Here is a 144,179-nt window from a genome sequence, read left to right on the forward strand (position 1 = left end):
CAACCACACACCGTTTGCTCTCTCAGGGATACTTTTGGCCACACATGAAGAGAGATGCCACAGAATATGCCAAAAGATGCGCAAAATGCCAGACGTTTGCACCGCTAATTCATGTGCCGGGCCGAGCCGCTTACGGTGTGCTTTCGCCCGCGGGTCGTCGCCATGTGGGCAATGGATATAGTTGGACCGCTGCCCACGGCAAGCGGTAAAAGGAGGTTTATGTTAGCAGCAACAGATTATTTTACCAAGTGGGTTGAGGGCGTGGCGTTACAACAAGTCAAGGAAGAGAATGTGATCAAATTCCTATGGGAGAATATCATTTGCAGATTTGGATTGCCACATACAATCATAGCGGATAATGGGACACAGTTTACTGGGAAGAAAGTTCGAAATTTTCTTCACACATTCAAAGTGAAGCAAGGGTTCTCAACCCCTACAATCCGAAAGGGAACGGACAGGCCGAGGCTTCAAACAAAGTCATTATGGATAACCTTAAGAGAAAACTGGAGGAGCGGAAGGGAGCATGGGATGAACACTTACCTCATGTGCTGTGGGCATACCGAACTACACCAAGAACATCCACTAAAGAATCACCGTTCGCAATGGCGTACGGAGTAGAGGCCGTCATACCAGTAGAGATGATAGAGTCCACGACGAGAATGAAAGCGGTGGAAAGCGGGCTGAATGAGAAAATATTAGCCGTGGATTTGAATCTTGTGGAAGAAAAAAGAGAGATAGCCCGTATTCGGTTGGAGGAATACCATCGGACTCTGCAGAGACAATATGATAAACGAGTGAAGCCACGGAGTTTCAATGTGGGTGACTATGTGCTGCGACGTGTTACTCCAGCCACCAAGAAAGACAACGACGGAAAGTTGGGGCCAAATTGGGAAGGTCCATATGTCATCAGTAAGAAGGGTACATCTGGAACTTATGGATTACAGACTACAGCAGGAGCAAAGATAGACAGACCGTGGAATATCAGAATGCTGAAAGAGTTCCATGTCTAGGACCTTTCTTAAATCTTTTCGTATTTGATAGCGCATCATCTGTATTGTTTATTTTTATGACTATGAAATAAACAAGCACTTCTTCTAATCGAGTTAGAAGTAGATAATAGAAATAAAATAAAGGATGAATATAACCGTCCCATCAAGTTTCAAAGCTATACAGCAAGAGAGAGCTGGGGACGAGCCCTTTGCGGACTTCATGTCCGAATCAAATCAAACTAGCTTGGGCCTATACAACCCTGCGGGGAAGAGCCCTTCGCAGACTTCATGTCCGAATCAAACCGGGGCAACTATTTAACTGGAGCTTCACAGCTATACAAATAGTCTTGGGGAGAGTGCGGGGAAGAACCCTAACTAGCTATACAAATGGAGTCTGGGGAAGAGCCTTCGGACTTTATGTCCGAATCAAACTGGGGCAACCCTAACTAGCTTCACAGCTATACAAATGGAGAGAGCGGGGAAGAGCCCTTCGCTGGACTTTATGTCCAAATCAAACTGGGGGCAACCCTAACTAGCTTTCACAGCTATACAAATGGAGAGAGCGGGGAAGAGAGCCCTTCGCCCGGACTTCATGTCCGAATCAAATCAAACTTGGGGCAACCCTAACTAGCTTCATGTCCGAACAAACTGGGGTAACCTAATACAAATGGAGAGAGCGGGGAAGAGCCCTTCGCGGACTTTATGTCCGAATCAAGCTGGGGGCAACCCTAACCCTAATACAAATAGCTTCACGGACTTTTTATGTCCAAACAAAAATTAACTAGCTTCACAGCCTATACAAATGGGGAGCGGGGGAAGAGCCCTTCGCGGACTTCATGTCTTCAAATGGGTCCTAATCAAACGGCTGGGGCAAACCCTGCGGGGAAGAGCTTCGGGACTTCATGTCCTATCAAACTGGGGCAAACTAACTAGCTTCACGGGGAAGAGCGGGGAAGAGCCCTTCGCGGACTTCATGTCCGAATCAAAATGGGGCAACCCGACTAGCTTCACAAAATTGTTAAAAAATGGGGGGAGGCCGCCGCCAACCGTATCGCGGCCCGAATACATGGGGCTTAATTCTAGCTAATGTCACGCTAACTGAGTTTGCAAATGCAAATGAAAAAGAGATTAAATCAAGGTACCATATAGTTCAATGGCTCCAATGTATAACGAAGTAGAAATATGCCGAAATAGAAGTACGACAGATAGTAAATTACACTACAAAAAGAGTATAATGCAAGTCGATTGCAACTACTACGCAATAGTAATATCTCGATGAAGCACTTGTCAAAACACATAACAAAAGACATTGTTTCTCACAAAGACACAATAATTATTCAAAGTAAATTACAAATCCAAAGGCATTAGCAAATAAAGAAATTCGATGAGGGTCACTGTTGAGGATTAGTAGTCGGTTCTTCAAGAGAAGTATTTTCATTTTCACCAACAGCCATGTTGGCGTCTTCATTCGTTTCCACTAGAGAAGGGTCAGCGCTGGTCATAGGAGTCGTCACGTCAGGGGTAGGCGTTTCGGCAGCTTCAGGATGCACGGTTGGTGATACCAAGGGCGGTGTATCAGCAACAGGAGTGGGCGCTGGGAGAAGTCGGCCTGCAGTGCTGAGCTGATCAAGCTACTGTTGTAATTCCCGTGCAATCTTCTTCGCAGCGAGGCTCCAGAATCGATCTGCGACCTCTTTAACGGCCTTATCTACAGCAGCTTGAGTGGCAAGTCTCTCTCTTTGAGGCTTTCCATTTTAGAATTGACCCGCTACGTAGTTGGGGCTTTTCCTGGAGCTCCTTGTGGATCTTGACTGCCTTGATCCGCAACTCGTCCCTTTCCTTCTCTAGCGTGGCATACTTTGCTTTCCAGCCATCAGGGCCATGTATCTCCTGCTTCGCAGTCTCCAAGTTCTCCACGGTGCTGGTAAGGCCGCGCAGCACATAGCCGATATCTAGACTCAGCTGCAGAGACATATTGGGTTAAAGGGTAGCACAAAGGATAATGAGCAATAGAGACAATAACACATACCTTTTCCCATCCAGTGTAAATGGATGCCTTATGGGAAGCAACGGTACCAGAATCTCCATAAGCTTGATCCCGAGGGAGATGAGAGCTGAAAAATAAGGAGGCGGCAACAGCTGGATTTTCCAAAGCTAAGTCTCGCGTAGTGACATCGCGGTCCCTAGCCTTGAACTTGGGATGCCACACCTCGACAGGTCCGGATGTTAAAGGACCAACTAAAGAAGACTCCTGTCTGGGGCAACGAGAAGATATAGCAGATCGCGGAGGTTCATTGCGGCCAGTGGTAGGTGGAGGAGCAGTGGAAGAAATTTTAGCCCTTTTGGTGGGAGGGCTCTTGTTCGACACGTCGACAGGCGCATCTCCATCAGAGTCGCTGTCCCAAAGCTTGTACTTGTTCACGTCCATTTTGGTAGCGAAAGAAGGGGCGGAAGTATGGACAAAATCGTCCTCCCACTCAGCCACACGGGAGTATGAAGGATGAATGTTCTCCGCGGTAGTGGTCTTAGTTTTAGCAGCAGCGGCACGTTGGGCAACTGCTCGTGAATGAGAGATTTTGGTGGTATAGTTGAAAGACTTGTAGGCCGGGCGCTTTCTTTTTTGAGGTGGGGATGGTTTGGGCTTTCTTTCTTTGGGGGGCGGCAGACGATAGAGGGGGCCTTGGTATTTGCCAATGTCTTTTAAAGAAGGGTCAAGTAAGAGAGGAGTGGCTTTTTCCGGATAAATGCCGAGGACTTCGCACTGGGCACTCCCTAGTTCGCGGAGGGATTGGAAAATTTCTGAGTAAACACCGTTGTATATCTGGGATCGCGAATCGGGTCTCCAACCTACATCACCAAGAATAAAGACGAGTTAACAACAAGTGAGATATAAATACCGTGACTCAAAACGGCTTACTTACCACTTGTTAGGAAATGGAGATGCCTCAGAGAAACTTCCGGAGGGAGGTCTACGGATAAAAAACTACCGGACACATACAACGGGTACTGGTGCCACACCTTATCAGAAGTGGTGATGTGAAGAAGGAAAGACTTCTTTTGTGGACGAGTGCAGAAGGATTGATATCCCACACTCCCCAGTTTAGTGCTTTTTTTTATATAGAAGTGGGCAAGGATATCGCGGAGTTGGATTTTGGGGGAGTGAGTTACATTGTAGTGATTGGCGGCATACATAACACACCAGAAGTTACCTATGCCTTGGCATGGAGGAATGTTGAAATGGTTACAGACCTCGACGTCAAGAAGAGTCAAGGGGAAACGCAAACCAGCCGCTATCTGTCCTACAGTAGCGACGAGATAACCGGGGCGCGGTGGTACCAAGTGAGGAAAGTGGGTGACGCCAAACACGTGTTCAAGAATAATGTCACTAGGTATGCCATAAGCGGCTTTAACGGCATCTAGATTGGGTCTGCGATAGTAAGACGGCGGTAGAGGCAGAGAAGGTTTCCTACCAGAAGTAGATGGAACAGCGGTGGGATCGGTAGAATCAGAAGCCGGGAACTCAGATCGGTCCGCGGAGTGCTGGCTAGATCTAGGGGTAGAGGATCCGGATTTGGTGGCGGAGGATTGGGTGGAGGAGATAGCCTCACATTCCGATGAAGACATAATGGAAACAGTACTAAGAGGGTAGTTTACAAAGAGATAGATGCGCAATCTTAGAAAAGAAGAAACTGATGGAAGCAAACCTTCCAAAAATAGTGAATACACAAATAATGAGAGGAAAAGAAAACAGTTTAATGGGGAAGACAAACTTGTAACGAGAGAGGGCCAAAGCAATGGAGGGCGTAGAACCAAACTGTCCGGAGAGTTATCGAAGAAAATGATGAGGGGACGATAAGGGAAGAGTTTGAAGAAAGGGAATTTGAAGAGATGGTGATGGTTTACTGTTTTTGTGGGTTTTGAGGGTTTTGAGAGAAGAGAGAGATTTGAGCGGGATTTGAAGGGGCAAGGGCATAAGGGTACTAACCAACAGAGAACCAAGGAAATGGGGACATGTATAGTCTCGATTTTCGAAAGGGCAAGAAACGAGGCGTGCGCCATATTTCCAGGTGGCAGTATAGAGGAAGCACGTGGAGCACGTGCTGGGAGAAAGAAGATAAGGGGACAGCGTGCAAGGGTCAGGAAAGAGAAGTATTCCAAGAAAGGTGTATGAAATGAGACCGGGAAGTTCTCGGCCCCATTGTCGTTCGCGGACCATCAATACGACCGAGAGAGGGCATCTGTATAGGACGTATACATGACGTAGGAGGTTAGTGGTAACAATGGGACCGGATGCGGTATAGCTGGGGGAGACAGGTTGCACAGGATCAGATCCGTGGTATCCCAACCGTTCTGGAACTGCTGAGATACGTGGAGAGATGGAGAGCGGAACCTTAACTGCAAGATAACTGCCGCGATACTTGGAAGGAGGAGAGACCATGGACGAGAGAAGGGGATAAAAGAGAGATCCAGAGAGAGAAGAGAGAGGGAGAGGAAAAAAGAAGAGAGAGAGACTTGTGAGATTGTAGGTTGTAATACTAGTTTATACAGAAGACTAGCATAATGAAGCTGAGAGCATCGTCAAAGTGATGTTATATCCCATTTCTAATGTTTCATATGGAAATGATTTTGACAATTTTGACCCCAATGCGCTGCTAAAATACGATTTGTTTTCTAACAATTGTCAAATTCTAAATCAAATTCGTGAGAAAAATAGAAATAAGCCGCACCGGACAAGTTTTGCTGTTTAAATTTTTTTTCTTTTTTTTTAATAAAAAATAAAAATGGCTCGATTTTGTACTGTTGACCTTTTCTACCATTTGGCCTGAACGGATTATTTAGGTTCGTTGGCCTTGTGGCCTATATATATTGTTTCACTATCTCACTTATTTTTCACCAATTCACTCATCTTCTTTTATCTTTCTTATTTCATTAAATGGATCACCAATTCACTAATCTTTCTCTCGCCAATTTTCAAAATATGGAGCATCATCCTTGTCCAAAACGTAATTTGGAATTCATCTCTACTGAATATGAATTATTGTGTCGAGCACATATGGTTGCACTTGAAAAAATGAAGCAGAATATTGCGTTGTAAAATTATGGACCTAGGCGAGTTATTTGGGATAGAACTTGTGAAATATTCAGACAGAACGACAATCGTGGAGATAGAACCAATAAAGTCTTATTGGAATGATTTGAGAGGAGTTGCAAAAATTGTAAGAAATATCTTACCTTGCAGCGTGCACTTAGGATTGTTAGTGCTTTCAATAGCGATGAATAGCGAAAAACTGCGGCGAAACGTATGTTTTTAGAAATTAAAGGAGTTGAATTTGTTCATGAACGTTGTTTGAATATTCTTAGACATGTACTTGAGTGGTCTTAGATTATGTTTTAGTGTACTAATTTATTTAAGTTTTATGTTGTAATCTGTTTTTATCGTTTACATGTATGTTTTTCTTTAAATAAAATTGTATTTTGTTTTAATGAAAGTATATTTTCTTGAAAAAATGTGTTTGTTTATAAGTTGAAATTAAAAACAAATCAACTCAACTAGAAATGAAAAACATTACAACTTAATTTGAAATAAAAACACAAAACATCTTATAAAATTCTACGGAATTAAAAAAACAAAACAATTAAAGACAATACACTACGGAATTAAACAATGTACAAATATTACATATCCTATACTTAAATTCTAAGAGGTACGACTTGTTTCTCCACCACACATTGAAGGATTGCATTGATCGCACAAGCCACACCTAGGGCAGAAATCAATTGCTTCCTTGCAAAAATGACATACAGGTATGTCAACCTTTTTGTAATGATAGATGTTGATATTTGAGAGATAATCATCAACATCACACTTTAGAAGTTTGACTTCCAATGTTCCATCATCATTGCTAGCTATGACCACTATCATCATACCGTTGCATTTAGGTTTTGGGCATTTGATGTTAATTAATGTATGGACATAAAGTAGCGTAATGACCAACTTTCTTACACCACTGACAAATCTTAGGTGTAGAAATGTGGACAATATTTGATCCACCCATATTGGTAGTTGAAGTTGAGATAGAAATTGAAGTCGAGAAAGATTAGAGAATGAAAATGAGAAACTGAAGTGAGAAATGAAAATGACTTTGAATATATAGGCAAAGACCCAATGGATAGAAATATATCTGTTAGGAATAAATGCCAATGGAGATAAATTAATCCTCTGAGAATAATGCTAACGGATATAAATTGATCCATTGGGAATAATGCCAACGTATAACATATAAATTGATCCCTTTGTTTTGGTGTATTTTTTTTTTATTATACAATGCAATTTTGGCTTGGAGGCCCATGGGCTTATTAGTCACGTTCACATGGGCTTGATTGTTCACATGAGAATTTCTTTGTCTACATAACAAAAAGCATGTATAGATTCTAAACTTGTTGTAATAGTTAAAACAATGTAATAATTAACACAATGTATAGATTCACTAGCCCCCAAATGTCTTGACTTTAAATGAACGCAATGTAATAATTAATTTAATGCATAAAAAAATTGGACATAGTCTCCTTTGTTTAATCAACATAATTCATATACCTAAACCTGTTCAAACCCCAACCAACAACAACAACAATGACATCACTAAATTATTACAAAATAGTGCAATATAGCACTATGGAGCACTGCCCTGACTGCTCTTGCCACTCCCTCTCGATTTCGCCCTCTCTTAGAGTCTTAGGAGCACTATTTTGTTGCATGATATCGGTAGCTATTCTCTGAAACATCAACACAATGCAACTAAAATCTAAAATTTGATATATAAAAAAAAAAATTGAAAATGTAAAACATATAATAAAATTACGAAGGCTGCCAATTCATTTGTCATCTTAGTCATCCTATGCTCAGCGTTTGCTCTTTGAGTTCGTTCTTCGTCTAAATAGTCATAATACTATTGAGTGTGCTCAATTAAGCTAACTCGAAGCCCCTAGTTAACTTGCATTTCATCTGATAAGCGAGCACACACTATTTCCTGCATTGTGTCAATATTGTATCTAAGTTAAGTATATATAGTGTGTTTAAATGAATATAATAAAATATAAATATACCTCATTAAACTGTTGTAAGTCAGGTACAAGCTCCAAACGCTCCAAGTGAAATGTGATCTTCATTCCCTGAGAACTAACAACGCGGTATGACCATGGATCGTATGGATTACTAGGTGGGGGTGTATGATAACCATGATAGACTCAAGATGTTCTTGTAGAACTTGCAGGTTTTGGGAATTAGACGTCTCGTCTAAAACTCTAACTAGTTGCGACATCCATGTTTGCACCTCTATAAAGTGGACCCACATATAGGCTTCCCTTAGAAACTTTCTACCAATGTCATAATCAAAAGTGGAGTTCACATCAACATAATCAATAAAACTCGGCCACACACTCTCAACGCGATACCGTTCAATCAAATTCCCTAGTACATCCATAGCATGCATATTTGTGGGTGGGGGAGTAGGAATATATCTATATCCAATGGTTTGCATAGTCACCCTATCTCCAAGGAACCAAGCACGTATATCAGGGGCTTGCAATGTGAATTTTTTTAACGATATTAGAGTACTATGATGATAGATATGCATATTCTCAAATTGAGAACCTTGCCACGGACTCCAAACAATATATCTCACACTTTTCGACTCTATTTGGATCCTAGCAGCTTGAAGATCATTATGGACCTCATCCCTTAATCTAGCATGACCGAATGCAGCCCATCCCTATGGGCGAGGCCATAAGTCCTTATCCCAATCACTTTTCAGTATATGGTTTAAGCAAGCCAAATACTCATACCACCAGTCCAGTACTGAAATAATCAAATGAAAGTGTATCTAATTTAAATTATATAATATTTAACTAACAAAATAAAATCTTATATCTTAAAAGTTAAATCCTATTGAATTACCTGTAGTATCCAAGTAATTCTGTTGCATTGCTTCCCCATTTCATTTGTTTTTACAAACAAATCAATCCATGTATATAGATGTGCCATGAAACCACCTCCCTAGTCAAAATCATCCAAGTTATCAAGGTCTACCAAAGACGCTAACCAACCAGCCCGAACCCTAGAGTTTCCTGTTGTAAAACCCACTTGGCCCAAAAAATATAACAAAAATATCCTGATAAACTCATCTTCCTCCGTAAAGTTTGGGTCTAAGTATAGGGCGTCAACTTCATGTTCTATACAATATTCATAATCTAATCGGTGCATGAATATTTCTCTGATGAACAGGTTCAAAATGTATCTGGCATCCATATTCCCTAGAACAAGTCTACCTTCAAAATCAAACAACGAAGGCAATAGAGTCCTCAACCTTTCAAAATCATCTTCGATACTTGAATCAAACAAAACTGGCTTCTTCTCGCCCACACTTAAACCCGTCAGCATTGTAAAGTCAAGTGGTGTGATACCAATCTCAACACATGGAAGCTGAAAAGTGTGCGTGGTGTACCACTATTGTAATGCCTGTATTTAAAATACGTATTTATTTATTTATTTATTTATTAATTTAATTATTTATTTAAAAATCGGCTGGATTGGATTTGAGATTTGTGAGCCTAGTTTCTGGGCCCGAGTCTGTGTTGGGCTTGGGTTTCAGACCCAAGTATATAATCATATTGTTCTAGAGAATAGGGTTCTTGGAAGATAATAAAATAATGAAAATGGAGGCAGAGCTAGAAGCTCGTTTGCTAGAGTGTTGGAGCGCGACGACTCGGACGACGAGGGATTCGTCGGGTTTTAATACAAGTGAGTAGAGTTCTCTCTCACCACTACTAGAACTATGATTTTCGTCTGTTTAGAATTTATGAAATTTCTGTCCATATAAACTGTTATTGTGAGTATTTTAGTTTTATCTTTTTTTTTTTTCTCGCCTATCGCATATACAGTTTATACTGGGATAACAGTTTTACTGGAGTATAACAGTTTTGTGAGAGAACAATGATTCCGGTGATTTTTCCTGCTCTTCCTCGTCAATGTTTTGTTCTGTTTTTGTATTAGTAAAGTCGGTTATAATTTGGACTGTTGGGAGCTTCGACAGAGCGTCAATGGTGGCAGCGCAAACCCCATTATTCGTTTTTGTATTTTTGTTGTTTTGTTTTGGTTGATTGTCGGGAGTTTAGAGATGGGTGGTCGAACTGTCGGGGTATATGGGAATGATGTGGGTGTAGAATCCGTGGTGGAGGAGCTGTTCAAGCTCTGAAGGTGCGTTAATGGCGGCCAGAGAATCGCCTAGCCATGAACAAAATCCTATTGTATTTGTTTGAACTATTTTGGTTGTGGTTGGATTATGGGTAGTTATTGGTTGTGTGTGTGGGGCTGTCGAGTCGGGCGGTGGGAAGCTTGGAGAAGCCATTAATGGAGGCCGAAATTTCTTCCAAATCTAGTTTTGGTGAAGTTTAGATTTAAGCATTTGAGGTTGTTGCCTTTGTTAATGTTGTTTGGTTTTGGATTTGGGTTAAAACCGATATGATGAAGTGAGGGGCGGTGGCCGAAGTGGTGGTGGCTGGTGGAGGAGAGAATTGGTGAGGAAGAAGAACTGTTGATCGGTTTGGGCTTGGGCCTGGGTCGGTTTCAGTTCTTGGGCCTTAGTTTGTTTTGATTGGGCCGGTTTCAGTTCAATTTTGGGCTGAACCCATTTGTGTTTTGGACCAGTTTAATTAAGTTTTGTTTGGGCCTTTTTCCAATTAGTTTTCTTTGGGCCGGTTTCTAATTTATGTGGGTTGGTCCTTATGTCCCCAATTGGGTTAGGTAGAATAAATAAGTTGGTTTGAGACTTTTGGGTTCTAAGGTTTGGGTTTGGGCGCGGCCAGTTGGGTCCGAACCATTACCTTAGTCATGAGCCCATGAGCCATGCACATTGACCTTAGCCATGAACCATGGCTATGACCCTGAACCTGTCGAACATGGAAACGACAGTTTGACTTTGACAATGATGTGTTGACTTTGACCATTGACCGTTGACTATTGTTGACGTTAACCGTTGACTATTGACCGTGGAATGTTGACTTTTTCTAGTTTTTCATATATTTAAGAATATGGACAAATATAATAATAAAATATTATCAAAAATTATATAACGTTGTTTGTCATTATCTAATTAAGATTTGACGTGAGTAGTGTGTAAAGCATAGATATATTGGGCTTTGATTGTAGATTGTTGATTGTTTAATTGTGTTACGTTTTTATATATTAAATTGTATAGACAAATGCAATGCTAAAATGTTGTGGAAGCTTGTATAAATTTGGTTGTCATTATCTAATTAAGATTTGACGTTGATATTGAGACATTATATAATATGTTGGGATATATATATTAAATGCAATAGTTTTGGAGACATAAATGTATAAACGCTCCATTATTTTATATGTGAGATACTACTATGAAGTAGTATAGTATGTGTGGATATTTTCCCACGGGATTATGGCTTAGTGAAATAATATATTGGCACGTGACAGGACGAAAGTAGTTATGAGATATAATTGAGATATTTCTAACTATTGTGGCTTAGTGCAATAAGGTAGTTAACCTGCACGTGATATAGTGGAATTATTATGAGTCATTAATGTATGACATTTGAATAAATTACGTAACGAAAACCCTAGAACCTAGCTACCACAACTCATGTGATTTGCCTTGTGTGGGCGTGTGCAATTTGATTGGCCCTTCTGGCGTTTCAGTGAATCTGAATGGCCTTCGGGCGTAAAGTAATGTGATTGGCCCCTTACGGCGTTTGTGAATCTGAATGGCCTTCGGGTAAAGTAATGTGATTGGCCCTTCCGGCGTTTTAGTGAATCTAAATGGCGCCGGGCGTAAGTAATGTGATTGGCCCTTCCGGCGCTTCAGGTGAATCTGAATGGCCCTTCCGGCGAAAGCGAATAGTGGCTTGATTATTCTGTTTGCAAAATAGAACAAGACGCACGATATTTTATGCCGAATAGTGGCAGTACTTACATAATGGCTTTCGCGTGAGGGTTACCTGGTGTGCGGCATCCCGCTCAGGGTAGTTACGCACGGAGTGGTACATTATGTAAGGGGAGGCATGTGGATGTATATGTTCGGCGTTGGGTAGCGATTGTGGTAGCCAGGGAAACTAGGTAAGACATAGATACGATGTGATTTTAAGGACACGCAAAGAAAGTCTTAATTAATATAATTATGGTAATATGTGGGTTATTGATGTATCTTTAGATAGATGATTGTATATGGATTTGCAGAAGTGTGGGTCAAACTAATTACTTGGGCAGAGATGACCCACTCTGTAATTGAGCATGAAATGCGGTACGTATATATTATGCTGGGTTGGTTATTTGTTAGATGTTAGAACCTAAGGCGCCTCGATGGAGGAACTACATGCCTTATTTATTATGCGTATAGTTTGTTGTAATAGTTGTTAGAAGTTAAGGTGCCTTAGTGGAGGAACTACCTGCCTTACTTATTGTAGTTAAGAATGTCGTATTAGTTGTTGGGAGTTAAGGTGCCTAGGTGGAGGAACTAACTGCCTTATGGGTTGTGTTTGTATATGTATAAATATGTGTTGTATTTTAGAGCTACTCACACCGAGCATTTTTATAATGCTGACCCGAATTGCATGTTTGCTTATCGGGTGTGTTCATTAAATGAACATAGTTGATAAGGCTTAACAGGTTTAGTGTTGAAGAAGATTGGTTGCTACTTGTGGTTTGAATTAGCGTCGCATTTCAAGATAGACTTTGTTTTCCTTTGAGGTGATGTAGATTTTCAGTTGAGATAAGGTTATTTGCATTTGCATTTGTTAATTTTTGTAATGAAGAGGACTTTTTTTTAAGTTAAAAATATTATTGGTTTTTAATTATCCGCATATTTAAAACTGTTTATGGGTTTTTGGAAGTGGAGAGTGCGTCACACTTCGGAGATCGAAGAGTCGAGAACAAATAATGTTTTTTCCGAATTCTGTCGAAATTCGGGGTGTGACAACCATCGTTCCACCAATGCAAATATCAGTGAATAATCAGTCCGAATGCTCGAACACGATATCAGTGGACCAAAAGGTGTTCCCAAAATTTGAGCTCTTATGTGCACCACATCGTCCCCTCTTTCCACTAGGTGACTCCATAAGTCTTTAATGCTCGACATTGCACATCTCCATTTCGTCGAACTCATTTTCTACACATTGAGGCATTTAATCAACCAGTTAGTATACGATAAATTCTAAACACAATTTTAAATAAAAATCAATTGAACAACGTTCATAAACCCATACTTACTTCGTCAGTGTTATATAAACTCGAAACATGCTTGTTTGGATCGAGAGCCAATGTTAGATGATCAACAATACTCAATCTCCTTGGAAAATTGAAATCATTTTCTGGTACGAGTTCACCCTTGTTTTCCTGAGGATTTGAACTCCCCGACCCACACAGAATACTCTTCTTACGTCCAGCTCGACGACGTTGATCCATTGCAAAAAAACATAAAGAAATTTGGTTGAAAATGTGAAATGGGATGATGAATCGAGTACTGGAAGTCTAGAAATAGAGAAGGAATTGGGTTGAAATGAATTCGACTGGCACGGGACAAGTTTACCCTTGCCAAGTAAAAAAAGTTCTGCACGTGTCACACCCCAAATTTCTAGAAAATTTAAAATAGGGAATTATCCAAGATATAAATATCTCAATCGTCACCCTATTCAATCATCTGAAAACCCAAGATGAAACGAAACTCTAATAACATATTTTCAACCACGATATTATAATCTGAGATTAAATTTAAAACCAAAAGGGACAATCCTTCAATCACATTATTAGACTACAAAGAAACTAACCAACTCTATTACATCTGTCTCAAAACAAAACCGTATACTTCAGAAAAACTTAAACCAGAAGACTCCAAGAGCAACTCCAAATCACGTGTCCTCATCCACTGCACTCCACCATCTATGTTTCCAAGAGCACACCCACGTTGCAAAACAAAGCAAACATGGGTCAGCAAATTGAATTTGTTGGTATGAGTAAGACTAAAAATATAAAATAGTATAGCAGTATGTTCAATCTTTCAAATCAAGAAATATACTATTACAATCATTTAACTTGGAAGACAAGTTAGTTCTGTATTTTCAAAATGGCATGCAGTTTCCTCCCAAGTAAAATTTAAATCCCCAATATACATTTCCAAGAAATCTCATATAACAATATTCATCATGCTCACTTTCCAAAATAACTCACAATATAATTTCCATTTACATTCAACTTATTATATACACATATGATAACTTATTTAAATATGAGTTTGATACACTTTACCTTTAAGCCAGCACGTCGTCTTAGGGTAGGACAACGTCTCTGCATAAAAAATTAATAAGTCCTACCCTCCTGTAAAACAAAGTTAGATTTCCCAACGTAATCATTTATAGTATACATCTATTTCACTCTCACTGCAACCATTATGGGTATATATAATCTGGCATAATATATCGCCAATATTAACATTCATGTCACACCACCATATCCATTATATCATAATATATTACAAATATTAACTAACATTCATATCACACCACCATATCCATCATATTATAATATATCACCAATATTAACTAACATTCATATCACACCACCATATCCATCATATCACGCTAACCATATTCACATTCCTTCGTAAGAAATTATATGCATCATATCATAATATATCACCAATCATGTCCAACAACTCTCTCATACTTAAAGCCAATATTTTTCTTAAAAACTACTCGTCTACTTATGAGAACGAGGAAATATATCACAACTAGGGAGTACATTGTTCATCCCTCGTGAGTATCAACTCACACAAACCACGTATACATTTCTCATAAGAAATCATGTACATCATAATATATAAATATTCATATGCAATAACTCAGTCACACGTAAAATCAATATTTTACTTTGCTTATTAATTATCTCGTTGACTCATTTATTAAAAGACACAGCCCAACCTTTAGTTTCTACTCCACGATTTGCACTTCACACATTTACCAAATCACACATATCTGTGTGCCTTACTCACACCGAGTACCACTACAAGACATATATCCCAAGTGGGGATATCGCCTCCAGGAAACATATTTTCATCTTGTAAACTCGTAACTTGTGAGTCATAGCCATCTCTGAGCTTCTTTTTTTTTTTTTTCAAAACCCCCCAAAAATAGGGAAGAGGGTTTATCCTCTTTTCCCCCATTTCCTCTCTCTCCACTAATCTTTATCCTATTTATTTTATTTTATTTATTTTTATTATTAATATTAATCATATATTATAAAAATAATAAATAGAAATTAGCCGGGTGTTATAGCGCGGAACAAGTTTTGTCGTCCAGAAAACAAAATCAAATTTAACAATTTTTGTGTTGGTACTTAACTTTGATTTGCCAATTTGTATCGCTGAAAAACGCTGACGTGTCACAGCCAATTATAACAACGTATTGATGATGCTCTGATGTTTCAAAACTTGGGCTATGTTTCATAAGAGATGTGGCAAAGGCAAATTTTGTCACCATTTGCCACTGCCGAATTTGCCATGTGACAATTGCAAATAACATGTCCAAATTGTCATGGCAAATATTTTATTTTTTTCATTTTTTGTGTTTTTAAAATATTTAAGATTTAAAAATTATTGTTACTCTTATTTTTAAATTTATTTTATTTGTATACGGTTTCACCTATATCATACTATAAAATAGTATAAAAAAAACTTTCCACAAAAACATAAAATGTACCAAAATCTGGTTCAATTTGGTTGAAGGCTACATTTGATGATTCGGTCCCTCCAGTGTGTGTGTCTTGTGTGGCATGTTCAAGACACGAATCTGGCTATGCATGTTGGAAGACATATAGCTAAAGCACTTGAGCATGACTATCAATAAATATATTGGTTGTTGACATTTTTACCCATTAGTATTTCATGTTAGTTTTAGGAGAAGTTTTGAGATCCATATGACAAGGATGAGGTCTTGATAAAAATGAGTCCTCAAGAAACGGATTGATGCTCCTGGAGCATAATTGTTCTTGAGTAGATGTCAGAAAACCCAAGTGATTGTGCTCATTGGATCTTGTGAAACCTATAACAAAAGAGCAAGAGAAAAATCATGGAGGTAGTTGATTTTCATGAGTTGAAAAGTCTGTAAACAATGTTGCTTAGTGATTCCAATGGAACTTGCATCAATCATGGTAATCATCACATTCTCTCTCTCTCTTTTTTCTCTTTTTTTTAAGGATAAGGATGACCTGTGTCATAACACAGGCATCAAATTCATTCATTCATAAGAAATTCCAAAAAGTCATTACAGGACATAAATAATTCAGTAGGACCTCTCCTAGCTGCCCAAGCAGCAGTTTGTGTGCTTGACTATTACAGACCCTTGGAGTATACCAAAATGAAAAGGAGTTCATGGAACTGAGATTACAAAAAATATTTGAAATTATTGGTCTCCATGTCCAAGGTGCATTGTCAAGTCACTATGTCATAATAGTTTATTTAAGACGGTTGATATCTGTTGGGATTGCCCAATATCGACGGCTACTGATTGTCTCATAGGCTATCGTAAAAAATGGCATCGATCTTGTTCTCAACGGTTAGTAGCTATCAAATATTTAAATTAGGGTTACTAGTATTAAACCCCCCAAAATAAATACACACAAAAAAAAAGCAAATAAAAAAAAGTGATACATGCTATCAATTCCTTCCTTGCATATGACCTACTTATCAGGTGGGTATAGTTGGGCAACAAGCTTTGCTACCTGTCAACATAGTTTATGAGTGCAACGACCCACTAAATGTTGTCAAGCCATGGTAGTAATTTAGAACCCCCTAACTAAAAGCCAATTATGTTCAACTTATTTATCTTCTTATTGTTGTTATGTTTAGGGTTTTGGATGATCTAGCATGTGTAGTTTAGATTCATATTGATTTGTGTTATGAGCCAAAGGTTTGATGCTGATCAAACCAGTTTCGAATGGCCATTATACAAGCCTAACTATCAATTTATTGCATATGTTTATAATAACCTCCTGTTTTTATTTTTTTTTTCCAGATGAAATTGGGAAATTTCACTTGTAGTAAGGCTATGCGCAAGTAGCAAAACATTTACAAGTTCAATAACCAACTTACTATTTTGAAGTTGTTGTGTGATGAGAAGCTCGCTAAGGTGGCTACGTATTTTTAAAGGGCGTAACGAAGGTGATGCCTTTTCTAAATTGATTGCAAATTCATAGATTGATCATCAACTCTTGACAAGCAAATCAAAGGACACAATAGTTCAGTTACCATAACTTCCATTAATCTTCTAAAGCCTTTTCGAGATATTGATTTCCATGCATCAATATTGGTTCCCCACAAGTCAAGAGCTACTTGGTAAGTTCTTTTGATTCGTTCCTCTAAATTTATCTTTGTTGTCATGTTGAGGATTCCAATTGGTAACCTTGCTCAAATCTCTTAACTGATCCATAAAATTGGTTTAATATTTGGATATATAGATTCATTTTCAACATTTTTAGATTTAAGCCTCTAGGTCGGGTTTCATTGTTGTTTCTTTATACAATTATACTGTTTAATTATCTATTTTTTATTCTGACGACGTTGAGTATTTTGAGGTTGAGTATGACTTCAAAAGGGAGTTTCAATATAAAGGAGCTTCCTCACACCTTATCGAGATTGCTACCTTCTTAAGTTGATATACCCTTTAATTTGATGATTTTTGCTCTTTTTGGTTTATTAACAAATGTTTAATCTCCAGTCATTATTGTTTAAGATAATTTCTTTATACCACATTACTACTACTATCCAATTCTTTTGGACATCACATTGCTTTTGTCTCAAATATTTGGTTGTCATGTGAAATGAACTGGACTTAAATCCAACTCTTCTCTCCATCAACAACTCAACATTCTACATGTAACCCTTTACTTATACAACTATGTTGGGGAATTGGTGACGGTTGGTCTATTAATGTGCATGCTTATGCCTTCATGTGCCATCTTGAATCCTCAATCATGTTTATGCCTTCATCATAACTTTTAATTCATTGAGTGTTAAAACTAATTAGAATTTCACATGTTTTGGGTATCTTAGTTATCAGGAACAAACAATTTTCTAAGAACTAGAACGGTTGTCATATGTGTCGGCTTTTCCCATCTTAAATAGTGAAAAATTAATCACTTATTTAAAGAGTTTCTTGATCTAGAGGCTGTGTGAAATAATATACCGCAAACATTGAGTGTAGGCTACGGGGATTCCTTCCTTTAATAATCACTGGTCTAACTATTGTGTTACCTAGAAATTGTTATGAGTTTTATGAGAGTGTTATTTTAGTTCTGTGTATCTATACCTATTTTGCTACTCACTAGCATGTCGCGCCCTTTGTTTTTTTCCTTTTCTTTTCAGTTCATTTGCTCCAATAATTTGTTATTTATAATGTTCAGTTTAATAGCATGACCAATATTGTTGCGTATAATGAGTGGGTTGAATATAACTTAATTCAAACTTCAAATCACTTAAATGAGTGGTTTAAAGGTGGGTTTTAACGAGGGGCTTTAGGTGTCTAATGAGTTTTTCTTTTTCTTCTTCATGGGGCCGGGTTAGATGCTTTGTTTGCCAGGAACACAATTTTGAAACTCAAAGACAATTTCTGGTGTTGGGCTTGCTGCCGATCAACTCTATTCATTTCAAACCAATTGAGGGTAATCGCCTTGGCTCAAGCAGCATGATTTATAGGTTCGCTAATATATTTACAATTTACAGCACAATTGTTTTTGTAAAATATTTTGATATGTTTAACCAATTTTTTGGTTTTGATAATTGCATTACATATTTTTTTGTAGGACTTCGATGATGTATGTTGTTGATCAACACTTCACAGTTGAGATTCTGCGACTATCGATCATGTACTTTTGTAGGGCTTCTTCATGCCCAGGTGTTCAGGTATGCATCTTCGCTTTTACATTCTTCAAAGATACATTGAAGTGTTCACATACAATAGGTATAACTATTGCATTAGATGGATGATTCTACTGTATGGATTTATATTGTTCGTGTACAAGAGGTATAACTCCATTAACAATGATTGTCAACACCGATGCCATTAAACTTATTTGAGGGACAATTGACACTCTATCATGCATGCAGGATAAAATTGAGCTAAAAAAGCATTTTCCGTTCAAACGAAGTGATTTCCCAGTCTACGTCTATAAAGAGTGTTGGCACTCCATGCAGGTGATACCAAGCTTAAAGCCTGCTCAAGAACAAGCTCCTCAGTTTGATTAGGGAAGCTCACTTAGTTTAATTGACCAGGGGCAAATCAAATGGTTGAAATAAATTCCAAGAGGTTTTAATATTTTGTTCTTTGTCAGTTTGCTAATATAAATTTGAGTACTTAGTAGGTGGCATTTGAATAATCAAGTCTCATTGTTTATATAAAAGGGCTTTTGTTGGTCTTTGTTAGAAAATTGTAGATTACTAATCTTAGTTTGTATTCCATGTAGATATTGAAAGGGAGCTAAGTATGCTATGTACATTGTACATCATATCAACTTCATTAAAAGAAGAGCCAAGAAAATCTTTCGATAGTTGCTACAAGGGTGAGTACGAACCAACAGGGGTTATGGCAACAAATGGAAGAAAGTGAAAAGCCTGAGACTGTTAGAAAAATGAATTTGCACAAATCCATTAAAATATGAATGAATAGTTTGTCTCCCAAGTTACCCCACTTGAAATGAAATGGGTTTTTCTTGAAACAATACATAAAGTGAGAAAAACCTTTTCAAAAGGATGCACTTGTTCGAAACAATGCATTATGCCGAAAAGGTGAGACCTTTCGAAATGTGCACTAGTTTGAAACAGTGCATCATGCCAAAAAGGTGTGACCTTTCGAAATAGGCACTGGTTCGAAACATTGCTTTATGTCAAAATGGTGTGTCTTTCCGAAACATGTGACTTTTCAAAGAGTTGCTTACTTTTTCCCAAGAGCCACTATGTTGTTTCGAAGAGGCACCACTCACCTATAAATAGTGGATGAATTTGGAGAGAAAGACACACCATATCACATAGAGCTCTAATCTTTCTCTTCTCCCTCTATTCTTAGTCAAATACTATGTTGTGTTCACTGATTCTATAGAATTGAAGTGCTACCTTTCTATAGAAGGAAATTCGTTCTATCTTGGGAAACAGTTTCCCATCAACCTGCAAGCACCGTGAGGGGAAAAATCTGTCTTAAGGACATAGTGTATCTACACTAGGCTCGGATTTAATTAAGAAGTACAAGACACTTACAAGACAAAAGGTTTGTATAGTTTGGTAATTGGTAAAGAATACGTACAATTAAGTTGTATATTCCTAACAACTTAAGATAGATTATATTTTCTTCTTCTTCTTTACTGAACATAATTTGTTTCTGTTTTCTTTTCTTTTTTGGTTTAAGGGAATAACAAAGTGTAGTTGCATTTTAGAATATGGCAACACCACCAGTTACTCCTGTTATTACTGTTCCTACTGCTGTTTCACATTTTGTTCCTCATAGGGAGAAGCCTGAAAAGTTCAATGGAATTGATTTCAAGTGCTGGCAACAGAAGATGCTCTTCTATCTGACCACCCTTAACTTGGCAAGATTTATGTGGGATAAGACTCCTGATGTAAGCCCTGATGAAACTGACAAGGAGAAGGTTTTGGCCAAGGATGTTTGGTTTCATGCTGATTTCTTGTGTAGAAATTATGTCCTTAACGGGTTAGTGACTCATTATACAATGTGTATAGTGTGTTCAAGACTGCTAAGGAACTTTGGGATTCGTTGGACAAGAAATACAAGAGTGAAGATGATGGCATGAAGAAATTCATAGTTGGCAGATTTCTTGATTTCAAAATTACGGATAGTAAAACTGTCATAAGCCAAGTCCAAGAACTTCAAGTAATCCTCCATGATGTCATTGCTGAAGGAATGACCCTAGGAGAATATTTCCAAGTAGCTGCTATGATTGAGAAATTACCACCATCTTGGAAGGATTTTAAGAACTATCTTTAGCATAAATGCAAAGATATGAATCTTAAAGAACTGATTGTTCGTCTAAGGATAGAGGAAGATAACCGTCTATCTAAGAAGAAGGGCAAGCATCCCATGGTGGCAAAGGCCAATGTTGTGGAAGAATCAAGTGCTAAAGGAAAGTGGAAGCGCCAAAACAAAACTCAAGGTGAAGAGAGTAGTACGCCTACTAAGTTCAAGGGCAAGTGCTACAATTGTGGGAAGGCTGGACATAAGGCAAGTGAATGTCGCAAGCCAAAGAAGTACAAGAAGCAAAAGACTGAAGCAAATGTGACAATGGATACGCTTTCTGACAATGTTAATGAGATGAACCTATCTGCTGTGGTTTCTGAATCTCTCATGATTGGAAATGAAAAGGAATGGTGGGTGGATACTGGTGCTACTCACCACATATGCTCCAACAAGTCGATGTTCACCACTTATCATGCTGTGGAAAATGAAGAACAACTCTTTATGGGAAACTCTTCTACGTCCAAGGTTGAACGCAAAGGAAAGGTGGTGATGAGGTTAACTTCTAGGAAGGAACTAACTCTGAATGAGGTGCTCTATGTACCTGACATTCGCAAGAACTTGGTTTCTGGGTCACTGCTGAGCAAGAATGGCTTTAAGTTAGTCTTTGTTTCTGATAAATTTGTACTAACTACGAATGATGTATTCGTGGGTAAGGGCTATCTTCAGGATGGGCTCTTTAGGATGTCTTGTTTTACTATTGTGCCAAAGAGCGCTAATAAAGTTGAATCTTCTATTTACTTGATTGAGTCTTCAAATGTATGGCATGGTAGATTAGGACATGTTAATTATGATATTTTGCGTAGATTAATTAATTTAGACTATATACCAAAGAAAAAAATAGACCCACACCATAAATGTGAAACTTGTGTAGAATCAAAGTTGACCAAATCATCCTTTCATTCCATTGAAAGAAGTACTGAACCTCTAGACTTAATACACACAGATATATGTGATCTTAAGTACGTGCAAACTAGAGGTGGTAAAAAGTATTTCATTACTTTTATTGATGATAGCACTAGATATAGTTATGTTTACTTATAGAGAAGTAAAGATGAGGCAATTGAAGTGTTCAAACACTATAAAAATGAAGTTGAAAATCAATTAAGCGAAAAGATTAAGGCTATAAGGAGTGATAGAGGAGGTGAATATGAATCACCTTTTGAAGGTTTCTGTTTTGAACATGGAATCATTCATCAAACTATGGCTCCTTATTCACCTCAATCAAATGGTATTGCGGAACGCAAAAACCAAACTCTAAAAGAGATGATGAATGCTATGTTGTTAAGTTCTGGTTTACCCCAGAATTTGTGGGGGGGAAGCTTTGCTTTCCACCAATTACATTCTCAACAAGATTCCTAACAAGAAGACGCTTAAAACACCATACAAATTGTGGAAAGGTCATCAGACTTCCTACGAATTCTTAAAAGTGTGGGGGTGTCTTGCTAAAGTGGAAGTCCCTAAACCTAAGAAGGTGAAGGTAGGACCCAAGACTATTGATTGTGTATTCATTAATTAGATATGCAAACAATAGTAGTGCATATCGTTTTCTCGTTCATAAATCAGAGATTCAAGATATACATGTTAATACGATTATTGAGTCAAGGAATGTTTCATTCTTTGAAAATTCATTTCCGTATAACATGTGTATAGAGCCAAGTTCAACAAAGAGAACTTTAGACACTACAACTAGTAACCATCCTACACAAAGCAAAATTGAGGAGGAACCTAGACGTAGCAAAAGGTCAAGAATGGCAACGTCTTTTCGACCTGATTTTCTAATATACTTGTTGGAAAATAATCCTCAAACGTTCAAGGAAACAATGTCATCTCCAGAAACTACTTATTAGAAAGAAGCAATAAATAACGAGATTGAATCCATAATGCAAAATCATACATGGGAATTGGTGAATTTACCACCAGGTTCCAAGACTTTGGGATATAAGTGGATATTCACAAAGAAATTTAAGATTGATGGATCAATCGACAAATATAAAGCTAGACTTGTGGTCAAAGGTTTTAGACAAAAAGAAGGATTGGATTATTTTGACACTTACTCTCCAGTTACAAGAATAACTTCCATAAGGATGCTAATAGCAATAGCATCAATACATGGATTTGAGATACATCAAATGGATGTAAAGACGGCATTCTTGAATGGTGAGTTAGATAAAAAAATATACATAGAACAACCCGAAGGGTTTATTGCTCCTAGACAAGAAAGGAAAGTTTGCAAGCTTGTTAAATCCTTATATGGATTAAAGCAAACACCTAAGCAATGGCATGAGAAATTTGACAATGTAATGTTGTCAAACGGTTTCAAAATAAACGAGTGTGACAAGTGTGTCTATGTCAAAAGCACTCAAAAGGGATGTGTCATTGTTTGTCTCTATGTAGACGATATGCTAATTTTGGGTAGTAATATGGATGTCATAAAATCTACCAAACAAATGTTGTCTAGTAAGTTTGACATGAAAGATTTAAGTGTCGCTGATGTTATCCTAGGAATTAAGATCTCTAGGACGGAGGATGGACTTGTTCTATCACAATCTCATTACATTGAGACGATTCTTGAAAAGTTTAAGAAATATAACATCACACCAAAAAGGCCACCAGTTGACGTAAATCTTCATTTAGCCAAAAATACTGGAGATAACATATCTCAACTAGAATACTCTCATATACTTGGCAGTTTAATGTATGTCATGAATTGTACAAGGCCTGACATAACATACTCTGTGAGCAAGCTAAGTCGATATGCGAGTAATCCTGGCAGAGATCATTGGACTGCCATACTGAGAGTTTTGGGATACTTAAAGTATACTCAGAATTTTGGTCTGCACTATACAAGATATCCAGCCATTCCAGAAGGGTACTGCGATGCTAATTGGATATCTGACACTAAATACTCAAAGTCCACAATTAGATATATCTTTACACTTGGAGGTGCAGCTGTTTCTTGGAAATCCTCAAAGCAAATGTGCATAGCGAGGTCCACTATGGAATAAGAATTCATAGCATTGGACAAGGCTGGAGAAGAAGCAGAATGGCTTTGAAATTTCTTAGAGGATATTCCAAACTGGGCTAAACTTGTGCCAGCAATGTGTATACACTATGACAACCAATATGTTATTGGTAAAGCATAGAGTAGCATGTATAACAGGAAGTCTCGACACATACGTCGTAAACATAACACCGTTAGACAATTGCTCTCAAATGGAGTTATCTCAATCGACTATGTAAGGTCAAAAGATAACATTGCGGATCCACTTACAAAAGGTTTAACAAGAGAGCAAGTTGAAATATTATCAAGGGGAATGGGCTTAAAGCCTTTGAGATAATCAACCAAAAGTCATCATAATGGAAAAACCAACCTAGTTGACTGGAGATCCCAAGATCTAGGTTTAAAGGGCCAACTAAATTATGTTTGTGACTCAGTTAGCACTGGAGATGAATATTATACTTTAACCCATTCCTATATAAGACAGTGTATATCTGTCGTGAGACCCAGGATAAGTCAAGCTTTTAATGATTTATTATATCTTATGTTATCCAAGTGGAGTATTGCAGGATACTCTTTATAGAAATCACCTATGTTAGTGCGAAGTGGGGCCGCTTCTACGAGAATTTTAAAGGCAAATATCTCAAAAGCACTATCTGAAACCAAGAATTGTTTAAGGCCAAAATAAACACAAACGTGAGAACCAACAGTATTCGAGAAGGTACTACGTGAATATGATTGTCTAGGTTTATACAAACGGTTGACAGTTCAAGGACATTAATTGAAGTCTACTGATCATCCAATTAAATCCGATCGTCTTTCACTAAGGCAAGTTCAAGGCCTCCCATGCTACTTGACCTGATGCGGTATCTTTTCATTTGTAAAATAACAGAAATCCGATGTTTATGATAGAAGAAGCCAAATTTTCATTCATGTGGGGGATTGATAGAAAAATGAATTTGCACAAATCCATTAAAATATGAATGAGTAGTTTGTCTCCAAAGTTACCCCAGTTGAGATGAAATGGGTTTTTCTTAAAACAGTACATAAAGTGAGAAAAACTTTTTCAAAATGATGCACTTGTTCGAAACAGTGCATTATGCCGAAAATGTGTGACCTTTCAAAATGTGCACTGGTTTGAAATAGTGCATCATGCCGAAAAGGTGTGACCTTTTGAAATAAGCACTGGTTCGAAACAGTGCTTTATGTCGAAATGTTGTGTCTTTTCGAAACATGTGACTTTTCAAAGAGTTGCTTACTTTTTTCTAAGAGTCACTATGTTGTTTCGAAAAGGCACCACTCACCTATAAATAGTGGATGAATTTGGAGAGAAAGACAAACCAGATCACACAGAGTTCTGATCTTTCTCGTCTCCCTCTGTTCTTAGTCAAATACTATGTTGTGTTCATTGATTCTATAGAATTGAAGTGCTAGCTTTCTATAAAAGGAAAAATATTCTATCTTGGGAGACAGTTTCCCATCAACCTTCAAGCACCGTGAGGGGAAAAATCTGTCTTAAGGACATAGTGTATCTACACTAGGCTCGGATTTAATTAAGAAGTACAAGACACTTACAAGACAAAAGGTTTGTATAGTTTGGTAATTGGTAAAGAGTAAGTACAATTAAGTTATATATTCCTAACAGAGACCAGGCAAGTTAACATAGTATCACCTGGTATAGTTGAATGTATCTATGGAGTAGATGGCCAAGGAACTGCGGAAACATCGGTGGAGAATCCCTTAGTGACTCCTCTCCAACAAATAAGGCTGAACCATCCAGATGCAGAATTGTTTTAGGTATAGAGGAACTTATTTGAGGCATTAGCTAACATGGAGGATGATTTATCTGATGCTGAACCGGAGCTATTTGGAGATAACAACATTAGTCCTGTTCCTGAGAGGGCTACCCCAGTGAGTACCTCTGTACAAACTAGGGCCCAAAGGAAGGAAAGTGAAAAACAATTAACTACTACTGGGAAAATAAGCAGGGGCAGACCAAAAGGAAGTGGAAAGAGGAGGAATCATTAACTCAAACAAAATAATTAATTTTTGCAGTTGGAATGTTAGGGGACTGAACGAGGTTATGAAAGCGAAACAGATGAATAAGTTTATTACAGAGCATAAGATAACATGTATGGGTTTTCTGGAAACAAAGGTTAGAATGGATAGATTCAGAAGTATAATAGCGATTGTTTGCCCAGCGTGGGAAGTGGAACATAATTACTTTAGTCATGAGTATGGTAGAATATGGCTTGCTTGGGATCGTAATTTTTTGGATGTGCACAAAGAGGTGGAGGGCAGTCAGTTTATCCATTGTAAGGTTACCCTCCTACAATATGGATTCTCTTGTTTTGTTACTATTATATATGCGAACAATAAAAGACATGAAAGATTGATTTTGTGGGAGGAGCTGAAGACTATCAGTGCTAGTGTGCACGGACCTTGGTGTGTAATGGGGGATTTTAATAATGTGCTATTTTCTCATGAAAGAATAGGCGATAGAGTTGTGCACCCAAGGAAAACCCTCCCTTTTGCAAATAGTCTGAATGTAGCTGGGTTAGTTGACCACACAACATCAGGATGCTTCTTTACCTGGAATAGTGGAGGGGACAGTGTTAGAAAATGGTCAAAAAATAGATAGATGCCTAGTCAACTATGACTGGTTTTCTTTACAGTTGGCTACAAAGGTGGAGTTCCTCAAACAAGGATTATCGGATCATTGCCCTTTGGTGTTGACTTTTCTTTCTACCTTTTGAAGTCACCCCCCTTTTAGGTTTTGTAATTTCTGGATGCTTCATCAGGAATTTGCTAACATGGTGAAAGATTGTTGGACAGTAGCAGATCATGGTAACCTAACTTTTATGCTAACAAAGAAACTGAAGAGCCTGAAAGTTGTTTAGAAAAGGTGGTCACGGTCTGTCTGCAGTAATACTCAGAGGATAGTCAAAGATACAAGAGAGGAGCTAGAGGTCATTCAAGATCGAAAGACTCTAGCAAAACCCTTTAGACTGTTCTCTTAGTGCCCAAGAGTTCCTAGTTTGAGGAAAGTTGTGTGAGCTGCTCAAACTAAAGGAAGCAGATATATACCAAAAAATAGACATAGATTGGATGGTTTTTGGATATAAATGCAGCAAGTTTTTCTTCAATTCTTTGAAGGAAAAAAAGAGGAGAAATTATGTATGGAGTGTGATTGATGATCGAGGAAACTCTAGGGAAGGAAGGGAACCAGTAGCAGAAGCATTCTTGAAATACTATAAGGAGTTGCTCGGGGAGTCGTCAAATGCATCTTGTGACTCTGAGTTCCTTAACAATGCTACAAGTGTGTTTTTAGAATCTCAAATATCTGAGTCTGAAATAAAAAAGCACTATTTGGAATGGAGGATAACAAGTCACCAGTCGATGGGTTTAATGCTTGTTTCTTCAAAATGTGCTGGCCAACTATTGGGGATGATTTCATACGAGCTATCAAGTATATATTCACTCAAAAGTAGTTGCCAGGAGGGATAAATCCTATGTTGCTATGTCTTATTCCAAAAATGAAGAATGCTTCAAATGTTAGCTCCTTTATAACATTGTATATAAGTGTGTTTCAAAAGTTCTAACAAATAGGATGAAAACTTGTATAGCGTCATTGATTTCTACTTCCCAATCTGCATTTGTACCCGGGAGGTCTATCTAGGATAACCTTCTCCTTGCTCATGAATTGCTCATAGGATATTCAAGGAAAAAAAGGCAAAAAAGATGCACTATACAATTGGACATAAAGAAGCATATGACTCAGTCTCTTGGCTAGCGCTAAGAGCCATTATCTAGAAGTTCAAGTTTCCCCCTCTTTTCATAGATTGGCTCTACATGTGTTATGCCTCTCCTTCGTATTCTGTGATGGTAAATGGCACGCCAGAAGGGTATTTTAAAGGACAACGAGGACTTCGACAAGGTGACCCAATTTCACCATATATGTTTGTTCTTATTATGGAAGTGTTGAGTGCTCTTCTCCAACAAGGGCTCCAGCTGAAGTTGATAAAAGCCCACTCAAAGTGTAAAAAGCTGGAGATCTCCCACATCTACTTTGCAGATGATATCCTTCTTTTTTGTAAAGGAAACATGGAATCTATCCTAACTATCAAGGATATCTTAACATCCATCTCTAAAGCTACGGGGCTAAGCCTGGGTAATGAAAATACTACTCTCCTTACAAGTAGTATGTCAGAAGAGGAAGGTCGAGAACTAGCAGCAGCCATGAACATCTCGATTATCTCACCACCAGTAGCCTACCTTGGGCTTCCACTGACTGCATCAAGATTGGGAATAAGAGATTGTCTGCCTCTTATAGAGAAAATCACTAGTCACATTTCAAACTGGAAAAATAAAGATTTGGATAAAGTGGGAAGAGTACAATTAGTCCAATCTGTCTTGTCATCATTTTAGACATATTGGGCTAAGACTTTTGTGTTGCCAAAAGCAGTATTGGATAAGGTAGGGAAGATTTGTAACTGATTTATCTGGTCAGGGCCAAAGATGGAAAGGAAGATGCACCACTCGAGTCATGCAACCCTTAGAATGGAGAAAGAGCAAGGAGGACTTGGTCTGATTGATCCAAAGTGTTGGAATCAAGCAGCATACTATGGCTTAGTGTTCAAACTGGCACATAGATCAGACAGCTTATGGGTAAAGTGGTCTTGGGAACAAAATATTAAGCACAATAAGTTCTGGACTATGAAAATACCTCAGGACTGCTCCTGGGTTTGGCAAGGGATATTGAAACATTGGGAACTCTCATGGAAGTTTGTGAGGTATAGCATTGCAACTGGAAATGAAATGAGTTTTTGGCATGATCCCTGGTGCTCGGGACCTCTCTTTTTAAATTCTCAAGCCAAAAGTCTGCTATCCCAATCTGTACCTCAGGAAGCAAAAGTGGCTGAAGTGATAACTAATGGTTGTTGCTCGCAAACCATCTCTGACTTACCCGAGTCTGAAGTGAAGAAGTGGATCCTGGATATTGAGATAAACTCTTATCTTGCTGAAAATATAGTTATTTGGACCCCGACGAGTTCAGGAGAATTCTCTATTTCATCTCCCTATGCTGTTATTAGGAATGTGCAAAGTAAGGTAAAGTGGTTCAAACTTATTTGGGGAAAGCTCTTTGTTCCTAAGCACTCCTTCACTATGTAGCAGTTATTCTCAGGAGCTTTGCCTACACAAAATCGACTAATGCCAAGAAAGGTGCTCAGCCAATCTCGCTATTGTCTATGTGATTCCTTTGAGAAAAGTTCGGCACATCTATTTTTTGACTGCTCCTATTCAAAAATTGTGTGGCAAGGTGTAAAAAAAGCTATGGGACTATCAGAACAGGTTCGTGAATCCCATGCTGAATGGTATCAGCTTATGTGCATGTGTAGACCAAACTCTATGGTGTCTAAAGTGATGAGGGCCCTTATTTGTGCGGCTGTTCAAGCCATCTAGAATGAACGAAACTGGAGGATTAAAAAGAAAAGATTTATACCTACTGAAGTGGTAAGCCTACGCGCCCTCAATAGAATAAAACTCTATCTGGGGAAAATGCTGGAAACAGTAAAGGAGGATGTGGGGTTGCGTCTGCTTCTGGTAAAGTTGGGAATAGGAACAAGGTTCAAGCAAAGGGTGGAACAATGGGTTTGGTGGCAGGCAGCACCACCTGACACCTTTACTCTAAATGCAGATGGGTCAATGAAAGATGAGAATGCTGGTTTCGGTGGAGTTTTAAGAGATAGCAACAATGAGGTTATTCTAGCGTATAGTGGAACTTCTTCTAGACGCTCGGTACTGCACCAGGAACTGCTAGGGGTAAGAAAAGGGTTGGAAGGTTGCATAGCAATGTGCTTACGGAAACTACAAGTTCAATCATATTCTATGAGAGTGGTTCAAATTATGAATAACAGTGAAAATTGACCGTGGCACTACAGGAAACTTAGTCTCCCATATAAGAATTTTGGCTATGCAGTTTGAAGATATCGAGTTTAAGCATGTGTTTCAAGAAGGTAATCAAGTGGCAGATTACCTATCAAAAGTTAAAAGCTCCTTATGTAATGAATCTATGTTCTATATCCCCCTTATGGATAAAAAAAACTCGATGAGTTGATTAAAGGGGATAAGGACGGAAAAATGTACTTGCATATTTTGGCTTAATAAAGGTTGGGGTATCCTTAACCCCTAGTTACTTAAAAAATAAATAAATAAATAAAAAATAAAATAATAATAAATCATGGTAGCACCAACTATTTTGTTTTGACATATTTACATAAGTGAAATGAAGGATTCAGGAGTGCATGGTTAAGAGGATACATCCACATCCACCATGAGACCCTTAGAGGACTAAAATATGTTTAAATATTTCTAACAGGAAACAAATATATGGCATACGTTAATTAAGATTGGTCTTCAAATTGAGTGGGATTCTTTTGAAATATTATTCACTGAACTATAAATTGTACTAAATAATACTCAAGTACGTGAGGCGTATGCAACTCATGCTAAGTCGCTCACCGGGTGTGCACTTAGGCTACCTAATGAAATTCCCTTACAACAATAATTATCTGCAAAAAAATCATTTGTAGGCCTTCTATACTCCTACCTTAATTAAGGAACTACATGTTCTTTTGAAAAATTCCTATTTCCTTTTTTTCTCTTAATATCCACATTATAGATAGATATAAATGAACAGAATAAGTTTGTGGAAATGCAACTGTTTGCTGTCCACAAGACCTCAACTGCTAATTGGTGGAGTGGCTGCCCGAAAAAACTGTTATTGCCCAAAAAAATTGTTAAACTGCTTGAAAATAGATTTGACCAATAAAAATGTGCTTTTTGTGGACAAGTCTGTCCACAAATTTGGACTCTATAAATGAATACCAATTCTTCAATTGTCGTGCAACGCACGTGCCCTTTAGCTATTTACTATAACTGTACTGGAATATTTTTTCTCTCCAAGAGTTTTGTTGTGGTTTTGGGCTTCTTGGGTTGTGTTGTGGTTTTGGGCTTCCACTTTTAATGAGAAAACGAGAGTGAAAGTTGGGTTTCATTTGTTCTGGTCGACACTCAACTGTTGCAGCCGTTAGCTCAAAATGGCGATATTAAGGAGGGTTTATTCTTCTGGTACTCTCTCTCCTATCTTGCATTCTCTTTCCTTCTTTCGTTTCAAAACTACTACTACGTATCACCCACGTCAATCATTAACCACTTCTGCCGATAAAGAGCACCTTCATTTTGATTTATTAGACAAATTGGTTAGAGATCGTTGTAAATCTGGAACCCTTGAGCTTGACGAGGCATTGGGTTTCTTTAATGAGTTGATTCGGTATTGACCGTTGCCTTCCATTCACCCTTTCAATCAACTGCTCGGAGCCCTTGTCAAGACCAAACACTATTCTACTGTTTTGTCCATGTACAATGCAATGGCTTATGTTGGAGTCCAACCGAGTATCGTGACACTTACTATCATGATCAATTGCTACAGTTATATGGGTCGGGTGGATTTCGGGTTCACAGTTTTGGGGAATGTTCTGAAACGTGGGTTTGAACCGGATGCGGTTACTTTCAATACTCTTCTCAAGGGTTTGTTTACGGAGGGAAAATCAGCACCAGCTTTGGAATTGTTCAAAAAAATGGTGGCAAATTGATATCCATGCAATGTAGTCACTTATGGGGTTGTCATCAATTGGTTCTGCAAATCATTAAATTTAGATACTGCCCTTCAATTGATGAGCTCAATGGAAAAGGAAAAACTTAAGCCGGACATCCACATATACAGCATGATCATTGACTGTCTTTGCAAGGAAAACCAAGTGTATGATGCTGTCAATCTCTTTCAGGAAATGGTTGACAAGGGAGTTGTCCCAGATGCCATTACTTTCAACTCTTTAATTCATGGACTATGCAGCATTCGTCAACTGAAAGTAGCCATCAGCTTGTTTGAAGATATGTCCAAAAGGAGCATCTCACAGAATGTAGTAACCTTCAACATTCTTGTCGATGCCCTTGCCAATGAGGGTAGGACCAGTGAAGCACTTCAGGTGTTAGAATTGATGCTTCAAAGAGGTATAACGCCTAATGTCGTCACATATAATTCTTTGATTCATGGCCTATGCATCTCCAGTAATTGGAACAAGGCAGCTGAATTGTTACACGATATGATCAGTTGAGGAATCTGGCTAGATGTGATAATATAGAATATTTTGGTTGATATGTATTGCAAAGAAGGGAAGCTTAGTGAGGCACATGAACTATTAGAGGAGATGATTCAAAGAAATGTGGCGCCTGACACTATCACATACAACACTTTGATGGATGGGTGTTGTTTGCAGGGTCAAATGGAAGTGGCTACAAATGTTTTTGATTTAATGGTGGATGCTGGTTTGGAACCCAATATTGTTAGCTATAACACAATGATTAATGGTTATTGCAAGGCTAAGAGATTAGATGAGGCTATGCAACTTTATGAGAATTTGAAGTGCAAGTGTTTGAATCCTAATGTTGTTACATATAGCACCCTTATTGGTGGGCTATGTAAGGTCGGGAGAGTTGTGAAGGCAAAGAAATTTTTTGAAGACATGCAAACTCATGGACAAAGTCCAAATATTCTCACCTATAATACTTTAATAGAAGGTTTGTGTGCTAACAGTGGTCTTTCTGAAGCCATGGAATTGATTCATTTGATGGAAAGAAATGGGTTAAGAGCTGATGTTATGATTTATAGCAATATTATTCACCACATGTGCAAAGAAGGAAAGTTGTTGGAAGCAAAGGAACTATTTTACGGCCTTTCGTCAAAAGAGGTGCAACCCGACACCAGAACATATAATACAATGATCAATGGATTTTGTAAGGAGGGGATGCCCAATGATGCTCAAAGTTTGTTCATAGAGATGGAAAAGAGGGGTGTAGCTCCAAATGACCATACTTTCAATATCATGGTTCAAGGATTTCTCAAAGGCAAAAATTTTGAGAAGGCAGTGCAATTTCTTAAGGCAATGGATGAGAGGAGGTTCTCGGCGGATGTAAATACTATGTCTATGGTTATAAATTTGCTGCCTAAAGATGAACCAAATCATGAGAGTTTGGACATACTTCGTAATTTCTTGTTGTAAGGGTGAGCTGTGGATGATATTTTCCGGTTGGGACTTTTGTTGTCAATAATGCTCTGTATGACTTGTTGCGATGAATGAGCTTTAGTTATCATGGTACATCAGCTAGCAATTATTCTTGTAACGGGTACGTCCAGCCATGTTCTTTAATTTCGTAAGTATTGAATTCTTCTAATCGATAACTTAATATGTTCTTCAATTTATTTATCATCCAGTATATCTTACCTTCAATTTAATGGATTATTACTAAGTTAATTCTTATGGTTCCCTGGTGTACTTGTAATTCTTAAAGTAATTGACTCGGATCGAGCTTAGGATAGGATGCTTAATTTTCCTAAGTTACATTGACACGGATACGTGTGTCTGTATCGGACATCGCAAAATATAAAAAAATTGAGGTATATCACATACAATATACGATATTATGTAAATAGCAGTTTACTGTCTAACATTTTTTGAGGCCCCATTATTTCACTCGGTGTTTACTGTCTACACAGGCTATTAAATTAGTGGGAAAAGGAAAGGATTGTTTTCATACTTCGTTGCCAATTTGACCATATATTGGTGGGTTTCACAACACTTTTAATGTGTCTCCCTCATTGTGTCCCATTCTCTTCATCATTTGACAGGTATCTGAAATTTTGTTTAGAGGCTCTCAAGAAGTTTAAAAAAGATTCTCCACTCATTCTTTTCATTTTGTAAGTGGTTACTACTTCGATTACTGCATTTACCGATTTTCTTGTTTTATTAATAGAAATGCTTGATTCTACTTGAACTGACATGTTTCAATCTATCGCTTAACCTCACTATCAAATGTTTCTAGTTCGATGGTGTGTGTGTGTGACACTATGACCTAATGATTAGTGGAACTTTCCTCTGAACATCGATCTTATTTTGTTGAGTGATGTGTTTTATTAATGCATTGGAGTTGTCCTGGATGCCAGAGTGTCAGATTCGTCAAAACCCTAAAAAATCAGATTCTTGGGCTTGACATTAGGTTTCAAGTAGTTTAGGGGGGAAAAAGTTTAATCTTATAATAGTATATATTATGTTGTAGATAGATGAAACTGAAATTCGTATGAAATGATCTTTGATATTAAGCATACATAGCCTTACAGTAAGACTTGCTAGGTTGGATAATCTTTAGCCAAGCTACTCACGAAGATGTTGTAGCGGCAGGAGAACACCTTCACACACTCAATGGTTGCCGACATTCTCTTTTAACTGTTAGCTTGGATAGTTTTTTCGCCAGGCTTGGATGTTGTAACCTTAGGTACCGTATACATACAGTACATTTAGGAAGACTGGGAAAAAGAGACATTTGATGGGTTCTAGATACTGATAGCTGAGAACTCGAGCCTCAACCTCCATATCTCCAGGTAACATTGTTGTCAGATGAACCCTTAGCCATCAACTCTGCTGAAGAAAGAAGCTAGAGAATTAGACGGTAGGAAAAGGTGTAACTTGCAAACAGACTCAGGATGCGCTTCTATTTGACATTGGTGAAGGAACAGATGGAACCTTACATAAAATATTTTATAGGTTTTCTGAGCCTCCCTGAGAAGATTCGTATATGCGAAATGCAGCAATGCACATAGTGAAGTTATAAATAACTGTTAATGTCGCCTGAAGAGCCACCAGCACCTATAGCTTACCAAGCTCCACCAAGTTAATATATGCTTCACAAGCTAAAAAAGCTAGGGATTGGAAACTATAGAGTAGAAACAAATATGCAAAATCTTCAATTATGTAGTAGATGCAGTCATGCAGAGCAGATGAACTATGAGAAACTCAAAGAAGCATGTAGCCACAAGAATCTAAAACTTTTTATAGGATGTTCAGATCTAAAAAAAATAAACTGAAAGAAAAACAGATTAATAAGAGAGACGTTTTTTGTACAGTTGGCGTTTATGATGTCTGAACTACACTTTTCATCTATAAAAGGTTTAACTGAAACCAACCTAGTATAACACGTTCTTTTTAAGAACAAAATGAAAAAAAGCACAGAGAGAAAAGAAGAAGATGCAAAATTGCAGCAAATTTCTCAGGCAAGTAGAAGAATTTTAATTTTAATTTTGCTCTTGTATCCTTTTCTTTTTCCTCCTATATATTTCTATACAATTACAAGAATTGAAACAAATAACCAGCTATACAAAGTCGCCACATTCTCTGTTGCTCTGCTTAGTCTGTATTGGGTGACTATTCATATTGCCAGTGTCCCTTCAGTAACTTGATTCTCATCTGAAGAATCCGAGCCTGAAGTCTTGGGCTTAGACATGACCCTTGCAAATCCATAACCAAGAGAGCTCCCACTGGCTTCACATAACTGCAGAGATGAACAGTAACGATAAGCCTTCTGATACAGAGACATGGTCAATTCTAGTTTCCCCCTGCCTTACAATCAGGAAAACAGGACAAAAAAAAGAAGGTTCGCTTGACTAATAGCAAATACAAGTACATGGCTTTGCTAGTTGTATACCTCAGTTAGCTCAAAGAGGTGGCGGGTTCTGAACTCATTGATCGTTGCTGCAATTTCCAATGTAGGCAACTTAGCCTGAAAATGAAGCATAAGTTGAAGGAAGATGCTCGTTAGTACGGAGCCAATGGAGGTATAGATACCCTACAGGCACTACCTGAAATATCAACGTATTGGCCACAGATAGCCGATATTTTCTGGTCCTCCCAACACCGATATAATACTCTTGACCACATTTTCCAAAGAACCGTTTACAATAGTAAAACAGTCATCACCACCTTTCATTTCTTGTAAAAGTACTAAAGAAACTGAAAGTTTGTAACCATTATAGTCTCCTTTCACTTTCACTTCCCCCACCCCACAAAAGCAAGTATAGTCTCTTACCATAACCATACAGTAAGGCAAATTTTATTTTCTTGTGCTAGTACTACTACTAAGAACAACATCATCATCAAAAACAATAACAAAATGACTACAACATCGCTAGTTATAACGATTTGAAAACAACCCAACCACATGAAATTTAGAGTTCTTTTCTCATTCAGAACTTGGAAAAAACATTTTATAATGTACCGTAGCTGTTTACCTGTGCAAGAACAGCTGCTGCTAACTGTAGACTCGGTTCCAAGGTCTCTGGAACAACCTGAAATTTATGTTAAACCAGAAATGATCAGTTTAGTTTGGCTTAGTCAAGCCACTAGGTTTACTAAGTATAAGATCAACATACATAAAGAAAGAACATGTTTGGAGTTCATAGAACTCTGTAAATCCCTATTTTTTATTGCAGAGGCCAGGATAAATATCGCTGTTGCATCCGCCTTCTCCAAATTGACACCATGATCAACATCGTGGGCACGAACAAATGTCTTCACATTTGGGAAATACTTGCTCAAAGCCCAAACAGTTGTATAATTTGCACCAAGAGTATCTAACGTTATTGCAGCAACACAAGCTTGTTCGGCGCCGATTTTATGAAGGACCTAGTTAAGGAAATACAGCAGGAGAAAGAACAATAAGTCAAAGATAGTCTGACAACAATTAACATACATTTAGCTGATGTTACCTATAAAAAAGTTTAATGTAGAATAATATCAAAATGTGTTATGCAGTCCGGCATTTGTCTTCCTTTGGTATTAACTCTCAGTTGCATGGGCTAAAGTATGTGTGTTGGCGTCTATTTCAATAAGAATAGGATTAACGGACTTGAAATTCCCTTGTAATAATATGCAAGTAAATAGTTATTTTAGACCACGACAAACGGATGAAATACAGTGAGCATATTTATTGATAACAGTAATATAAAACACAATTTAAATTTTCAAGTGCGAGGGTGAGATAGCGGACTATGATACATGCTAATTAATAACTTGAAGTGCCAAAAAAAAAATGCAAGTTGACCACACACACACAACTTAAACATCTTACGAGATTGCAGCAGTCAAACAGGGCTCTGCTATAAAACTCCCCTTTTTAGTTAATAAGCTAATTCCTTCCTGAATTTAATGTTAATTACAATCCATACGCATGACAGAGTTGTATTCGTCAAAAATCCATCCAATCTCGGGTCTGATGTGGCATTTTTTAATCTCACTTGTAACATGCAGGATCAACGGATTAGCATATCGAGCGGACTGGCCATAAAGCATAAGGGATGTGTTTCGTGGGTCCATTTGAACAGACCACAACAGACAAAATCACCTTACTCTCATGTTTGTGTTCATTTTTCAGCATGATTTTAAACTTTCTTGCGCGACTTCTTGCAATTGCATATAGGGCATGTTTCATAATTCCTACTATGGAGTGTTCCCCTACAGTTGCATATGCCGTGAATTCATAGAATACATCAATACGCCTATTGCATGCTAACAAAAGGTGACTTAGTTTACTAATCTCCTTTTTATCGTCTTCACTCTGAAACTTGCAACCACCCTTTGTCCTCAATCAGCAAGTTTGCGACTACCTTGCTCTTCGACTAATACGGAACTGCATGAATATCATCATTGTTGACGTCTTGAATATTATTCCTGCTACCGCATTGTTATTCTCAAGGAAGCAAATATTTTGTACATAGCTACCAGGTCTTGGTTTCATTCAACCTTCAAATTTCGTATTGATAGTTTGAACTGCAACACAAAGCGTGCCAAAACCTGTTTCAACATATTAAAAAGTTAGTTAATTGCATGCAGTAATGAGGATTGTTAGATGTCAAATTTGGGGGCAAAAAATGTGAATCACACATCTAGGTAGGATTATATGAACAAACCCCAAAATAGTCAATTTATCAGAAAAATAGTGAACAAAGTCTGAGACGCCTCACTAAATCTCTACAATCTCTACACTATATGATAGCCGGGTCTATCGGAATCATCATCAACTCTCGTAGGCAAATTTAAATCTCTCTTTTGTTATTATTTAGCCATTCCTCCTTTGAGTTTGAAATATTTACTAAATACCCCTAAATCAAACACCCACCAATTCCAATCGAAATCAAACACTAATTACCAATTCGAATCGAAATCAAACACTAATTTCTCTTGCAATCGAAATCAAACACCAATTTCACTGGATTACACATACACACTAACTCCACACCAATTTCTCTATATATATATGAAGGGCTTTGTTGAGAGTTTGTTGAGAGGTATAAGGTTTTTTAAGCAATATCAAGTGTGGGTTGCTGCGGAAGAGTCATATAGTTGAGAGGTATAAGATACACTATATGATAGTCGGGTCTATCGGAATCCTCATCAACTCTCGAGTAGACAAATTTAAATCTCTCTTTTGTTATTATTTAGCCATTCCTCCTTTGAGTTTGAAATATTTACTAAATACCCCTAAATCAAACACCCACCAATTCCAATCGAAATCAAACACTAATTTCTCTTGCAATCGAAATCAAACACCAATTTCACTGTATTACACATACAAACCAACTCCACACCAATTTATCTATATATATATATGAAGGGCTTTGTTGAGAGTTTGTTGAGAGGTATAAGGTTTTTTTTAAGCAATATCAAGTGTGGGTTGTTGCGGAAGAGTCATATAGTTGAGAGGTATAAGATATTTTTGAAGCAGTATCAAGAGTGGGTTGCTGCGAATAAGTATAAGGTTAGAATTTTGCCTTTTTTGTTTTTTTTTTAATTATTATTATAAAAGTTTGATGTGTATTACTTATAGCCTGAACGCATATCAGGTTCTGCATGCTTTCTCTAGGTTGAGCAATAGGTATTATAACTGTATTAGCGGACAAATAAGTTTAGTTTTGGTTGAAAATGATGAATATCAATATATAACGAACATAAACACAAATATTTGAATATAAGGAGATGTTTTTTGGGTGATTGAACATGAAACTATGAGTAACTAAATATGTTGCACTTTGTTTATATGTGAAATCATGTGAAACTATGATTGTATCATGTTCCTGAATAAGGTTTCTATATTTTTCTTTCAACTTTCTCTTTGATCCTGACTGTTTTTGCTGGGTGGTCTGTGAGTTCATATATATTGGGATTTTTTTCCTAGTTGTAACATGATCATATCTTTTGTCGGGTGGGGATGAAAGGACCATCGAAGCCCTAAGCATATTTCGGTTGATGTTGAGTGCAGCAGTGTTAGCTGTGTTGCTTAATACTTACTTGATTACAACAAACAAATTGGTTCTTCCCTGTTGTTTGTTCGTTATAATTCAGTGCAGAAGGGGCATTTGCAATTTCAAATTGATTTAGCTTAATGTTTGAGCAGCTTCAGCTTATTCAAGCCCAGAGCATGTTTCATTAAAGTCGTATGTTCCTTACTTCCATGTGAGGGGTAGGTTAAATGACAACTACTACTTTATTATGAATGAACTTCAAAGAATTCAATGGCGTGAAATGTGATTCTAATAACACATAAGAATAATATTGAAGAAACTGAACACAAGAACTATTTACTTTGTCAACAGTAATTTGATTATAGTACATTGGCCTCTATTTCTAGGCACCGTAGTGGGCATTGTCATTTGCATTCCAACTCCATAGTATTCTCTCGACAGTACCCTTCGACCACTGAGGATGAATCATTAAATGCTGTAGGAACTTTTACCTACACAAAGTAGAAATCTGGGATTAGTTTGGGCGTACCTATGATTGCTCAGCTCACCCCAGTCATCCCATCCTTGAGGAAGTACAACACTAGACATGAAACTCATAATAAACACCACCCTAGAATAATGACCTAATCTCTGCCAGATACCTGTCTGCATCTTGCATTTCCCCTGCCTTACTATGCCCGTGGACAAAAGCCCCATACGTAAAAGCATTTGGGGTAAATCCCTGTCTTAGTTCTTACCTCTGCCATTTTTCTAGCTTTACAGAGACCAGATACAAGAGAATTATAGCAATAAACATCTGGTGAAATCCCTTCATCACTCATTCCCTCTAAAACCTTTCTAGCCTCTTCCACTTTACCATCACGAGAGTGACCTGCGATAAGAGTTGTGTATATCTGAGCATTTGGCTTCAGACCACCTGCAACCATTTCCTTTAGAACTTCATTAGCTCGTGAGAAATTCCCGCAACGACATAGTCCATCAATTATTATACTGTAAGTCACCATTGTGCACCTTACTTTCTTCCTCTTCATCTCATCAAGAAGCTGGAAGGCCTTATCCATACTATTCTCTCGACAGTACCCTTCGACCACTGAGGATGAATCATTAAACGCTGTAGGAACTTTTACCTACACAAACACCACCCTAGAATAAGGACCTTCCTAAGATGGTAGTCCCTACGCCAGTGATCCTACAACCCAAGAAGGTAAAGCCCGTGTCCTGTGCTTCTGATACCCTGCGCTGTGCTGTGATAGCACTTGGTCCTTTTGCAAGGGAATGCACATGGCATTTCTGCAGGAATTAACGCAAACAGAAACAACGTTAGTTTTGTGTTGTGCCCTACAGTTGCAGTAAGATATTGAGTTGGTCAAGGCTTCCAATTTGGATGGATAACTAACTTCATAAAGGGAAGCTGCCTCTCCAAATATGTAGTAATGCCAACGTGTCTTGATTGGAAAGGATCATGCAGTTGTTACCAGTTGAAAAGTACGTAATTATGTTGTCTTTTCATGGCAGATATAAAGACTCTTACCAAATCTGCTCAGCATTCCCATCTACATGCCCACATGGGCAATATAAATGGAGCAAAACTTATATACAATAAACTTTATATGGACTGGGGACACCTCCAAGTTGAGAAAAGTGTGCAAGCTTAGGCTGAACATGAAGTCAGCATTAGAAAGTTAAGAGAGATCAAGGCTTAATTGCTTATGAAACGTGCTTATAAATTATTGAATAATGATGATGACTTTGCTTAATTCATAAAGCTTAAGTATGCCTAGAGATAGTCAATTCCACGAGGTATTCTACTTGGCATATTTTACAATAACTGAGATCAATTGCCGAACACAGCAGAAGCCAATGTTTGATAGGATGAAAAGGTTTATAAAATGGAGAGAGAACTGGCTGAGCTCCACTTCCCTTCGAAGGCTGCAAAGGTAAGGCTTGCGATGCATGCTCTTCAAGCTAGGGATTAGGCGGGTCTTGGTTTTCATTGGACTAGGGGACTCATATTATACAGTTGAATATAATATATCAATTAATACGTGAAGGTATATTATCTTAGGCACTAGTGTCTAAGTCAGAGTACAAGATAGTGAGACTGTTGGTTGCCATGCATGGCCCAACAGCAGGTATCAAATGTCAATCACAGTCATAATGTTAATTTGTTGATTTGGTTTTCCTAAAGTTTGTAGTTGGGTCCTGAATTTACTTTAACTTCTGGCTTCTAAGCTATCTGAATCAATCTTTTAAATTGCATGACCAAGGGGATATTCTGTGTTAAGTGTACTTAAGTACAAAACTCTGAATAAAACTTTATTTTCTAACAAAACTTTGTTTGCTATTGTTAACAGAACCTTATATTAGAGTTTGCCTACTGGATTCACTTCTGTCGTCGTTTCTTTACAGGTAATGTTAAAATTTTAAATTACATGATTTAATTTATAATTTTTTTGTGTGTGCATGTAATTATATATCTGAGTACTTCTTTTCTTTATATTAGATTTTTTTGTGAGTGCATGATTTTTTTTTTGTGTGTGTGTTCAATCTAACTACTCTATATATTTGAGTACTTCTTTTGTGTGTGTTCAATCTAACTACTCTATATTAAGTGTCCCTTACAATTATAATTCGGCCTTTTTTTTATCTTTATTATAAGAAATCCCTATGGCCAAGGAGAAGAATAAACAGGTTCGTAAATCAAGGCTAAGATCCAATCTTCTCCCACAAAGAGAGTTGGTTATAAATGATTCGCGTGCTACCAGAATTTCAAATATTCGAAAAGTTTAAGTCTATGTACATAGAAGAAACCGTGAATAGGCAAAGAAGCATCACTACTGATGTTGATTTTCAGAACATCAACAACAATTCAACAAATTTTAATTTGTCAGATTTTGATTTCATTGACAGCATTCCACTTCGCAAAACTACTCGCGATATTGGTAAGTATTAAATTAAACACGTTGAATATTTTGATTAATAACTTATATTCTTTTTTCTTATCATTTTTTTCTTTATATAGAACTATGGGACTTTGGTGAACCCAACAAAGTTTGTTCTTTCTGTGGAGCTATACTCTGGAATGAAGAAAGGAACAACAAGAAACAAAAGGGACAACTTCATACATTCTCCATTTGTTGTCAAGTGGGAAAGATACAACTTCCACTATTGAAGAATCCTCCACAACTTTTAAAGGATCTGCATGAATCAAGGGGACCAAGAAGCACTCATTTTATTGAAAACATAAGATCATATAATTCGATCTTTGCTTTCACATCAATGGGTGGAAAAATAGACTATGCAATTAACAATGGTGGTGGTCCATATGTCTTCAGAATTCATGGACAAAATTACCATAAAATCGGATCGTTACTTCCAACATGAGATAAACCAAAGTTTTTGTGACTTTATATATATGACACGAGAGAACGAGGTGTCCAATAGGTTAAGTGCTCTGCCCTTAATCAAGCACTCGAACAAGCATTAGATGGTAGTATAGTTGAAGGATTGATAACAATCTTTGAATCACGGAAAATGAAATTGTGAAGGCCTTCGAATGTACGAGATAGGTTCAATGAAGTGGACTACATACACGCATACACATTAGACTCATTGGCACTGCGCTCAAAAGATGCAAACAAGATACAACCTGCCTACATCTAATTGAATTAGCAAAGACGATGCTTGGAAATGGAGTTGAATTTCATCATCGAGATATAGTTGTTGAACACCAAGAAGAAGGCCTCAAACGAATTCATCAACATTATCCTAGCTTTATGGCAATGCAATATCCTCTTTTATTTCCATACGGTGAGGGCGGCTACACATTCGATATTTTGTATCGAGGAGAAGAAGAAATATCATAAAATCACCGCAACACGCTTAGCATGCGAGAATATTATGTCTTGGACTTCAACATAGAAAATGAGGGCGGACTTTTAGTCGAGTGGTAAAGTAAAACTGCAATTTTCGGCGATATATATACATGTGTAGAAGAAGAAAGACTTGATTGGTTACGAAACAACCAAATCCATAATCGAGCGAACTATATAAGAATATAGTTGACTCGGTACATCTTTGAGAACACGGATGCAAGATTAGTCGGAAAGCGTTTAGTTTTGCCTTCTTCATTTACTGGTGGGCCACGGTACATGGTGCAGAATTATCAGGATGTCATTGCTATATGCAGATGGGCGGGACCTCCAGATCTATTCATCACATTCACTTGTAATCCAAAGTGGAATGAAATTAAACTTGTAATGAAAAAAGTTTAAAGTTTAAAATCCGAATACTGTCCCGAAGTTGTAGTTAAAGCATTTAAGATAAAAGTGGATTAGATTATGAAGGAACTCAAAGAAGAAGAACACTTTGGCAAAGTTATGGCAGGTAATTTTAAATATTTTACATCTTAATTTTATTTGTGTGATGCCTAAACTATGTGACTCTTGGCTTGAAAGCATCTTATTCCTCCTTTTTTCCCCCCGTAAATTATTCATTTTTATTTTATTTTATTTTCTGTTGGTTTTATTTTTTTTCATTCTAAAATTTAATCGAACTGGTACAGTAAGTCAGTATTAATATGTCTATGGTTGACAAACACCGATCAAGAAAATGTCTATGGTTATCATTTTGTCAAAGTAAGTATGGGGAAGCGACACTACCAGGATTTCACAAACACCTCAAGTTGGTAGTACGAATCAATTAGTTTCGGCCTTCTCTTACACTTTTTATATAGAAAGAATTAGTCGGTTTACAATATAATGTCTAATGTCTCACTTAAAACCTAATCTATATAATAAATAATCACTTCAAGCCAAGTGTAATAACTAATAAATAAGCAAAAAAAGGAATGATATTCCAATTGAAAGAGGACTTGAGGGACAAAAGGCAAACAAAGCCAATGGTTGCTCGGGGTTATGCAGAACTTTCTATATTATACTCCTTTCTTAGACGTAGCGGCTTTATACAAACAAATTTGTAAATTTTCATGTGATATAGTGGTATCAAGCATTCATATTTATTTACTTTTAAATTTGAATTTTGCAGCAATCTATGTTATTGAATTCCAAAAACGAGGTCTACCACACGCTCACATACTACTTTGGTTGCATCCTGATGACAAACCTTCTACACCAGCTGACATTGATAAGATTATATCAATTTGAACTTCGGACAAAAATGATGACCCGTTGTTATATGAAATTGTCTTAGACAACATGATTCACGGTCCATGTAGAGAGCTAGACAAGAATTCACCTTGCATGAACGAACGAAAATGTACCAGACTTTATCCAAAAGAATTCTGCGAAAAAACTACATTCGATGACAAGGGATTTGCAAAGTACATGAGAAGACCAGGTAGAACAACTACAAAAAAACGGAAGAAGAAGACTTTCACTGTTGATAACAGATAGGTTGTTCCTTATAATCCAGCTCTTTCAAAGAAATATGGAACACACATCAACGTGGAGTTCTGTAATAGAAGTCGAATGGTCAAGTATCTCTTCAAACACTTGAGCAAAGGTCAAAATAGATCCACTGCTATTGTTGAGACTGATACCACTGTCGAAAACAAAGAAACTGAAGAAACAATAATACTAGTTGATGAAATTCAAAGATTCTTAAACTGTCGGTATGTATCTGCACATGAAGCTTGCTGGAGATTATTTGGATATGATATCCAATATCGATACCCACCTGTTGAGAGATTACCATTCCATCTTGAAGGCGAACATACGGTGTTCTATCATGACGATGACAACACAGATGAAGTCATCACCCGTGAAAGTGCAAAGAAAACCAAATTTACAGAGTGGATGCGCTATAACCAATTACATGAAGATGGTAGACACCTGAGGTATGTTGATTTCCCATTAAAATTTGTTTGGGTTGATTCTTTTAAATGTTGGCAATTAAGACAGAAAAGAGTAAAAATCGGAAGGATCGTTTATGCACATCCGATGTTAGGCGAACGGTTTTATTTGCGAATAGTATTAAATGTTCAAAAAGGTGCAACCTCATATAAAGATCTCAAAATTGTCAACGGCAAGGTGTATGAGGACAAATCAACATGTGTTGCACTTGGACTGTTGCAAAATGACGACGAATGGAACAATGCAATCGTTGAAGCAAGTCAATGGGCTGGTAGTGCTTCCTTGAGGCAGTTATTTGCGACACTATTAGTTTTCTGTGAGGTGAGTGAACCTTTGGTTCTATGGAACAAACATTGGGAGTTGTTTACAGACGACATACTAGACAAAGAAAGAACTTGAACAAATGACGGTGATCTGATTTTAACACCTGAAGAGCTTAGAAACCATGCGCTGACTGAGATTGACAGATTACTTAAACAAGTAAACCATCAACTGAAGGATTTTAAGATACCGTTCAAAAATATGAGGCCAGAACCTAGAGACCCAGATAGACTCATCACGAAAGAACAACAATATAGTCACAATGAAATGCACCAACAATTTCATGAAATGCAAAACTGCTTGAATCATGACCAGAGGACTATATATGATGAAATTATAAATGCAGTCAATACAAACTCAAGTGGGGTTTATTTTGTCTATGGAGGAGGAGGGACTGGCAAGACATTCCTCTACAATACCATACTGACCCAATTACGGTCACAAGGGAAAATAGCCATTGCAATTGCTTCTTCGGGAATAGCAGCTCTACTTTTTTCAGGTGGAAAGACAGCGCATTCAAGATTTAAAATCCCTATAGAAATTGATGAGTACTCAACCTACAATATAAGTCAAAACACCATGCTGGCTAGACTTATTCAACGAGCTGATCTTATAGTATGGGACGAAGCTCCTATGACCCACAGGCATGATTTTGAGGCAGCAGACAGGACGCTGAAAGATCTAATGGGCAAAGAAAATAAAAACAAGATCTTTGAAGGTAAAATTATTCTGCTAGGGGGAGATTTCAGGCAGATTTTACCTATCATTCCAAGAGGTACAAGGGAATTAATAATTTCTTCATCGATAAACAGATCACATATTTGGCACCATTGCAAAGTCTTCAAGCTAACTAGAAACATGCGCTTAGAGAATGTGGATTCTTCATTGGTGTCAGATTTCAACAAGTGTGTATTAGGCCTCGGAGAAGGAAACTTACCTAGCATTTCCATATTCGAAGGTAAAGAATAAAATTGGATCCAAATTCCTAATGATCTTCTTATTCCCCCTGACGATGACAGCATAAGTGATATCGTGTCAAGTATTTACAAAGATTTACCATCAAAATACATGGATGACAACTACTTCAGAGATAGATGCATTCTGTCACCTACAAACGACTCTGTAGATGATATCAACTCCCACATCCTGTCTTCTTTCGAAGGACAAATGCGTGAGTACTTCAGCGCCAATTCAATAAGCTCCATATCTGAAAATATTGAAGAACAGTATGCAGTATACCCGGTTGAATTTCTTAACACAATTAAAGGATCCGGTCTTCCAAACCACAAGTTTGGAGTTGAAACTTGGCACGCCAATCATGCTCATTAGAAACATAAACCGAGCCTTGGTCTTTGTAATGGAACGAGACTTATTGTTATCAAACTAGCTCCAAAGGTCATTAGAGCAAAAATTATAACAGGGAGCAACATTGGCGGAGAAACTGATATACCAAGGATAGAGACAACTTATAAGTGCACTAACCGGCCTTTCGGTTTGAAGAGAATATAGTTTCAATAAAGATTTGTTTCAAGAATGACAATAAATAAAAGTCAAGGAGCGGACATTGAAGCATGTGGGGGTATACTTGCCTAAGCCCGGTTTTCAGTCATGGACAACTATCGCGTAAATTATCACGAACAACTACACGATCAGGACTGAAACTCCTAATCAAGAAAAATGGTAAAGAACCATAAGGATACACTCAGAACATTGTCTACAAAGAAGCATTCAACAATTTGCAATGAGGTAAAAAAAAATATTAGTTCAATCTCAAATTTTCATTTTTAACCCATTATAAAGTTTAATTACTTACTAACTAATTAATTTTTTATTCTATTGCGATGTAGGCGACCCGGTGACTACTATGGAGACATTATTCACATTAGCCATTTTTTTTTTTTTTGTTCTTTTTTGAATATACAAACCCATTTTTATTGGAATATATAAATATATATATTATATATATATATATATATATGCCAAGTGTTTGAAATCACTACAATTTACTACTTCATTAGACATACCTTTGTTTTCATTTTATATTTATTTTTTAGTTAATTATATTAACTTTGAAAAGATAATCTCCTACTTATCTATTCTCGGTCGATCTACTTGCAGCATTTAGACATGACAACTCATTACAATTTGATAAAGCAAGTCACCAAGTTAGTTAGGAATTTGAAGCTCAGAGTAAGAATTGATAGAAACTAGGACCACTTTCTGGTTGGAAATGAGACATTGTTAAGTAAGAATATGATCCTCATTGATGAAAAAGTAAGTACCACACTTATTCAACATCTCTTTTATCACTTTAAGATTTATATCCATTATTTTTTTCATTCATATAGGGTGACCAAATCAATGCATCTATACCTATGGAGATCTATCCACAGTTTAAGAAAAAAGTTCAAGATGGTTCAGTGGTAAATTCACTGTTAAAAACGTTAGGTCTTACTATCCCATGAACAATAAAAACAAGATAACATTTGAGAAGTATACTACCATGAGGAATATTTCAGATGAAACATCAATTCCACGACAACCATTCAGCTTTGTCGATTTCAAGAAATTAGCCCCACGTGATAAGCAAGACGAATTTCTTACTGGTAATTCTAACATTTTTTTTTTCAAAGTACATTAGTTCGTTTATTGGTAAAATTTTCATAGGCTTACCAATAAAGTTTACCTTATTCAGATGTCATTGGTTTCTACAACAACATCGGTGAATTGCAAAAAAATGTTCACACAAGAATGGGACAATCAGATAAAAAATCAATCTACATTGATAATGAGAGGTATTCTTTTTCTTATTAATGACTAGGGTATGCCCGTGCCTCACCTGCGAGACCTCTCGACGACCTGCGACAACTCATTCGACAACCCGGCCGCAAGCAAATTACATTACGCATCTTAGGCAAAATATTATTAGCAGGACCCAGTGAAACAACTCAATTTATAAGTCCAGCCGCAAGGCCATCCCAATTACCCATTATCTATAAGCCCAAATCAATTGGAGGCCTAACAGTTTATAGGCTAGTCCAACAATTTATAAGCCCAGCCGTAATTGTTGATTTTTGGACATATCCCATGGTATTGATTATACTTAACAAAATTACACAAACTCTCCAAACACTTGGATCTGTCATGTCATAACTTACTAAAAGACAATGACAACCACTGGATGGAGGCCCTACGGGCCCCACACCATTGCTTTTTATTATATAGATACTCTACTATTTAATAAACCAACTAATCACCAATGGTATATTTTTAACTCTATTTCCTTATTTGTTGTTAGAATGGAATGTTTGGAAATTACTTTCTGGGGAGATCGGATTAAACAAATACCACAAGTCCTAACAAAAAATGGCCCAAGAGATATTATAACTGTGACTTCAACAACAGTCAGATTGTTCTCAGGTACATCTATCTAAATATGTACATTCAATAAATTTGAGTGATATATGCTAATGTACAAAGTTATTGGGCTTCAGGTAAATATGTACTCCAAGCAACACTGGCAACAAAGGTGTATATAAACCTGGAAATAGATGATGCTCATACTTTAAAAAATAGGTAACAATTACTTATTTCACAGGAAACAATCATGTACATACTTTAAAGTTTATGACATATCTCTCATGTAAAACGCAGTTCAAACAATCCGCGAAGCAGAGTTGCCAATTTCCAGAAAAAGGTCATCTACCTATGCAACAGAGGCTATTCAAGTGAAAATTTTAGAAGAAATCGATACATTGCTACTGAGTACTTCATTAGTGATAACTTCCTGCCTTTATCCAAGTTCATGTGTAATTCTTCTTTTCAAATATTGTTTGACTGTTTAACAAAATTTAAAATTATCAATGTATAGGGGAAAAGGTACAAATTTAAAGCAAAAATATCAGATATTGACAACAAATACAACTGGCATTACAATTGTTGTGAAAGCAACCGGCAAAAAGAAAGGTAGAACTAAAATATCCGAATGGTGGTGTGACTATTGTTCCATTTCAATGAAAGAACCAACAAAAGGTATTGAAACAAATATTATTAAATAAATTACAAATATTATCATAGAGACTAAAGTAATTACATTCTATGCAGGTACAAAGTCCAATTTGAAATAGAAGATTCAACATGCAAAAAGTTGATACTTAGTTTGATGATGAGGCCGAATATTTGTTGCAACGTCCTTTGGATGAACTGTTGAAAATTGAGAAACAGGTATTAATTAGCTTTAACTCTTTAAAATTACATTTATTTATAAAAAATCTCACACGATGATATTAAAATATTCTATGCAGGAAAATGGCTTCGACTTAGTTTCTGAAATATTAGAAGAACCAATTGGCAAGGAATATGAATTTGAAGTCAGAATAACAAAGTACAACTGTGAAAATAGAAAAGATAGCTCATTGACCGTCTCAAAAATAGACAAAATTGAAAAGGTAAGTACAAATTTTACTGTTGGTTATATGCATTGTTAAAATTTTACTGTTGCAGTTTATTGCCTAAGTAAGTTGTGGAACTTTAGCTTCCTTTCATACCCCGGTAATAGTCATAGCTAACGTTTCGCTCTACTACTAACCTATCTTAAAAACAAGGCATCAAAATCATCAAACAAAATGATGAAAAACCAAATGCCAAAAAACAATGTGTAGAAATTCAGGTAACATACTCATTCCCTAATACTTGGAAATAAAACATTGAAATAATAACTAATTATGAGATTTAAAATTATTCTTACTACAGGATTGATTGAATTCATAAGGCTTCTCATCAATAGAATCATGACGTAAACGAAGGAGTGCGAGACGACATACGAAAATACATTCAAGTTATATGTTGAAGTTGCTTTACTTATATATTTTTCTTATTTAAAGGGATATTATACATACATTAAACTCATTATTTGCTCATTGTCTTCCACTTAATTGAAAGTTCTTTACTATCTAATAGTGGTACTACTGCAGGTTTGCTTATTTAAACATCTTTCAAAATTTATATGTCAGGCTTAGAAATATCTATTTGATTAGTTTAAAGGGGATAGTGTGCTTACAGTCTTTAGTTTATCCATGTCAAGACGCAAGAGTAGGTACTATGGTACTTTTGTGATATGGAGATTTCACTAATGTTTGGTGAGTCTATGGAATTCCACCTGAACTAGAAATATCTATGCAGGAGCATGTTTCAGTTGCATATCTTGTGGTGTTTTAGAAACACAATCTGACCGTCATGGATCTTTATAAATTCTAACAATGTGATGCAATGTCCAATTTTACATGTTTGGAAATGGTATTTTTTTTTCAACCACATTACGTGCTGGTGGTTGAAGGGGGAGGGGAGATGAATGGAATTGAGGGGATTGTAGTTGGCAGAGTTGGAAGTGAAGGGATGGTTGTTGGAATGGTTGCTGGGATGGTGGGCAGTGAAATGGATGATATGGGTGTTGAAAGCGGTGGATAAAGCCGGGTATAAGACACCTTCTCCTATTCAGATGGCGGCGATACCACTTGGGTTGCAACAGAGAGATGTGATTGGGATTGCAGAAACTGGGTCAGGTAAAATTGCTGCTTTTGTACTTCCTATGTTGACTTATATATCTAGATTGCCACCTATGAGTGAGGAAAATGAGGCTAAGGGGTCCTTAAGCTGTTGTTATGGCTCCTACTAGAGAACTTGCACAACAAATTGAGGATGAGACTGAATTGGCGAAAATAACTTAATCTAAAAAAAAGTTTGGTATTGAGGAACATACCTCTGAAAGTGTTCAAGAAGCATATTTTTGTTTTTTCTGCCGTATGGATGTAATGGCTGAAATCACCCTTCTGTAGTTGACAGCTATTGCCACCATATAGTATAGGAGATGAACATGGAAGGAATGTTTGTAGCACTCGAGAAGCCAACAACAGATTTTATTAGAGGTGTTGAAAATATAGCTATAATAGAAGTACCTAACAACAACAGGGATGCAGCTTTAAGGTACTTCCAAAAAATATTCTTGACAAAATGTGCATTTTTTTTATTCTCTTGGTTGCTTAACAGATTTTGGCCTGTTCCTGTTTCCTACAGATGCAATACTAAAACTGTCACACAGAAATGTGAAGAACTTCTATACGAGATGTAGACAATGATACTTTACCTTAGAAGAATCATAACAAAGCTTCTGCCGTTGTTTAATTTTCGTATCCTTAGATTTCTTACTATCAATAAGCCATTTTGAGATTCCTTCAACAAACTCCTTCTCATGAATCTGACCGTCACCAGAAGCATCAATTTCATTCAGTACCAGTTCCACAAAATCTTCCTCCATTACAAATACAAACTAAATCCCAAGTATCAGTCTTTAAAGTTCATCAGATGTTATATGCGCATCGTCGTTCTAGTCCATTGTTTGAAATAGCCTATATTATGTAAGGGAGATTGATCAGGTCAGGTACCAATACAACATCTAGAACTTCACAACTTCTTGTTGGAGTTATCCCTCACATGAGGAGAGAAAACAGAGTCGACGTGAAAACGGCTTAATTTCGGGAAAATATCGGATAAAACTTCGCTCGAGGTTTCGATAGAATAGAGGCGAAGCTCGGCTTCCAGTGTCTTTAGCGACTCGCTCCACATGGGCCTTCAGCGCTTCAGTCTAATTTTCGTGGGCTTTGCTTTGCGAAATTTGGTTTTGGAGATAAAACCAAAAATCAAGGTTTTGGAAAACCTAACCAAACAAGTCGAGGAAGGATTGGAATCCGGACAAAAACAAAAGAGAACCTTTACAGAGATACAACCCCAGCCAAAAAGAGATAAGAGTGATCTAGTAAGGTGAGAGACTGTAAGGAGAGATTGTAATCTTCCTTCCCACTTTATTAAGAGGCGGCTCTTGTGGAAGTAGGCATCATTGGCGAACCACGGTAAATCTTTGTGTTGTGGTTTGCTTTTTACCGCTTTACATTATTATCCATTTGTTAATAGTTGTTTAGCGAGTTGGGCATGTTAGTATAGGTTGTAGTTGATATTTAGAGTTCATCCGAGTTGAAGTGTGTTCATACAAGTTATGCGTGTAGTGGGGAACCGATTGGTATTGGTGTAATCCCCAACAAGTGGTATCGAGCCTTGGTTAGAATAGCCTGGGGTGTTATCCGAATCTTGGTCGGAAAGGTGTTTGATTTAAATTCGAGAGAAGATTTGAGGTTAAATAACTTGTAAAGATGGACCATTCCGTGAACACTCGTGATGATGAGTCCGAATAGGAAGAACTACACCATCCGGAAAGCCAAGATGGAAGACTTGCTATACTTGCAAGGACTTGGCACTTCCCATTGAGAATGAGGGAGTAAAACCGAAAAAATCGATGAGGCCGAAAGTGGAAAAAGCTTGACGTAAAAGCCGATTGGATACATTCGACGATGGATTGACGATTTGTCTTTCACCATGTGGCCTTAAGAGATACTACGACGCCTTCCCTATGGAAGAAACTTCGAAGACCTTTATGAGAGGAAGTCGGGTGGAAACAAAGTGCTAGTCGTTAAGAAGTTTGAACCATTACGAAGTACCAAGAAGGTTCTTCAATGTCCGAGCATCTTAATGAAGTACGAGAATATCATCAATCGGATGCATTTGATGAAGATCAATTTGGGAGACGAAGTTGAGGCTTTGTTTCTATTAGGCTCTCTACCCAAAGTTGGGAGACATTAGCGGTTTCTACATGGAGCGACCAAGGATGGAATTGTTACCATGGAGATGGCTACCACGTCTTTGTTGAATGAGGAGACTAGAAGGAGTGCAAGAAGCAGCTCTCTTCTCACTCGAGATCCTTTTCACGAGAAACGGGGGGAGAGGTCAAAACAGAAAACCATCTCGTTCTAGAGGTGATGAAAGTAAATCTAGGGGTGAAGCTAGAACTCCTAAGACAGAGGCAATGTTACTATTGTGCCAAAAAAGGCCACTTCGGATATGAGTCTCGAGAACGAAGAGGGATGAGAAGAATAACCGCGGTACATGAAGACATGGTGCGAGGAACGGAAACACAGCAGAGATATACCGCGACTAGTCCACGACCTAGTGGGAATTGTGTCGATTGTGGTGTGTGTGGCCGTCTTAGTACCTCATGTCGATACTGAGTGGGTGATAGATCTGGGGAGCATCCTATCACGCCACAATCGCGACGGGGATTCTTCACTACCTACGGTTGTGGTGAATATGGTGAAGTGAGGATGGGTAAATGATGCGCCTCAAGATTATAGGCATTGGAGATGTTCATATAGAAACCAATGTCGGCTACACCTTGACACTCAAGGATGTAAGACATGTCCCCGACATACGGTTAAAGTTCTAATTTCTACCGGGAAATTAGATGACGATGGCTTTGTAAACTCGTTTGGTAATGGGGTATGGAAACCGAAAGCGAGAGGTTCCATTGTACCGAGGAAAGAAAACTTGCTCTCTTTACAAAACACGGGCTAGTTTGTGTAAAGCGGTTTAACGCGCGTGAAGAAGAAGCTTCATCTGAACCGGTGGCACAAGATCGCGGTCACATGGGCATAAAAGGGATGGAAGTTCTTGCTAAGCAAAAGGCCATGCCGCACATTAGAGGTATGCGTTTGGTAGGAAAGCGGCCAGGGTGTCTTTCCAAAGATTCCCGTCTCACAAAAAGGACAACGCCCTTGAACTAGTGCAGACTTATGTGGTCCTATGAGAGTAAAGTCCCACTGTGGAGCCGTACTTTTGACATTCATTGATGATCGTCAAGAAAGATATGGGCCTATAGTCCGAAGACCAAGGATGAAGTACTTGGCGTGTTTGAGAAATTCCACAAAGATGGTGGAAAGAGAGATGGGAAGTTGTTGAAATGTATTCGCCGGATAATGGGGGTGAGTACATTGGGCCATTTGAAGAGTATTGCCGAGTCATGGGATCGGCCATGAGCGCACCGTTCCCAAGACACCGCAATGAGAATGGAATAGCAGAGAGAGAATGAACCGTACCCATAGAGAGGATGAGATGCATGCTATCTCACTCTAAGCTACCTAGAAGCTACCGGGTAGAAGCAATGGCATGGTACCGCATGTGATCAACCCGTCGCCAAAGAAAGCCTCCGAATAGTGATTATCCGAGAGAGTATGGTCGCAAAGATATTGATTATGGATACTTGAGGGTATTTGGGTGCGGGGCATTTGTGCATATTCCGGCGATGAGAGATCCAAGCTTGATGACAAAGCCAAGCGGTGCATTTTTCCGGGTTATGGAGATGAAAAGTTTGGTTACAAACTCTATGATCCGATTAACAAGAAGGTAATCCGAAGTCGAGATGTTGTGTTCTTAGAAGACCAAACCATAGCAGACTTTGAGGAGGGTGAGAAGCTACGCTTTCACCAATGATCTTGTTGATTGAGAACCGAAGTTCCCACCGTGGAGCGTCGCGGCATTGAGAATCTTTGAGAGAACCATGAGTTTGAAGCTCATGATGAGAATCTTATTGCTCATGATGGGATAGAACCTATTGGTATAGAAGATGCGCGAGATGAGATGCATGAACCAAAAGTGAAGTGCATCCTCCCCGAGGCACCCGCCAGATGGGCAAGCGAGGTCCGACAGAGAGAGACTAGCTTCAACCCGGTATCCACCACATAACGCACGTGCTACCATCGGATGGTGGAGAACCTATGTACTATCAAGAAGCACTTGAGCGTACAGACAAAGAAAAGTGGTTGAAGGCCATGCATGACGAGATGGATTCTTTGCATAAGAATCACACTTATGAAGTTAGTTGAGAAACCCACGGGGAGAAAAGTTCTCAAGAATAAGTGGATATACAAAGTCAAGCATGAGAGAACAATCCTCACCCAAGGCACAAAGCTCGCCTTGTTGCGGAAGGGATTCGGTCAAAGGAAAGGGATTGACTTTGATGAGATTTTCTCCAGTAGTGAAGATGACTTCTATCCGGGTGGTATTGGGTATGGCCGCAAGTATGAACCTAGAGGTTGAGCAACTAGATGTTAAGATGCTTTTCTTCATGGAGAGCTTGAAGAAGATGTCTACATGGACCCGAGGGGTTTGAGGTCGAGGCAAGGAGCACCTAGTATGCAAGCCGATAAAGAGCTTGTATGGGTTGAAGCAAGCACCGAGAAATGTGGTACATAAAGTTTGACTCCTTTTGGGAAGCAAGGATACAAGAAGTCCGCTTCCGATCATTGTCGCGTTTGTTCGAGATTTCGGATGGGGATTTCATAGTGCTTTATTATTGTATGTGGATGATATGTTGATAGTTGGCCCAAACATCAACAAGATATCCAAGCTAAAGAAAGACTTGAGTAAGTCCTTTGAGATGAAGGATTTGGGGTCAAGCAAAGCGATACTTGGGATGCACGGATCACTCGTGACAAAAGAGTGGGAAGTTGTGGCTTTCTCAAGAAAGCTACATTGAAAGGTGTTGAAGAGATTCAACATGGATCAAGCTGAAGCGATCGGTTTGTCCGCTTGGTGGCCAGTTCCGCATGACCAAAAGATGTGTCCTAAGGGTGAGCATGAGCAGAGTCGATGGAAAAGATTCCTTATGCATCCGCAGCAGCTTTGATGTATGCCATGGTGTGTACTAGACCGGATATTGCTTTTCGCCGTTGGGGTTGTAAGCGATTTCTGTCAAATCGGGTAAAGAACATTGGGAAGGTGTTAAGTGGATATTGAGATATCTCAAAGGCACTTCCAAATCGTGTTTGTGTTTTGGTGGAAGTAAGTCCTTACTTGAAGGCTACAATCGATGCTATATGGCGGTGATGTTGATTTCGATGAAGTCCACCTCCGGTTATCCGGGTTACTTTTGCGGGGGAGCAGTTTCTTGGCAATCTAAGTTGCAAAGTGTGTTGCCCCTCCACTACGAAGCCGAAAGTACATTGCAGCCACCGAAAGTGTTGCAAAAGAGTTGCTATGGATGAAGAGGTTCTTCGATTTAACTAGGGCTAAAGCGTAAAACAGTTTGTAGTTCTATGTGACGGTCGGGCGCCATCCACTTGAGCAAGAATCCGAAGTTTTCATTCTAGATCCAAGCACATACACGCGCGCGTTATCATTGGATTAGAGAAGTACTTTCGAAGACAAGCATTTGTGTATCGAGAAGATCCATACCGACAAGAACGGGTCGGATATGATGACCAAAGTCTTACCGAAGGTAAGTTTGATGTTTGTTGTGCTATTGCGGAATTCACACTCCTCCCCGTTGATTTGGCAATTGCATGGAGGTATCCCCTTTCGAGGGGGGGAGATTGTTGAGTTATCCCTCACATGAGGAGGAGAAAAAGTCGGACGTAAACGGGCTTAATTCGGCGTTGGAAATGCCAGAGGCGCCGGCGCTCGCCCGACTTCGCTCCAGGGGTTCGATAGAATAGGGGCGACCAGCGCCATAGAGGCTTAAAGTTCACATTTCGTTCAGTCTAATTTTCGTGGGCTTTCTTCAAGATTCGCTTGAAATTTGGTTTTGGAGATAAAACCAAAAATCAAGGTTTTGGAAAACCTAACCAAACAAGGAAAGGATTGGAATCCGCACAAAAAAACAAAGAGAGAACCTTTACTGAGATACAACCCTCAGAAAAGATATAAGAGTGATCTAGTAAGGTGAGAGATCAGAAGGAGAGATTGTAATCTTCCTTCCCACTTTATTAAGAACTGGCTCTTGTGGAAGTAGGCATCATTGGCGAACCACGGTAAATCTTTGTGTTGTGGTTTGGCTTTTACTGCTTTACATTATTATCTGTTGTTAATAGTTGTTTAGCGAGTTGGGCATGTTAGTATAGGTTGTAGTTGATATTTAGAGTTCATCTGGAGTTGAAGTGTGTTCATACAAGTTATCTGTGTAGTGGGGGAACCGATTGGTATTGGTGTAATCCCCAACACTTCTGTCAATCACAAAACTAAACAAGAAACATACTTTTTTATATTCGGTACATTTGGTTCTCCATCATTGCTAAAGGTTGTGTCTATTGTTAAGGTAAAATGAGCGACATTTGTTTTAAAATTAATTAATGACGGCAAACTAGCAATACCTCTCACATCTGTTTTCTTTAATTTAAGGGGCATTGTTTTAACCTAATGGCTAATGCAATTCCGATCCTCTTTGGTTGTAATTCTTTGGGATTAGCTGCTTCAGTGGGATCTATAATCCTGGTTGGAGGAGAAATTACCAAACGTATAGCATTCCCTCAGGCTTGGCGCCACTTATTTCAATTCATGCACGCACATAAGTTATACTATACAATGAGCATTACACATTTCTATGTACGTGGTCTTGCAGTGCCATTCTTTGGATCTTAATTGATCACGATGCCTAAATACAATACTTCATAACAGGTGTTGATTATCTTATGCTCTCCCCTAGAGGCCTTGACAATGAAAATCTATCTGCCATTTTATAGATAGCAACAGACAACATAGATGTATTTGATAGATGCTTACAACAATTCATTCAGACTTGAATCTTCTCGTCAAACTTGAAATTTCTTTTGTTAGACATACACAATGTGTGAAGCTGAAAAGAGTTGAGAGTAAAAGAGAAAATGCCGATACTATAATACTATATATTCATTCAACTACAATTGGCAACAACGCCACCTTTTCTAATTACCCCTTTACATTCTCTTCCTAAGCCCACATTTCCTCCTTTGCTAGAGGTAATTATTTATATGTTTTAGCTGGGATTTTTACCAACCTTGTTTACATTGATCAATCCACCTCAATCTGACTTAAGGAAACATAATGGTTGAATTACTCATTAGTGTTGAGAGAATTTTTTTGAAACATCAACACCTTTTGGTATGATAAGTTCATTAGTTCATTGCTTTCATTTTGCTCTCTGTTGCAGCTTCCTAGCTAATTTAATTGCCTCATGTTTACACTACGGTTCTAGAGAAATTTTTTCCTCAAACTTTAGGTAATATAGGGAAATGAAGTCGTAGTAGTTTTTGTTTTCTCTCTGCCTTTTTTTTCTCGAACTTTAAGTAATATAGGGAAATGAAGTCGTAGTAGTTTTCATTTTCTCTTTGCCTGACCCTCTTCTACAACTTAGAAGTTGATTAATTGCTCACTTGAAGATAGATGACCTGGTCTTACAAAGCAGATACATACAACTTATATATACGGTTAAGCTATTAAGCATCAACTTAGAATGATCCGTGAGCAAAATTTTCTTAAAATACCCCATGTGCACTGGCTACTTTCGATAAACCGGTGCGAAACACGGTTCGCAAGCCTCCTCAACTCTCAAGTAGGCAAATTTAAATTTCCTTATTTACTTAATTTAGAAACACCTCCCTCACTAAATTTAGAATAAGCCCCATTTTTATTAATATAATTTGAATAAGGTCTTTTTTTTAATTAATAATTTAGAAACACCTCTCTAATGTCACTTAAATTAAATAATTACCCCCATTTCCCACATTGAAATTAAAACAAGCCCTATTTTATTATTGATAATTTAAAAGAAACTCCCTAATAACATAATTATATCCCATTTTATTTTAAAAAAATAAATAGATGAATCTCTCCTATATAATTACAATTACCATTTACAATTAGAATCCAAATAAACTATGCTAACTATCGATCTCTATGGACGGTTTTAAGACTTAAAAAAACCAATGCTTAGCAAGGTTTGAATACTTGTCAACATCTAGAAAGGAAAATCATAACGTTAAATAAAATAAAAAAGTAGAATAGAAAAATAGATATCCAAAACCAATAAACTCCCAACTTTACGTCTTTACCCCAGAAAGAGGGCCAATGCAATAGTTCCTCAGAGGGAACTATATCAAAGCTACACCATAAGAAATATCTTTTGTTTGTTTATTGGGAAAATAGATTTTTTTTATAAGTAGCTGAAATAGAATAAGCGCATGAATGTGTCCTACAGTAATAATGGACCATCTTCTATACATATCCACTGATTCCATAAAGTAATTCTGAAAAGCAGTCCCCATAATCTCAATTAGTAGAGTATACCATAATTAACATGGACATTTAAATTGGACCAACCTTTTTTCTACCATGAAATACCCTTTATAAAATATTAAAATCAATTATTCAATGCCTTTAAGAAGGACTACTTAGTCATTTCAAAATTTACTACTATCTATACCCTTAAAATTATATAGTGACTTAAGGACGTATGTGTAAATTTAGGTGGGAAATCAACTATACGTCCTTATTCAATTGTTCGCGACTTACCCAGCATTGATTGTCCAAATAAATACCTTTTGTGAAATTAAAATCGATAAACCAACCGTCTCTCTTCCACTTTACGAGTTCCCCTCATTTGCAAACAGACAACACACCTGAGTCTGCAAAATCCATGTCGAGGTGGTATGAAGAAGTTCCCATTTCCCATTCAGTAAATCAGACTTGAGTGTCTTTCACTTGACTCAATGCTTCCAGTTCGTTTGCCATCCCCCTTCTTTTTCTCACTCCAATCTTATCGTTTCTATTCAGATATTGACTTTGGGGCTGTTCAAGATCTTAACTTTGTGGTGATTAAGCATGTTTATTTGTTAATATTAGTGTGTGAGCTCATTGTAGATTGTGTTTTGACAGAATTATTTTAAGTATGATGATTTGTCAGTATAATGATTTCATTTTGATTCATTTGCTTTCATTGTCTTCTGACTTTTGTGAGGCTTATGAGTTGAGCTTTCTCCTTATTGTAGTAAAAACAATTCGATTTTAGTTAAGCTTGATGAACATGTATTACTTTGTGTGTATAGATCTTGCATTTTAAAACTATTAAGAATCTAACTGATCAATTTAGACTTCTGAGGTTTTGAGTTTATTTTTTCTTTGTGATTGCAGCATGGTGTTGGGCATTGTCGTCGTAGTGAAAGAGATGAAACGAAGGATCATTTCCAAAGCCCTCATTCAGTCCCTGGCCCAAAGAATGGAATGTTGTATAAGGTATATCATCTATTTCCTTGGTTTAATAAAGTGGCTAGGTTTGGTTGGGGTGGTGGTGGGTTAATAAGGAATGAAAAAAAAGGGTGCTTCATGGTCTGCCTTTGTGAAAGAAATGCAGGGACGCCCAACCTTTAGGTTGTTCCACTTAGGATATCTTCTGTCCTTGGATTCCCAATTAGAGCGCACATACATTTTTATTCGTTGCATACTATTGATTGGCAGAGAAATGTTTTTAATAGCTGTAAATGTACAATTGTTATTCAAGCTTCTTACTTCACGTATTGTTAACTCTCTTTTTCCCTGATTCTTTTTCTACAAACTATTTCTAAAAGGAACTAGCATATGCAACAGGTAAACTTTCTCCACTTTCTTTCTCTTTGCGGAACTGTGGCAAGATATTCTATTCTTATCGTCTTTTTTGGTCGCTATGTTCTGCTATTGGTTTTTTTTTTCAGCACCCTAATTTTATTTTGTGATTTTTGATGTCTTTGCAACAAAATTGTTGTTCGCTTTTGCAACTTTGAATGCTACTCTAATGCTTCAGCTATTTGTTATTCTCACTTTGACTATGAATTCATTGAAGCATTGATTGGATGCTCTAATCATTTTAATGAAATTTTTTTAATTCACTTTTGCTTTTTCCCTGGCTCCATTACCCTTTGTGGTGAATGTTTGCTGCACTCCTATTGATCTACATCTTCTACTTTACATAATGTTATATCTTCTTCTTCTTTTGTCATTTATTTTCTAATGTGCGTTGTGCTTTATTTGATTGGTAATATTCAATGCCATTTTCAAACTTAACTTGGGTGGAGATGGAAGAACAACCTCAGAAACCGTTTAAATCTCAATTAGGGCATACTTATTAGGTGGGGAAGGTAACTAGACTACAAACTTGTGTCTCTCTTTTATATTGAGTTTTAGAAATCATGAACTTAGAAGTTTGGTTTAAAGCTCTTACAGGTGAGTTAATTATAAATCTTTTAGTTTACATTTTTGAGAACTTGTGGTTGTTGGTTAATTATTGTGCATGCTTATGCCTTCATCAAAACTTTTAATTCATTGAGTCTTAAAACTAATTAGAATTTCACCTGTTTTGGATATCTCAGTTACCGGGATCAAATAACATTATGAAAACCAGAATGGATTTCATATATGTCGGTTTTGTCCAACATGTATGACATACCTGATATATTGAACAATCAATCACTTATCTAAGAAGTGCCATGGTTTCTTGGTCAAGAGGTTGTGTGAAATATACTACATATATTGAGTGTGGGCCGCGTGGATATCTTCCTTTCTTTGATAATCACTGTTCTGACTATTGTACAACCTAGCATTTGTTATAAGTATTATGAGAGTGTTATTTTATTTCTATGTATCTATATACCTACTCACTTGCATGTCCCTGGTTTTTTCCTTTTTCTTTTCAATTCTTTTATTCCAAAAATCTGGTACTTATAATGTTAAGTTGGCTAACGCAACCACCATTATCACTTATGGTATCTATGTGAGTCATAAGGGAACTGTTGCTACTGAAGAATGAGAAAGCAAGGAAGGTGCTTTCTTGGCTTGGTCTCAAATGCATGTATATTCCTTCTACTTTATGTTCTTTCACTTGGTCTGTCATCTGTTGGCTGTGTTTTTCGCTTTTGTGTAAAAGCATCTTTGGGATGATCACGCAAACTTCTTCTTCTACTATTTCAATATATTCTTAGATGCATTGTCTCGAAGATATCTTCTTTTACTGCTTAGATTCTCAAACTAAAGGAAGACGAACCCGAATCTGTTCTTAGAGAATTGACAGCAGGCTGCAGTCGGCGTCGAAGTCAATATTCCTCAATTGCCCAGTTTAATATCCATCTGATATCTTTAATACAAAAGGACATGGGAGAAGAGTAAGTTCCTTTTCATGTGCGTTTAAAATGAAATGTTACCATTTCGGCAATTGATTGTTTAAAGCATTACCCCTTTTACTTGTAGATATCCCTTGAGTCAAACGGCGGTTGAAGTTCCTGGTTCCAAGCACTTGGGAAATGCATTTTCGTGTCTCAGTGTGCTTTTAAAGAATTTTCTTTGGATTGTTTTAATCATGGTAGTGATGGATATGATAAATTAGATTCCTCAAAAAGCCTGAGACTATTGAATTTTCTGTGTGACAAAGTTATTTGCACTACGTAGGTGAAAGAGCTGTTAATTTGCATTTGCGCGACGAACCCTTTTTCTCTCTCTCTCTCTCATATGTAGTCAAAGTATGTTTTGTGAACTTATTAGTGATGCGACTCTCTTTCAGAGACTTCAGAGGTTGGATTGACAAACAAAAAGAAAGATTGGTAAAAAGAGGAAAGGAAGCAAAACTAAAAGTTCTTGCTGCAAGAGATAAGGTAAACACTACTTTGTGGAAAATTCAGCACTCTAAGATATACTTCTAAAGTTAAGTTGTGTACAGGAACGGCGTTTGAAGCAACATATAATGCAGGATGACGTTGCAAAAGAAATCATTTCGAGAAATGGTGCTCCTCTTTCTATATCAGAACATGAAAGTCTTATTTCAAGAATAAAAGATGAAGCAGCAAAAGCGCGTGCAGAGAAACTGGAAGCGATAGAGTTGGTGCCAAAGTGTATGTTCACCATTTGTTTCCTTTAACTTTCAGCAGTTACTTTGCTTAAAATTATTCATTATTCACCTACTGTGATTTATGCTTAACCAGATATTGTCTGGTAGTTGTTACATTGACACTGTTCACATAGGCGAAACTTTATGACCAATTTCTGCATTTTTTTGTTTCTTGGGGTTCATCTTTGCAATTTTGCAGTAGGCCATGAATGTAAGCCTTTAGTCAGGATTTATGGTTTCTACATTACTAGTTGTCAATCTTTCCTTCTGACCTCTCGAGATTCCTCTTCTCATGACATTTCCAACGACTGCATCCGCACAAATGTCAAGTCCTAAGATCTTAACATCCATTTACACAATAGAAGAATGAGCACAAAGTAAGAGCAACTAAAATGTAGTCTGTTTGGAGGCTCCTTTTAATCCTTCAATTGCAATTGCCTGTTATTACAAATTGAGTTTCTCAACTATTGCCAACATGAGAATAAAATGAAAATACGAATAGAACTGATGTGCGAAAACATGTTCGGAGGAGTTAAACATCTTGGCGCTTAGTTTTATGTATCTCAGGCTTATGCAGGGGAATTTTATTACGATAATAGCTTAGATCATTTATGTATATTACCTTCATGTAAGTGTCTACATCAGATTCTGGGACAATTCCAGCTTGCTTCTCCTTCTTTGAGTAAATTAAACAAACATCAAGAATATTATTTTTTAGAAATAAGTACACTATGCTATAGATCGACCATAGTTTAACGTGTACAATGTACATAGTCACATAGATACCTTGAAGGCTTGATGTTACCACTGACATCTTTGAGAATGCTTATCTTGCCTTCTTCTGACTTGAAACCAGAAAGAAACTACTTTAAGCATTGCAACGACCTCCATTACCAGTGAAATTTTGACAAAGTGCAAGATTTGAAAGGCATTCATAGAAATCAGTTGGTAGTTGGTACTATGAACTGAGTTAGAAAAAGAGAATAAAAAGCGTCACATATACAGTGGTGATAATGGGCATCTGGCCCAACCCGTAGTCCAACAAGGCCCAGAAGCAAGAAATAGATGGATCTCACCGAGAAATTGCTTTTGAGCAAAGCCCAAAATATCGAATTCTACAAATATTTCGATGTGTCCAAAACCAAGATATATCGGATATATCGGAAAAATATTTTTTTTTGTTAACCAGTCAAAATTTTGTTTTGTATGTCGATATATCGGAAATATTGTCGATTATATTAGAAATATAGTCAATATACCGGTCAAAGTCAACAATATTTAGTCAAAGTCAATATTATCGGTCAAAGTCAATAATTTATATCGGTTATATTGTATATATCAGTCGATATATATCGTTATATCAGAAATTGCAAAATATATCAGACAAAAATAGATTCAATATTCGGCTGAGATATATCGGATATTTTCATCTACCAAAAAAACAAGATATATTGGCGATATCTCGGATATCTCGGCGATATTTTGGGCCTTGCTTTTGAGAGAGTTCCATAATGTAAGTAGGGGCTTTCCATGGACTACTTTACACTTTGCATCCACTCAAACATTCTCATACCTCACTTCCACTGTAGGCAATTTCACACCAACTCTGCAAGAAATAAATTTGAAAAAAATGTTGAACCCAGACACATCTATTCAAAATAATTATAGGCGTACATGCACTGCCGGTATTTACATAGACAAAATATATCATGAATGAATACAATTAATGAAATTATTGCCGCATAATAGTAGTTTCTAACTAGCCTGTGTACTATACAATTGCATCGTCCTGTCATTCACATGCATTGTATGTTTCCGACTTAAAACTTACACAATTTGCATTGCGGTTTGAGTTTTCGCAACTTGGATAAACAAAGAGGGGAAGTATATAGTAGAAAGGTATGTGCATTGTTTTGAAATTTAATTATTGGTTTAATAAATTTTATTAGTACATTCGAAATGGAATTTTTCTACTTCAGTCGAGGTGCTCATACCTAATGGCAAAGCATCAACTCGATTAATCATGGAGCGAGCTCAGTCATCGAAATTGACACATCGTTGATGTTTGAGAAAGATCAACATGTGTAACACCTGTTCTACTCTATAGTCTAGACTGAATTCTTGAACAATGGTATTTCTCATTGCTATATTCGGATGAGCTACACCAACAATATAGATTTGTATACCATTTCTTCATTTTGAATCCATGGATATCCGCACGATCATTATACTGGTGTATAAGTTGGTAATCGATGAAGAACCTACACTCCATCAAGAACGTTGGAGCACAATAGTCTCATGTTCTCTTGAATTGCTTATATGAGCTTTGAATTGGATGTCATACTCCGTGTAATGTTTTGTTTGTAAAATTCTCTATTCTTTTTGGATTATGTAACAACTATTTTAGTGCCAAACTCACATATGAAATTAATATGTAGCAATTATACGACTTTGTAAGATTCGTTATTAACAACATTTTCAAACAAAAGAGGTTTGAAAAGTTATGCCCAACTATCAATTATAATCGGAATAAGAATTATTTGTCATACATGTTAATTTTCCCTTTTTTTCGGATGAGTGTATATCTATTACAACTGTATGTGTGTTCATATTCACATACTCTCCAATAAGATTTATTTGTCATTCATGTGCAGAGCACGTGCATTTTGTTAGTAATGATAATAGATCAACCTCTATCACATTGGTTTTATCTAAGATGAAAATTTGTTCAGATTTTGAATAAAAACGTGTAATTCATCTCCGTTTTCAACACATAAACACCTAAATCTCAATCAAAACTTAAACCCGAACATTTGCTCTAAATATTCAACTAATCAAACTAAATAAGAAGAAGAAGAAGTCAGTCAATCCATAAAAAATTGATGAAATCAGGTATAAAATTTCCAAAATAGACCTACGAAACCATTTCAATTAGATCTCAAGGTAGAGATAAGTATCACATCGTCCTCACCTCTTTCAAACCCTTGGCATAAACTTTAGATAATGAAGCAATAATGCTTATAATAACTTAAATTACATTAGAATAATACAACATAACACTAAATAACCCTTTAAATTAAATGGACAACGTGAAGTCTTCGATAAATGTGTTTTGTGGACGGTTAAAGGCAGCCATTTAGTGATTAAAACAACAGCTCAAAGTTGTCTAGTGTTGTGTTCTGCTCCGTCAAAAGTGTTTCGATTTCTCATTTCAAAAGGTTCATACTAGTAGCAAATAGATCCACCAACAACTTCAATATGATTGGGTACCAAAATAACTAAAATTTAAACTGCACTACAATTATGAAACCATAAGAAAACTGAACTACAATCTATATATCATTCCAAAAATTGTATACATGGAAGTATACCATATATATACAATAATAACCCTTCAAGTCTGACACAATACCAAAACATTTGAACTCTTGTTACAAGACAAACATTCAACACTAAGTAAACACTATCCAAAAACCAAAATAATATACCATGTACTTAGATTTACAAGGCACGCCAAAGAACGATGCATTCTTGTGGATTCATATCATATCTATCTCCATCAATGAAAAACCACGTAATTCTTTGGCCAAGTAATGATGTCTCGCACCGAGCACGATATCTCCAAGTCTTCCGTCTCCTTTATACAACGGTACAAAATCATAAAATATCTCATCGATTTGTACATTATACGAACTTGGAAGTGTCAATAAATAGGTGAAAACTTCTCCAAGTGCAACCACAGTTTTTGTCATGTAACTCTTCAAATGACAAGTTGTAGATTGAGGTGAGTCGTCACTGATGATTGTTGTATTTCCTAAAGAAATAAGAAAAAAACAATAAGTTCAACTAGCAATTATATATATGGCAAAAGTTATGCAATTTCAATGTTAATTGCTGGAAAGTTTTTCTGTGTTTCAATGTTATGCATTGTCAATATGGGCCAATGTAAGAAAAGTTTACACAGATCAAACAAATAAAAAAAAAACTAGAAAAGAAAAAAAAAGATAAAGAAGCTCTTCATCAATCAACCCTGTAAGAGGGTATTTTTAGTATTTTGTGTTTACTTCGCTTTTATGTGTATCTGGACCTGACATTTATATAAGAGTGAGCCCACTAGGATTTGTCACTAATATAAATAAGAGATGAGAACTAGTTTATTCTCATTCTCTCAACTTCATTTCTCCAAACTAGTCTCTTAACTTGGTATCAGAGCGGGCTAGGGTTTGGTTCCAACACCACCACCATAGTGGCAGCTGCCACCATTATTTCTTGGGTTAACTAGTATTACCCCCACTAGATGGGAAATTAGGGTCTCCCCCCTAAATACACAAAAAAAAAAAGTCAAAGTGGGTTGACCAAAAAAATTTTGTGTATTTAGGGAGGAGACCCTAATTTCCCATCTAGTGGGGGGGAAATCCTAATTGGCTCATCTAGTGGGGGGGTAATACTAGTTCACCCTTATTTCTTATTGCTCTCGATCTTCACTTTTTAGATTTTTTTTTTCTTTTCAATGGCTCATTTCCAGATCTAGTTCTGTCTCTCCAAATCAGATCTAGATCTAGACACACACAAAAAAAAACACATCTGAAACACACACAAGTCTTGTGCTTTCGGTGTTTAAGTTTATGTAATGGTTTCCAAGTGCAAAGAAATGTCTCATTTGCTCTAGATATTTGATCGTATGTCCGAGAAGTTTCTTGTGTTCAAGCTTTGCAACATTTGTATCTCCGGTTTCGATGTGTAAATCTGTGTCTCTCTAGCCAGAGGGTGAGTTTGTTTGTGTTGATTGGTCTGGAGTGCTTGCTGCTCTTGTTTTGTTTTTTCAGGTTGTTATTTTTGCTAGTCTGTTGCTTTGGTGTTTGCGACTTATTACTTGGATAGTGGTTTCATGGCTAATACTAGTGAGACAACCACACAAATCACTTTTAGTGATAGCTTTGGTGCTCAGATCACCACTGTTAAGTTAAACGGTGATAGAAACTATCATATGTGGGCAAATGTTGTTAGTGTGTTTTTAACTGCAAAGAAAAAATTAAAGGTTTTGTCTGAAGATCCACCTCCTACCCACGATGCCAAATATGAGGATTGGCAAAGTCAAAATTCTACAGTCATGACTTGGTTGCGGAACAGTATGGAGCCATCCGTCTCTACAAATGTTATGTATATGAAGACTGCTAAGGCAATTTGGAATTCCGTAAAGGAGATGTATGGGCAAGAGCAGAATGTTTCTCATGTTTATGATTTGTTTGAGAAAATGTTCTCCACTAAAAGAGGGGATAAATCAGTCAGTGAGTATTATAGTTTGTTGAAAGGAATGTGGGAGGAACTCCAAATGTATCAACCATTATCTACTGATATTAACACATTGAAGAAGCAAAAGGAAGAATTTCAGATAGCATTGTTTTTATCTGGTTTGGGTCCTGATTTTGCTGCGATTAAAGCACATATTTTGGCTGGTGAAAGCCTACCTAGTGCTTCTATTGCATACTCTCGTGTTCTACGTGCTACGGGAGTGGTATCTAACACCACTAGCACTATCCCTACCGAGTCTTCTGCCTTTGTTTCTGGTCGAGTTGAGGGAGGTCGTGGTTCAGGCCGTGGAGGTCGTGGTACAGGCCGAGGAGGTCGTGGAACAGGCTGCAGTTTTGGGCATGGAGATCGTACTTTTAGTTATGGAGGTCGTGGGTCCAGTGGAGATTGTGACTCATGGTGTACACATTGTGGTAGATTTAATCACACCGAGGAGTATTGTTGGGACAAATGGGGGAAACCTGCTTGGGCCAACCAGGCAGTAGAGGAAACTGGGCATCAGGCAGTTATAGACTCCACTAGTCATCCTCTCACTAGTAATGGGTCCTCATCTCATGTCACCCGCGAGGAGTTTAATCAGTTATTGTGTTCATTACAAGCTATGACCCCTGCCTCATCATCTACCCACACTACTACACTTGCCAATTCAGGTAATCTGGTTGGGCTAATTGCTCATTCTTCTTCCTCTTGGGTCATTGACTAAGGTGTCAGCTCTCATATGATGGGTACCCCTATAAGCAGTCTATTGCCTATTATGTATTTTCCATATATTAAGTTTGCATGTGCACGGCATGTGCCTATACCTCTATAAATAAGTAGGTGGTGTGTACGAAATACACACACTTTTTTCCCTAAACTATTTTCTTTTCTCTGTTTTCCATTTGGTATCAAAGCCTCCACAACCCTAACCCTAACCCTAATCCACCAGTCAGCCTTGGTTGCTAGAATCTTTCTAGGAGGCTGATTAGCCACATGTAAAAGGCAATCAACACTCCTTTCTTTCGTTTCTTTTCTTTTCCCATCAAGAGATTCCTATGATGATCTAATATAGGGGTCAATCATCCACTCTTGTCATCAAATATTCGTTTTTAGGTGATTTGTGATTTATTTGCCTGTTCAATATGGCCAAGGACGATGAGCAGCCAACTCCTCTCCCTCCCACATTTGAAATTGGTGTGTACAATCCAGTCTCAGTCGATAATCCTAGTCTCCAAATCACCACAGTAAGGCTTGATGGCAAGAATTTTCTCGATATGGGATGATCGCTGGGATGTATATCACGGCAGTGAGAGGTAAATATGGGTATTTGATAGGAGATCCAAAAGAGCCCACTTCTTCTCGACAAATCCTATCCCAAGTGGTTCTCGAGAACTCACTTGTGATGTCGCGGGCTTGTTCATTCCATGCGGCCGAATATTGCGGTGGGATATATGTTCATCGCATGCACGTACCAAAGAAATCGGGATTGATCCACAACACTTATTCACGGTGCCAGAATAATGCTAGAAGTTTTCAACTTGGCACAGAAATCATTGACCTCAAACAAGGTGATCTGTCTCTTTCTGAATATTATGCCAAATTGCGTGCAATTTGGAAAGAAATGAATCATTATGAATCGTTTCTTCCTTGGAAAGATATTGAAGATGCACGACTTTATGCGACGTTGATTGACAAGCAGAGAGTGTTTCAGTTTTTAATGGGGATACACATGAGGACATTGAGAAGTTTCAAAAGTTTTTTTCTCAAATGGATAATGCAGCTCCTACTCCAACTTCGACATTTGCTCAGACAGGTACATTTGCATCCGCAAATAGTGTGACGAACTCAAGGTCTCCAGTATGGATTATAGATTCTGGTGCTTCTGACAGTATGACCGGTATGGCATCTTTCTTTCGATCTTATGGAGTCTTATCTGGTCTAGATAAAGTGCACCTTGCAGATGGTTCTCAGTCCTCTATTGCAGGAAAGGAGCAAATTCCTCTTACCCATTCCCTACCACTTACTGATGTGCTCCACGTTCCTAAATTAACTACAAATTTAATTTCAGTGAGCAATATTACGAGAACATTAAACTGCCGTTATCCATCTCATTGTGTTTTTCAGGATCTGGTGACACAGAAAGTGATTGGTAGTGGACGTGAAGAAGGAATTTATACTTGTTGGATTTACCAGAGTCTCTTGTCCATGCATGTTCTTCTCAAAGTTCAGTGTCTAGTGAGAATAAAAAACGGTTGATGCGATGGCATATCCGCCTAGGTCATGTTTCGTTCAGTTATCTTAAGTACCTTGTTCCGTCGTTATTTCAGCAAGTGTCTTCTCAGAGTTGAGTTGTGAAGTGTGTCAGCTTTCTAAGCATACTAGGGCTGTATATCCACCAAGTATTATTAAAATTGCAAATTCTCCTTTTGACCTTGTGCATTCTGATATCTGGGGTCCTTCCCCTGTCCCCTCAAATTTGGGCTTTCGTTACTTTGTCTTATTTATTGATGATTGCACTCGTGTGACTTGGGTGTACTTGATGAAAACTAAAGATGAGATGTATTCCATCTTTCAAAAGTTTATAGTGATGGTTAAGACGCAGTTTGACAAGACTATTAAAACAATCAGATCTGATCAAGGGGGTGAATATACTTATGGTGGTGTCAAAAACTTGTGTGACGAGTTGGGTATTATGCATCAGTTTTCGTGTGTAAAGACGCCTCAACAGAATGGGTGATCTGAGAGGAAAAATCGTCATATCCTTAACTTAGCTAGAGCCATATCAATTGGGATGAATATCCCCAAGATATTTTGGGCGGATGCTGTTTTTACAGCTGTGCAAATGATCAATCGCACACCTTCTCGCCTCTTACAGTTCAAAACGCCACACTCTGCTTTATATCCTACTTCTCCACTTTTTCTAATTCCACCCAAGGTTTTCGGGTGTGTATGTTTTGTTCAGAATATGAGTCGGGATTGTACCAAACTTGATCCACGATCGTTGAAATGTGTGTTTTTGGGATATGCCCACTCTCAAAAAGGATATAGGTGTTATCACCCACCCAGCCGCCGTTTTTTGGTCTCTATGGATGTCACTTTTTTTTAGCACGAGGCCTATTTTCAAGGAGCGGTTGAGTCTCCGGGGGAGTGGTTTAACTCCATGGTGTCTGATCCGCCTCTTTTTCTTGTTGTGTCTATTCCACTACTTGTTATGTGTGAGGATTCTCCAGATACTAAATTTGCTCCCACTTCCGTCTCCAATGATGGCCCACCACTAAAGGTCTATGCTCGCCGGAAGAACAGATTGAAGACCACGTCCTCTCCATACTACCAAGTCACTTCATCACCAGATCCAGAAAAATTGAAGTCCACAGCCCCTACTGAATGCCAAGTCACTCCAGCACCTAATCCTATGCTGGGCTTGAATGATCGTCCTATTGCTATACGCAAGGAACGTCGTAAGTGTACATATCCCATCTCCAACTATGTTTCTTATCATGCCTTATCACCTTCATATCATGCATTTCTTACCTCTTTGGCCTCCGTTACTGTACCAACAAGTGTTTCAGATGCTTTGTCTCACCCTCAATGGAGGGATGCAATGAATGAGGAGTTGCAGGCACTTGAAAAAAATCAGACTTGGGAGTTTGTGTCTTTACCTCCAGGTAGGAAAGCAGTTGATTGCCACTGGATTTTTACAGTGAAACAGAATCCCAATGGCTCTATCAACAAATACAAGGCACGGTTGGTTGCTAAAGGGTATGCTCAAACACGTGGGGTTAATTATCATGAAACATTTGCACCTGTAGCCAAAATTGATACTATTCATGTACTTATCTCTGTTGCCGCTAATAAATCTTGGCCTATGTTTCAGTTAGATGTTAAGAACGCATTCCTAAATGGAGATTTAAAAGAGGAGGTATATATGAGAACTCCTCCTGGTTTCCGCTCCCCTCATTCTGATGGTATGGTCGGTCGCCTTAAACGGTCGTTATATGGGCTCAAGCAATCTCCTCGTGCTTGGTCTGATCGATTTGGTAATGCCATGGTGGCTTTTGGCTATGTTCGGAGTCGAGCAGATCATACTCTCTTTCTTCACCAAACTCAAGGTGGCACAGTTGCTCTAATTGTGTATGTAGATGATATTGTTATTACTGGTGACGACGCTTCGGGTATCCAAAATCTTAAGGATTATCTCAGTCAGTAGTTCGACATAAAAGACTTAAGTCTTCTTCGGTACTTCTTGGGTATAGAAGTTGCTCGTTCTGATAGTGGTATATTTATCTCTCAGCGTAAATATGTTCTTGACCTACTTACCACTACGGGTCAATTAGGTGCCAAGCCTGCTGAGACTCCTATTGAGCAAAATCACCACCTAGGCGATTCTGCAGGGGACCTCTTACCTGATGTCAGCCAGTATCAACATCTTGTGGGAAAGCTGATTTATCTCTCTATGACTAGTCCTAATATTGCCTATGCGGTCAGTGTTGTTAGTCAGTTTATGCACTCACCTCGTACACCTCACCTGGTTGCAGTTACTCGTATCCTTCGGTATTTAAAGGGAACTCCAGGTTGTGGGCTCTTCTTTTTCAGTCCAATGGTCATCTTCCGCCTTGAGGCATGGACAGATGCCGATTATGCTGGTTCTGTGTCTGACTGTCGCTCCACTTCTGGATATTGTGCGATAGTTGGTGGTAATCTTGTCACTTGGAAGAGTAAGAAACAGTCAGTGGTTTCTCGTTCCACTGCTGAGGCTGAATTTCGAGCCATGGCTCATGGGGTTTGTGAACTTATGTGGTTGAGGAAGCTGCTCTCTGATTTGTCTGTCTCTGTCTCTTTACCTCTTTCTCTATATTGTGACAACAAATCAGCTATTAGTATTGCTGCCAATCCAGTTCAGCACATCCGCACCAAGCATGTTGAAGTCGATAGACAATTTATCCATGAGAAATTGTTATCAGGTCTGATCTGCACTCTGATTTGTTCCTACTTCTGAACAACTTGCCGATGTGTTCACCAAAGCAGCTAGCCACAATGTGTTTTCATCTTCAATGACCAAGCTGGGCATGTCTGATATCCACGCACCAGCTTGCGGGGGAGTATAAGCAGTCTATTGCCTATTATGTATTTCCCATATATTAAGTTTGCATGTGCACGGCATGTGCCTATACCTTTATAAATAAGTAGGTGGTGTGTATGGAATACACACACTTTTTTCCCTAAACTATTTTCTTTTCTCTGTTTTCCATTATCCCTTCTCTACTCTCTTCATTTCACCCTTATAAGTCTAGTATTGTTTTAGCTGATGGATCTACCCGTCAAGTTTCTGGTCGAGGTGATGTTTGTAATGTTGGTTCCTTGTCTTTGTCATTTGCATTATTAGTTCCCAAGTTCCCATTCAATCTGTTATAAGTTAGTCAACTTACGAAAGTCTTGAATTGTTCGGTAACCTTCTCTCCGAATTCTTGTGTTTTTCAGGACTTTTTGACGAAGAAGGTGATTGGTTCGGGGTATGAGAGTATTTCTCACTCTTCTCACCCCACTTCTCACTCTGCCATGGCTGCTAGTATTTCTCCTCTCCAACTGCATTATCGCTTGGGACATCCGTCATTGTCAAAATTGCGTCAAGTTGTTCCTAATCTGAGTTCTAATTCTAAACTAGAAAGTGAAGCGTGTCAATTAGGGAAACACCACCGTAGTTCATTTCCTAGTCGTGTCGAGCGTCGTAAGTTGCGTCTTTTTGATGTAGTTCACACGGATATTTGGGGACTGAATTGAATAAAAAATTTGTCTGGTTTTTCATACTTTGTTATCTTTGTTGATGATTATTCCCGTATGACATGGATTTATTTGCTTAAAGATCGTTCTGAACTACCACGCGTGCTTTTTACTTTTTATAAGGAAATTTCTATGCAATATGGTATTTCTATTTGTGTTATTCGTTCAGACAATGCTCGTGAGTATACCCAAGATATCATCCAAAAAATTTGTGCTGATAATGGTATAATTAATCAGACTACTTGCGCCCATACCTCACAACAGAATGGTGTGGCAGAGCGCAAGCATCGCCATATCCTTGACGTCGCCTGTACTCTTATGTTTCACATGTACATGCACATGCCTAAGCCATATTGGGCAAATGCAGTTCTCACAGCTGTTTATTTAATCAACCGTATGCCATCCTCCATTTTAGCCGGAAAAACACCTTTTTCATTGTTACATTCTAATGTGTTGCCATTTTCACTTCCACAAAAAGTGTTTGGGTGTGTCGCTTTTGTTCACGTATTGGGTCTGGCCAAGATAAACTCTCTCCTCGTGCGGTCAAATGTGTGTTTCTTGGTTACTCACGTACATAGAAGGGATATCGTTGTTACTCTCCCGCTTGTCATCGATACTATGTTTGTGCGGATGTTACATTCTTTGAGTCAACATTTTTTTTTTCACAATCAGGACAATCATTTACACCTGATCTGATTGCTACCAGTAAGGGGGAGTCTCCATTAGTTGTCCTTCCATCTGATCCTATTCAGGTGCCCACAACCGATCCCTCACCCTTATCTAGTAGTCAAGGACAGTCTAAAACTACATCAAACAAGGAGATTCAGGTGTATAAGCGTCGTCCAAAAGCAACTCAGGTTCATCCACCTCAAGTGTCCTCGGCATCTGTGCATTCTGTTGATCGCCCTATTGCTCTTCGAAAGGGTACCAGATCTTGTACCACTCATTCAGAGCTTCAACCTCAAGTGCCCCCAACATCAATGCCTTCCACTCATGAGGATCCTTCCATTGATCTTCCTATTGCTCATAGAAAATGTACCAGATCTTGTACCACTCATCCTGTCGCTAATTTTATTTGTTATGATAAACTTACTCCTGCGTTTCGGTCGTTTGCAATGGCCCTCATTGTTGTTTCTGTTCCCTCTTCTTATAAGCATGCATTATCTTCTCCGGGTTGGAAACAAGCTATGGATGAGGAAATTAAAGCCTTGCAACAAAATTGTACTTGGGAGTTGACATTTTTACCCAATGGAAAACAGGTTGTGGGATGTCGATGGGTGTACACAGTTAAATACCATCCAAATGGGACTGTTGAGCAACTAAAGGCACGGTTAGTAGCTAAAGGGTTTACCCAAGTGTATGGAGTTGACTATTTTTAAACCTTTTCTCCCGTTGCTCGACTGAATTCTGTTCAGATTCTTTTATTTGTTGTTGTTTGTTTGGGATGGCCCTTATATCAACTAAATGTAAAGAATGCTTTCCTGCATGAGGACTTACAAGAAGAAGTTTATATGGAGCAACCTCCTGGTTACATTGTATCTAGTCGTCCAGGGATGGTATGTCGTCTTAAGAAAGCTATTTATGGCCTAAAGCAGTCTCCCCGAGCATGGTTTGATAAGTTTAGTTCTGTGGTTATTACCTTTGGGTTCCAATGCTCCTCGTCAGACCACTCTGTATTTGTTAGACGATCTTCACATGGTGTTATAGGTCTCATTGTTTACGTCGACGATATCATTATCTATGGAAGTGATTCCTCCGGCATTGCCCAATTAAAATCTCAACTTAGTAAACAGTTTCACGCTAAGGACTTGGGTTCTCTTCGCTACTTTCTTGGCATTGACGTAGCTCGTTCTCACCAAGGCCTTAGTTTATCACAAAGAAAGTATGTCCTTGATTTGCTAAGTGAGACCGGTATGCTCGGTTGTAGACCTGTTGATACTCCCATGGATCCTACTACCAAGTTAGATGCCACTTCAGGTAGTATATTTGTAGATACCGGTCAGGTAGTATATTTGAAGATACCGGTCGTTATCGTCGGTTGGTTAGCAAACTAATTTATCTTACTGTCACTCGACCAGGTATATCTTTTGCTGTTGGAGTCGTCAGTCAGTTTATGCATGCACCTCGACAACCTCACTGGGATGCAGCTTGTCGCATCCTTCGCTACTTGAAACATTCTCCTGGTCGTGGCTTGTTTTATCGCCCGTCACTGTCATTATCAGTTGTTAGCTTTTCTGATGTAGATTGGGCTGGCAGTAGATCTGATAGACGGTCCACATCTGGTTATTGTATGTTTGTTGGAGGTAATTTAGTAACTTGGCATAGTAAGAAGCAGTCTGTGGTTGCACGTTCTAGTGCTGAGGTTGAGTACCGTGCTATGGCCCATACGTCAGCTGAGATGGTTTGGGTAGAATAATTACTATCTGAGATGGGTATTTCTTCCTCCAAGCCTATGACCATGTGCTGTGACAACCAAGTTGCCATCATCATTGCTAGTAATCCAGTCTTCCATGAGCGGCCAAAGCATATTGAGGTGGACTGCCATTATATTTGTGATTTGGTTATGTCTAAAAGGATTGTCACACCGTACTTGTCGTCGTCTAATCAGCTTGGTGATATTCTTACCAAAGCCTTGAGCAGGAATATGTTTTCCTCATTTTGTAACAAGCTGGGCATGCTTGATATATATGCTCCAGCTTGAGGGGGTGTAAGAGGGTATTTTTAGTATTCTGTGTTTACTTCGCTTTTATGTGTATATGGGCCTCACGTTTATATAAGTGAGCCCACTAGGGTTTGTCACTAATATAAATAAGAGATGAGAACTAGTTTATTCTCATTCTCTCAACTTCATTTCTCCAAACTAGTCTCTTAACTAACCCTATTTAGAAGAGTGCAAAAACTGAAATGCAATTATCAAAATTGTGGTGGCCGTAATCCTTTAAATATTGGAAAACCTCATATACCAACGGACCAAAAGCAGTCTGGATATGGTGGAAAAACCAAACCAATTTCCACAAGAAGCCAAAACCATAGAAAAAAATCGTGTCGAGGCTTCAATGACAGAGTTGCAAACATGTCTCCCAGCACGCAATTAAGAGGTGCAAGCAGATAATACCAATTCAAACACAGACAATATTTGAGAAGCTAAAGGGTTGGTATATCAAGAAAAGAGAAGCGCTGCTACAGACCATTTATCCAAAGTGAATGTGATGCAGCAAAAGAACTATGGGCTTGGCTCTCTGACGTTTTCAAGGTAACTCCAATAATCAATCTGCAACAAATTCCTAAGCCCAATCAGAAAGGACCTATGGAACTCAGGTGCTGCTCTCCTTATGACGCAGATTTGGAAAACTAGCAGTCACATTTACTTTGAAGATAAGAGAATAAACTTTCCCTTATTAAAAATCAGATTATCAAGGAGTTGAAAGCAACAGGGTGGTTCATGTTTAACTCAACAGATGATTTAACTATACTTCATTCACATGGCATTCGAGGTAAATCAAAGCCAGCAGGTTGTATAATGGAAGTTAGATGGTGTCCTCAGGGTTCGTTAAAGCCATAACAGATGGCTTTTCTATTGGAGTATTGGCAATCCTGGAATGGGTGGAGCGGGCATCATATACTATGTTCATATTCTTAGTCTAGACATAAATTGACAAATTATTACCTGGGATGCATTTCCAATCCCTGAAGATTGTTGCTTAAGGTCTGCAACTTCACCCTCAAGTATCTTGCGAGCCTTGTATGCTTCATCAAGTCTCGCTAGGCCATGATCGCCTCATAACCTGACGTCCTGACTCACTGCTTTCACGCGCTCTCTTCTCCCTTTGAGCAATCTCCTTATAAGGAGCTGAAGCATCATGTACTTGTACTATTTGCTTTTTGTGTTGGTTCAAGAAGATTTTACCAATATGGTCAATGGTCTTGTGCTACTTAATTCTCTACAGTAGTACTCTTCAACCACCAGCTTGTCCACAGAGCTAGTGTTCAAGCAAGAGCAGGTCAAGGATTCCTTGTTTTCTAAAGTAGTTTGAGTCTATTCAGCCTCAGGTCACGTTGCAACACCACTGAGTAAAAACAAGGTCAGTTAGCTCGGTTATTATTCCCCTAACAACAGGTTGTAAGTCTGTTGGAATTATTGGTAACACAGACCAAGGTTCAAACCCCACCACCACCACCACCACCACCACAAAATCTATCTTGTATGTCAATACAAATAGTGTCGTATAACCAAACCAGCATGCAGAGTGGAAACATAATAAAAAAGAGGCAGGTTGTACTAACATATGACATGGAGAAAGCATAAAGAAACCCACATGCACAACCACATATTCTGTAAGGCAAAACAACAGACAAGCCCACATACTCCCACCAATCTTATAACACAATTAATAATCAAATAAAAAATGTTACTTTACCTTTTGGTTGTGTCCTTGTCTCACTTGCTTCAGAGCCACTTGCTTTCAGATTCATTTGCTTCAAATCAACTTGCTTCAGATGCTTGTGACATGACTATTTACCTAAATATAAAGTTCAACAAAATAGTTAAAATCTAAGGCAATGGAAATAAACTCATCACACCCACTGCATGAAAGTAATACAAAACATGGAATAGATATAGCATGTATCATATATGATATTAACATCACCTTCATATACCATACCATACTATAAGAGCAAGCATCATTGAATAAAGCAAAAGAAGAATTTCATAAACAAAAGATAGCACTAAACAAAAGATACCCAATTCAAAAAGGAAAGGATAAGATAGCGCTAAACAAGAAAGCCAATACAAAAATTTACACGTCTTCTAGAAAGTAAACGACTTCATTTCAATCCTACCATTAGAATTTCTTCTAGGAATAAAAAAAACATCCACTTCATTTCAATCCTATCAGTAGTATTTATGTAGAAATCTGACCAAGCAAATTTTATTTCTATCAAATATCATTTTAAACTCTAAACAGTCTCTTCATTTACATACACACAGATAACTGCACATACAAAGAAACAAACTACATACACAACCCCATTCTAAATCCATGACCCCATCACCTCCGAAGAGAAAACCCCCTTCACCATCTCCACCTTACTCACCACCTAAACATTCCCAAGCTAGACTGTCAAATGCTTATGCTCATAGTCAGCATTCTCATAAGAGAAATACTAGTGTTTCAAATCCTCCACCAGCTCCACCTCCCCCTCCATCTACATTCCGAAAAACCGAAACCCCTCTTACTCACAAGACAACAACCATGTCTAGACCCCCAGTTCTCATAACTCCTCTTAAACCTATTGCATTCCACAGTCCATATTGTTTCAATTGTCCCCATTGCATTCTAAGCAAAACTTGATTTCGCCATTCGATATCATAACACCATTTAACAAGAAACAAATTAAATAGACAGTCCCATTCTTTATAAATATCTACTAGCATCACAACACAGATCAGTCAATATAAACAAACATTAAGCTACAGAACAGAAGCAAACCTTCAAAGGAGTAGCAGCTTTGTCCTTAGCGGTAAACACACCAGTTGATCTACGTATTCAGCTCCTGTCACATCCCATGAAATCTCTTCAGGGTTCCTGACCAAACAATAAAACCATTAAACAACATCTTCTAAGTTATTAGCTTTAACGAGTTTGGATGCATGATCAGACATTTTGGTTGCTTCAACAGCATAAACCTTTCTAACACTAGCTTGTGCCGACCAAATAGCGAGAATGCCACTACATTCAACACAGTCTTTTCCGCCAATAACAGCACCTTTCTACATATTAGTTTTAAAGAACCAACAAAATATATTCATCAAAACATCAGTTTTAAGAATAACACAAAATGGAATTTACTCAAAAAAGTTTCAATATAATCAAATATGGAATAATTATCAAAGAAAACCTAAAAGATGAGATTATAGATCCAATTAAATTGTTAAACTAATGATCTAAAGAATAAACAGAAAAGAAAAAGAATAAACGAAGAATGAGAGATGGAGAGAGATGAACGTACCTGAGCCGTGCAAACCGATGAAATAGCTGGCCCCTCCAAATCAATTAAAGAGAGATTATTGAGAGAGGAAGTAGAGAAAGAGAGAGAGAGAGAGAGAGAGAGAGACTGCGAACCAGAAAGGGGGAGAGAGTGAAATGTTCTCAGGGTTTTTTTTTTTTTTTTTTATTGGTAGCAAATCCCTGGCAAATTTGTGTACAAAATTGTCGTGGCAAAATTTACACACCTCCCCAAGAGTAAATTTTGACACCAAAATCATGACAATAACAATTTGTGGAAAATCCAAAAAAAAATTTGCCAAGAGTCAAAAAACACATCAAACAGTGGCAAACAAATGAATAGTGCTAATTATTTGCATTTGCCATGGCAAATGGGACTATCAAACATAGCCTTGGACAAAACTATGATGCAACCATACGAAGGTGTAAGGCTGGGCTACATTCTTGGATATCAAACAGAATAATTAATTTGAACCATAACTTTGATCATCTAGTACAATCTCTTCTAAAGTTAACTGCTCTGAGACCTTCACTGAATTTTTCATGTGCAACTCTAATGACATTATATTCTCCTGCTTCTGTGCCTTCAGTAGGGAAGTATGAACACTAACAACATACTCGAACTCTGGTCTATACAAGTGAGATGCGCATGCTGCCTTGGAAGTTAATAGCTCCCAATCACCTGTAGCATACAAAGACCAAAACAGTCAATTAGCTCACTACATAAGGCATCCAAAGCATCAAATAGATGGTCCACCTACTACAAAGAACATAATTGATTCAAACAATGTTGCCCAAACATAACACTTATTTTCTTGACATACTGATAGCTAGTGAAAACAAGTGTGTGCATTGAAACAGAATAATGAAATATCTCAGGGAAAAGAAAACAGCTATCGGTGAATCCTTCAGAAAATGTCACTGGCAAATTCTTTGTTCTATCTGATCTATCATGCCTCTACAGGCCCACAGCATCAACATGGGACCTAAACAACCAGTAAGCACTCGGGAACAAGTGCAAGTCATTTGAGTTGACCACCAAAAAATTTGCAAAGAACCGGAACCTATGAATTATTTTAGGACCCAAAAACACTAACAGACAAAATATATGAGCACATGCTCAACCAGGGAAAAGAAAGCAAACTGGAAAAGCATACTGATGAACTAAAACTTCCAGGTATTTACCGGCTTCCATCTCTGAAACACAAGCACTCTTGCTGAAGTGTCGTTTAGACCACCATCTACAGCGAAAATTCCATGACTTCCGTGAATGACCATGTATGAAAGTTATTGGGATCGTATTCGTAGAAGTGGAACACCTGTTGTCTACACCTTCATTGGCACTCCCACATACTGAAATTTGATCTTCATCACAATGAGAAAGCTTAATAAAACATGAAGCAAGCTCCACCCATACACTGCATGTTGCAGATGTAGCATCCAGATGCAAGGCAATCATCTCCAGTAAAGATACATGACCATAATCGCCTGAAAACATTATAATCAAGTCACTTGCCCTACCAACAACTCTTGTTGACGTCATGAGGTAGTTTAGAGGTCAGGAAATAGTTCAATCATTAAAACATCAGATAAATAATTGGAAATGAATAAACTCAAAAGTCCATTTCCTAGCCTGGTATCTCCATACACCAAATTTTTTGGCTGGTTCACCATTTCAATCCTTTAACATCCAACAGGTTTCTTCATGAATTATTTACAAAAACATCAGAGTGAAGATGTACAAAAAGACTGAGGTACACCTGCACTCAAAATTTTCTTTTCGGGCCAGATAATTTTAAAATCTAAACCTTTTCTGTATTGTTTCATTTGTTCTTGGGATTGTCCATTATGTATATGCCATTTGATAAGAGAGTAACAAAAAGGGCGAAAAGGATGTGCAATATAACAATGCACACCAGATAGTGCAGTTTCCCAAGGATCAAGTACAATCTAAATACCTCCTTAGCGAGGCACTGAGGAAGTTATAGACCCAAAAGAAGTACCACTCCCCCGAGATTAAATTGTTCCACCCGAGATAAAAGCTTCATATTTCATACCTCTCATCTATGAGATTTAGAAATCCAAAAACATCAAGATTTCTTGCCCTTTTAATGGTGTTTTCTGAGGCATTTGATAGGGAAACTACTAAGATTAGAAAAATAAAATAAAATGGTAGCATAAGTTTCTCATGGTTGTAACAAAGCTATGAACTAAAACCAATTACTTATTATCAGTCAATTCTTTTCAGCTAAACTAAAAACGTCATGAACATAACGAGAGAGAGGATTCATAGTGGAAGAATGAACCGAGAATAAAAAAACATGCAAACTACGAGTAAAAATAAATGCTCCTTAAAACAATTCGAAGATCTAATGACAGATACGAACCATTCTTCTGCAAAATAATTAGCTTTGCTAAAGATTGGCTACATGTGGGATCTTTCTTGATAATATCCTCATAGCAGGTGGAAAGCATTACGGAACTCTTACTATCAAAACACTCCAAAAGAATAGCTCTTATCCTGCAAAACAAATGGATAAATGAAATTATTCATATATTTTAATATAAAATATGAAAACATCTAACTACACATGAAAGTATTTAGCCAAAGTTCAAGAAACTACAACTATCACCCAACTAATATGCATATAATATATAACAGTGTGCATAAAGGACTACAATGAAGGAAAACATGCATCAACCATTTCCATTTGCAGCATACCAAATAGGACATAATACTAGCAGCAAAGCATCTAGGAATGAAACCTACGCTTACACAACTGTACTAAATTTTATTCTTTTTCTTAAAAAAGAAATCAATAAAAAGATGCATTCGATCCTAAGTAAAGTTTCAAGCCAACATGAGTAGGTCCCTCTTAGCAAGGAGATGAGAATCTACCACTCGGCACACCAGACGCTCAATGAAAACTAATTTTACCTTCCAATTACATTACATTTGCAAATAATGTCGTGGAACCTCAAGTCCCTCAGATGTACGACCAACCGGATCAATCATAATAAGCTTCTTTCCACTTACACAAGTATAGCATGTGTCTCCTTGCTCTTCTGCTTCAAAGACACTCCGGTTTGCCCCGGTCCCATAGCACCCAAACAATTGCCTTACGGCTTACGTAGATGGTCCATAGTCCATGTCGCACTTGGTGAGGAGTAACTCCACACTCAATACCTTTGATTAACTACATTAATACCTTTTATTAAGCTTGTCAATAGTTTGATTATGGGTAAGATAGGTCATCAAAGTAAAATATGGAGCTCTAAAAGGAATAGATGATACCCAATTTCTTTTATGCGGAAAATTTATCACCAACTCGTGTTGTTCGAGGACCTTTTCGTATGTTGCTTCGCTAATTTGCTAACACCCAAAGTAAGATTTCACCGAGAAACCATTACTTTTGTCCCATATACCCAAACCGTACCATCTTCCTCACCAAACTTCTCTCCCTCTTGATAATTACTACCAAGAGCTCAATAAACATGTTCATTCCCAATTAGGCTTCTAAACAAGTTTTAAAAAGAGATCTTCCAAGAAACAATTTATTTTGGAGTAGTTGTGTACTCTACTTGTGTATGCATACTGCATACATCCCATAGAAGTGTGTGCACCACATATGCTAAGATGCCTGCTCATTTCTTAGATGTCCTACCAAGTCAAAACCGCCACTACTGGTAATTTTTTTTAAAAATGATTACTCTTGGATGCCATCATGGTTTATAGAAATGCACACATTCATATCAAAGCATATCAAAATATTAAGCTCGTAGAGAGTACCCATAATGTTTATTTTCTAGCTCAGTTATCCATAGACTTTCAACGCTGTGATTAAGAAAAAATTATTTTTTGGTACCCTCCAATTTTAGTAGCAAATCCAGCCAACTTTCTCCCAACAAAAGATAGAGCGCTCCTACTTTTTGTATTTACACGATGCCTATAGGCAACCTCACCAATGGCTTCTAATAGTACTCTGTCCGAATTTTCACCAGAGGTTGCACACAAAATTGATTTCCCACAACACTTTGCTGACCCTTTTTCCGCAAACTACTATCATACGCCACAAAATCTTGATTTCCCATTCTCTTTTATTTGACACATAAACGGTGCTTCATCGTGTAACTGTGTAAGTTGAGTAGCTTCCAAGATACATGATTGTGATACATAAAGGGTGCTTCCTTGTGTAACTGTGTAAGTTGAGTAGCTTCCAAGATACATGACTGTGATACATCCAATTTACTTTCAGTAAAAAATACAATACGTTAATATATTGACTACTTTTCTTTTATTATCAGTATCTCATAAGCATTCTCTTTAATTTGACACATAAAGGGTGCTTCGTCGTGTGACTGTGTAAGCTGAGTAGCTTTCAAGATTGATGTTTTTCTACTACTTTTCTTTTATTATCAGTATCTCATATGCATTTCTACATTTCGAAATATATAAAGTATCTATTTCCCACCATAGAAAAATGATATGTCAGGTGCTCCTTAAAACATGTCAAAGAATGGTATACAACATAACATCTGAATAAAGGTTGTGCACATGCACGACTTTCAGAACAAACATTCAGCAGAAAACATTTCAAATGATCTTTCAAGTGAAAGAACTAGTATATCAGGTGATAATATAAGTTAGATCTTCCCAATAATCCAAAATATGTGACAAATGGATAGCTTCATCTATGGAAAAAGGAGTCCACAGAGAGGGAATTGATGCTGTACCACATTAATCCTGTTGATGACTAGCATAGGTTTCTTAAAAACAAGAAGACAATTAGTATCGGTACCTTAAGGGAAGTATTTCATTTGAGGTCTGACGTATGTTCTCAACCTCTTTTAGAGCCTCCTCAACTCGATCTCCAAGCAGCAATAACTGGAAAAAGTAAACACCAGAAACTGAGACATAGGTAAGCATGTTTTAATATACATAATACTACATAGAAATTGAATACATGACACATGAATGATAAAATAGAAAACCAAATTCCTGGCTAGGAGCTCACTGAGTGTAGACGCTAAGCTGGTTTGATGATCCAATTCTTGACTGAAGACATTTTCACAACTATTTGCAAAATTGATTCACGAACCACATCTAATGAATATTCATAGTTGTGAAATTGTGATATACAGATAATTGATCATTTTGTCTAGAGAATCACCTACATGACAAGCATTTTACACTTAACGGTGGATGTTATACACTGCAACCTTGGGACATGAGTAGTGGAAAAAAAAAAATTAATAATAATAATAATAATAATAATTACATATATTTAAGAACTGTTTGTAATACAAGGCAAGATAGAGAAAATAGTCAAAATACTAATGGAATTAACGTGATGGATCTGGCATGTCAGGGGTGATGTGTCCAGATCCAATTAGTCCCATGATTCTCTCATTTTGGGAAGGAGTTAATAATCTCAACAATATCTTTTGATTTCTGAGATTACTGTTTTGAAAAGAGAATTTTGTTTCAGATCTTATATATCAAATTTGAATCAATTTCACTTGAGACTAAGTCATTTCACTCAAACAAAACCGTTTTTTTCCCCTTCAATAGTTACAAAGGTTTACAATGATCGGTACGCGTGGCAAGACACTACAAGCTACCAAAACTTACCTACTCGCTTACAAATCCAACTTACAAAACAATAGTGTCCCAATCACAAATAAAATCATAATATGTCATCCCTTTAAAGTAAGAATTCAGGCAACCCTTCAAAGAAAACCGCTTTTCTAGAGTGTAGTTTTTCACTTTTCAAGGTGAGCAGATTGAATACACTATTTCTCAAAATATAAATTAGTCAAATTACTGATACCCTGTCTTGTTTACCAGTTGTTCTCACACAAGAAAATTTTCTCCTATTCTTATCGTTTCTTAATCTCTAATATTCATAAGATTCTACCCAAAAGAATAAAAGAAAAAGGTCCACGCTTGCAAGGCTCTTATGCCTTGAAGCATAACTTGTAAGGCTTGAAATCGTTGATCACATTGCAAGAGACTAGCAAGGAAAATATCCAGATTTTGTAATATCTCAAGCAAGTTCACAACGATTTGGGTTTACCTGTACCAAAGGAAGCAAGGACGCCAAAACTGGTGGAGTTGAATAGAGAGCAAACCGGAGATGCTGCACTGCCTTAGCATAATAAGCATTAAGTGTCTCCATAAATGTATGAATGGAGTTCCCCAAGTTCTCATTTACATCTGGTAACCTTATAGGCAAATACATTGCATCCAAACCTATCCTTGCAACAAGAGAGAGAAATAAAGATATTCACATGGTCACATCCAATATTGAGATTTGAGTCCATAAAAGACAATCCAACACATACAGATGCCTGCAAATAATTGAATGAGAGTGGACATAAATTGGCACTCATTTTTATATAACATACTATCGCACGCGGATTTGGACGCATAATTTCCAAGAAGGAAGCCTAAATAAGAATACATGAAAGAGCAATGGAAGTGTGAAACATCTAAATATTTTTTTTCCAGTGATAGTGCACAATTTAATCGCCATGGAAAACATAAGCATCCGCTGTTTTAGGACAATATCATCATCCAAACAGTTCCAATCTAGCATCTCATTAGAGTCAACTCTCTGAAAGAAGAAGGTATGTCATACCAAAAGTTTTTTAGCTAGCATCCCCTAACTCTACTTTATTTCTCTCTACTGGGATCTTGTGAGTGCCACCACAGGATGGATCAAAATAAGAGACTTTCTATGGGGTGACACAGATGAGGAGCATCATTACAATCATTACCCAAATACGATGGAGTGCTTGTTCGTCCAAATCTCACATCACGACCAAAACCCTCTTTGATCAATGGTTTGGGGATTAGGTAACAAGCCCAATGATCTTCGGATACAAGGGATTGAGTAAGATATTGGTGTCAACTCTTGATCAGCAGAGTTTGAAAGACACCATCCTCAAAAATGTCTGGTTTGGAAAGGCATTACACGAGAAGCACCAAAGCACCAAAGCTCAAGAATCATTTATCTTTTGATCTTTTCAAGTGGGAAGACGTAACATTAGGTTTAGAGAGATTTTTCTGGCACTGCAGGATAATCTGTTTTGTGCATTAACTTGGTATGGTTAGAGGCTTTGAGGGAACTAACCAGAATCTTTCAACCATTGACCTCGGCAATAAACATCTTTTACAGCCAAAACTCATAAGCTTTACTAAGTTTTTACAGTGTCCAAAAGGACCCTCCTGGAATGCTCAATAATGATTGTTTTGTTACGTAATATCACAATAGGAACACCGGTTAAAATCTATATGCATTTAAAATACAAGTTTCTATAAAACACCGGAATCGTGTCTTACTACGTAACCTAGTCTACAGTATGAATAAATACTTGTTGGCTTAAAAGATTTAAGGGAAAACTCACCGCGTGCATTGAAAACGGAAGTGTCCGATAAGTTGTAACCATGATTAGCTTCTTTAGTTTCACTCTCTTCACTAGATTCCTCAATGTAGAAACCCTGCGGCTGAATAACTTTATTTGAAGGTTTCCTCTGCAGACTAACATCAGGTTCAATATGCTGATTCTTATTGTTCCCTATGGAGGATGCTGAATCTCCTTGATCTGGAACTTCCACATCCTGATTACCAACTGAAACTGTGGATTCAACCGGATTATACGAATCAAATCCTGAAAGCTCTGATAGCATTGATCTCTCAAATATGTCTGAGTTTCTCATCTTCATCTCCTCAGGGATACAAGCATACCAAAGCTCATAATTTATCAAGCCTACTGCCATATTCAACATTGGATCGCTCCCATAATCCTTTTCTTGCATCAGACTAAAATAAAAGAGAAATGAAATTTATTTACAGTAAAAATGGGTATTTACAATCCAACGGAAAATGCCTACCAATATATAACTTGTGAAGGGTGACATTTTTCTAGCAAACTAAGTATAGTTATTAAATCCTTAGTTCTTCAATGAACATATTAGGAATTTATGACACATCCATGACAAGTTTATATATTAGTAAATACAGTCTACCAAAGACAAAAATAAGAATTGCACATCAGCGCATTCCAAGGATCCTTTTTCAAATATGCAAAAACTAAGGGAAGGCATTTTTGTTATGACATAAAAGAGGTGGATATGTTCCCTACAATATCTCTCTTTTCTCCGCTATGTAGAATATGTAGTCTTTTCTATAAACAAAGACATTTCTTTTTTCCCATAAAAATTAGGTGGGACACAGAAACAAAATCAACTTCGTTTCTGGTGTGTGAATACAGATTTGAAGTATGCCTTCCCCTCAAAGATTTGCTTAAGCAGGCCAGCAGCCAACAAAAATTGGTAGCTTTCCATTCTCAATGTTTGGTTTCATGGCTATGTAAACAACCTTAGGCATTGATGTCACTCTGAATGAGACTTGAGAGTCCCATCAGGAAATTTAAGAGAATCGTGACTCATTATGCACTAGAAAATTTTGATAATGGACAACTTAAAAGGGGACAGATACCCAATTATGTTTGTTATGTGTGAAAACTTAGTATGAAGAAAATTCTGTTGCTCAATTCTTACTTAATGTTCTCGAGCACTGGGTTTTAAGGCTCTCATCTTTTAGGATCCATAGAAGACTAAGGTCAAGATCCAAACATGGATGCACTATTGGACCCACCCCCCCTTTTTGTCTCCTATATGGTTCAATCTTTGAAAGAGCATACTGTATTGCGAAGTTCACAACTTCTGGGGTATAAGCTTGATTTTACCCTTTAGTGTACAAAGGTTTTTGGGATCCAACTATGAAGCAAAATCCGTTTGGGGGCTTTCTTTTCAGTTTAAATCATATCGCGGCTCCAAGTATCTGTGCACATTTTCCTCTCAGGTTCTCGATCAGCGATTCATTTCCTTCTTTGTTTCTTAGTGAAGTGATTGGTTTATTGTTTTGAAAAATAAAAAAGAAGAAGATGGACCATACCTGATCACCACTTGGTTTGCTTCATCAATGTTCCCTTGCATCAGACAGAATAGGAAATTTTCCAATTGTATAGAGTATTTATCCTGTTCAACACTAAAACCAAATAAGTAACTGCATTTTACATACAAAATAGCCTGCACGCATGCACAAAGATTCACACATACTTCAAACAGGTCCCACTTTCTCCCTTCTATTGAAATTAATAATCTAACTTGACTGAATGGTTTAAGAAGTTCCGAAAAGCATACAACAATATTTTTTTAAAAAGCACTGTACGCACCATGACTGAAGGCTTAAGCCTTGAGCCTTTTGGAAGATTAGTGCACTGAGGCTTAAACTTCAAAGGCAGAAAAACTCAAGATCCTAAAAACTTTTAGTTTTTTCAAAAAAATAACGAAATAAAAATTACCTTTTGTTCTCTCAACCACCCTCAACCTTTCTTTAAAGGAAAAAATAACTTTTTTCATATGGAAAATAGTTTCAATTTTAAATATAAAACCAGATATTAAGTTTTTGTTTTCATTTATTTTTTTTTTTTTTTTGCCATTGAGGCTAAGATGCATTTCGTTAAACCTTGGCAAATAAGATGACAAGTCATCAATTCTTGCAAATAAACCTATCAATCTCTCTTGAATCCACAATCACCTCTTGACTACAGAAAAAAAAAAACCCACATATGTGGCTCAATACAAAAAGAACAAACCCATAAAACCATTAAATACACAATTCAACAAATGCATAGGAAGAATTACACACTCATACCTTTACTGGACCTTTTTTCATAGCACCATTCTTTCTGATCCAAATTTCAAAAATACGTTTAATATTTATTGGCTTGATCTGATCACCCTCCATCTTCTTTAGAAGTTCCATTGCAGCCTACAATAATCCCATCCATAACAAATTAGAACGTTTCACATTATTTACTCAAATGTAATACAATGTAAGTAGGACATACCAAATATTTATCACGATTCTCAAAAGGAAGATGTTCTCTAGCAGTCCCTTTAAGTAAAACACTCAATACACCACTAGCTTCTTTCCACCGCCGATTCTGTAAAAGTAAACTTAGTAATCTACCAAGTCTAGAACAATGTTCAGTCCTCAAAACTTTCGACCCACGTCTTTTTATTGGCCTTACACGTTTCTTCTTTTCCGGTGTTTCTGTTTCCATTTTTTCATTATAATTATTATCAACTTCAGTCTCCATAGCTGAACTCTGTACTAGTCAGTCAGTTTCAGTCAGACCTGTGATCAAATAGTTTAACTTTTTGAATGGCGCAATGGGAGGGTTAACCTTGTTTTTCGGTTTTGAGCGGCCAAGACAGTCGTTATTAAATATAGGGTTATTTAGACATACCCCAATTTATATTTACGGGGTGTGTGTTAAATTTTAACTCGTGGAAAGAAAATGAAAGAAAATAAGGGTCTGGAATGGAAAGGAAATAATTTTAAATAATATGTGTTTGGTAAACTGAGGAAAAAAAATAATCATATTTATTTGCAAAAGCTATGGAAATAAATAATTGTATTGTTGGGTGTGCTATGGAAATAAATTTAAATCCCTAGCTATCTATTTCCTTTCTTTTCCACAAAATTTTTAGGGGTTAGCTAAGGACACAAAATCTTTTCCATTTCCATGATTTCGTTTCCATATGGAAAAGCTCATTTCCTTTCTATGGGTAAACAAACGCCTTAAAAATTATGGAAAATGTGGACCACTATTATTTTCATTTCCTTTCCATAGTATTTCCATCATAACAAACACACTCTATATATTGGGAATTAGAGATAACCTCCCGCTCTAATTTTCTTTGGGTCTTGTTATTATTGACAGACCCCATGTGTTGGGCAGACCTCAGCCTAATTTGGGGTTTGTATTTATGTTGGGCGCAACAGAGAGTTTTGGGCATACCCCGTGACCAACCCAAACGAAAAGAAACCCGAGATAACCAGTTACACCACCCAACCAGTTTCTCTTATTTCAATTCGTCTCTTTCAACTCCCAAACTAGTTTCTCAGCGTCAGTTCGTCTCTTTCATCCCCCAAATGTTGGATCCATGAGAGAGCGCTACCATAGTTGTATCCATCTTAAAAGGTCTCTTCTAGACAAAGTTGCATGATGTTGTAGAAACACCACTTCTTCTATTCCCTACGATAGCTCCATACTGGAAGTTCACCGCAAATTCATAAACTATAGCCTTTTGTGATTTTATTGCTGAAGATAGTTTCTGCAAACTTGTTCAATGTTATTGAAACACTGCACGAAGTTGAGTCGGTGAGATGGGACAATGATGATGCAACTCTTGACTCCCACTATAAGAACTTTTAAGAACTTCGAGAGAAGGCTTTAACTTCTGTCCCTTAGTAACAATGTCGAGATATTTACTGGAGCAACTGTAAAGTAATATTCAAGATAAATTATTTGACTTCTCATAAATGAGACTTTCTTGTCTGGACAACCTTAATACCTGCAAGCCTAATGCAACTTTACATAAGAAATCAGGTTCTTGATTACCAAAAAATAATAATAATAAATCAGGTTCTTCTCACATTCTATCAATGCCCAATTATCTGAAGATGGCAAGCATTATATAATGATTTTTAAACACTTGTAAAGTGCTAGCATCTCGTAATCTTTCAGTAACTTGTATCATTCAATATAAATATGTGTGAAATTGCACAAAACATTAACCTGAAAAATCTTCTGGCGTCTAATTCTTAAAACGGTGAACTTTCAAAGTTTAAACAAAGCTTCCTACCACATCAATACACCCTCGTACACTTTCAGGGCATGACCTATGGCAATGATAAGAAGTGGATGTGAATTAAATTCCCTACCAATAGATCTCATGTCAAGAGTAAGGACTTGGTTGCCAGTAATGCGTCCTGCTCAAACAAACCACCTACATAGATTATTTCTTGTCTACAGACATGCAACGATAGACCTCCGATGAGCACTATATTGCAACCGTTCCTTGCCTTGAGTTGAGGAATCCCTAGTCTTTCGTAAGAAGTTGTTTTCTTTGTATCAACGGAAATGATGTTTAGTTGTAGAGCGATGTTATTTTGCTCATGCTTTTTGATGCTCCGATCCTTACACTCGACAAGGTCACCCAGATGATTATAGCTATCAAAGGATTTAGTTGGTACAAGCTAGGGATTGATGTTCAGAATGTTCATCACAGTTGTCATCTTATAATCGATTTCATCTATACAAACCAATTATGATTTTCTAGCAAGGGGATCCATCATATATATTCCAAGACCACGTCTAGCACCAACTGGCCTACTAGTTATGTTGCGGCCAATAATGCTCTCTATCTAGATTGTTGTTTCTCAACTAGTCATGCATTCTTGGCTTAGTCTTTATTGAAGTTGGTCGACCTCGTCCATTTTATTACAAGTTTAATGTTTTTGACAAAAGTCATCCCTGAACTTGCCCCCGATAACCAATTACACCCCTAAATTTTTTTCTAAGCGAAAAAAAACCTTGAAGTTGCTCATGCCAAACACATTAGCATTGAAAAACCTTGAAGTTGAGAAACCTTGAAGCGAAAAAAAAACCTTGAAGTTCATCTTCATGTTCTAAAAAAGTTCGGGTCTTCCATTTTAGTGTTTCGAAGTTTATGACGACTTAAGGTATAGTTTAGGGATTAAGGATTAGGAATTATGAATGTGGGAGAAGAAAAGAGAAAAGCTAAACAGGTTGGCTACAAATTACCTTGATGTAGTTTGGTGGGCGTCAATGGCAAACTTGTAATAATTTTTTTTTGTTTTTGAGTCCGCTTAACACAAAATGGGAGGTTCCCATAACGAGTACCTAAATTAATAATCTAAAAACTCCTGTGATGAAATATCAAATATGCCCTCAATGGCCATCAACTTTAAACACCCGTTGAGGGCGTTCATCGATTCATGCTTGTTAAATAATAGAATAGAAATACTTGATTTTAAATAGCAAATTACATACGAAATAGAAATATAAATTATAGAGGGCATATTTGGCATTTCATCATAGGAGTTTTAGATTATTATTATATTTTTATTGGAAGAAAATAGTCAATAAGAGTCAAATCTAGTTGACCAGTATCAAATATTAAAGTGGGAGAATGTCTAAAGGGGTTATGTCTAATTCCCAATTATAAAAAAATACCCTTAAATATATAGGTTACAAGTTTACAACTAGCGAAAGATTTGATTTTACTTTATGGGGTTTATTAGTGAAAACCCCCCATTTTATGACATGCTTTTGTGTTTACCCCCCAAATTTTGAATCATCACAAAAGTCCCCCCACTCCGTCCTGGCCCCATTTAGAAATCATCCATATTTGCTCTATTACCTAAAATACCCCTAAAAAAGAGTCGTTGGGTTAAGTTGACTCTAACAAGTTTAACTATACGTGAAATACCAAATTTACCCTTCGTGATGTACCACTATAAATTGGGTTCATTAGTCTCCAATTTTATTGTTTTCACCTCCAATCTCTTTTCTTTTATGTTTTCGGAGAAGATGGGTGGTGGTGGTTCTGGAAGTGCCTCATCAAGTCAGATTAGTAATTTTTGAACTTGTTTTGCATCTATTATAAGTTATAACAGACTTCCTCATCTCCTTTTGTGGATGAAGTCTGCCTCTGCCAAATTAGGAGTCAAAACAAATGAAAGTAAAAAAATGGGGGGTTTATACAAATTAAAATGGGTTTATACAAATTAAGTTTTTGTTTGTTTTTCTGTATTAATATTAGGGAGGAATAGCATCAGGTGACAATAATGAAGGTTTTGGAGGTTGTTTTAACTGTGGAGAATCGGATCATTAGAAGTACCAATGCAAATGGCTAGATTATCCATGTATTTACCCTGGTTGCAAGCATGGGGAAAAGGTTTCTTAAGTGTTAAAGGATCACCAATATGCAGTGGCTTTAAGTGGTTTGATGAACTAGAGAAGCAAAAAGAAAAAAATGGTAAACTGAAAAAGCCAACATAAGAAGATGGTAAATTGAATAAGCCAACATAAAAAGAAGGTAAACTGAAGCTATGTATTGATGGTCTTGTTAAGATGCAAATAGAGGGCAATATAACTGATGTAGCAGAACTTGTCAATAAGCTATATATCAGTTCCAAAATAATGTATCTAAATGTTCTCTAAATTAATGGATGACATTTCATATTTGGAGACATGTCTGCAACATTATTAACCAAATTCAAAATCTAAGAAACACGTACACATTCATTACTGACAACATACATAAGTACAGAAGTCCCCAAAACAACCATAGTACTACAGACATAGCACTACAACCATAGTACTACAACACAATTACTGATAGCATAACCAAACACCAATACCCTAACCAATATGACAATAACCAACTATCTAACAAACAACATGTTTCCAAAATGTTTCCAAAATACTAAGCATAATATTAGGTCATCCTTGTTATGAAGTTGGCTGTACGTGAAACACCTCTAGTGCAAGATGCTTGACTTGATATATCATTCAAGGAAGCTTATTTCCGTCTTCTCTTTGGTGGAGGCATGGGTGCTGTGACAGTTGTAGTTTGTGACTAAATTGGTGGCTGAGTTTGTCCATCACCATAAGATGCTTCAGGTTAGTTTTCTGCATTTGCCCTACCCTTTCCTCTTCCTTTGCCACCCCCTACTGCCCCTTCCTTTACCCCTCACAAGTACATCACCCTCATTGCTTATGTTAGATTCAATCACTTGACCACTGACTTTTTTTCCTTTTCCCCTTCCCCTAGTGCCCCTTCCTCTCATAGCCATAACACATTCAACACTTTCATTGACTTGATTAGTTTCATTGCCTCTCACAGCTTTAGTAGCCTCCTCAGTACCTTCAGGAACTTGATTAGTTTGATTGCCTTGTGCTCCTATTCCTCTACCCCTAGTGCCCCTTCCTCTGCCTCTTACAGGTTCAGTACCTTCAGGAACTTGTAACCCAGTTGCAAGGTCAAGTGGTCTAAACAGGTATGGGTTTGGAAGTGATCTAGTTCTAGGCCTCCCACCTCTTCCCCTTGGTTTTGAAGGTGGATTTGAACCCACCTCACCACCTTGGCACACTTTTACATTATGCCCAATCACTCCACACCTTGAACACCTAGTTGAGTTCACATTTTCATCATCAGCTCTCTTTCTGTTGACTCTAGGCCTCCCTGGTTATTTTTGTCTCAGTGGTGGGTAAGTGTACTCAGCTGGTTGAGGCTATAAGTAAGTAACAAATTAAACAACAAGTAAGTATAAAACCAGCAGCAAGTAAGTACAACAAATAAACATCTATAACCAGCAACAAGTAAGTATAAAACAATTAGCCATAAACTAACCAACTCCCACTCATCCTCATGCAAATAAGGTGTGATATGACCATTACATGCAGCTTTGGCAGTTAAGTAAGGGCTACAATACCTTCAAAACCCCCAACAACAAATAAAACAATATGTAAATCAGTAAAAATAAGAAAAACACATTTAATAATTTTAAAAACAAAACAGAACTACTTACTCAACATATTGAAACCTCCTTGGTTTTAACACAGCCACATCATGAATGCAAATGATCCATGTAACTTGCCATTCATTGCACTCACATGTCATGTTCACCAAACTAATAACCCACCACTTTCCATAAGTATTTCTCACAAGAAAATTGTTGTCATCTGCTGGAGCAACACTGAATTCCCTAATTGAATTTTCCCTTTTGCAGATTATCTCTTTAACCCTAGGCACCAGCTCATCATCAGTCCAATATTTACTTTTCTCTTTCCTATCATACAACAATTTTATCTGTAAAATCATTATATAGGACACCATCTTCACAATTGGTTTGTCCCTAGCTTCTAATATGAAACCATTTCATGCTTCAGTCAAATTGTTAGAAAGATGGTTTGATTTGGCTGTGTGATCAAAACGTGATCTTGCCCAAAGAGTAATAACTTCAGTCAACAAATATTGCTTTGCATTATCCTCTTTTTTCCCAAGCACATCCATGAGTTTCACAAATCCTGTTGGGGAAAAAGTCTTTGTAGCATTCCAAGCCCCTCCATCTGGTCTTCATGTTATTTACCATGTGCTTGAAGCAAAATCTGTTATTACAGTTGGGGAAATAGTTTCTAACAGCATTCACTAAACCTTTCTGCCTATCAGATATAATGGTTAGCTTCTCAGGGTGATTAAGGAGATGTGGTGCCATAATATCTAAAAAAGTGTTCCAGGTTTCAGTGTTCTCTGCAACACATACATAAAATGTAAGGGGAAACAACCCATTATTACCATCTAAATAAATGATTGAGAGGCAAACTCCCTCATGCTTCCCCTTCATAAAACATCCATCAAGTCTAAGAAGAGGTCTGCACCCTTTGATGAAACCATCTATGCAAGCTTTAAAAGATACACAACAACTTGTGAAACCCATATAGCTTGCATCCTTACTACATCTAGCAATACTACCAGGATTATAAATTAGCAGTTGCCTATACATCTCAGCCACTTTAGCATATGACAAATCATAGTTTCCATGTATCCTCTCCATGACTAGGTTCCTAGCATTCCAAGCTTGCCAGTACTTAATTCTAACTTGGAACCTATGCATGACTATTTTTTTTTATGTCAGTAGGCTTAAAAGTTTTGAAATGTAACCTCATGTCCTTCTCAACTTGTTCTGCAATCCATGTAACATTAGCCATTGAATTTATATCTTCAGCATCAGCCTCACATGTATGCTCATTGTTAAGCTTTATAAGCTTCATGGTATGTTTATTTGTCATTACCCTGATATAACACCTCCAATGACAAGGCTCCTTGCCCTTATTCTTACAAATACCTTCTATCTTCTCACTATCATTTCTCTTAAACCATATTACAAACTTATTCTTAATAGTGTACAATCTTACATACTTTCTACATTCATATCTATCACTCCACCTCTGTCCAACAAAAAGTTTTAACCCTGTTTCCTCATCAGTTGGTATCTGAAATGTGTTATGTATCATACTGTCTACAAGATCATCATGCCTCTACATCAACTTGATTCTGAGCATTTCTAGTTTGATGCACCTCAGTCTCATCTACAAAACCCCCAACAATTTCATCAGTATCAGACTCACCTTCAATAGGCACACAATCCTCATATGATGAAGTATCACTATGATATATCTCTTCTGTATCAATTTGATCAAAATTGATCTCTACCCTCACAGGGCCATCTATAAATGAGTATAAACAAATCAACAAATTAAAAAAAAAAAAATTGGAAACACAAATACATGTTTCAACCCCATATGTAAATCAGTAAACATTTCAAACCTTTTGAAGCATTGACATTAGCTGCAACATCCTCTGCAATATTGTAATCATTGAAGACAAAGTTTAGAAATCAGATGTAACAAAAATGACTTATGAAAATAGTAGTGTGAGAAGAAAAATACCTTCAGTCTGAATAGTCTTTCCCTTTTGGTTGGTCAAACTAGCAGATCCCCTGTTACTCTTATTTATTGATGGTCTTTCAACATAGTGGTCCCCTTGGTCCTCTCCATTTGGTTCATGCCCCCTAACCCCACTACCCTTCTTAATATTATATTCCAACAATTTGTGTTTCATTTGGAACCTGTTTTTTGTCAAGTTGTCCATCTTGTCATATACTTCAATATCAGGCCACTCAGCTAAGTCAAACACCTTCCCCACCTTATATTTTATTCTACCAGTATATCCTCCAAACTCATGCACACTGTCATCATCACTATAAAGGCAACCATCACCTGAATCTCTACCCTCACTGTCATAACCTCGATTATAGTACCCACCACAAGCACTAAAATATCCACCTTCACTGTCAATGTCCTCATTACCATCATTCTCATCACTACTCATCACAACTGTTTCAGTAATCTTCAAATACAAGTGAGTGTATCTTTCGTTATCATTCACATATACAACAAGTCTGCATCTAAAGTAATAACTATAACATCATGACCTTCAATCCAACTGACTTCAATAACAGGAATAGGAGGGCACGAAATTGTCTTTGTCACCCAATAAACCAATCCCAACAAGGTTGTTTCTTCAGCCTCCAAACAGTTAGTATCCACAATATCCTCTCCCTCGTAATGCAACACTTCAACATTGTGCCTCCTCTTAGTTACTTTAAAACTCCCACCATAATTAAATCTAAAAGTTCTATCATCGTACACAACCATTTGTCTCCTGTAGACAAACAAGAAAACAATATGCACAAAAAAATAACATTTTTAGTGAAATGAAGTACAAATGGTGAGATCGAGGTGATAATACAAACATTATTAACAAATACAGCAATGTCAAGAACTAGGTTACAAACAAAATTTCAAATGCTTAACTAAAAATTCAACAACGTATCTCAAGTGTTGCACAAACAGCTAGATCGGGTACCAATTATGAGAACTAGGGTTTCTTAATTAGGGTTGCAATTATGAGAACAAGTGTTGCACAAACAGCTAGATCCGTGTCCACAACAGTAACAATTATGAGAACTAGGGTTGTAATAATTTAGGGGGTTTTGTACTATTAAGAGATTGGGGGAAATAAAATGATTTCCCGATGTTACAAAGGTTAAATATGGTTTTTCACGATAAAGTCAACAATTGTTAAATATGGTTTTTCAATCGACTGGCAATGACAGACAGTTGCCAACGACACTTTTTGCAATAAAGTAAATATGGATGATTTCTGAACGGGGCCAGGACGGAGTGGGGGGATGATTCAAAATTTGGGGGATGAACACAAAAGCATGTCATAAAATGGTGGGTTTTCACTAATAAAAAACCCTTACTTTATAGAGAAAAAAAAGAATATGTTGGGCTTGGGTTTGTGGTTCTATAAAATAGCCCAAAGAAGCCCATTTATGATGTCAACCCGAGCCCACAAATCAAGTAATTAACCCGTGTCTAAATTTATTATCAAAAAGTGTCTAAAAATCTCGATATTTTAGATGTCTGGATATTTCAACCCTCTTAATATCACATTATCACCACAAACTCGCAGACCCTTCTGAACGAGGTGGGGAACCTGGTTTTGTATTATGACTAGTTGTTGTTGGCTTCACTGGTATGTATAAAAAAACCCATTTCTTTATTTGCTTCTGAAAGAGTTTGGGGAAGTATTATTTTAGTGTTTGTAAAATGAGTTTAACTTCATATGTGTGTATATCTGTGTTAAGCTGAATCGTTACACACCCATTTACCTTAAACACCCATTTGCCATCAAAGACACTAAATTTATGTTCAAGTTGGAACGATGGAGTTTTCTTTAATACGTTGTAGACAAAATTGTTTGTAAGCTCGTTAGTGATGTTAACCAAGTTGTTCCCCCTTTTTCTGTATAAAATGTTGAGGATGAACTTTTGGAAGAGGTGGTTTTAGACAACTCAATTGGAAACTCGTAATGCAACTAGTAGATGATGCCCAAACTATTGTCCTTGTGCCAAGAGTCAAAATACTATTTTTCACCACCACATATGTATACCTGTTGACCAAAGACACTTTCCTAAGACAAACTCTCCTCATTGTCCTGGTGAAATTCTTGGTGATTATAATGTGATCGAGGCACTGCAAACCCTTTCAATTGGTATTTGAGGACACTTAGTCTATGAGTTATTGTTGATAATCTCTGCAAACGTCTTTCATTATTGGCAATGATATTTTATACGCTTCTTTTTATAATTTGGTTTTTCTGTACTCATGGAGACCTGTTACTGGGTCAAGGTTTTATGGCATTTATGTGAATTGATGTTTGTTGGGCTGTTGCACTTATTGGTTATTTCGTTTGTGTTTGTTACAAATAGTTCTTTCTACTGACATAACTGAATTACCTTTAACGGAAGATTTGGGAGGACATGTGAAAATTTGACACATAACCAAACTCGGAAACTCCTCATCTTTGCTGCTCTTATGAATTTTAGATTAGACTAATACTTTGTGGCGATAGTCTCCCAACTGGTAAAACGTCTCGACAAAACAATAAGTCAAATCTGAAATTTCTACCCTTATCAAACGTAGTTAACAAGTATAGAAAATGTTGGCCATTCATTTTCACCATTAATTGTTAAGTAGATTATGGATTATTATAAATTTTCGAACAATCTGAATGTTTATGGTGAAGATCTGTATAACTAGGAGATTGTATCCATGAAAAATGAGCAAAATTCTAAATATTATGTGCACCTGCAATCATGATTATGTAGTCAATTTTCATATGTCCCCAAAATCCCTCCCTTCCTTTGAGACATAAATGTATGCTAGCATTGTCAAATGAAGTTTTTTGGGACCCAAATTTGCTAGTGCTGATAGAAGGATATTTGGTGCAGCTTCTTTTCGAGAGCACAACTGTAGAAACCATCCCTTTTGTTTTTGAAAAAATATATATATAGAATTTACATTTTCCGTCTTTGCAGACTGGTCATGTTGATATGTATATTTCAGTTCGAGAAACAAAAAGGAACTCTAAGTTTAATTTTTCCACTTTGCTCAATGAGCTAGAATACTGTGTTTGCTGGGGGAAATTGTCCCCCCCATTGGATATTTTTTTGTTTCAAATTACATTTAAAAACTCTTACCTTCATCCTTTCAACCAGGAAATGTGCTACCTGCTATAATTGTTGAGGTATAAAGAGCTCTTCTTCTTCTGGCTATGTTATGACTATGGCATGCTTAAGGACCTTGTATCCTCACATTCACTGCTGGACTAGTCTTCAATGTTTTAGAGGTACCATGCCAACAACTCAGGCAGTTAGATGCAATATGGTCTACAACCAATTACGAAAGCGATTCTTTACTTGTCCATCAAGCATCTTGTTTAGAAAGAATTTCTCAGAGGTCTCTTATGGATTGAATTCAAGCTCATCTAGGAAGTTCTCTGTAGTGACTTCTCAGTGCACAACAGGGATATCGTCTGAAGTTGAGGGGGTAATACTTCAAGACAAGGCGGTTGATTTAGCTCAGTGTGAAGTGAAAGATGCAAATCCTAATGCCTCAAATGGTCGGGTGATGCTCATTGATGGTACATCAATAATATACAGAGCATATTATAAGCTTCTTTCCAAATTGCACCATGGTTACCTACCAGATGCTGATGGAAATGGGGACTGGGTTTTGACCATATTTACGGCTCTATCTCTTGTTTTTGATGTACTGGAGTTTGCTCCTTCTCATGCTGCAGTGGTGTTTGACCATGATGGAGTTCCTTTTGGTTGTACTCCTGTTCCATCCACCGGAAGTTATAAGGCCAAAGGTTTGAATTTCCGTCACACTTTGTATCCCCAGTATAAGAGTCAGCGAGATCCTACACCAGATACTGTAGTTCAGGGTCTTCAATACTTGAAAGCATCTATCAAAGCTATGTCTGTCAAAGTAATAGAGGTTCCAGGTGTTGAAGCTGATGATGTAATAGGGACTTTAGCTGCAAGTAGTGTTGCTGACGGATTTAAGGTCCGAGTTGTTTCTCCTGACAAAGATTTCTTTCAGATTTTGTCTCCTTCGTTACGTCTTCTGAGAATTGCTTCACGTGGATCTGATATGGTTTCATTTGGGTTGGAGGACTTTGCTGGAAGATATGGAACCTTGGAACCGACTCAGTTTGTCGATATGATTGCGCTTACTGGTGACAAAGCTGATAATATTCCAGGAGTTGAGGGTATAGGAGATGTACATGCTCTGAAGTTAATCACGAAATTTGGTACTGTTGAAAATTTGCTGCAGTGTGTTGATCAAGTTGAGGAAGAGCGCATAAGAAAGGCATTAATAGCAAATGCTGATCAGGCTATATTAAGCAAGAATTTAGCCATGTTGCGTTCCGATCTTCCCTTCTATATGGTTCCATTCACAACCAATGATCTTGTGTTTAAAAAACCAGAAGATGATGGGGAAAAGTTCACAAGTCTCTTGAGGGCTATAAGTGCTTATGCTGAAGGATATTCCGCTGATCGCATCATCAGAAGAGCATCTACTTTGTGGAAGAAACTTTGAGTATCGCTTTTTGTGCAAGATTTTGTCATACAGTGGCTGAAATAGACGAGATTTTTAACTACATTTTTCACACAAACATCTCCTCTGTTCCTGTTTCTAGCTCTGTTTTGTTTCTAGCAAAATGTAGACTTTGTTAACAAGGTTAACAGCGTAACCTTGGTAAACAAACTAACGACTTTTACATGTACACATCAGAGGGATGCAATAGGAGCTTAGTTGTTCAAATGCAAAAATGTGTGTTCATCTTATTTTGATCAAATATGAATTCCGAGTTAGGGCCTGTGTTCGGAATGTCGAAATTCCTCCGGATAGATAAAATTGGAGCGCAAAATATAATTTTGTTTACGTAAACTCGGGACCACCTGATCATTCGACTCTCGAACCGCCACATCGCTCTTTCTCAACTTTTTCATTCCTCTATAAAAGCCCTCATCTAAAAAAGAAGAAATCAGAAACACCGAAAAAACACAAGAACAATGACAGAACAAGTTCCTATAAACCCAAGCGACATAGAGAAGCTTTACGAGTACGGAGAAAGTCTTAATGCCACAAAAGACAAATCTAAGGTTCTCATTTTCAACTCCTTCAACTTCTACCTAATTCTATTCTAGGGCTTTAACTATTATTATTATATTTTGAGTTATTTGCAGAATGTTAAGGACTATGAAGGAATAATTAAAGCAGCAAGAGGAAGTGTGAAAGCGAAACAACTAGCGGCACAACTTATTCCAAAGTTTTTTACCTTTTTTCCTAGTCTAGCTGCACAAGCATTTGAGGCTTATCTTGATTTATGTGAAGAAGAAGAGCTTGGGGTTAGTTACTACTTATATATATATTATATTATTATTGAAAAATAATGTGTTTAATCAAATTTATTTATGTCTACAGATTCGCGTGCAAGCAATCCGTGGACTTCCTCTTCTTTGCAAGGATAGACCTGAACATGTGCCTAAAATTGTGAATATTCTTGGGCAACTCCTTACAGCTGGTAATGTACATTTTGGATGTTTTTTGAGAGCTGTTATTTAATGACGTGGCTAAATGGTTTTGATATCGACCTGTAGATGAAAACGTGGAGCGTGATGCAGTGAATAAAGCCCTCATGTCTTTGTTAAGGCAGGACACAAAAGGTAATATTACTTGAAGTCTTATGTTGAAAATTTGAACATAAAAGATAATAATGAAAATTTTGAGTTAAATTATTTAATATGATAATATGGTTTTATTTTGATTCGTTTTGGTTTTCTTAGTAACAACAATTTTTCCCACTGGGGCCGTGGGTCTAACAAGGGGTAAGAACCCAAACCACAATAAGTACCATCTGCAAGCTATTATGGTAGTCTCCCTAATGACCAAAGTCACTCCTCAAGTAGTGCTGGTTCATGAGTCCAATCTCTAACTGGCAATGATTTGGACAAACCCTCTTTATTGGAAAGTTCGTCATGGTGACATCAAGTATATTGGACCTCTTGATGAGCTGGATATTACCCAGAACTTTCATAATAAATCACTAAGATACATGGGTCTCAAATCTCAACTGTGTTCATCCGCTCACTAACATAAAATGGAAGGTCTATATAAGAGTGACAGTAAATAATAAACATATTTTGAACTTCATCATCCTGACCTCACTAATGGTAAGCATCTTGTTACTAGACAGATCCTCAAGCTCGTAATTGCCTGAACCTATGTTGTCATGGGCAATGGAAGGCGCGAGTTCTGTCAATACAACACCTTCCCTGTGGGTCTTGGGAAACCATTGGCACCTCATTTGGGTGGTGCCTTTGTCACCATAGCTTAAGCCAACTAAACATCCCCTCCAGTCTCTCAGTTGATTAACTTCGTGACCCCAAAAAAAGAGAGAGAGAGAGAGATCACATGCGAACTGAAGGTGAGAAATTCTTACACTTTTGCAGCTTTAAACCTTTTAAAACTTTACCATCGTTAGCTATATCATCCACTCAACACAATCTCATCTATGTTGGCATGTTGCTCAAGAACACAAAGGAAACTGCTCCGTTTACTTTTGTCTTGACTTGGTAGAAAGAAACTGCATTTTATGTTCATTTAATGTCCATCGTTGTTGCTTGGAAGTCATTAATAAAGAAGTAATCTTCTAGTTGGGCTTGTTGTTGATACTTCTATTACACTCTCTTTGCAGCTTCTTTGACAGCCTTGTTTAAGCTTATTGAAGGCACTATTGCTCATGAAAGTATTCGTGAACAGGTTCTGAGTTTTATTAGAGATAAGGTGAGTGTATCATCTGTTTCTTTGCCTTTGTTTATTACCACGATCAAAATATACATTGTATTTCAGGTTTTTCCTATCAAAGCCGAACTCCTGAAACCTCAAGAAGAAATGGAGAGGCACATAACTGATTTGGTGAAACAAGTAAGTAAATTAGGCTTTGCATTTTATGTAGTTGTTGTTGATTTACATGAACAATTGCCGATCCTTATTTCAATGTTTTGTGAATATCTAAATCTTAATCGGTTAATCCTATAATTGTTATTGCAGAGTTTACAAGATGTAACTGGACCAGAGTTTAAAATGTTCTTTGACTTCTTGAGAACTTTGAGCCTGTTTGGAGAGAGTGCTCCTCCAGAGCGTGCCCAAGAACTGACAGAAATTATTCAGGAACAAGCTGATCTAACTGCAGAGTTCAACGTAAGTGTGTGTTTTGGTTAGAAGTAGAATAAATGAAAATACATGATATTGTTTCTACTCTTCACGTCTAGAGATAGGACTTGGGAGGTTCTGCTATACTCAAGGCCTTCAACCTAGTACTTGAGAGTTTTTTAAATTATGAGAATCCGTGAATGAAATTCAAAGGACGTAATGCTTCACTGAAATTATAGTATAGCTATGGAATATTGGAATTAGAGAAGAAGTAGAAAATTGAGAGAAGAGAGAAAGTAATATACTGCTTTAATTAGTTTTGACCTTTTCTCAACCATCTATATATGAGAAAATGATATGATTTACCTCATAAAAGCATCCTAAATTTTGGGAAATGTCCTTTGATGCCCTTGGGAAATGTCCCACCGAACTCTAACAGGTTCAAACTTTTAAATGTGAATACATTATATAAAAAAGTTGACTTGTTTGTATGATGTAATCTCATGCCACCCATATTCCTCCTCCTCCTTTGGTGATGCAAGACTGTCTTCATGAGAGTCATGTCTCTCTTCAATATGTGTATCAGAATCAGCTTCTTCATTTCATGGTTGTGATATTGAGATCTTCCTCCTTCCTAGTGCCTATGTAGCAAATCCTGTCGGATATGATAAAATCTAGGGTGACTTTCATTTTTATATTTACGTAGATTGGTCATTTGTGACTTCAAGTGAAGAGTTCTTTTTTCCTTGGCAGAAAAATTTTAGGGAAAGTTCGGAGATGAAAACAGATGGATTTGGGTGAATAAAATTGAAAACAGAGGTCCTTAAACAACTTAGATTTCGTCCTGACTACTCCTATCACAATTTTGTATCATGGGTTTGCCAAGGCTAGGTTCTATGTGAAGTTAGGATCCCCTTGGCATATATCTTTTTACCGTAGGTCCTGTTGAGGCAGCGAGAGTGTCCTAGCACCTTGAGCTCGAGGCAGACAATGTGGTTCCCTCACTACTATATAAATAGCAGTAGAGAAATCCTTGAAAATACGTAATTTTTATCGGATGGGTAAGCTTTTCTCATCTCACCGTCTGTAGAATAGTTGTAAGAATATATCCAAGCCCTTTGATAAACCTCCATTTCATTTTCTTTATAGGTATTTGTAACATTATGAATTGTGTGGTTGATATAGTTTGTATGGTGCAACTTATGTGATTAATAGAAAAAGGTGATTATTTAGCTTGTCTTTCAATATGGCACTGCAGGTTTCAAATGGTGATCACATTGACAGATTGATACAGTGTTTGTACATGGCCATTCCAGTTTTCAAGGTATGGAATTATTTAGAGGTTTTTTGTGAGTTATTTGATTCTGTGTTACAGTAATCATGTGTACTACTAACTCGCGGTATTTATTTTGCAGAGAGGCGCATCAAACAGCAAGTTTGTTAATTATCTGAACAAACACATTTTACCTATCGTTCATAAGGTTATATTACATGTCTATTTTTACTTGCAAATTTGCAATGTTATGAACTCCTCAGTGTCACTAAACCATATTTCATTTGATTATTGTGATGAGCTTTTATTGTTTCATACACTTGGGTTGTTCTTTCTAGTGCAAATGATGGACCCCAGTCTTTAAGGACTGTGATCCTAAAGCCAGTTGTGTTCCCTTCACTTAGTATCACTGATTTGAAAGGAATACATCACATTGTGCAGTTGTTCTGTTTAGGTCTTACGAGATGATTATTGTAGCTTCTTCTTTATGCAGGAATTCAAGATAGGACTTCATTGTAATAATTTCTGCATATATCTAATAACAGCATGTCATGGGTGGACACAATATGTCAGTTGAAAGCAATTCATGCTGCTGCCTACTTATTCTCCTGCTTGAGCTGGTGTTATTTGTTCATTTCTATTATTTCAACGTGGAATGGAACAGTTGATAGATGGGGTTGGTTTATCTGCAGGTTCTGGTCTATAGAAAAGTTGTATGACCCTTTCACTCCTGCCTACGAGGCAGATGATGGTTAGATGGGGTGGGATTTGAAGTTGGGACTTGAGACTAAGACCTGTTCCAAAGCTTGGGGTCTGAGGGTGATGGGCTTGGTTCTTAAGATTGGTAACTAGAGTGAAAGTATCAGATCATCAGATGAAGGGGATAGAGTCGTTTAATAGAAGAGATGACAACTTCAAAGTCAGATTCTACTATACTCCCCTTGCTGAAAACAACAGTTTCAATATACAGATAATGAGCAACTCTCCCACCAAGTTGTTCAGACAGCCGAATCCTTAAGAGGTCTATTGCTTAACAATATTCTTATCGGTTAAAAGTTAAGGGCGAAGGTACAAAAAAGAGAAGTGGGGGAGTCTGTTCCGAAATAGATTTGCTTTATGGAATGTAGACGAGGAGTCTTTGTGATTTTTTGATGGTTTGATGCAGCTTTGTTTAGTATGATCAACCAGATTGGTATGGGGATGGCTCTCTTCATAACATTTAGCATGATGCACAGTGGTTTGTTAGTTGGTCTGCACCTGTCTTGCTGCACTCTAAAGGATAAATGGGTGACTAGGTCCTCATGTGATTCCTTGGAGTTTGTTGGAACACTTGAATAAAATGATATTCAAGTATGACCTAGCTTCAGTTGAAGATGTTTGTGTAAACATTAAAGCTACTCTATGGCACTGGAATTCTAAAGCTATATAGAGCTGGGGTCTTAAGTTTGAGAGTGCCGTAGTTGATTGTGGAATTGTAGTCAAACTCTTTATTTGTAGCGACGCTGTAATTCTTGGTTGGTTGTGAGAGCCCCTAGCGGGACTTCATTTGTTTCGTGTGTCTATTTTCTTGTTCTCTTGTTCAATTGTATTTGTAAAAAAGTTAAGCGAACCATCCTTTTCTGCATGAGTACTATTTTGGATAGGAGATTGGAATCCGTTATATATTCTACACTTATTTCATATTCGATATGCACAGTGTAAAGTTTATGTGGTTTCTTTGATCTACTGTTCCATTGTATATCTTTCCAGTCAAAATAATTCTTCCATGTTAGTTGTGGCCTAATTGTGCTCTTCCCTCGTCAGTTTCCTGAAGAACATAAACTACACTTTCTAAAGAACCTTGCTGAAAGCTCACCTTATACAGCACCTCAGGATTCTCGGCAGCTCCTTCCAGTTGTTGTTACACTTTTAAAGGTACAGAGTACGATTTTGTTAATGGGAATACCTGCTTTTGGTACTAAAACTTCATATTTCATTGCGTGCTTGAAATATCTTTCCTTGTATTCTGATCTTTCTCTCTCATTTTTATGTTATGATGTTAGAGAGTAGATTTTATACATAACCGGCCACCTATGATCAGGAAATCATATTTTTCCGTGCAGGCTTCTTTTCTTTCAAATTTTTTTATTAAATCATTAATTTTTATAAAATCTGTTGAAAAACTTAATGGAAGTTATGATTTGTTGGGCACAAAGTCACTAGCATGCCATACATCTGGATCCTGTTCCTTTGGTTTTTAAAAGTCAATTCTTAATAGCGATCATCAATTTGACTCGACGTGGTATTCAACTTTTCTTATTTTCTTATTGGCAAATTTTATTTCTAAATCTTTCTTTCCAGAGATACATGCCTCGGAGAAAGACTTGGGAGGAGACGGAGTTTACTTATATTGAATGTCTCTTGTTCGCCTTTCACCATTTAGCTAACAAGGTTATTGGACTTCATTACTTGTTACTGTATATATTTTCATTGTGCTATGCTGATTACTAATTTTTTATAACCTTTCCTATGCCAGACTCCTAATGCCACAAATAGTCTGTGTGGTTACAAGATAGTAACGGGTCAGCCATCAGATAGGCTTGGTGAGGATTTTTCAGATTCTTACAAGGAATTCTGTGAGAGGTACTTTTCATTCTTTTTTCCAGAATTTCCATGTAGGTTTCTCCAAGATTTTAAAAGAAGAGAATAGACTTACTGTTAGTTAAGGTTTTAATATATAATAAAGTATACTAAACTAAGATATAATTTAAACTTATGAATCTAATCCTTGTATCTCTTAGTATATTTTCGATATTGTTATTTGCTCTCTTTTTTGCACTCAAGTAAGGTAATTTTATAGTGAAAAAAGAATGATGCAGAGAGTAGGGCAGAGCCCTTTACATTCAACACATTTAGGTAAACCTAAAGTAAGTTCTATAAGGACATTTAAGATATTTCACAAAGTCAGGTCTAGTACGGCTCCAGAGGATTGCATCCTTAGCCAATTGTGAACCTTTTTTTGCTGCTGCGCCAGCTGCAAAGTTCACTTCTCTGTAAGTGTGCGTGATACACACCTCTTGAAGTTGTTTGTATGCCCTTCTCCATCTGTCTCCATTGCCAAGGTACTTTGTTCCCATTGAAAGCAATAACAGCAACACTAGAATCAGATTCAATCCATATTCTAGGCCAGCTTTGACGTACTGCAGTTTCCACAGCAAGTACAATGGCAATGCACTCAGCCTCATAGTTTGTTACAACCCCCAGCCCAATAGATAAGGCTCCAACAACCATGCTTTCACTATTATGGCAAACCAGATCACTAACACCATTCCCAGGATTTCCCATGGAAGATCCATTGGTATTGACTTTCACAATATACTCATCTGGCGGTATCCATGTTATTTGGTCATGAAATGCTATTTCTGGCAGGTGCCGACTAGCAAAGTCGGTAAAACCTTTGGGTGATGATACCTGAGGTCTGAGGCTCGAACCCCGCCAGCATCAAAGAGTTACTGATAGGGCAGGGATTGGGTCGGATATGGCTATATCCGAATCCGAATCCGATCAGATAACGCTAAAAATTCAAAAAAAGCCCAAAAAATATATCCCAACTCGAATCTGAATCCGGCAGACCCGAATCCGAATCCGACCTGAATAAGTAAACGGATATAAAAACTGACCCAAACCCAAACTATTCGGGTCGGGTCAGATTCGGGTCAAACCCGACCCGATTCCCTGCCCTAGTTACTGATCTCATTTAAAACAGGCTTACCAATCAAAAAAAAAAAAATGCTATTTCTGTGAACAGCATAACTTCTCTGTATATGCATCATTCTTGTACTGTAGCTAGTTTTGAAATGGTTTTTCTTTTCTATCCTCCTTTTGATGCTAAGCTTACTACTATTGCAATAGGATAGGAAAAGTATACTAAAGAACTTTCAATGAATGAATGGCTGGGGATGCTGTAATCCCAACTTAAATTGCAAAAAAAGAATGTGGACTAGTGCACCGAGGACATATGAAGTCACTTTTGCAACCGGAACAATTATTTATTAAATACCCATTCATCTTTTATAAGGCTTTAATTTCGGGGATCTCACTCTTAATATTTTCATTTAAAATGTGGTGAAGTTTGATGTTTCTTCTTAAATGCTTGCAAAAATCTTTGTTAGAATGACAGTTATTCAGAAGATTAAACGTTGTTTAAGGTTGTTGGAAATCAGGTTGACCACTGTGGAGGATCTTGTCAGGGTAACTATGAAGAAATCGAACCAGGGACTGGTAGACCATGACAAAGCAATGGCAACAGCTAAGACTGAAGAAGATAATGCTAACAATGTGAGTTTCAAGCCTTTGGATTTTCAGTGCGGCTTTTCATAGTGAGCTAATTTTAGCACATGTTATAAGATTGTATCGTTTGGTGTCAGAGAACAAAGAAGCAGAATATGCAGAGTGGGGTGCGGGCCTGCAATAACATACTGACAATGACACAGGTGAATGGAAATAAGTTAGTTGTCTTATGTACCAGTCAAATTCTTGTATATTCTTAATCATAATACAAATTTATTTAAAAGCTGATATGTAGACAAAAGGCTATAACATGTAAGAGTGCTACACCACACCGCACCAACCACCCGCAAGCACCGCACCAACCCGCACCCGCACCACCCCGCACCCGCACCTCAAGACCCGCACCGCACCGCACCACGCACCGCACCCCTTCCCCTCTAGAACATGATAGTGGTGGCTGATATCATTTTCAAGAAATCTTAAAATATAATTTCCAAAATTACCAAGTTTATCAGAAATGAATGCGTAGATCATAAATTATGACATTTTGAGGTTATGAGATATCATTTTCAAGAAATCTTAAAATATAATTTCCAAAATTACCAAGTTTATCAGAAATGAATGCGTAGATCATAAATTATGACATTTTGAGGTATTGAAAATTTGAAAGTTCAGTACATACTAGTTTTTATTTGCTATCTCATATCCTTTGTGACACAAAGAGCTAATTGAGTGAATTCACAGGACTTAACCAGGTCTAGATTCGAACTTAGCCACCACGTATCTCATATATCTTCCCATCACATATCTCAAATATCTTTCTCATTGTCAGTGCATGATTATTTGTGTATTCCTACTGATATGACATACTGTTGTAAATTCAGCCATTGCATTTAAAATCTCCTTCGTTCATCGGGGATGATAAGATAACTCTATCTTGGAAAGCAGTGGCAAAACCTACAGGACCTTCAACCACTGTTGCAGCAAGGTAAAGGGCCCCTTCCCCTTTCTTCATCTTATTTTCTTCTACTTTTTCTTCTGAGTTTGTGAAAGCATTTTGTCTGCCGTAGGAAAAGACCTGCTTCTACTAATGTTTCAAGCAATGCTGCCAGCAAAAGGGGACGAGGTGAGGATGGTGTCTCGAGTCGGTTTGTGAACGACACTCGAAAAGGTGTATATCGTGGTGGGAGAAGTGGTGTTAGTGGATGGGGGCGTGGTGGATATGGAAAAAGTGATGGTGGCATTGGGAATCAGTTTGCGAAACGGGCATTGAACGGTTTATTTCGTGGTGGGAGAGATGGTGCTAGAGGCAGGGGGCACAGTGGACGTGGTATGGGAAGGAATTACCAATAGTTCTAGCCTCCCAAGTTCCATCTGAGTTGGCAGAGTCCTGCACTTGAATAACCAGATGGTGTTAAAGAAAAACGGAAGTAACCGAGGAAACAAGTAGAGCTCAGCCTGGTAACAATTTGTATACCAAAGGGAATTCAGGGTAGTTTTCAATTTTGCTTGTTGTAAGGTCAGCTTGTAGAAATTTAAACTGTATAACTGCGTTTCGTTAGTGCAGAACTTATAATTTGTGAAGGATATTGTAGATAACTTTTATTGGGGACAGAGGCTGGATATTTATTCTGAGTTGCGGAATTGCCATTGACATATCTGAATATTAGGATTGATACCGGATAATAGAATTTCCTTTTGATTTTGTTTATATCTGAATCTATATGCCAACTGATGTCATTGATTTTTTTATTTTATTTTATTTTTAATATTATTGTTATTTATTTTTGGTAAAGATAAAATTTTGTTGATGACTTGATGAGTATGACTGTATGAGTAACACATCTTTCCTTACAATACCACACACATCTATTTCTACTATCACCTCTCTCTATATTAAAAACAGAATACATCTTATGTGGACAACCTCTCTTTTAGGGGGCGCATTCTTGAGACATAGGTATGCCACGTTGACACTCTTAATTAATCATAAGAAGTTTTATAATACAACATAAACTCTTAATTTTAAAAAGTTTTTTTTTTTTTTTTTTTTTTTGGCAAGCGGGGTTTTTAACGAGGTCCCCAACCCCTTTATTGATAATAAAAAAATAACTTGAGTCACTTACATCTCATGTACTTTTTACCAATAGCATCCTCATTTACAATATTCATAACATCTAATGAGAATGAGCTAGGGCCTAGGTTCATAACACTTACTGCAAGTACATTTGATGGTAATGCATCTGCAAGTCTATTAGATTATCTAAATACATGAATTAAATAAAAAAAATCTAATTCTTGAATCATCCATTGGATCTCGTCCATAATCTGATTGGCTTGCAAAGGGTGGCTTCCTTCCCTTTTGACAAAGGAAACCACATTTGATGAGTCTGTCTGTGTTTGCAGTCTTTTTATGTTTTTTCCTCTTGCGATCTTCAGCCCCTATAATTCTATTAAAGCAATAGAATGGTATTTTGATTTTCCATGGGTCGCAACTATTACCTCTCTTGTATCATCTCGAACCACCGAAGCCCATCCTCCTATTAAGCCTTGTAAAGTTCCATCTGAGTTTAAAATGAACGTACCACTTCCAACTCTGTTCCATTTGCAGTACTATATCTCTTCCTTCCTTACTTCGGTGATAGCATTCCAAGTCTCCATGAATTTTTGTCTCTCCGGTCCTTCCTTCATCTTGTACCTTGTTGCTTGGATATTGATTTTTACATCTCCAATGATTCCATGAATGAGTTCCTGTGATTGTCGGTGTTGATTCTTAAAGATTATATTGTTTCTTTCTTGCCATATCCAGTAGAAACACATTCACCATCAGCTTTAGTGAATCTTGTTGCCCACCTTTCCCATTACTTGTTCGCAGCACCCATTGAATCTCCTCTTGCCATGTCTGTGCAGTTTGCCTTGTATAACCTGCGAAGTATAAAATATTTTGCCATACATACAGCGAGAAATTACAATAGAAGAATAAGTGTTGCTCTATTTCATCCTCTTTCCCATAGAGAACACATAATTTCGATCGAACCACCTTGAACTCAAACAACTTGCTCAAGGTTTTCATAACTTGTTTCATGACCATCCACCCAATGAAAGAATGTTTGGGTATGCGGTTCTAGAACCAAATTAACTTATGTCAGTCATTAGATTGTAGCTTCCTTCTCAAAGATTGGTACGTGTCTCTCAGTTGATATTCCCCTTGCAGAGAATCGGTCCATACCACTCTATCGTTTCCTTTTCCCAGTGTTATCTCTTCTCTCATTTCTGTCACAATCTCTCTACATTCACTCTCCATGTGTGGTGGAATGATCCATTCTCCCTCATTTATAAAGTTTGCGACCGGTGCCTTCATGTGGCATAAGGTGTTATAAGTATAAGTTTGCGGGAAAGCTTGCTTTAAAATACCTCTCGGATGCCATGGATCTTGCCAGAACAACGTATCTTGTCCATTCCCAATTTGATGCACTGCTATTCCTTGACCTTCCACTCTACTGTTAAGGATTGCTCTCCATCCCCAAGAACTATTATGCGGTACCTTCATGCTCCAGAAATTCTTGGTCTTGATCAAATTCTTCCATACTCATGCTACCCATATGCTATCCTTCCTTGATATCAAATGCCATAAATGTTTAAGGTTTGCTTCCTTATTCACTATTCTCACATTCCTTATCCCCAGTCCTCCTTCATCATATGGGTAGCATACTTCCTCCCATCCTACCAAAGCATGTGACTGAAGGCAATCTAGACCAGTCCATAGAAAATTCCTACAAATCGTCTCTATCATATCCAGCATACTCATAGATAGTATATAAGTTGATAACCAGTAGTTACTCAAATTATTTAGTACAACCTTGAGTAGTTGTAGCCTTCCCGCATATGACAATAGTTTCCCCCTCCAACTGTGAACCTTCTTTGTAAACTTATCAATAAGAGGCAGACAATTCTCATGAGTTAACATTGTAGTGATCAACGACATTCCCAGATACTTTACTGGCAAGTATCTACTCGTAAATTGCATAACTTCTCTGATATCATTACATAATGGTTCCTCTATCCTTGAAAAGAATAACTGACTCTTCTGCATGGTCACTTCTAAACCACTACATTCCTTGAATCTTTGAAGATTGTCATGTAAACATTGATTTGTTCCCAGATCCCCATACATAAATGCTAACAAATCATTAGCAAAGGATAAGTGGGTGATTAGAGGGTCTGTACATTTATAATGCAGCTTGAACTGCCCTTCTCTAACACTATGATGCATAATCTCCATAAATAGTTCCATGACCATTACAAACAAATAAGGTGACATCGGATTTCCTTGTCTTATCCCTCTATTCCCCTTGAAATATCCATACGGTGCTCCATTAATCATGATAGAATAAAAAGGAGTTTCAATACATACTTTAATCCATGCAATAAATTCCTCGGGAATGCCATATCTCCTTAGAGCAAAAATCACCGCTTCCCATCTAACCAAGTCATATGCCTTCTTCAAGTCTATCTTTGCTGCACATCTAGGTGGTGAGTAATTCCTGTGATAGTTATGCAAAAGTTCATGTGACAAAAGTATGTTATCTTGTATCCTTCTACCTGATACAAAGGCTGACTGGTTATTGGATACAATCAAATTAATGAAGTCCTTCATTCTAGCTGTTAGAACCTTCGTAATGCATTTATAGACCACATTGTAGCAAGCAATTGGCCTATAATCCCCCAAACAGAAGATATGCACTAGAAACCCTATGCACAAGTTTGAAATGGAAGACTACTTATGGTGTGTTGATATCTAAGGAATCTTTAGTGTGACAGAAAGAAAAAAAAATGAAAAGAAATTTGGTGTATTGGCACAGGGAAAGTTATGGGTTATGAGGGACTTTGAACAACAAATAAGGTCATATGTCTCTTAATTAGAATCGAAGTAGCAACTTAGTTCTGAAAATGATTTTTGTCAGTGTAATATAATATACATAATAGTGTGGCAGAATATGTAGGGGAGTCACTCAGATCAAATGCAGGTGAAGATATTGTATATGGCATGGAGAAAGATGCTTATGAAATTACTAACACTTTTAAAACTAAGACCATTGATGCTATTTTAAAGTTGCAAAGTTGTTAACTTAGTTACTCTCAGGGGCCGCTCGAGACAATTAGGGGCCCTAAGCAAAGTTCGAATAAGAGGCTCTCTACTAGTAATACTAAAGTTTGAAATATCAAATTATAATATACCAATTAGAGTAAAAAATTGATCACAACATTTTCCTTTTTCTTGCTTGAATAGTATTTTTAAACTAACAAATTTCAATAGATTTATTTAACAGAGAATAGAACTAGATAAAGAGAAGAAGAATTCTACACCTTTATTAATTATGAATAGGCGAGGAGTTTTCTTTTGTTGGAGAAGGGTGAGGGAAATGTGGAGAAGACGAGGGAGTATTATTGTTAGCTAATGGTAAAAAAAAAAAGAGAGGAAAAACTAGGGCAATAGTGGGCTGAAATATATTCGGGGCCCTAAGCAACCGCATATTTCGCTATATGGTTGAGCCGGCCTTGGTTACTCAACAGTAAGCTCATTATCATGCATTATTTCTTATGAATATTCCCTATTCCTTTTTTCTAATTTCGAAGGTATCATCGTTAAATTTTATAGGTTAAATTTTCTTACCGCTATAGTCCATGATAAGAACGTTTTTCACATTGTATGGCTTCGGTACTTTAGCTATTAGAGAGTGTAAAAACTATTTTTTTAAAAGACAATTATGAGGGGGACTGTTCCTATGCTAACTATTTTACAATAAGTTTTTATGAAACAGTTTAAAAATTGTCATTGCTAAAGGTACGTGTTCTTCATTGGATGGACATGTATATGCTTGACTTGATGACATCATCACCTTTTTCTTTGATGGGGAAAGAATTCAATTTTTGTGGTATCTAAAATAGTAGTCCGGCCATGTGGGACTTCTCTAACATCCGTAATATATAATTTATACAATAATAAATTGTTTAGAAACTATAAATTCCAAAATTTTGAAATGAAATTAGATTAAAAAAAAAAAAAAAAAAAAATCATCCTATCATGCAAAATAACTAAAAGAGGCCGGGTGTATGCCCGGGTCCAAAATATAGTATAATGATAAAGCAGAGAGCTCTAAAAGAGATTTTTTTTTCTCCTATGTGGCACTCTAATATGAGAGATAATATTTTCTCTCTCCTATGTGGCACTCTAATATAAAAGATAATATTTTCTAATAGCCTACAATCTCACGTACATAGAACATCTTTGGAGAGTTTGAGTGTATTTATAATTCTTATATTTGGAGAGTTTGAGTGTATTTTCAATTCTTATATATTTGATTAAATAAAAAAAAATTGCTAAAAAATAGGTGATTTGTAGAAGATAATTTCCTATTACGAATCAAACACTTTTAGTGTTCCAATTCTTATATATTTGATCAAATAGAAAAAAATTGCTAAAAAATAGGTGATTTGTAAAAAATTGCTAAAAAATAGGTGATTTGTAGAATCTAATTCCTTATTACAAATCATACATTTTTAGTGTCTATAATAAAGCATCGACTTATTTCGAATATATATTCTTCAGTTAATAACTTATTATAGGGTGTAAAATCAGCTTCCGACGGTTCCCCACATTCTCTAAGGATTATGTGAGATATACCGAATTAGAACACTCAAAATGTTATTCACATAGCCCTTTCATATGTCTGAAATTTGCATTTGTTGTTGGTTATTAATTTCTTAAGAAGTAGACCAATATACTTCCCAAGTAAGTGCCCGAATACCCATCACGCACTCTTATATTTTCAACATATGCACTTTTCTTCCTTCTCGTTTTTCTTTCTTGGATCTCATTCTGATTTTCAAACACATGCAGGCTACAATATGATAATACATATTGAAAGTCTAAACCTGTAAAAAGAACACCGACTTATTATGAATGGGTGCTTTTATTTGCACATTTGATTTATGCTTCTTTGTATGACCTTGTTTCTTTAGACAATTTAATGATATATCTAATAATCATCCAAACATAACCTTTCATATACATACACTCGAACACTCGATTCAGAAAATGTTAAAGTTAACACGAGATCATGCCAAGGTGCAAACTCTCCTAAGTTCTTTCTTATTAATGTAGAGAACTATGCTTCTATCGGTTTAAGAATATTATATACTAAAGCAGATACCTCTAAAAGAGATTTTTCTCTTTCCTATGTGGCACTCTAATATGAAAGGTAGTTTTTTCTCTCTCCTATGTAGCACTCTGAATGATAGTCTTTTCTAATAGCCTACAATCCCACGTACATGGAACCTCTTTGGAGAGTTTGCATGAGTATATATCTAATTCTTATATTTGGAGAGTTTGAATGTATTTTCAATTCTTATATATTTGATCAAATAAAAAAAATTGCTAAAAAATAGGTGATTTGTAGAAGGTAATTTCCTATTACGAATCAAACACTTTTAGAGTTCCAATTTTTATATCTTTGATCAAATAAAAAAAAATTATTAAAAAATAGGTGATTTGTAGAAGCTAATTCCCTATTACAAATCATACACTTTTAGTGTTTATGATAAATCACCAACTTATTTTCAATATATCCTTAACGTGGCCTAAAAAATACTACATATTATTTAGTTAATAACTAATTATAGGGTGTAAAATCAGCTTCCGATGGTTCCCCACATTCTCTAAAGATTATGTGAGATATACCGAATTAGAACACTCAAAATGTTATTCGCATAACCCTTTCATATATCTGGAATTTGCATTTGTTGTTGGTTATTAACTTCTTAAGAAGTAGACCAATATACTTCCCAAGTAAGTTCCCGAATACCCATCACACACTCTCACATTTTTAACACATGCACTTTTATTCTTGTTCATTTTTCTTTCTTGAATCTCATTTTGACTTTCAAACACATACAAGCTATAATATGATAATACATATTGAAAGTCTAAACCTGTAAAAAGAACACCGACTTATTATGAAGGGGTGCTTTTATTTGCACATTTGATTTATGCTTCTTTGTATGACATTGTTTCTTTAGACAATCTAATGATATATTTAATAATCATCCAAACACAACCTCTAATATATATACACTCGAACACTCAATTCAGAAAATACCAAAGTTAACACGAGATCAAATGCCAAGGTGCAAACTCTCCCAAGTTCTTTCTCATTAATGTAGAGAACTGTACTTCTATCGGTTTAAGAACACTATAAAAGGATTGGACGATCACCGATAGTCATATATGGAAGACATGTAGATGTAATGCATGGTTATGCATGTGATGTTGTTTTTCTATTCAATGTATATAGAGTAATAGAGTACGTTTACATGTGAATCCATATAGCTTTTTCCATCACAATAAGAGCTGACTATAACAATCTAGATTTTGTATTCGGATATCATCGGGAAACACAAATGAATTCAAAAGCAAAATTGTATTTGGCACTTGGGACGGTTTCCTTTAGGGCCGCCCAAATGGTAAGCAAAACCTTAAATATATGTACTTAACTAATTTCATTTATAAACAATACATTGGCTTTCTTTGAACTGAATATATACAACCTTCTTACATTTCATTTCAGCTCCTGGAATTGAAATTAGAATTGACTCTTATAACAAATACAAGATACGGTGAGTGAAATCACTTCATTCAGGAGCGAGGATTAAATTAACTGATCGAGGTGGCTGTCTTTGGTTTCCTAAGTTTTGATTTTTTTCCCGAGTACAGAAAGATGAGATAGTACTAAAAATAAATTTTCAAAATTTGTGCTCATTCTGAGTGTAGGAAGATGTGATAGTGCTAAAAGATATGGGTCAGGATGCTTATAGAATGTCCATATCATGGAGTAGGATCCTGCTAAGTATGTTTCACCTCTCTAACTTCATAAATGGGTGTGGATGCTTATAGAATATCCATATCATCATGGAGTAGGATTTTGCCAAGTTGTATAATAATATGATGTCCTATATGAGCTTTTCTTGGTATTGCATAAGAAAGCTATTATTGAATTAGCATTGTGATGAGCATTTCAAAGCGATGGAACTACAATTGAACTTGCAATAACTCAACAACCTTTATTCGATACGCAACAAACTTTGGGTGCAAAGAGAACCACCTAAACATTTTTTGGTTGTTAGAATTTTAATAATTTTGGAGTAAAATATATTGAAGTTTAAAAATTCTTACTAGTATTCTACTGATAATTGATGGATGATAGTTCTTTGGTCCAAAAGAGTGGAGAGTGTTTGTGTGAATTATTGTTATACTTATTTTTGTGGCACTTTATTGATACCATCAAACTTAACCCTTTCAACATTAGTGCAATATTAGAAAAACTTTGTGGTACTATTTCTTCATCTGAACTTTGTTTTGCAATGTGCTTGCAGAAACATTGAGAATAGATAAATCTACTATAAGAAATAAGGAAAAAGGTGGAATAAGATGGAATATTTGAGTATTTTATTGTAAGTTCAAGGTGTGTGTTAGATGCTTCAAGTTTGGAAAGGGAATGTTATTTGAAAGGCATACTCTTCTTCCATCCATTTGATTAATTATTAGATTGTTCAAATATGAAAATTAATGGTCATTACTCATTTTACCCACCCAATCTTACGTTAACACTTTGACATGTTCACGTTGACGAAAGACATAAAACGACATGATCTTCTCTGTTATTCATGTTGGAATTGAATAAATATATTTTGCATGTATACAAACAATCACCTAGAAAAAGAGAAAATACTTGGGGGAGTATTCTAAGTAGGCGAACACATTTTCTTGAAAGAGAATTTTTTTTGTATTCATCGATTCATCGTAGAACACGTTCATGTGATAAATCTTTTCAAGTGGGAGTAGTGTATTATTTGAGGATATGGAAACAAACAATCTGCTTTAGTTATTTGATAGATATTTTAGTGATTTGTACACATTAGTACATAAGCCGAGCGGTGATGATTTACCACTAAATCACCATAAATCTAAGAAAACTATTATACAAGCTAGATCGAGTTTAAGATAATTCTATTTGAAAATTACGAATTAATATCTTAAACCACAAAGTGAAGAGGCTATCTCAATTTGATCTCTTAGTTTCTAAATACTTATGCACCATAATCGATGCTCATTAACATATTTCGATTTATTTTCAATAAAAATATATTCTAATTCAAAAATTTGTGTGAGATATTTTGTAAAGCCTTTTCAGCACACAAAATATTTAATAGATCCCGGGTGTATGCCCGGGTTCAAAATCTAGTATTAAACGAAATCACAGATAAACGGTGGCAGGGATATATCTATATAACAAAGAAGGGTGGTGTGGGGCCGCAGAGCCTCCATCCTATGATCCAAACACTTTCTAAACATTTTATGCTGCTCGTGACATGGCTAATCCAAGTGTTTTAAGGGTTTGTGCAATTTGTTAAACTAAATCAGTACCATGAGATCTATGCAAAAATCACCCAAAAGTCAACAATTGCGGCTAGGCTTCTAAACTGTTGGGCCTCCAAATTTGACATGGTACTGCACAATTGGTTGAATTTTTTGGGTGGGCAGTTGGGCTTTTTTTGTAGGGCTTTTGCTTGGATGCATGTCGGGGGAGCCGAAGGCACGCGTATCTTAGCCGTACGGGGGGCGGATGCGCGTCGGTGGCGCCGAAGGCGCGTGTATTTGTGCCGTACGGCACGGGCAAATACTAGTATCCACAAAAGGAAGAGCTGAAGTCATTGATGGTATAAACATTTTCCACATCATAATTTTGGAACATTTTGTATTCTTAGTTCGATTGGATGTAAGACTTACTTAGTACCAAATTCAAATATGAATGTATCTAAATCTGATATCACTATAGCAGTCCCATTTAATCCCTCTCCATTAATCAAAAATTTGTTTTATCTATTAAGTTTGAAGGCTCGGTTTAAATCATAACATAAGAGCATTTTTATTGGTAAAACCTGAAAAACACTAAATATTTTGACCAAACAAACACCAAACCAAATAAACACCAAACATCTTCAGCCAAGACATCAAAGATTCTACATCATATCCCGCTGCTTTGGATACACCGCACGAAAAAGCCCACGCTGCGTTTTGAACACCGCACCATATAAGCCCAAAGTACAAGCCTAAACCTACGCGGTGTTCGATAAACTGCATGGTTTTCAATTCACCACGTGCTAGCACCTTATAATCTACCAAAACTGCGTGGCTTTCCTCATTTCTCACCTTTTTCTCTAGAATTAAACTTCTCTCCTTAGCAAAAAATAAAATAAAAATAAAAATACTACCGAAACTCTTGAAAATTTTCTATGGATCATAATGATTTTGAACCTTTTGATGGTGATGATGAATATTGGCATTACAAAATGATATTGGCGATGACATACAACAAGATGATGTAGAGGAAGAAGAAAACGAGGAAGCAGAAGACAATGAGGGAGAAGAAAACGAGGAAGTAGAGCCGACTGATTTACATCCATATGTCGTTGACTACCAAATGCACGACTTCGATTGGCAATTTCATACGAATGAAACGGTGGATATGCAAGTGGTGTCTTCTACACATGATCCAAAGCACGTGTCGAGTGCAGTGACTAATTCTCAGGTAAGTAATTAGTTTGGATTAAATATTTTAATAACACGTTTCCAGAAAACCAGATGCATAAATTCTTCTTTTTTGGAAGTTCAGATTTCGCCGATGACTCCTACTTAGAGGAAGTTAACACCATCTTCGAGTCTACACCTACCTTAGACCCTTCTGTTGCTCCATCTACTGAGTTTGAAGACCTGCTACCTAAACAAGTCTTCATTACTCAAGATGAGGACCCTCCAGAAGCATTTATCGACATTCCTTCCACCCCAGTGCTTAAACCTCTTCTTTCTGAGTTAAAGCATATTCAACTTGATCCGTATGGTAGTCATCCGATAATTATATCTTCTCTGTTATCTGTGGATGAAGAGGCACGATTGATTAGGGTGATTAGGGAACATCGTTCGGCGATTGGTTGGTCCCTAGATGACATTAAGGGAATTAACCCTAATGTTTGCACTCATCGTATCCATTTGGAGGATAACACAAAGACTTCTCGTGAACCTCAGCGTCGCTTGAACCCTACCATGAAAGAGGTGGTCAGGGAAAAAGTCTTATGGTTACTTGATGCGGGTATCATTTACCTAATCTCTGATAGTGAATGGGTAAGTCCCATTCATGTAGTTCCTAAGAAATCAGGGATTACCATGGTACGTAATGCTAAGGGTGAATATGCTTCCACGCATGGTCCTATGAAATGGAGGATCTGTATTGATTACAGACGTTTAAATGCCATGACACGAAAGGATCATTTTTCTTTACCCTTTATAGATCAGATGCTCAAACGTCTAGCTGGTCATGCTTTTTATTGCTTTTTAGATGACTACTCTGGCTATTTTCAAATTATTATTGATATTGATGACCAAGAAAAGACTACCTTCACATGTCCGTTTGGAACATATGCCTATAAACGAATGCCTTTTGGCTTTTGTAATGCTCTTGGTACCTTCCAGCGGTGTATGCTTCATATATTTAGTGACATAGTAGAACGCTTCATGGAAGTTTTCATGGATGATTTTTCTATCTATGGAGACTCTTTCACTGATTGCCTGTCTAACTTGTCTAAGGTTTTGACATGGTGTGAAGAGAAGAGTCTGGTTTTAAATTGGGAAAAATGTCATTTCATGGTGAAAAAGGAAATTGTCCTAGGTCACATTGTATCTAGTGATGGCATCAAAGTAGATAAGGCCAAACTAGATAAGATAGCATCTCTACCCATACCATGGACTATCCATGATATTAGAGCATTTCTAGGCCATGCATGTTTTTATAGGCATTTTATCAAAGATTTTTCAAAAATAGCTAGGCCTTTGACTAATTTGCTTTTAAAGGATGCCATCTTTGATTTTAATTTTATATGTAAACAGGCTTTTGAAACTTTAAAAGCCGCCTTAACCTCTGCACCCATTATACAGCCTCCCGATTGGTCTAAACCTTTCGAACTCATGTGTGATGCTAGTGATTATGTTGTTGGTGCTGTTTTGGGACAGAAACTAGATAATAAGTCCACTATTATTTATTATGCTAGTAAACCTCTAAACGATGCTCAAATGAATTATACAACTATGGAAAAAGAATTCTTAGCTATCGTTTATGCTTTAGATAAGTTTTGTCCTTATTTGGTTGGTCTAAGACTCTAGTTTACATAGACCATGCAACTCTTAGGTAACTTCTTGCAAAGAAGGATGCTAAGAAGAGATTAATCCGATAGATTCTTCTCCTGGAAGAGTTCACATTAGAAATAAAGGACAAAAGAGGGGTCGAAAATGCAGTTGCCGACCACTTATCTAGACTAACAAATGACGATGATAGTGATTCTGAGTCCATATCGGACTCTTTTCCTGATAAACATCTGTATGCTATTTTTTATGCACCATGGTATGCTGACATTGTGAATTATTTAGCGTCTGATATTCTTCTTGATGATTGGTCAAGAAATGAATGTAAGAACTTCTTGGCCAGAGTTAAGCTATACTACTGGGATGAGCCATACCTTTTTAAGTATTGTGCGGATCAGATTATTCGACGTTGTATTCCCCAGTGGGAATATAATGAGGTTCTATCGTTCTGCCATGACAAAGAGTGTGGTGGCCATTTTAGTGGTATAAAAATAGCTGCTAAAATTCTGCAATGTGGGTTTTATTGGCCTACCCTTTTTAAAGATGCCCAAGTGCATTGCAAGACGTGTGTTCATTGCCAACAACTTGGGCGAATCACAAAGCGTAATATGATGCCATTAAATCCAATCATGGTGGTAGAAATTTTTGACATATGGGGTATTAATTTCATGGGTCCTTTTCCTGTTTCCCACGGTTTTATATATATTCTAGTTGTCGTGGACTACGTGTCTAAATGGATAGATGCCATGGCTTGCCATAGCAATGACCATAAGATAGTTGTGTTTTTTGTTAAGGAATACATTTTCTGTCGATTTGGCATTCCTAAAGCCATCATTAGTGATGGTGGAACACATTTTTGCAACAGAGTTGTTGCGTCTCTAGTAAAAATGTATGGAGTTACACATAAGATAGCAACTCCTTATCATCCACAAACTAGCGGACAAGTAGAAGTTTCTAATAGGGAAATCAAAAAAATCTTAGAAACAACTGTAAATCCTGATAGGAAAGATTGGTTGAAGCGTCTAACTGATGCCTTATAGGCGTATATGACTGCTTTCAAAACTCCTATAAGTATGTCTCCATTTAGACTTGTATTTGGGAAACCTTGTCACTTGCCCGTTGAATTGGAGGACCGTGCTATGTGGGATATAAAAAGCCTTAACTTCAATTTTGATGAGGCGGGTGTCAAGCACAAGTTGCAATTGAATGAGATTGAAGAAATTCGTAGAGATTCTTATGATCTCGCGAAGGATTATAAAGCTAACATGAAACGTGTTCATGATAAGCAAATCTTGCGCAAAGAGTTTGTGGTAGGTCAAAAGGTCTTGCTTTACAAGTCCCATCTACATATTTTTTTAGGGAAATTAAAAACCCGTTGGTCCGGTCCTTTTCTGGTTACTGAAGTCACCCTTTACGGGGAAATCACCTTGTTAAATCCCAAGGACAGTAGTACCTTTCAAGTCAATGGCCAACGGTTAAAACATTTTCACGAGTTAATGTCCCATGCTGTGGAAGAAGTCCTTTTACAGGACCCTGTCTATGAGGACTGACCTTTGTTGCTTGGTGTACTTCCTTTCACTTCCATATATTGGTAAGTGCACCATTCAGGTAACCGGGACCTATGGAGTGTGTGGCTGTAAGTACCGGATCCTAAGACCATTTTTAACATAATTCACGTTTTCCACTCTTGCATATTTTCTCGGTTTTTAAGTCATATTCCTTTATGGTGTGAATTATGTCTTTAGTGCTTTTTGTTTTTCTTATATTAAATCTTATTCATAAAAAGTAAAAAAAAAATACCAAAACCATATAAATAGTAATCTAGGAAGTCTTGAAAATCTGACTTTAAAAGACCCACGTTTTAAAACAAGTTTTCAAACTTTGTTGCCAAAAATTTGTTTGGGGGTGGGGTGTTGGTCTTTCCATCCTTGATTGTTCAACTTTCTATTTTTTGTTGTGTATGCCGTTTAATCGTGTTTTGATTTGGGTTGACATTATCTATAATTTTAGATTTCATTTATTTGCATAACTTACGTCATTCACACACTTCAAGGCGTTTTCCATCATTTTATATGTCACCCACGGTTAGAATAGAGTGTTTTATAGATCATTGGATTAGAAATTCTCTCCTGATTGTTTCTATATCTCAATCGTAAAAATCGGATCGGGTAACGAGTGGGATTTTCAATTTTAAATTTCGCGTGCATAGGGACAAAAATGGGTATTTCGAATTTGTTTGGGCTTGGGCCCAAGTAAATAGTACAACCCAAGAACGCATCGCGTTCTTCTTCTTCCTCACGCATCCAACTCCATTAACGCACAAAACCCTAACCAAAAAAAAAAAAAAGAAAAAAGAAAAACCTAAATACCACCACGCCAAAAGTTTTAACCCACCCCAAATCGCGAGTCCTACTCTACACCATTATACAACACCAACTTACCCACCGAAAATATAAAAAAAAAATTACCAAAATATTAAATTTTCACAACCACCACCACCACCACTCCAAGTTTGTGAGTGAATCTCATTCAAACTCGTTCCCTACATTGTCTTCATCCCACAAATCGTTTCAAAACTTCAATATCACAAAGACGAAGAATTTTGCTGGAACAAACTTTTACTGTCGACCACTTTGCGCCATTTTACAGTGATGAGATGATTCATAGGGATTGGACGAAATTGTGGTATTCGACAGATGACTTTTATCACGACGATTTGGTCCAAAAATTTTATAAGACGAGGGAGTTGGATGGTAATAATTTTTTTGTGAAGGTGAATAAAATAAGGAGAAAAGTTGATAGAAATTTGTTGGCTCGTATTTTCGGCATGAAGGAAGGACGCAATCTAGTAGCCACATTGCAGGAATCCCAAATTGGTGGAATCGAGCCTTTGATGAGAGAGATTGTTTTGGAGGGAAACTACAATGCGAAGTTAAGATTGTGTTCGATCGTCCTCTTGAACCAAACCGGTGGTCAGAGCTTCGATGGATTGGTAGGAATGTCATTAGAAAAGAGAAAGCCAGTGACATCAGTATGAATTGTCTTCACGTTCTATGGATACTATAGGAGAGGAAGTATGAATTCTGTATCCTTGAGTTTTTGATAAATATGATTAGAGGAGTTGGGAAGAGTATTGCACCTCTCATTGTTTTGATAACAAAGATCATGATGAATTTGAGAGCTACTTGGAAATCTGATCGGATTATGTTGAACTCGTATTCAAATGCAAGTATTTACACGCAATGTATCCAGAAGACTTGGAGGTTACCGGCTAATAGGGTTGTTAGTTCGGATGATGAGGAGGAGGACACGGGATGTTTTGATGTCGATGCCTTGGAGAAGTGTACTTTTGATGTAGAACGCATGTTAGTGCTTCATCGTGGCATGCGTTCTCTTAATACTATTTATGAAGATCTCCAGACTCGGCAGACTACCATACATCAGAATTATGAGACTCTTGCCCAGCGCGAGGATGAGCGTTGGGAAGAGATGAAAGCATTTATGGAGGTACAACACAAGTTCTGAGTAGAAATGCTCGAACGCTTGCCACCCCAGGGGGTTCTTCCTCAGAGGAGTCTGTGAGGCATGAACGTCGTCACCGAAGGACGGATGGCTCAGGCCCATCTTCATTCCAGGCCCAATCTTCATCTCAGGGGCCATCTTCATCTCGTGGCTAGCTGTTTAGAAAAATTTGTTGTTTTGATGTTAATTTTTATTGTTTTTATTAGTTTGGATGTTAAGTTGTTGAATTTAGTAGTTAAATTTGAATTGGGTAGTTAATTGTTATTTGAATTTCGATTTGAATTTAATTTGGTTCTTTTCAACGCATGCGATGATTTTTACGTTAATCCCACCTTCCCAAATTGTTTGGGGGTGGTATTATTTCTTTTATCATTGTTGTTATATAATCCACCATTTTAGAAGTAATATTTCGATGATTGTTGGGAATGTTGCCGATATTGGCATGGCTATGATTAGATATTGTGGTAGGATGAAATTTCAATGAGTTAGGAAGTTGCTATTCTAAATTCAATCTAAAAGATATTAGGTTTGTTTTATAATAATAAATATGGGTTGTTTCCGTTTTAAGTTTTGAAAATATTTTGTTTTCGGCCATTGCCTTAATTTTTTTTTTGGCAACTTGTCGATTCATTTTAGAAACTAAACCCTATATATACTTCCTTCATTCTACACTCAAAACCCACACATCTCACTTTCATCTCTCACCTTAAACCTCAATTTTTCCTCTTGATTTCCACTGCACCCTATTTTTCACACAAGGAGCGCCCTAGCAAGACCAATTCTGAGCGTGCCTAGCGCTGAAGCGCCTGTAACTCGATTTCCATTTGAGCGCGACCCACCCCCTACCAAGGCTATATTTTGAGACCGACGACCTTCGTGAGCCTTAAAAATTCTGATTTTTGTAGGTTGTTCGTGAGTTGTTTGCAAAAATTCTGAGTAGTTTTTGTAGGTTGACATCTCCTACGGTTGTACGCGAGCACTCTTTTGAAGACTTGTTAGTTACACCTATGGATGACATCTCCTGAGGTGATCATACGGAGCAGTCTTTTAAAGCTAATGGTAAGACCTGATGAACTTTATTCTCCTGCACTTACATCTTATTTTTATGATAATTGTAAGTTCTTTGATAGACCGGATGGAGAACAAGTGTTCTCTATCACCATTAAGGATGAACAAATGGAAATTACCAGGTTCTTGATAGCCTTTGTTCTTGGACTTGCTATGCCCGCTGAAATACAAGACTCACAGGCCTATTCGGTCGATAATATGTACCTTTATAACTATGAGAATTTGCATGAGCATTATGGAGGAATCTTTAGGATAGAGGAGCAAGGGGAATATAACGTTGCCCTTGGAAGCCTGTCCATGAACGTGGGCACTGTTATGTTTTGGATTATGCTAAACATTGGAGGGGAGTGGCGTTATTCTTCTGCGAATGACAAAGCTTGTGATATTTTCCTTGCTTTAGCTGGGGGACGTATACTCTATGATATTCCCTAGACCCTAATGTCTAGTTTAGCACGAGCCCATAGCATGAGGCATAAGTACCTTCTTATGCCTATTTTAGTTTACCTTATTATGCTATGTTTCTTCCCTATTTTTTGTGCCCGATTCACGGATTGGGTTGGGGTTGACAGTGTGAGACCCATCAATTGGATTATTCGATTTTTCCGTGCAATGACTTGGCAAGGGTGGAAGATATAACCTCATCAGGTTGCACCTTACACCCCATCCGACCAAGTGGCGCTTAACAGGTTAGCAATCGTAGATGATAAATGGCGTGAGGCTTGGCAAGTCATCATGGCGTGGCCAGGATGCAAAGGAACCTCACTTCTTTATAGAGGAGGAGTATATGGCACTTAAACGATGGAGATAAGGTAAATTTTAGTTTCCATTCATGTCTGCTTACATCCCAATCAATTTACTTCTTGTAACCCTATAACGGGTGGAACTCATATAGAGTTGTGTCTGTTTTTATTTTCTATATTAGTATGTTTTAACCTTGTTTTGCAGATGTTCCAATATTTCACACGTTTCCATGGTATTTTTCTACCTTTTTTATTTCAATACTTTGAAGACAAAGCATGCTTCTTGTTTGGGGGTGGCATAGAAACACGTGTAATTAAGGCATCTGTTAGGATATAGATATGCTACAATATGCACTTGTTTTCTAGCAAAAATTTCAAAACTTCAAAAATATAAATAAATTTTTATGATATACACTTAGGAATATTGGTATTGTTTCTTTCTCTATGCTTTTAATAATCTAGAAGTTTCACATTAGCTTTTGCGTTAGAATAGTTTTTAGAAACTTAAGTTAATATGTAGGTAATAATCTTTGCATCTTTCTATAAATATATTGCATGAGTATCTATGATTGTTGGCAGTAAGTTTTGAAATCTAGGCTAGAATACTTATTCTACAAATCCTGTGAGAATATAGCCTAAAGCCTTATATGAGTGAAACATTTGAGAAATAACACAAGGGAGAAGTAAAATCCGGATAGAGAAATCACACTTCCACTTGCTTGATCACTATACCATATCCTAAGCAAGAATTTAGGCCCTCTTTGGATCGATATAGCCAGAAATTCAAACCTATGAATTATTTTCCACTAGTTTCCCCTCTGAGCCTTTCTTTAGCCTCTCATAAACCGCAAATCCTTTATCCTTTTACAAAAACAAAACAAAATAAAAAAAAATCAACCTACCCATTTTAGAATGAGTCTAAGAATAGAGATGAAGAATAGAAAAGGGAAAGACCTTTGAAATCAAGAATTTGTTAGTCGCTTCAAATAAGAAAAGAAAGTTTCCATCCAAATAAAAAAAAAAAATAAAGAGATTGAACTCCAAAAAATAGAATCAAAGGAGTCAAAAGCCAAAGAAAAAGAAAAAAATGGCTAAAGATGGAAACAAAGTGTAGAAACAAAAGTAAAGAACAAGGTTTTCTCTAGTTACATAATATGAAGACTCTATTATCTCAGACTGGTTCTTTTTGAATATCCATTTCCTTCATTCCCCCATCACCTAATCCCGGCAACACCTAAATAAGACCTCTAGCTCAATTAGGAATAGGTTAGTGTGATAGTTAGTGGCAGATGTGTTTGATCGACTTCGGCTTCCTTGTGTGTCATTGAGATTGTAAGGTAAAGTGTGCCCCCACTACATGGGGGGTAGCTTAAACTTGAGCGGAAAAATCGAGTGTTTTTGTCTTGACATTTTGTGAGGACCTACTTGAGGGCGTTATTCCAAAGTTTGAAAACGGACTGTTAGTGCATTTCATAGTATTACTCATTATATATATGTTTATTCGTAGATGATTGATTATTATGCATATATTAGCTTAGGTTTCGACTTGATTATTCTGTATTCATTGCTAGTGAGATGTATAGATAATTGAGACATAAATAAGGAAACAATATTTTTATTTCTTAGTCGTTGTAGTATAGATGAAGTTTGTGAGTACCTTCACTGGAAAACTCTCACGAGGCTATAACTCGTCCACTAGGGAATTCATAGTGGTTTAAGGCCTTGTTGCAAATGGTCAATGCAATCGCACTCGGCGAAACAAGATTAGTTAGAACTCCATTTTTGGTCACTTATTCTAATTTCTCATATTTGCTTGAGGACAAACAAAATGCTGTTTGGGGGTGGTTTGATAAGATCCCAAAACTGTAATTTTAAACCCTTTAACAATATCGCTTTTGACCAATTATGTGATTAATAAGTAAGAGTTAGTATTGTTATCGTGTTCTTGTGTATTTCAGGCATTGGAGTCGAATATGTGCAGAAATGCGTCCCTTTTGCGAGATAAAAAAGCAAAGGTTGGTTGCTAAGAAGTTCTTTGATTAAAGGCCAAGATTCAAAGAGAAAAAGCCTTTTTAAAACCCGGTCAAAGTTGAAAAGTCAAAGTCAACGTGGGCAGAAATAGCGCACAAAAGTCTAGCAGACCTTTCCGAAGCCGTATCTTTGGACTCAGACCTCGGAATTGGGCATACCTTATGTCAAAACGACCGGATCGGAACGAGATTTCCAATGGTCCAAGACTTGACCCTATCAAAGAATTAGAAGTAGACAAAAAGTCTGTTGAAGTCAAATCCAACTGAAAATACCTCTGTGGATTGAAGAAATTTGGTTTTGGGCTCGTTTTTCCGGCCTAAAACATGGCTCCTCAGCCCATGCACGAAATTTTGGATCTTGTCTCCTCCATTGGAGGACACAAGACTTAGCTCTTAAGCATCTAGTTTTTTAGTTAGCCATTATCCAATAACTTAGTTTTAGATCTAGTTTTTTACATTCAATTAATTAGTTTTAGAACAAAGTAGATTATTATTTAGAATCAGATTTAGTTTTATAATAAAGTATTAGTTTTTCATTTCAATTTAGTTTATTGATTCAATTCTTATTTAGATTTAGTTGTCTTAAATTCATAATTAGTTGTTTTAATTTGATAATTAGTATTCATAATCTTAGTTCTAAATTACTTTTAAATTTGGTTGAATCCATTTTGAATCTTAGACTATTGTTAATTTAGATTATAAAGTTCAATCATTTATTCAATAATGAGTTGTTATATTTGTTTTTGTTTATGAAATGATAGTATAATGATTCAAGGCTAAAACCTCCATTAGAGGGGTTTGAGGAAACCTTTGATGAAAATTGATTTTGATTAGCGTAGAATAGTTCGTAATGTTTTATTCCATTATAGAAAGTAATTATTTCACCATGAGAATGGGTTTGATTGTTTCACATGCTAGTTGTTAGTTGGTAGAGATTACCATGAACAATTAGGGATTAGAAACACCCAATTGTTATGCGGAAGCATTGCAATTCGGATTACGACAATGCTTCATTAGTAAATTAAGTCGAGTTAAGGTGGAATCAAATTCCCCTAATTCATTATCATATAGTCAATTTAGTATTTCCGTATTTTGAATTATCGCATCTTGATTAGTATAATTTCCATCGTAGCATAATTACATAATCCATCCGTACTCTCATTGACTTTGATAGATTGATAATCTTAGTTAACATAAAATTCTAAAGAACTAGGAGTGTAATGAACTTTCTATTCCAACTATATTGTAATAGCATCGAGAGTAGAAAACTTTGATAACGTATAAGCGTGAAATTAGCTTTAGTTTTACTTGCGTTTGAGTCTCGTTACTTATTCGCAGGTAAAACTATCATTTTACATTTTGGGGCTCGCTCAACTTTGCATGTAGGAGGGCGTGGGCGTGCTCTTGCCTGATGAGATGTCTAGTGTTTTAGGGCCCTGCGCTCTGAGTATAGGCAAAACAGAGGGAGTGCACGCTCCATGTATGATGAGTGCTATGAAGTGAAAATCAAAGTTAAAGTGAGAGATGAAAAGTGAGAGGTGTGATGTGAAGTTGAGAGTGAACCCTGTATTTATAGAGGACTAGTTTCTAAGTTCCACAAGTTTCCCAACTAGTTAAGGCAACTTGATAAAAAAAGACATTTCTAAATCCAAAATAGAACTAGACAAGAGACATGCTCCAAAACCAAACCAATAGCTTTTTGGCTGGAATTAAAATAGAAATAATCTAATTATGACTCCTTGAGGTTGCACCAACAACACTAGCTAATTCTAGTTTCACCAAAATAGCAACATTCTCACATAATTCAATAATTATAAAACAGGCAATAATATTTCGACAAAAATACGTGGATATGATTAGAGGTATTGCTAAATAAATAATTCCACCCCCAAACAAGTTGAAAGGGTGGGATTCACGATACAAAACATATCATATGCCGGAAACTAAAACAACTTCAAATTAAAAAAAATTAAACAATTACAGAATTCAAATATTAACTACTTAACTAAACAATTCAGAATCAAAATCTACGAAAAACAAGAAAACAAGTATTAACATAATAATAATACAAAATAAACTAGCCACGTTACAATAATGGAATAAGAATAGGAAGTTGAGTGATCAAGAATGGAATGACTAAACACCCCACCCCCAAACAAAATTTTAAAAACATGGTTAGAAAATTTGTTTAAACACATGGGTCGTTTTAAGTCAGATTCCCCTAGACTGTGCACACCCCCAAACAAGCAAGAAACTGGGGTGGCACAAAATAGATGATGTGTGGTCAACTATAAACTAATAGTCGAAAGAGTTGGGGGTCTAGCCATAAAAACATGATACTAAATGCACCCCAAACAGAATGAAGTTGTATAATTGGAAGCAATCATGTAAGAGAATGAAAGAAAACTTATGCAACCCATCAAAGAACATATGTAAACCATCATGTTGTAGCTGTTTTAAAGAGTTAGAATGACCCAAAAGATGAATTAGTGATATTTTAAGGGAGAAAGGAATGAAGTATGGATCCTGATGTCTTTCAGGAGGCTCAGATGAGAAAAAATAAGACAAACTAGGTTTCCCACTACACTCGGTCAAAGCTTGGCTCTTAACTACAGGAATGATGTATTCATGGGATTGTGTGCTAGGCAAACACTCTTCACCATGAGGGTTGAAAAAATTATAGAGGGTCTCTGAGGCAATTGGCTCAAGTACAAATTTGAGGTTCCGATGAAATAGTGGGTGAATGGATGGCTTAGTTATGGTAGATGGTTGAATTTTAGGAGGTGGTAACTCAGGTGAATGGTGGTCAGTTGGTTGTTCATCAATTGTTGGATCCTCACATGCTCTTAAGAAATTATAGAAATCTTCATCTAGCTTTAGCTAAATCCATAAAGTTGTGGTTCGTTGGCTTTATCTTTAAGAAATTCATCTATTTCTTCCATTGTTATTTCCTCATCTGCCAAACTAAATTGATATTCACATTGCGCTAAAGAAGTTACTTCGATTAATTCCTTTCACATTACTTTGGTCATGTCTTAGATTAGAAATTTTAATATCTATTTCCTCACCCTCTTCCTCTAAAACATTATAAGTATCCTCAATGGCATCATTCGAATGTCTCGAGGAATCATCCAGCTGAGTGCGGTTAGCAAACACAAAGGCCTGGACATGCTCAACAGGAGGGTCCATATTAAGAGAATGCCAATAGTTATCAAATTATTCCTCCGTCACATCCTTATAAATATCTTCTAATGTGTCATAATTATATTCATCTTCAGATTCAGATGGAACAGTGGGAGGTTCCTCGGAGGCATCCCTCAAATTTGAGTGGTCATCCACAACAAGTCTTAAAGAGTCATCTTCAAGAATTTCCTCATCCAGGTGGGGTGTGGAGTCAACATAATGGTTAATGGGAGGGTCATGGGAAGGTAATGGTTCATGAAATTCAGGGTAGGTCTTAACTAGGTCTAATGGTGTGGTTATGGGAATAGGTTGTTCTACTTTTGTGTCGATCTCTAGTAAGGTTGAAATTTTTGTGTTAGGTGAGGGGATCATGGAAATCATTGGGCTAAATTTTGAAATATAGTTAGGTTTTGGTCTAGGTATTATTTGTTTTGGGCCATTATTTTGTCAAATGTTGTTAGCGGAAGGGAAGTTTGGTGGTGTGGGTCTGGTTGGTATAGTGTTTGATAGTCATAGTTATTGGCGTTTGAGTGACTCTGGTTGATCTCGTACTGTGATGGGTTAGGTTGAAGTTGAATAAATATGGGACATGAATGGGCGGTGTGGTCTGGATCTAAACAAATTGTGCACGGAAAAGTGTTTGGTTCGTTGTACACACTCATTACGGAACTAGAAGTAGATGACACTGGTTGACTCCCTGTATAGTTTAGATGACTAGAAAACTCTTGATTGTATGGGTCACTATAAAAATTTGAAAATTGAGGCTCATAATTATTATTATATCCTATAGTAGGCTCAAACTCTTGATATGATGGGTAATGAGAGGCCCAATGGTAAGGACTACCACAGCATGAACATGGTGAAGGGTTTTCATAATAATAACATGATTGCTCTTGATATGATAGGCAATGAGAAGCCCAATGGTAAGGACTACCACAACATGAATATGGTGAAAGGTGTGCATAAGAATCACATGATTGTTCATCTACATATTGATATGCCATAATGGGTTTTATATATATATATATATATATATATATATATATATATATATATATATATATATATATATTCTAGGATAATTAATATGCAAACAAAACTCTAACTATAAATTTCTAGATAGGCTTGTGCGTTGACGTTTACGATATATAATGCTAGATGGTTTATTTCTTACCAGACCTTAATCTCATGCAAGGCTAAGTCCAATATGAAAGAAATATGAACAACAATCAAATAACAATTTGATATACTATAATTAAAACTCCTCTGACAGAAGAGACGAGGAGTGAAAGAAAGAGTACCCGAATGCCTCCTTGCTACGCGTATGAATAACGTCTTGCGTATGAATAACGTCTTGTATACGCAATCCCAGTGTATTTAAGAAGATGGAAACACTGAATATATATAAAAATATGAACAAAACGAGAGCCGATGACTCACATAGGAAAATCGAGCTTTGCTTCAGATGGGCGTGGGCACGCTCTTGCTTGACAAGATGTCCAATACTTTGAGGGCGGGCACACTCAAATGATAGGGTTAATAGGGCATGGGAGTGCACTCCAAAAAATTTGAAATTTTTATAGTAGTTTTCTAAGATGTCCAATAAGTTGCCTGTAAAATTTTAAATCAATCAGAGTTATGAAAGTCCTTATACTGCCCTGCAAAGTTTGTAAAATAGTTTTTAGGACACAACACAAACAACCGAATGGTTAACCAATCAAAACAGAGTAAAAAATTGCCAAAAATTTACTGAAGACTTTTGACAGATCATGCGGTTCCTATAAAATTTTTAGAGCAATTGGAGTTCTACGAACCCTTTTTATCGACTGTGTTCTAGAAATTAAGTATTGCAAAACTGCATAAACACACTGAAAACAATCCACTAGTTAGTGGTCAAAACAAATAAAACACACTTTAAATTTTTATTGAAAACTTCTAACTTATGATAGATACTACTGCCAAAATCTTAGAATTTTTGGACCTTCCTAGGTAACCTTACTCGTTAGTTTTTCCAGAAACTTATGGTTTGAAAGCTGAAATGCAGCACTATAAAGATGGTATTAGTTCACTAGGTAAAACAACTAGAAAAAATCGGAAAATATTCTAGTAAATCAACAAAACCTTAAAGATTATGCCTGTATATTTTTAGAATTTTTTGAAATTTACAAATACCTTTGTTGGAGTGTTATTCACTGTGAATCCGCATACACAAGGGAGGGGGTGTGCTCTAAACAAGGCAAAATGGAGGGCGGGCGCACCTGTGCCTAAAACAGTGAACAATACCGATAAAGCAAGAAATAAGAAAGAAAAATTAAAAGGGTGGGTGGGTTGAGAATGGGGGATTTCCCTTGGATTCAACCAATTGAATTCTTGTTCTGAATAAGTTTAAGATGGCAGCGACGCCATTTGATAACCCGTAAAAACTCAACTAGATTACTCTAACCTTATTTTTGCGGTATCAATTATTTATTTCCTACTCTCACATGTATATTTATGCAATATATAGGGTACAGAATCGTTCCACTCCTAAACTACCAAGACATAATAGAATCCAATTAATCAAACACAATGAAACAATGGTGAGAGCAATATTTATATAGGTGAATTTATACTATGAAACTAAATATATGAATTTAACTTATACTAATTTAACTAAGCAATTGAATATGACTTGAATAAAATATGGAGAAGAGATTAGGGGGATTTTATTCCACTTTGATTTATTCCTAATATGCTAGTGTAGATTATTGCAATCCTAACCAATTAAGATTAAGTATTTGATCCCTAATTATTCATGGCAATCTGTGCCAACTAATAATTAGCATGTGAGGAAGTTCAACCCATTCTCATGGCGAATCAACTAACCTACTAGAGTGAAACTTTTAACAAGCAATAATTCTAACTAACATATCAAGTATTCATCAAGCTTTATCAAACCCCTCTAATGGAGGTTTATCTAAGAATCATGAGGCTATCATAAACATAATAATAAATAGAAGAATATATAATGAAGAACTACTTTATTAAAGATACTTAAATTGAATAAACTAAAACTTTTATTAAAAGGTTCTAGTAGAGGATACAAACTAAACTAATTAACTAAAACTAAACTAAACTAAAAAGGGAGAGAGAGAGAGCCCAAATTTAAAACTAAACTAAAGAGGGGAGTAGCCAAGTTTTGTTTTAGCCTTAACCCTTTTATATAGGAGAGGGTTAGGTTACAATTTCGTGCATGGGCTTTGGAGCTATGTTTTAGGCTATAAAATTAAGCCCAAAACCTAATTACATATGTCCAAAAATGGTTTCTCTGTGCAAAATTACTTTAACACCCTTTTCTTCCAATTTTACTACTCTAATTGGGTCAAGGCTTGAACCATTAGAAATCTCTTTCCGAACCGGTTGTTTTGACATATAATAGGCCCAATTATGAGGTCTGAGTCCAAAGATACGACCTGCGGAAGTTCTGTTGATTTTTCTACTCTTTTTCTACCTGCGTTGACTTTGACTTTTCAGCTTTGACCGGGCTTTAAAAAATCTTTTTCTCCTTGAATCTTGGCTTTAACCATAGAACTTCTTAGCAACCAACCTTTGCTCTTTTCTCTTGCAAAAGTGACATATTTCTTCACATATTTGACTCCAAGACCTGAAATACACAAAAACACGTAAACAGTACTAATTTTTATTTATTATACATATAATTGGTCTAAATATAATATTATTAAGGGGTTAAAACTACAGTTTTGGGCTCTTATCAGCAAACCTTAGTAATATATAACTGACCCTCAAACCGCCCTTAGAAGAATGAAGATTGCGTACTTTTAAGGGTTGGTCTATGTGGAATCCATTGCCCGTTTTGTTTTTTAAAAATCACATAACTATTGATGTATCGAGAACCTTTCATATTGAAAACAGAGAAAAATAACTATTTTGAAAAAGAAATGTAAATGAAAGAAAATGAAAATTTATACTCGCTCTATAGGATCACACTTACTCAAATGACGAGTAAAAAGTGTTTTACAAAGAAAATGTGAGATATACGTGGGTTAAGGTTCTGGCACTTACAACCACACACTCCAAGAAGATGGCCCGATTATCTTAAGGATGCACTCCCATGGAATGCATCGAGAAAACATAATATGAATCTTTTATAGTTAGATATTCAAGACTATATGTGGGTCGTTTTAAGTCAGACTCCCCAAGATTATGCATATGAGATGGATGATATGTTATTAACTATATACTAATAGTATAAACAATTGGGGATCAATATAGAAAAACATATAAAATCATAAACCCCCAAACATAATGAAATGATGTATTTGGAGTGTAAGATGCAGAATGATAAGAGAATGTTTGTGTAACCCATTATGGAATTTATGCAATAACCCATCATAGTTGAATTGTCCAAAAGAATGAGAAGTTTGTGGTAGATGTCCTTTATGAGGCTCAAATAATGGGGAATAAGACATACCATGTTTCTCAACTATTGAAATGATGGACTCTTGTGTTTGTATGTTGGGCAAAGTCTCTTTACTGGGAAGGTTTAGAAAATTATGAATGATCTCAAAGATGGCTTAAGTGCAAATTTGAGGTTTCTTTGAAATGGTTTCGTGGTGAAGTCCTCAGAAATTGGTGGATCGTTGATGAATGGAGGTTGGATTTGAAGAGGTGTTATATTGTGATGGTGATGGTTGGGTGGTGGTTCTTCACATGATCTCGAGGACTTAGAGAATTCTTCATCTAGTTTTGGCATTTCCACAAGATTGTGGTTCATATATGAAATAGTAAGTGTAAGGAATTTCCCGTCATTGATTAGATGACACATGTATGGGAAATGACCTAGGACTATGGATACCTGGAATAAGACTAGAACCATCGGATTAGTTTTGGGAATAAGTTATCTTGTGTTTATCACTAGTATGTCGTAGGCATGTGCTAGTCACGTGATAACCTGCCTCTAAATATGCCAGTTCTCCAAGTCGTTAGGAACTGATAAAGGAAGTTCCTGAACAGAAGGAAACTGAAGAGGGTGATCTTTGATGATAAGGAAGGAATCAGAATGACATATCTTTAAGAGTTACCTTTAGATCTAATCTTCCCATATGCGATGGGATATTATGACCAACAAGGAAACCTACTTCTAATAAGATATAGTCTAGATTCAGACTTCTATAAGGAGAGGATTCTTAATAAGAAGGCAGAGTCCAAAGATGGAAGGGAACTCACAAGCGGTGAGGTTAACTTTAGCCCTAGGACACTCAAGGCTCTTCCTATATAAACCAAAGGAATTTGCTCTTAGGAACTACGTAAAATAGGGTTTGATTCTTCTAAATAAACAAGGAGATGCGTAGGCAGCCACCAGGCGGTTCAACTTTGAACACTAAATCATCTCATCCCTTCTCTATCGAGAAAACGATTTTGAATCACAAGGCACAGAGGGGGATCAGGGGATACTTAGAAAATCCCCTACATCTTTTGGCGCCATCTGTGGTGACAAAAGCAGGTAAACATTCATTTCAACAATTGATTTAGTTTAAAATTTTTTACCATTGTGATGGCAGGAATTAAGAAAACAAAAGGTGGCGCTACCACCCGCAGTGTCGCTGTCAGCTGAGAAGAAGAGCACGAGATGCCGAAGGGGAGAATGTCGATCATCATGATGCGAATAATCCCCTTCAAGGATCGGTGACCAACACCGATGAACCAGTTGCTCCCAGTGCAGGCCCTAGAAATAACGCTAAAGAAGAACGTCAAAATGGTGAGAATATTGTTCTTACCAACCCAGAGTCTGTTTAGGCGAGCCAGGCGGTACAAGCTCTGGAACAGAAAAGAAGCAACCTTGAGTGAGAGTTACAGCTGTTGAGGCATTTGTACCAATCTGACATAGGGAAGGAGCCACTAATCGATCTCGATGATGACGGCCTTCCAGAGGGTGGTCGTGTTAGAAACCCAAGGCATGGGGATCCAGTTTGACGCGAACCATCAGAGTCAGAATACACTAATTAGGATGAGGACTTGGATACGGCATCAGAGTCAAAGTCAACTGACCAGGATCGTGATGTCAACCCCCGACACCGAAAAAGAACCCAAAACAAGAGGCTTTTTACTAAAGAAAGAGCATGGGAGACTGAGAAAAATGACTTGATCCATCAAATGCATCGGATGACAAGCAAAGGAAGAAAAATGCAAAACTCCCTTGTTCAATCCGTTATAATCGACACACTGTTCAACATCAAGAAAAAGGACGGAGAGGCATTGAGGTCCTACATGCAGCGGTTTATGGAAATTTCTATCCATGAAGAGTCCTGTGATAAACAGATTGCTATAATAGCTTTCAAACAAGGGTTGGATGAAAACAACGCCTTATTCGGGCCCCTCTCTAAGAAACCACCCCGTGATTTGGAGGAGCTCCTAGATAGGGTTGAAACTCATGCAGGATGGGAGGAGGATGTCCTAAACAGATTTTAGGAAGTAAAGAAGGCTAATCGGACAACCCCCGTGGTCCCATGAGAGGGGAAGGAGAACTCTTCACCTCAAAGCCAAAGAGAGTCGACCGTCATCGTGGTCACCAAAAGGCTGAATCCCCATCAAAGGGACGAATGCCCAGAGGGCATTACCAAAATATAGCGAGCAATAGAGATGGAAAACCACAAAGAAGCCACGGATGGAAAGAGCTGAAGAAGTTCTTCCCTCAATGGACAGAAACTTCGCCCCTCTGAACAAAATGCCAGACGAGGTCCTGGACTCGATTAAGAACTAGAGCTACCTCAAATGGCCAGCTCCACTCAAGCCAGGCTCTCTGGGTACCAGAGACCAGAGGACCTACTACAAATTCCACAAGAGTAAGGGTCACAGTACCAGGGACTGTAGGTCCCTGAAAAATGAACTACAAGATTTGATTGTAAGGGGGTATTTGAAGCAGTTCATAGCACACGAGCAGGCGAACACAGTACAACCTGAGGAGATCAGCATGTAAGTTCAGGATCCCCCAGGTATTGGGCTACTCAATGGCCGAGTCCAGATAAACATGATTTCAGGAAAGGTAAGCAAGCAAAGTGGGCATGTTACAAAAAAGGGTGCGCGATACCAAATGTGCGTTGCCAAGCAAAAAAGGATCATGAACATCAAATTGACTATGGATTGTGCTCAAGTCAATACGTTACCATATAAAGATCCACTAATCCTTTTCACTGAGGCCAACTATCTCAGCATCCAGAGTCCACATGAGGATGCACTGGTTCTTTTGGAGATTACGATTTGCATCGTATATTGGTTGATCTCGGAAGTTCAGCAAATGTGTTATACTATGACACATTCAAAAAACTACAGATTCCTGACTCGGAGATGGTCGCCACCAACTCCAACCTGTATAGATTCAGCGGAGACAAAGCTCTAATAGTTGGGGTGGTCCAGTTACCAATAAATACTAGTTCGGTAACCCTCATCATAAATTTTGTTGTGGTAAAAGCTAACACACCCTATCATATGATCTTGGGCAAGAACTAGATGCACAGACTCTGCGATGTTCCTAGCACCTATCACCAATGTCTAAAATTCCCACATAATGGGAAAATTGAGACAATAACAGGAGATCATCATGTGGCTGCCAAATCATGCTACGCTCTGGCGACAAAGTAGTCCCCACTCCCTTTTGAACCAATGAAGGTGGGGCAACCCGCCAAATAGCAATTACAGTTGGATCCCCCTCTCCCGGACTTGGTCCCAAGAGAGAGGGAGGATCCCCCCTCACTCACTGGAGCCGTTAGAGGAAGTGGAAATTATGGGAGGAAGCTCACCTAAAACCACTTTCATCGGCACCTTATTGAGTTCTGAAGAGCGCCAGGTTCTAATACACTTCTTCCAAGAACACAAAGACGTGTTGCTTGGTCATTCGAAGAAATGCCAGGAATTGACGCCCATGTGGCATGCCACCGGCTCAATGTCCGCAATGATATAGTAGTAGTCAAATAGAAACCGAGAAAAATATGTGCTGACAAATCCAAAAGCAGTAAAAGCCGAAGTTGAAAAGCTAAAGGCAGCTAATTTTGACAGGAAAATCAATTTCCCCACTTGGATTTCTAACATTGTCCCAGTACGTAAGAAGAATGGGTCATGGAGAATTTATATCAACTTTACAGATTTGAACCGCATGTGTCCAAAAGACAGTTACCCTCTGCCACGGATTGACAAATTGGTGGATACAGCGGCTAGACATGAATTGTTATCCTTTACAGATGGGTCGTCTAGCTACAACCAGATCCCATTGCATAAGGAAGACCACAAGCATGCTAGTTTCACAACTGAGGATGGCTTGTACTATTATCAGGTAATGTTGTTTCGGACTGAAAACTGCGGGAGCCACGTACTAATGTTTGGTAAAAAAAATGTTCGAGGGATTGATAGGCGACATTGTAGAGGTATGTGTAGACGATCTCTTGATCAAAAGCCTAAGATGTGGAGATCACCTCTCCCACTTGAAACATGCATTTGGCATTCTCCGAGAGTATCACATGAAACTCAACCCAGTGAAATGTGCTTTCGCTGTCTCATTAGGGAAGTTTTTAGGGTATCTGGTTACTAAGTGAGGAATCGAGGCAAACCCAGATCAGATCCGGGAGCTCATAGAAATGCCTTCACCTAAAAATATGAAAGAGGTTCAAAAAGTCACAGGGAGGTTGGTAGCACTGAACAGGTTCATCTCCAAGAGTTTAGATAGGTGCAAACCTCTGTTTCAATTACTGCAAAAAAAATACCTCATTTGCGTGGACAGAAAACTGCCAAAAAGCATTCGATCAACTCAAAATGTACCTGGGGGTACCACCGATCCTTTCCAAACCAGTTGAGGGATAAGTTTTGGGTCTTTACCTCTCTTCATCTGACTACGGTATCAGTTATGTACTGATACGTGTGGACAAAAAGAAGGTTAAAAAATTTGTTTATTTTTTGAGCAAAACGCTCCTATCGGCAGAAACAAGGTACCCTAAACTCGAAAGAGTCGCTTTAGGCTTTGTTTTTGTGGCAGAGAAATTACGACCATACTTCTAGTCCCACACTATCAAAGTAATCACATAATACCAATTACGATAAGTTTTGGAAAGACCAAACAGGTCAGGAAGGTTAGCTAAATGGTCTGTGCATCTGTCAGAGTATGATATAATCTACGTTCCATAAATCTCAGAGAAGGGTCAGGCATTAGTAGAATTCTTGGAAGATTTTCTAATGGCCTACACTGGGTACGACTCAACAATCCCCAGTTCAGATGATAACATCTTGCCTAAATATCTAAATGCGTGTTCGAACCCTTGGGAGCCATGCTCCGGATGACGACTATTTGTGGATGGTTCCTCAAATGACAGAGGCACAGGAGTTGGAGCTGTGTTAGTTACTACTGACAACATGCGACTAGAGAAATCCATCCGGTTATTTTGGAATGCCTCTAACAATGAAGCAGAGTATGAGGTGACACTTGCAGGCCTCATAATAGCTCTCGACTTGGGCTTAACATACCTCATAGTTTTTAATGACTCACAACTGGTTGTGTTTCAAGTTGATGGAGGTTATGAGGTCAGAGATGAATGAATGGCTAAATACCTGGAACTAGTAAGGGTCTTTAGAACAAGTTCGAGAATATTAAGTTTTATCAGCTACCTGGATCGGAAAATTGACACACAGATGCTTTGGCATATGCTATCTCAATGTTGGGCAACAACGAGTCTCGCTCCATCCCTATAGAGTTCCAAGACAACCCTAGCATCCAGGCACCCATTATTACAATAGTTTGTGTTATTCCGGCTACCACACCAAACTGGATGGATCCATACAAGTCTTACCTCAAGGACGGGATACTCCCAGAGGATAAGAACATAGCAAGGCATCTGCTTGCAAAGGTACCAAGATTCACCCTCATTGGAGATGATCTTTACAAGAAGTCCTTCCTGGGACCTCACCTCCAATGTCTTTCCCCTAGACCTCGTTGTACAGGTCATGCAAGAGGTTCATGAAGGAATTTGTGGCAACCATGTTGGGGGCAGAATACTCGCTTTCAAAATCTTAAGGCAAGGATACTTTTGGGCTTACATGTAAAAAGATGCATAGGTTTTTTCCCACAAATGTGAGACATGGTTTGCTTATCCATGCTCCTGCAACAGAGCTTCACCTATTAGCAA

The 144,179-nt window shown here is 37.3% G+C and overlaps 9 protein-coding genes and 3 long non-coding RNA genes across 25 annotated transcripts; 10 read left to right on the forward strand and 2 right to left on the reverse strand.

Moving 5' to 3' along the window:
* The first annotated feature begins 602 nt into the window (after positions 1-602).
* On the forward strand, positions 603-1,010 carry LOC147505444 (uncharacterized). The gene has a single exon (XM_086605548.1). The coding sequence runs from the start codon at positions 603-605 to the stop codon at positions 1,008-1,010; it is 408 nt and encodes a 135-aa protein (XP_086461674.1).
* Positions 1,011-28,647: 27,637 nt separating this feature from the next.
* Positions 28,648-29,259, forward strand: LOC147505445 (uncharacterized). Its single transcript, XM_086605550.1, has one exon. The coding sequence runs from the start codon at positions 28,648-28,650 to the stop codon at positions 29,257-29,259; it is 612 nt and encodes a 203-aa protein (XP_086461676.1).
* A 1,863-nt stretch (positions 29,260-31,122) lies between these two features.
* On the forward strand, positions 31,123-33,453 carry LOC147505446 (uncharacterized). The gene is given in 1 exon segment (XM_086557978.1): positions 31,123-33,453. A coding segment is annotated over 1 exon segment (1,386 nt). The 5' UTR covers positions 31,123-31,823; the 3' UTR covers positions 33,210-33,453.
* Positions 33,454-33,836: 383 nt separating this feature from the next.
* LOC147505447 (K(+) efflux antiporter 2, chloroplastic-like) lies at positions 33,837-36,896 on the reverse strand. 2 transcript variants are annotated; one of them, XR_015193322.1, is made up of 4 exons: positions 36,269-36,896; positions 35,686-35,760; positions 34,733-35,532; positions 33,837-34,625 (listed from the first exon to the last, which is right to left on the reverse strand). XR_015193322.1 is itself a non-coding variant. In XM_086557979.1 (4 exons), exons 1-4 carry the CDS (start codon positions 36,422-36,424, stop codon positions 35,410-35,412), a joined length of 270 nt encoding a protein of 89 aa, XP_086414105.1. In that variant the 5' UTR covers positions 36,425-36,869; the 3' UTR covers positions 35,114-35,409. The 2 variants fall into 2 exon arrangements, 1 of the variants encoding a protein (XP_086414105.1); XM_086557979.1 differs by lacking the exon at positions 33,837-34,625 and having other exon boundaries at positions 35,114-35,532; positions 36,269-36,325; positions 36,410-36,869.
* A 1,176-nt stretch (positions 36,897-38,072) lies between these two features.
* LOC147505448 (uncharacterized) lies at positions 38,073-42,557 on the forward strand. The gene is made up of 4 exons (XM_086604137.1): positions 38,073-38,793; positions 41,632-41,686; positions 42,188-42,219; positions 42,300-42,557. Exons 1-4 carry the CDS (start codon positions 38,644-38,646, stop codon positions 42,447-42,449), a joined length of 387 nt encoding a protein of 128 aa, XP_086460263.1. The 5' UTR covers positions 38,073-38,643; the 3' UTR covers positions 42,450-42,557.
* Positions 42,558-48,769: 6,212 nt separating this feature from the next.
* Positions 48,770-49,237, forward strand: LOC147505449 (uncharacterized). The gene is made up of 3 exons (XR_015220595.1): positions 48,770-48,891; positions 48,966-49,047; positions 49,126-49,237. It is a non-coding gene; the product is annotated as an uncharacterized LOC147505449 (long non-coding RNA).
* Positions 49,238-50,105: 868 nt separating this feature from the next.
* LOC147505450 (uncharacterized) lies at positions 50,106-50,424 on the forward strand. The gene is made up of 2 exons (XR_015220596.1): positions 50,106-50,140; positions 50,224-50,424. It is a non-coding gene; the product is annotated as an uncharacterized LOC147505450 (long non-coding RNA).
* An 11,046-nt stretch (positions 50,425-61,470) lies between these two features.
* On the forward strand, positions 61,471-63,089 carry LOC147505451 (uncharacterized). The gene is made up of 3 exons (XR_015220597.1): positions 61,471-62,294; positions 62,380-62,573; positions 62,690-63,089. It is a non-coding gene; the product is annotated as an uncharacterized LOC147505451 (long non-coding RNA).
* Positions 63,090-66,330: 3,241 nt separating this feature from the next.
* On the reverse strand, positions 66,331-90,419 carry LOC147505452 (TAF RNA polymerase I subunit A). 6 transcript variants are annotated; one of them, XM_086557985.1, is made up of 14 exons: positions 90,010-90,419; positions 89,814-89,930; positions 89,052-89,134; positions 87,499-87,914; positions 86,166-86,341; positions 84,888-84,973; positions 82,476-82,609; positions 81,274-81,576; positions 80,093-80,770; positions 79,573-79,668; positions 78,499-78,600; positions 77,748-78,147; positions 77,269-77,351; positions 66,331-66,827 (listed from the first exon to the last, which is right to left on the reverse strand). In XM_086557985.1, the coding sequence occupies exons 1-9, from the start codon at positions 90,259-90,261 to the stop codon at positions 80,553-80,555; spliced, it is 1,785 nt and encodes a 594-aa protein (XP_086414111.1). In that variant the 5' UTR covers positions 90,262-90,419; the 3' UTR covers positions 66,331-66,827; positions 77,269-77,351; positions 77,748-78,147; positions 78,499-78,600; positions 79,573-79,668; positions 80,093-80,552. The 6 variants fall into 6 exon arrangements, with proteins under 6 accessions (XP_086414111.1, XP_086414109.1, XP_086414110.1 ...); XM_086557983.1 differs by lacking the exon at positions 77,269-77,351; XM_086557984.1 differs by lacking the exons at positions 77,269-77,351; positions 77,748-78,147 and adding an exon at positions 79,770-79,853.
* On the forward strand, positions 67,441-77,260 carry LOC147505453 (uncharacterized). 2 transcript variants are annotated; one of them, XM_086557986.1, is made up of 2 exons: positions 67,441-68,973; positions 76,159-77,260. In XM_086557986.1, the coding sequence occupies exons 1-2, from the start codon at positions 67,902-67,904 to the stop codon at positions 76,494-76,496; spliced, it is 1,410 nt and encodes a 469-aa protein (XP_086414112.1). In that variant the 5' UTR covers positions 67,441-67,901; the 3' UTR covers positions 76,497-77,260. The 2 variants fall into 2 exon arrangements, with proteins under 2 accessions (XP_086414112.1, XP_086414113.1); XM_086557987.1 differs by lacking the exon at positions 76,159-77,260 and adding an exon at positions 73,781-76,024 and having other exon boundaries at positions 67,462-68,973.
* Positions 90,420-99,001: 8,582 nt separating the features above from the next.
* On the forward strand, positions 99,002-102,290 carry LOC147505454 (uncharacterized). Its single transcript, XM_086557995.1, has 2 exons — positions 99,002-99,142; positions 100,668-102,290. Exon 2 carries the CDS (start codon positions 100,729-100,731, stop codon positions 102,055-102,057), a length of 1,329 nt encoding a protein of 442 aa, XP_086414121.1. The 5' UTR covers positions 99,002-99,142; positions 100,668-100,728; the 3' UTR covers positions 102,058-102,290.
* A 144-nt stretch (positions 102,291-102,434) lies between these two features.
* LOC147505455 (apoptosis inhibitor 5-like protein API5) lies at positions 102,435-111,929 on the forward strand. Of its 7 annotated transcripts, none has more exons than XM_086557990.1 (16): positions 102,435-102,623; positions 102,708-102,869; positions 102,946-103,045; positions 103,122-103,187; positions 104,219-104,307; positions 104,374-104,448; positions 104,575-104,724; positions 105,935-106,000; positions 106,092-106,157; positions 107,753-107,863; positions 108,290-108,379; positions 108,465-108,571; positions 110,152-110,266; positions 110,356-110,421; positions 111,103-111,206; positions 111,289-111,929. In XM_086557990.1, the coding sequence occupies exons 1-16, from the start codon at positions 102,534-102,536 to the stop codon at positions 111,569-111,571; spliced, it is 1,740 nt and encodes a 579-aa protein (XP_086414116.1). In that variant the 5' UTR covers positions 102,435-102,533; the 3' UTR covers positions 111,572-111,929. The 7 variants fall into 7 exon arrangements, with proteins under 7 accessions (XP_086414116.1, XP_086414118.1, XP_086414120.1 ...); XM_086557992.1 differs by having other exon boundaries at positions 111,295-111,929; XM_086557994.1 differs by lacking the exon at positions 110,356-110,421.
* Positions 111,930-144,179: the final 32,250 nt, after the last annotated feature.

This window comes from Coptis chinensis, chromosome 4 (assembly GCF_015680905.1).
Source record: "Coptis chinensis isolate HL-2020 chromosome 4, ASM1568090v1, whole genome shotgun sequence".
Taxonomy (NCBI): Eukaryota; Viridiplantae; Streptophyta; class Magnoliopsida; order Ranunculales; family Ranunculaceae; genus Coptis; species Coptis chinensis.

Bases quoted from the DNA above. Each gene is read 5' to 3' on its own strand.
- LOC147505444 (XM_086605548.1), top strand. From the start codon at position 603: ATGGCGTACGGAGTAGAGGCCGTCATACCAGTAGAGATGATAGAGTCC.
- LOC147505453 (XM_086557986.1), top strand. From the start codon at position 67,902: ATGGCTAATACTAGTGAGACAACCACACAAATCACTTTTAGTGATAGC. The intron at 68,974-76,158 runs GTAATCTGGTTG...TCACTCGACCAG, and splicing joins TACTACACTTGCCAATTCAG to GTATATCTTTTGCTGTTGGA.
- LOC147505455 (XM_086557988.1), top strand. From the start codon at position 102,534: ATGACAGAACAAGTTCCTATAAACCCAAGCGACATAGAGAAGCTTTAC. The intron at 106,158-107,752 runs GTTATATTACAT...TTCCCTCGTCAG, and splicing joins TTTTACCTATCGTTCATAAG to TTTCCTGAAGAACATAAACT. The intron at 110,267-110,355 runs GTGAGTTTCAAG...GTTTGGTGTCAG, and splicing joins AAGAAGATAATGCTAACAAT to AGAACAAAGAAGCAGAATAT.
- LOC147505452 (XM_086557980.1), bottom strand. From the start codon at position 90,261: ATGGAGACTGAAGTTGATAATAATTATAATGAAAAAATGGAAACAGAA. The intron at 82,610-84,887 runs GTACCGATACTA...TTTGTTTTGCAG, and splicing joins AATGAAATACTTCCCTTAAG to GATAAGAGCTATTCTTTTGG. The intron at 80,771-81,273 runs GTAAATACCTGG...TGTATGCTACAG, and splicing joins TGTTTCAGAGATGGAAGCCG to GTGATTGGGAGCTATTAACT.
- LOC147505454 (XM_086557995.1), top strand. From the start codon at position 100,729: ATGACTATGGCATGCTTAAGGACCTTGTATCCTCACATTCACTGCTGG.
- LOC147505447 (XM_086557979.1), bottom strand. The intron at 35,761-36,268 runs GTAAACAGCTAC...CTTCATTTTCAG, and splicing joins CAGCAGCTGTTCTTGCACAG to GCTAAGTTGCCTACATTGGA. The intron at 35,533-35,685 runs GTATACAACTAG...TCATCTCTGCAG, and splicing joins ACCTCTTTGAGCTAACTGAG to TTATGTGAAGCCAGTGGGAG.
- LOC147505448 (XM_086604137.1), top strand. From the start codon at position 38,644: ATGAAGGGCTTTGTTGAGAGTTTGTTGAGAGGTATAAGGTTTTTTTTA. The intron at 41,687-42,187 runs GTAATGTTAAAA...TTTCATTGACAG, and splicing joins CTGTCGTCGTTTCTTTACAG to CATTCCACTTCGCAAAACTA. The intron at 42,220-42,299 runs GTAAGTATTAAA...TTCTTTATATAG, and splicing joins CAAAACTACTCGCGATATTG to AACTATGGGACTTTGGTGAA.
- LOC147505445 (XM_086605550.1), top strand. From the start codon at position 28,648: ATGGAGAAAGAGCAAGGAGGACTTGGTCTGATTGATCCAAAGTGTTGG.